This window comes from Falco punctatus (assembly GCF_963210335.1).
Source record: "Falco punctatus genome assembly, chromosome: Z".
NCBI lineage: Eukaryota > Metazoa > Chordata > Aves > Falconiformes > Falconidae > Falco > Falco punctatus.
In genome coordinates, this window is record NC_137586.1 from 82850310 (window position 1) to 82955287 (window position 104978).

The following is a 104978-nucleotide window of genomic DNA, read 5'->3' on the forward strand; positions in this document are numbered from 1 at the left end:
CTGGGGAAGTAAGCAACTTGAAAAATAACGGCAGCGGGACAAACTCGGCGCACGGGCCTTCCGAGTGGCTTTAGCCACGCTGCCCGGAGCGGAGGAGCTGCGGACCCCGCGCCTCGCCTCACGACCCGCCGAGGGGCTGCGGGGCCGCGCATCCCCGGGGCCGCGCCTCTGCCGCCGGCCGCTGCGGGCAGCCCCACCACGGGGGGACGAGGCGGACGGGCAGCGGCGGTGGCGGGTCCCCTCGCGGCCAGCAGCCCCCTCCGCGCCGCCTCAGGCCGGCGCTTCGCCCAGCCGTATCCCTCCGCGCCACGGCCCCGGGGCGCGGCCCGGGCGGGAAGGAGGCGGCCCGCCCCGAGGGCCCCGCTCCCCGCCGCCGCCGGAGGTGTGTTTTCGCGCCGTGCCCCATCAAAGCCCCCTCTGTTATTGAAATGTGAGGCCGCTTCCTCCCCGGCGGAGGCCGCTGGCGGGAGGCGCGGGGCGGCGGGGCGGGCCGGTCACCCGCCGCCGGGAAGAAACGTCTCTTTGTTCGGGCGGGAGGGGCCGGCGCGGCCCCGCCTCAGGCCGGGCCACCCCCGGCCACCCCCGGCCACCCCGCCCGGCTCTCTGAGACACCCCTCAGCGCGGACCCCTGCCCCGAGGGGTGCGGGCAGCCGCGGCCCGGCGCCGGGGCGTTCTGCCTGGGGCCGGGCGTGGGCCTGGGCCAGGCGCCGGAGGGGACCCGGTCCCCAGCGTCCCCCGTGCGACCTCGGCACCCCAAACGCCTCGCTGGTGGCCACCTGCACCTCGTTATCCTACAGCGCAGCGATGCGTGGTACCTCTCTATTTTCACTTGTAATAATGACTGCAAACCAACACCCTGATACTTCGAGGCAGAGCCCTGGTTGGGGTTGGGTGGGTGGGGTTTTTTGCCTTCCCAGTGGGGTCTGCTGTGAAGTGGCTGATGACACACAGCAGTGGCTGACCCCTTGCTTGGTGACTGGTGAAGCCAGTGTCTTCAGATGTGCTTTTGCACCAGGATGTGTCAGGCTCTGGCATTTCCTGATGGAGTGGGATTGATGAGCTGCAGCCTCTTTTGATGGTGCGGGCTGAGAGTTTTGACACCCGCAACGATAAAAGCTTAGCAGGGTCCAGGCTGAAAAATGACGTTGGAAAGTTGCAGTGGATGTGACACCGTGGCATTCTTCTGTTTAGCACTGAAGAAAGGGCAAAAAGGGATAAAATGAATCTGCAAAACCAAGTTGCCTGGGTTACCTGTGCTGTCTAATTACCAGGTTGAGGATTCATGCATACATTTTGTACAGCTGTTGGGAGATCAGGAATCAAGAGCCTTACTTTTTTTTTTGAAGGAGAGGAAGAGCAACTACACCTGCTTTCAAGTCTAGTAGTATTATTTGGGTCCCAGTGTGCCAACCTGTAGTACATTATCAAGGCTTAGCCTTTCCCTCCCCCTCCCCCCTTCTTTGCTTTCTTCTGTGATGGTTTGGTTTGGGGTTTTGGTTTTTGCTTGTTTTTTAAATAACAGGCACATTTAGAGATACAACAACGGCAGCACCTTTTGTCTGCAGTTGTAAGAGGTGACATTTAATGTGCATGCTTTTCATGGCATGGGATATAGGGGGATAAAAAAAAAAAAAGCCACATATTGCATGGGGTTTAGCAGACTCCTTTGGGGTTGTGTATCTCGATGTGAAATGCACCATAATCCAGAGACGTTTGATGCTGGAGGAGCACTTTCACCCGAGGTGGTGGTTAGAAATTGCATAAAGGCTTGGGGCCAACGGTTGCCAAACTGTAGGGTTTTGTGATGCCAGTGCCAGGAGCAACGCGTGTTCTGTATTTGGGGTGTAATAAGAGAACCTGGGCTCGTTTCCTGGATAAATAATTCAATTGGAAGTTGGGGTAAAACAAAAACACAACGGGATCCTGTTAGGTCCAGCTGTTTCCACCCCACTACACATCCCCCGCCTTTCATGCATCACTTTCTCCCTGTCTGAAACGAAGTTCCCACCCTCAGTTAATGGTAGGGTGGGGGGTAAATAAGCAGCGGGGGTGGGAGCGAGCAGAGGCAAGTGGTCAGAAGTATCATGTTTCTCAGGGTGTCACACACCCTAAATCCCTAAATTCAACGATCCCTTCACAAGGAACACTACCAAATTCTTGTTTTATTTTTTCCTTTTTTTTTTTTTTTTTTTTTTTTTTTTAGCCCCGTGGAGTTTTTAGCTCGGGACTTGCGTGCGTTGTGAGACGCTTTTTTAGGTGCGGATCTCGGAGGGCTGGACCTAAGGGGCGAGGACAGGGACCGACCTGGGGGGACAGGGCAGCGTGCTGTGACGGGGCGGGTGGGTGGGTGTGGGTGCATGTGAGAGAGAAACCGCGTGTGGGGGTTTATTTTTTCCTCCCATTCCTGGGGTCTGAATGGAAAGCACGTTGAGCTGTAATTAAGACATCTTGGAGGCGTACTTAACTCATGACGTGTTGCTTTTCTTTTCCTCTCGGTGAGAAAGTGGCTCTCTCTTCCCTGAATCGGGTCCTCTGCCACCCAGAGCCACAAAGAGACATTCGGGACATAGGCACACACACGCACACACTGACTTAAGGTGAGCACCAAAAGCTTCCTCCGCACTTCGCTGTCCTCTGTTTCAAACTGCTGGAGAGTTCTGAGAGCATCTCAACTCGGGAGCTCTGCACAAGGTAAAAATACTGATCAAACTTTTGGGAAGGGCTTTTACTTCTTTATTTTTTAAAAGTTGGATGGGAATCCAGTAAGCAATGTCTGTGGCACCAGCTCCAGGGCTACCCTGAAGGGATTTTGAAGCTATCTAATTTGGTGGGGCGGGGGGGGCAAGGGCGAAAGAGGGATTGAAACTGGCTAACTTCAATGTGTTTGACTTTTAAGTGCTCTGTGTTACCAAAGGAGAGATCATATTGCAACTGCAGATTCTGTCTGAAAGACAAAAGTTGTATACTTCTGCTCTGTGGCTTCCTCCTATGGGATTATACATTTCACAGGGATCTGTCTTTCTTGAGGGATTTGTCCATCCAGTCAGATGCTTTTAGCAGTTTTTAGGACATAGGAAAAGGAGGACAGTAGACCTCGCAACGATTTCAGGGGCTGGAAGTAGTTTTGCATAAAGTACTGACCATCCCTTTAGAAGTAAAAAAATTTGGCTAAGATGTGATAATTTACATACTGATGTCGTATTTGGCTATTTATTGTCAGGGAAAGCTTGAATAACATTTGGCATGAGTTTCTGCATCATCTCCACTCACCAAGAAAGTTAGGATGCCACAGCATTTCGAATGTGTATCTGCACATCAGCTGGTCCATGGCTATGATAACTATCATTTTACTGGCTGTTTGTTTCTTGGGGTCAAATGCGTATAAATATGTCATTCAGAATGTTTTCATGGCAGAACTGCTTGTGTGGTGGGTTAGATAGGAAGGGTTGGAAAGCCTTTGCATGTTTGAATTAGAGGTTTATTGCGATTTGTATATCATTAGAAAGGGGATTCATTACTGCTAGGACCTTTTGGGGCAGAAAATATTGCCATATATGTTGCTGTGTGATGTCATGTAATTGACATAGACTCTGGGAACCTGGCAATATGACCAAGAAAATCATGTAGTTTGTTAACAGCGATGCATTTGTGTTAATGGCTAGCAAGACTGTTTTAGTGCCTAAATGTGGAAAGAAGCAATCTGGAAGGATTCCTATTGTTTTGTTAGGAAAACATTGTTAGGAATATGTATGATGTGGTAGCTGAAACATAGATGCAGTAAGGCTGTGTAACTATGGATACACACATGCTCAATCAACATTTTATAGAGACAGAGTATTTTCAGCACATGGAGAAATGTATCATAAACAGAAAAATTATTATCGGCTCCTGTGGAGAGGGAACCAGGTGTCAGCAGTCTCATGCCAAGGCATGTCACATGGAATGCCAAATTCTCGTGCTGCAAAGAGACAGCTCATGCTTCCCTGGTTTTTCGTATCTAATGAAGGCAGATCTTCAACTCCTGTAAAGCATAGCTAAGTGGAGTTGCTCTGAATTCATTATATGAAACCCTAACCCACGTGTACTTACCTGTCTCACATTTAGTGACAAGGGGAAAGGGAGGAAGGAAGAATGCAGAAAGGAACAGAAAGAAAAAAACAGTAATTTGTGATACTTTTGAACACAACAGTTAAAGCAAAATGGGAAAAATAATTTTGTAGAGAGCAGAGAGCAGCTTTTTCAAGTTAAGTAATAAAAAAAAAAGTCAATGTCATAATCAAGACACTGCTGGTCTGCACTGAAAGTGTGCCAAAAGGCCTCTCTTTCTAATAAGATTCCTGAATGTATAAGCAGATTTCAATAAGAAAGAGAAAAAAAACCCTGGTTCACTATGAAGGAAAGTACTATCCACAGCAATGTCCTCTTCAGAGACATGACTGACAGTGTAATTCACAGCAAAGCATCCTTTCGTAATAAAAGTAGTGGGCTCAGTTTCATTTTCAGTTAGCATAGTTAATACAACTAGCAGCTACTAAAAAAAATCCCTGAAGTTGTACATAGGCTTGGGACTGGAAGGGGAGAGATTTTAGAGAAGGGTGGAGGGATTCTGCGGCAAACTGCAGTGCACCCTTGTTTTCACAGTTTGTAAAAGGATAAGAAGAACTGTAGTTCCCCAACCTCTCTGATCTTATACTGATATTGACTAAAGGAAATATTTTTGTCCACTATTGCTCACAGTCTGGAGCCAAAAGAACTGTTATCAATACTTCCTTAATCAAGTCATTTAACCTCCTTGCCCTGCAGTAAAAATCTGGAAATAATATTGACCAATCTTTAAAAAGCGTTTTGAGAACTTCAAGTGAAGAGTGACTTTGGAATTGCTCACATTTAAATATATTCAAAGTTTTCTAATTCATTGCAAGGATTAAAGTGTGAGAACTGAAATTAATGTTTTCTGCTTTTCATTTGCCTTTTCATTGAAGCGGTAGTTAAACTATCCTTGGAAGTTGAAATACTTTGCATTTCTGTTTCATTGTAAACCTGACAGTGTATTTCATTACTTAAAACACTCAGAAAATGAAAAGTTTTGGGAAAAAGATTATTTTCATATGGCAAGCTGCTACTGTTGCTTGTGAGGAAGTATTAGACATTCAGTCTCCACTGTTAGTAACTGTAGTACACAGTACTGCACATGAAAAGGCAGCTTGTAGCTTGTAGGTAACAAAATGTTCTTTGGGGTAAAAAAAAAAGGCTGAATATACTCAGGATTTCAATCAATGGTGTTTAAGGAGGATTAGAGGAAGCAGCTGGCTAAACAAATATTAGGTGTAGAGTGGATGCAGTGGTATAAATTAATAATGCAGTTCTTTATCTGCTGTATGAATGGGAGGTTTTGTGGAGCCAAGACGACCTAAACATGGTCACTGTGTGCCACCTAGTGGACATTGCAAGACGTCTTTCAAAAGGTTTTTCTTTTATTCAGAACATCTGCAGCTAATCCAGGTGCAGCTTAACTGTAAATGGTTAGTTTTATTCGGTTCTACCATTAAAAGCTATCAGCTAGATTCTGCACCCTCCCCCTCAGATTTTTAGGGGAAGTTCTTTCTGCGTTTTAAGTGCCTATTAGATCTGGTAAAAATCAGTTCAGCTTTTAATGTAATTTGCCACTCATATCTGTTTCCAAAGACTTGTTAAATCATTCCGTAACAAATAGCTAAAAATTAACACTTAGTCTAACATACTGAGCGGTTACTGTAAAAGTAAAGAGATTTCTGTACAAATATTGTGGGAGGAGAAGCTACTTTCAGCAGTAAGGATTTCAAAGCTCCTTCCAAAACTCCTTGATCACATAGGATGTGCTTTTGTTAAACCCCGTTTTGTTTTTTCCCTGAATATTTTGTCAATGATACGCACAGACAAAGAAAATGTCAAATTATTTCAGCTGGCTAATAAAAGATCATAAATCCTCTCTATCTTCTTTTTCTATGCATGTCATCTGTCTCCTGCTCTCTCAGACCTCACACACACTTACATCTAGACTGTCCTTTCTCTTTATTAGGGACAGGAAAATTGCTTTTTGGTCTACCGGATTGTTTATTCAGTAGGAGATCTTCATGTGCAAGCTCTAAAGGATCCCATGAAACAACAAGGTTTTAAGATGGCATACTGTAATCTGGATATATTTTGTGACTGGTTTTATGCTATGTGATCAGCATATATGCTGCCACTTCCTATGTTTTTTGAAAATCTCACCATCATCGCAACTTCCACTGCAGTCATCTCCTAGGCACCTAAATGAAGTGCTGAATCTGTGGTTCTGATCCCACAGTTTTCAAGTAAGTGCAACAATGGCTACTGGGCAAAGAGGTATTAAAATGCTTGCCAAAGTCAAGCTGCCTGTGCTTTGCTTCCTCCTGATTTTCATCACTGTCTGAACAGTAAATCAAACGGCAACATCACACTTAGCAGAACAAACAATTTCGGTGCCCTTCTCATTCACTTAGCTTTGAAAACACATTTTTTTTGTTTCTTTTTAGCACAACAGAATGGAAGTCTTGAAAATGATCAATGGCTCTGAAAACAAACATTTTAAACATTCATTAAGAAGTCACAGAGCGGTACTCTGTACTGGCTACTTTGAAAACTTTTCTCAGGAGTTGTTAACATGACGCATGAGTTAGTGGCTTAATGAGAAGGAAATCTGCTTTTCCATTAATCAGGCAAAGTTTGCAAATGGTGGTCTAGGAAGGTGAAATACCACACCAGCAAATGGGCCAATCAATTTGGTGCTATGCTTCATAGGTGGCTACTTTTCTTTTTAGCTCTGCCTGGCCTGGTACTGTGCATCACAAGAGCTGCTAATGGAGCCCGACCCAGACTGTATTAATGAGAGTCTTTGCAAGGCTTGCAAGCTTTTCACTGGTGTCCCTGGCACAGAGAGTCACTGCTGTTTCCTAGAGCAGGGCACATCAAATATTGCAGCAGAATCTACATCATTAATTGTCTGGCATAATAGATATAAAATTGTGAGACTAGAAGAACATCCCTGGTTATATGACTCTTGCTTCAAAAAATGTCATTTTGGCATTTATCTAATAGCAGAACACCATTATCTTGAGACAGCTTTCCATTAATAATATCTCCAAATTACTTTAAATGCTTGCAGCCTACAAGGAACATATGGGCAATGGAGACAGGTTAGATTAGAAATGTGACAGAAATCTTAGTAGTAGAAAACAAATCTTCCAAATTGCACCAGGGGAAAAAGAAGGAAAAGTTACTTAGAGGTGGTTCACATTTGGTTTGATCACTTTTGGACTCTTCTTTTGCAAGTGGAGGTATTAAATTTGGATCTGGTTGGGATTTTTGTGCATGTTAATTTACACTGCTTATGTCATGGTACCTGGTAACTCATCATCTAAAGTGTATCAATAACTTGTTAGTGCGTTGTACCATGAGGTATACTGACATCTGTTGTGACTAATGTTTCTTTACATTCAGAATTCCTTTCCTACAACAATGCCTATACACATAGAGAAGAAGCAGTCTGTGTGCATCTATGCGTATGTATGTGTATACATAAAAATATATAAGTATATATGCTCACATGCCCTATTAGAATGTGTAATGTAGTTTTTGGAACCTGGTGATTGAAAATCAATTGTGTAAAATGGCACACTGCTGCTGATTTGTAGATTTTAGTGTACAGACTATTACCCTCCATTGTTTTAAAACTGCTGATTCATTTTTCCACTAGTTAGTGGCTATCAGTGCTTGGCACTTGCGTTTTGGAAGATCATATACACAAAAGGCACGGTACAGTACCACTGCACTGTGAGATTCTGATCCAACAAAACAATACATAAGCAACTTTACTTACATTAGTAATTCAGTGAAATCAATAGAAACTCAAGAGAGGGCTCAATGAAGAAAACTATTCAGCTCTTTGCAGAATGGCACCCATAATACCACACATGGCTGATCCAAAAGCAGTACATAAAGGTCCTAACCTGCAAATCTCTTTAGCTTTATAGACATAGTACCTCAATGATGTCAATAAAGTGTTAAGTAAAACTGCACACTTACAAAGCATAGCGGAATCAAGACGTGCACCTATGGAATGTCTGTGTAGAAGTACATGGTTAATCACAGAATGGTCAAGGTTGGAAGGGACTTCTGGAGGTCATCTAGATTAATGTAGGAAAAAAACTTTTAATTGCTAAAATAACTTCCCAAACTCTCCAACTGGAACTGAGTAACTACTCATCTATTTATTAATATTTGAGAAAATACATGCTATGCCCCGAAATGTCTGTGTGGTGGTTTTTTTTTCCCCATGAATGTATTTTCAAGCGAAAGAAAAAAAAAAAAAACCAAGCCTGAGTGGGATGCAAAAATACTGCCTAGAAAAGGGAAAAGCACATTGCAAATTTTACTGTTTTGTAATAGCTGTGAAAACATTATACTGTTGGGCCCAACTAAGAGATTTGTAAGTCACATCAGAGAAAAATAGTGTTACTGTAGGGGCAGTAGGTCTTTTACTCTTAATTGCGGTGGAACATGTATTGCAACCACAGCAGTCCGTAACGGTGCTGCCCCCTTCTGATACACGCTGCTTGTTGCCTGAGATAATTTGCTCCCCATTTTCTAAAACCCGAGATTCTGTATATGCAGTCGTGAAACTGCGGTTTTAATTTCATGCATAACCTGAAAGATTAATGAGGACATTTTTATTTTCAGATAAACTGTGTTTCTCGATTTCAAATGTCTGAAGTAAAATGTGAAGTTTAGCTGAGGCTTTGTAACTTGTTTCTTTACTAGCTTTGATAATACAGATTTCAAATAGGTGTGCAAAGTTTGATTCAGCTTTTATTAGCAAGTCAAGCAGGCAAGCAGATCTTTTTTGTTTGGTTTGGGTTTTTGGTTCAGATGTTGCTGTATTTGTTCTTTGATTGGTTTGATTAGAACACGTTTTCACTGGTGTACCAAAATAAACTATGGTTGGACTCTGTTATCTTAAAGGTCTTTTCCAATCTAGATGATTCTAAAAACTGTATTAATGCAGTGACTGTGTGTTTGTCTGGTTGTGCATGTGGTGGTGTGTCTGGTCACATATATCATGTCATGCAGTTTTGATGTACTTTGGAACTTAATGGTCAACTTTGTGAGCCAAGAACCAATGAGAGATAGTAAAGATGTTGATGTCTCAGGCATTTTTCAGATTTTGCCCAGCTGGCACAGTGAATAGAGATGATGGTAATTCAGCTGTTATTACTGGTAAAGATAACTCCAGTCTACTAAATTTTTACTCTTTTAAATATTGATTAAAAGGCTTGGTAAACCAGATTATAGTCTGGCCACATTGTACTGCAGATGTGTTCTCTCAAATGTCGTTACAAATGAGAAAAGACACAGAAGTCAACAGATCAGCTTTAGCTTTTGCTAAAGAAGTAGGCTATCAACACATTTGATTGCCAGGCTAAGAGGCACCATGTTCAGAGCCATTTATCCCGTGGCTGGTGCCTGCTATGGCACCCTGATGATACTGTTCCGTGGGCTGGTTTGAAGTGACATGGTCCCTTATGCCCCCTGCTTAAGGGAGCACATAGTCGGAGACAGATAGAAGCACTTGGCTGCTGCAGGGGCTCTATGTCTTTCAGCACAGCTCCTTTGAGCCTGTAAACCATGTGCCAGACAAAAAACTGTCGCGCTTCAGATGTGTGACATGCTGGTCTCATTCTGACAACATAAAATACAAAAAAGCAGAAAAGAGCAGGTAGAAATAGAATGTCTTTACAGGAGCCAGAGGTGCTGTGCAATTAAATAAACAACGATGTGTCATGGATAGTCCAGCAGGACGAAATGCAATTTTTAACCAAAAATCTCTCAGAGTAGTTCAAAAGAATAATAAAACATTTGTCAGTGTGTCTGAATGGTTCTCTTTAATACCAACATCTGGTCTTTTAGCCAGTGAATGGGTTGTTGCTTCCAATTTCCAGGCATTTCATTGTGTTTTTCCCCATGAGCAGGCTAAGACAAGCATGCAACTATTACATTTTTTTCCAAAGCAACCTCCATATCTGATTGCATCTACATTTTAATGTATGCCTTACTCTGATCAAATCAGACAATAAGAAAAACTTTAAATCTAGTAGGGCATTCCCCCTAGGAGGGGGGGAATGACAGTGGCATGTATAACATCATCATAAACAAGCTAGAAAGATACTGCCTTGATAAAGCTAGTGTGACGTGTTTTCAAACTTGGTTAGGAAACCAATAGCTCACTGTGAAAATAGAAACACATAGCAAATGGGATTCTGCCAGGGCTAGCCAGCTTTGGAACTCTTCAGTATTTTTGTTGGTAACTCGGATAATGGAACAAGCTTAATTTTTTTAGAAAATTCAAAATAGGAAGAGATTAAATTATTTTGGAAGCTATGCTTTAAAGTTAAAATGTTCTTTTCTAATGGCAGAAAAAAATGGGGAAATTTTTTTTTCAACAGAATGTGGCAAACTGGGGCAGAAAAAAAAACAATCCACAAAGGTGGATAAGGTTAAAGTTCTCATTTGAGCTTGTTCTGGTGCCAGGTATTGCATGTTGAGAGCTGTATAGGCCAGCTAAAAAAGAAAGTCATAAAGAAAATGATAAAAATGACAAGGGCATGGACCTGTTGAGGTGAGTCCAGAGGAGGGTCACAAGGAGGATTAGAGGGCTGGAGCACCTCTCCTGTGAAGACAGGCTGAGAGAGTGGGGGTTGTTCAACCTGGAGAAGAGAAGGCTCCAGGGAGACCTCAGAGTGGCATTCCAGCACCTAAAGGGGATGACAGGAAAGCTGGAGAAGGACTTCTTATAAGGGTGTGTAGCGATAGGACAAAGGGGAATGGTGTGAAGATGAAAGAGGATAAATTTAGATTAGATATTAGGAACAAATTATGAATTGTGAGGGTGGTGAGGCATTGGAACAGGTTGCACAGAGAAACTGTGGATACTCCACCCCTAGAAGTGTTCCAGGCCAGGCTGGATGGGGCTTGGAGCAACCTGGTCTGGTGGCAGGTGTCCCTGACCATGGCAGGGGGGTGGGAATTAGATGTTCTTTAAGGTCCGTTCCAACCCAAACCATTCCATGATTCTAGGAAGCATGAGTTGGAAGAACCAGCTGAAAAAACTAGCCTAGCCTAGCCTAGCCTAAAGATGAATACACTGAAGGACAGGTGTAATCATAAGTCTTTAAATCATAAAAAGGAGCTACAAAGATAAAGAAAATCATCTGGTCCCTATGTCTGTAGCAGAGAAAAGGACAAGTACAGGGTGCATATTCCAGGAAGAGAGACAGGAGAAAGAGGTTTCTAAAAAATGAGAAGGCTCAGACATAGGTTGTCTGGAAAGCTTGTAAAGTCCCATTGGTTCAGTTTTCAATACCATGTTAGACAAAATGGATAGAAGTATAAAGGTGGTGACTCCTTTTGGCTTTCTATTGGACAACTTTTCTACAATTCTACTGAATTTGACAGTTTTGCTTGGGAGAAATACTATTGAAAATTATGACGCGTTGATATCTAAACAAGCAGAAGATTTAACAAAATCTGAAGAGGTTAATAAGTTTTCACAGTTGTGGCTCATGAATAGAAATCTTTGTTCTTGAATTTAGTAATGCAAATATGTTATCTTCGCAGATACATTTCAGTCCAGTCTGGCTTCAAATAGCATTTGGGTAAATGGGACTTGAGATTACTTACTTTTAATCATGTACTGCAAACCTGAGACAAAGAAAGCATCCTCACCTATGCATATCACCACTCCAAGTTATTCATTTTAGGTACCAAGTTGATAGAAACTTTAGATTCACTGTTTTTCAAGAAATATCAAACAGCAAAAAATATGCAGAGAATTATGAGGTGTCACTTGAATAGAACATTGGCAAGGAATAATGGCCATCTATCAGAAAATTAAAGCTACCACATTTATGGAAAACACTGTTAAGTGTCAAGGGAGAGCACGAACATTTATTTTCAGACCAGGAGACATAGATTCTGTCAAGTCATATGGTGAGGGTGACTTATTTTTGGTGCATTTGATGATTGATGCAGATTCTGTTATTCTATCTGAGGAACATTGGTTCAGAACTGCACCATTACTGAATTACTTCAGTTTGTTTGTTTGGACTTCAGCCTTCTCCTGACATTATTTTAGAGAAATGTGACTTTTTATTTCTAGCTGATTATGAGTTTCAGCAAATCTATATTTATTTCTGTGACTTCCAGCATGCAAAATAGTAATCTCAGAAAACAACCCTCCTTTTGCAGACAATGATATTCATTGATTCTTTTTTTTTTTATTTTTTATTTTATTACTCCAGAAACTGCCATGGAACTATGATTTACAGGTTTTATGTTTTTAAAAAATATATATATTAGTACCAACTGCCCAGTTTATATTGAATTTCTCACATAAAAGTTAAATAAAGTCTTACAGATGTAGTGTAATAATGGAGACCACATGTTGGAGGGCAAGAGCTCACCCTAACAAATACATCTAAAGAGAGGGAGATGGGGGTCTCCAATGTGGAAGCACACCATCTTTGAGTTCCTTTGACACCAAATAGCCAATTTAGCATATTTCTTGTATCAGTCTTGAATACACCCTAAACTATGACCTGAAGTTATTAGAAATCCAGGATCTTGGTTCAATAAATTTTGGCTTTCTGTGTTCTAAGTCCACAGAAATGCCATCTATGAGCAAGAGCTCTTTTGGCAATGGAGTCACAGTCCCATTGTGTCTACTTCAGGGAAATTTATAGATGGTCTTTGTAGTCTGGAAGAAAACCAGAAGCAAGAGCACGCCTCTTCTTTTGCAATTAAAAGTTTGCAAGTTCAGTTACTGTGCAGTGTGTAAATAAATAAGAACAAAAGGACAAATTGAACACTCTGCTGGTCAACAGCTGTAACTTTTTATTCCCGTGTTTTTAGGATGCATATTGTCATTTTAGGAAATCTTGCAGATCTGAAAAAAGAAATTAAAAGGCAATTCTGGTTCCCTGTAGGTACATAAGCTCTTCCCAGACTTCAGTAAGGACAAAGGAAATACGTGTGGGCTTACCTCAAGGAGAATTTGGTTCATATTTCTCTGTCATGGAAGCCTAAGCATGGCAGGTGGCCTAGAAAGCATAACAGTCTACTCTTGCATTTTCATAACATTTTGTGGGTTTGTTTTATTAGGTCATCAGTTTTAAAGTCATAATATTAGATGAAAGTCTTGACTCCCACTAAGAAAAATCTTTTTGGCCTTTGCGCTTACAATGGAAATCTTGAATATGTGAACTGCGGAAGTAAATTGGAGTCCTAACTACATGATTTGGTTTAGCAATTCTCTGTATCATTGGGTTCAGTGAGACTGAAAGAGGCATTATCATCTCAGCGGCACCCAGTGACAGAAACAAGAGGCAACGAACCCACACAGAAATAACAGAAATTCTGTTTAAACATAAGTGAAAACTGGGGGGTGGGGTGTGATTGAACACTGGAACAGGTTACCCCTGACATGGTGGAAGTGTCTCCATTCTTGGAGACAGTCCAAACCCAACAGGACCTAAGCAGCCTGCTCCGCCTGACCCTGCTGTGAGCAGAGCGGTTGGACTAGACAATCTCCAGAGGCCTTTTCCGACCTCAGCTATTCTCTGATTTTTTCTTTGCTACGGTCAAATTCATATTTGCTCATGTGTTATCTAAACTCAGAATACTGAAGAGAGAAAAAGTCATTGATTGTAGCTAAAAGGGCTATGCTATGGGTTCTCTCTTAGCTGCCTGGGTATACAAAAGCACAAGAATAAAGAAGGATGAGATGCTACAAAATGATGCCAAACCTCCAGTTTAGCAGCATTTCCCGATGCTGTTCAAGGAAAGGGGAAGAAGGGCAAAGGTAGTGGGGAAGAAAGGGTAAAAAATACCAAAATTGCAATACTGCTTTTCCTCAGACAGGAACAGAGAGACGTGAAGAAGAAGGTTATCCCTTCTGTGTGTGGTAATGACTGCTGTCAAGTGTTGAACAAGTCTCTTAAAACTGTGTTTAGCTGAATCTAGAGAAGGAAGCGAAGAAAGACCATGTGCAGAAAACACAGGGCTCATTTACACCGTTTCCCAGTTGACTCTTCAATTTCCTGTCATGCAGCCCTTAATTGCTCTTGGCTTTGACCTTTAATGTAATTCTCCGGCACTGAACTGATCAGCATCCCTAGACTGACTCAGGAAGCTATGGGTACTTCATGGTTGATTCAGTGTTAGAAGAGCCTTTGGAAGTGTTATTTTTCATCTCACAATGATTTCAGATATATTCCATATAGCGTATTGCTTGGACAGTGAGGAATGAGCCAACAGATTTGCCTATGATGCTGACCTTTGCTTTCCTCCTGAAATAAAATTACAGTAGAGGATAGCCAAAAGCCCATAGGCACAAACCACACCATTAGGGATAGATAAGTTAGTGCTGGCTGTATCCTTGTAATACAGTTTATCATTTCACTGCTGCAGGAATTCTAGTATGATTGTAAGTCAGGCACCATTATTGAAAAGCTGAAGACCAGCATCTTACTGCTTGTATCTCCCTGCCCCTGAGACTGAGACTTGGGCTTGCAGGGAATCGCTACTGCCATCTTAACTCCTTGTTGTTTGAATGCTTTACTAGCAGAGAGAGTGTAACACAGTATCACGAGAGATTCAGCCCTCTGAAAACAGGTATTAATTGTTATCTTTTAATTATGTATTACTTGCAATTGGGAAGAAAGTATTACTGAGTAGTTAAGGCATTTTACTCTGAGGATATTTTACTGTTGCTTGAGAAGCATAGTTTCAATTCCTTGCTCAGATTTAAATCCCTGCATGACCTTGCATAGGTTGGGAGCCCTTAGTCTTTTGGTCTTCCATCTATAAAAACGGGATGATAAAGCTTCCCCTCCGCACAGTTATGCTGTGAAGATACAGGTATTCTTGTGTCATGGTGTAACCATGTGCTTGGCCCAACCCAGCAGGTTGCTCACTGCCCCGTTAGGATGGGGGAGAGAACTGGAAGGGTAGAAGCAAGAAAGCTGGTGGGTTGAGATAAAGGCAGTTTAGTAAGGCAAACAAAAGCCGCTCACACAAGCAAAACTAAACAAGAAATTCGTGCACTGCTTCCCATTGGCAGGCAGGTGTGCAGCCATCTCCAGGACAGCAGTAACTTCTTGCTACAGTAGCATCCGCTGTTACAGTCACCCTCCAAAGTGGAAACAGCATCAGCCTTCTTTCTCTTTAATTCTGGCGTAGGCAAACAACCGGGTGAGACCATGTCTCTTCCAATAGTCTTAGCAACAACCCTGAGCCACCTTTGATAGCATACATATCAAAGAGGCTTGACTTTAATCAATGCATTAGAAATGTATGTCACATCACCCATGTCAAACTTTCCTCTGTTTTCCTTTTATTCAGCCCAGTCAGTGCAGCCCATTTTGTGCATATTTATTTCATAAGGAGCACTGGGCCAGGGCACCATTTTGCATGCTCTTAAGGTACGCTCCCAAGATACCTTGATATTAAAACCAGTTTCTATACACCATGCTCACATCTTAAGCTGAGTATTTATAGCATAAGAAAATATCAGGGATTTTAGAGAATTTAGGGTATTCAAGGTTTTAGCATGTGGGAGAGGACATTTATGACCTTGGAGTTTCAGGAAAGCCCATAGGAACTTGGGCAAACAGTAGTAACGATACTTTAAGAAGTGTGAGGTCTAATCCTGTCCCCTTTGTGTGTAGATCTGATACGTGCCATAGCAATGTGGCAGAAGTGGCTTGTGGAAGGACCAGAGGTTTAAACCCGTTATCTCCCAGCAGTATGTGCCCGTCCACCTGTTTGCAGTAGTTGACTTAGGCAAACTAGCTGAGTATTCCTGCTAAAGCTCTTACCCATGAAAGCATTGTGTTGTATTTAAGTAGTAATTGCTACACTTCTGACATTACACCTTTACTTCTCTGAACAAATAGGAGCTGTGGGCCACTCTGAGAGATACCTTTTGAGGCAGAATACTGCAGACTGAGCTAGGAAACATGTAGCTGCTGGCCACAAGCTCACATTTGGAACGTTTTCTTGAGAATCATGAAAATAATACTTTGTTCTTACAAATCTCTTTTCATCCCTGTGTCTTAAATTGCATTACAAAGATGGCCACTAGCATTAAGTCATTTGGTAGAAGTGGAGGTAAGTTGTTTATTATTATTATTATTAATAATAATAATAATAACAACTTGTTTTGGAACACATTTAGCGGTTTCAAAGCAAAGAGAAATCTTAAGGGTTTTGTTTGTTTGTACACACGCATTATGCAGAGAACCCTAAATATGCCAATGCGTGCAGATGGTGACAAACTCCAAAAGTTTCTATGGACATGTCTATGGAAGGACTGCTTCCTGTGCACTGCTCAGAGATACTGTACAGTCACAATGAGATTCAAGTAACAGACAAGCAAAGAACACTTTGCCAGAAAACATTTTCAGGTCAGGATATTGCCTCAGCTAGCTTGCAGTGCTGAAAATGTTTACTGGATTTATAGCGTATCACTACAGTAAGCAGTGGATGTCTCTTGTGAAATTAATAACCTTTGCTTCAGTGACCAAGAAGTATAGACAGTGTTGTTTAACCACTCCTCTTGCATGCTAAAAAACAAACAGTATTTGTCTTTGACAGTACCGATTACTCTGTTTTGCCAACCCCAAAAAGTTAGATGACTTTTCCTTTTTTTTCTGATGGCCAGCAAAATGGAAGCTATGCCTACACAGATATTTTTGTCTTTTTCTTTATCCTTGTAAAACATTAAAAACTAGCGGTCACAAGTAGCCTCATACACTTTAGCAAGGTTTACCTTAGGATTTTTTGTTTGGTTAGTTCATTTTTCATAGATTTTTTTCCCCCCACAGGTATTAGTGTTGTTCTGGGTGTTTTACAACATCTAGAGGATCTATTTCTAGATGTCCTAGGGAATGCTAAGTAGTAAGATTTTATTCTTTTATTTTCTTACCATGTAAACACAAGAAAGGAGGATTTTTCAGCTGGAGGTGAACACACAGTTGGACAGTGAAAAATGGTTATAACTTTTCATGAAGGGGAAAAAGGCTTCTGAGGAAAGCTAATTTTTTTAATATTTTTTTTCATAAAATTACAACTGACTGACAAAATGGAGGTACTTAACACCCACAAAAATTTGCAGGGACTACGCCAAGGTTGGATATTATTGAAAGGTGCTGGACCATGGTCCTGGATGTTCTTTCTTCCTGGCATTTATTGCTTGTTATACCATGGAACAGTAAGGAACTGCACCGTATTGCTCACTGAGCAGCAAGTGTGAGGCCTTTCACTGCAAACACATCTTTTCTTTCCTGTCTGAATAATATTATGGAAAAAGTTTCTTCCAGAATTTTATTAAAAGGTGAATAAACAGTAAATAAATGGTAGCAGTGGTGAAGAATTATAAAGAAAGAAATCAGCTAAAGTCCAAATATTGTTTCTGAATTCAGAGCACACAGTGAAAGTCTATGTTGTAGTCAAGGTGCTATTTATAGCTTGTACGTTTAGAGTTTACGCTAGAAATGAGTTTATAACGGAAAGTATGTCGGGTTATGAGTATGCCAGTATCTTTTTTCCAACAAAATCTAATTTGAGACATTTGAACAGAGGTGTTTGGAGTAGAGGACTAGTGCTGAAGCCTTTTTTTTTCTTTTCTTTTCTTATGACCAATTTGAAATCCTTCATAAAATATATGTGCCAGTCCTTTTATAGTAAAAATGAAGGGAATTTCTTGGCTTTTAAATAGCATCTGGCGTTTACAGCCTTTGACGTCCCAGCTGTAAAATAGAGGTCACCCACTATTTTTTAATCTATTTAAACTATTTAATCACACAGAGACTGTAGGGACTGGTGCACAGCCACAGCACATTCTCAGTTCTTTCTCTGATTTTGGTTTTCTTCTCTTGCTGTCATTGTGCTCCCAAGAAATGCGATGTGTTGCAACCACCCTCTGCTTTACACAGAACAGTCTGTCAATTGCCAGTTTGTAAGTATGAATGTTAGAGTTGACTCAGTCTCCACTCCTGTTTCCCACTTCTGTCAGCTGCTAACCTGCAATCCTTCCTGCAGTTGCACTTTTGCCTTTACCGCCAAAGTCTAGACTACAGTCTGCTTTGTTTAGTATAGCATTTATGCATTTAGAGCTGCATTACATCTGAGGAAGAGCTGTCTTCCCATGTAACCCATGTAAAGCACACCTAGAAGTGAAGTCCCAATCAGATGCTCAGCCAAAAAGTGTTCCTGTCCTCTCCCCCAGCTCCTTGCATACATGCTTGGAGAAGAAACTTGTTTGTTGCTGCAGTTGCTCTCCCCTTCCCATAGAAGAGAAAATATCACATTTCTTTAATTGCTTTTGCCTGCAGCACATCTGAGACACTGTGACTCCCTGAGAGTAGAATGCCTCTGGAATCTTAACGACAGGAGTTGTTCCATCTTGACACCAACAAAGATCAAAGCTAAATGCCGCAAGTTAGTCTAGAAGCGCAAGAGAAATGATCCTTACTCTACATTTATATAAAATAGATCCATGACTGTACCTTAAAAGATGTGTCATGTACATTTCAGATGAAAATAGCCGAAGACGTTGATTTTGTGTAGTGTCATCTTTTAGTTGGAGGGGCAAAATTGTTCTTCGTTAAATGCAGGCTTTATATGCGTGCTTTTATGCCTATGTCAGATTCAATTAGAGCAGTGACTTGATTTTTTTAGAAGTAGATTTCTACTTTCTACAGCATTTCCAGTGAGACTAGATTATTAAAAAGCTCATTTTATTATATTTATGCTTTTCAGATTATTTCATTTTGAGGTTCATGAAAGTACTTTTTAAATCATATCCATTCCTCAAACTGACCAGAAGACAAGGGTATTTTGTAAGATTATTATCATGTGTTAGCCATTTAAACCATGTATTTTGACCTGCTAATTTCAGTGACACTTGCTTTACTACTTCTTGCTGTACTACTAGCTATGGCCCCTAAAATGACAAACTCTTCTACCCTTGAATGTACAGTTCTTGTGAGAATGTTAAAATGGCTGTTGTACATGAATAACCCATTTTAGAAAAGATGAGCCCTTACACAAGTATGAAGGAGGGTTGGGTGTTGCATCTGGTACCTGCTCAGGTCCATACTGTGAGTTTCCAGTCCCAGAGAACAGCAAGTTAGTAGCTTGTGAATAAGTATTCACTTTCTGCCTGAAATTCATAATCCCTGTGTAAGTAATCATTCTTCCTTAACAGCAGATAATAATGTCTCTTCACGTTTCAAGAGTAAAAAAGAGAGATTCATTACTTTATTGCTGATTTTAGTTTTTGTAATTTCCCTCCTTGTCTCAAGTAGACATCTCTAGAAAGAGGATGACAACATTCCTGCATGCTGGTTTATCTCACCAGCTTTTACTGGTGCACTCATGTCAGCCAAATGCCTATCTTGCTTTATCAGAGTATGTTCAACAGCAAAAGTCTGAATGGTCATCCATACATTCGTACATATACATACACTGGTACGTGACAGATTCATATACACACATATACAGAAATGCATGTATATATGTGTAGCATTGTATGTGGACAGTGGAGGACCTAGGATGGGTTTCACCTTTTTTTCTTCTTGTGGCTCAGGCAGAGCGTCTGCCCTGCAGTTCACAGTAGTAGCAGCCACTGCAGCAGCAGATACCCCATCATGACCGAAATAGGGGCGCGTTGCTGGGCTGGTTCAAGCATGCAAACCACAGGCTTTCTGCCAGGCAGCCACGGGCACAGGAAAGTGGGACTCAAGGTCTGCAGTTGCTCCACAGGTCGCTTGTCCACTAAGTTACATACCATGCTTGTACCAGTTGCACAAGTGTAAGAAGCCTGTGCTTTCCATAGAGTTCATTTTGCTCACCAGCTGCTCTCAGTTATGCTCTTGGAGGCTTTTTTTTCCTCTTACAGCTATGCCTACATTAGGGCTGACCTGTCAGCATTGCTCTGCCTATCTAGGTAAATCAACAAACCTTCTCTAGTGTAGATTAAATTTAATTAGGGATTAGCCCAGCTCCCAGCCTCTTGTTTGGCAGCCCTCAGGCTGGGAGTTGGAGCTCTGCTAGGGTTAGTTTATGGAGGCCTTCACAGGGAGGGGTCTGGGTGTTTGGGGCTTTTTTTTGTCTAAAACCTGCTATTTGACTCTGAGAACCCTGCCCTGGCAAAACAGCCTGGAGAATGGCATTTAGATTGCAAACCCTGACATTTGAATGTAAGTGAATCTACACATTTGGCCTCTGAGAAGGAAATGGAACTGAGCTGACCCTACGAGATTGAAACCACTGGTAAGTCATTGATCCTAGAGCAGCGACCCATGCCTTGCATGCTCTGCAGTTTGTGTGGCTTGGGAAATTTCTACAAATCACTGAGATGAAAGCTGGCTTAAGTAGAAGCTGGTATCTGTTAGTTTATTTGATAATTTATGGTCCTAGTTGAAAATCATAACCCTAACCTCTGAAAGCCATAAGGAAATAGTAAGCCTCGCTGGTGCTGGGCACAGGTCTCATGGACTGACAAATACTTAAGGTAGGTGATGTTACGTGTGGTGTGGAGAAAAAATTTGATCATTCCGTAGTACAGACTGTGGAGCATCTGAAAGAGATTAGCAGAAATACCAACTTTCCAGAGCCATCCTTGGTAGATTCCTTGTGTTTTCTCCTCTTCCCTGTGGGGCCGTGGGGGCTAGAGGCAACAACGCCTGCCAGTAGCACACCAAAGGGAAAACCAGTCCTTTTTCCACTAGTAGTGCTTTTGGCCAGGGAGTGTCCATGCAGACAATTTTTGAGAGGTGTAGTGCATGTTTGGTTGTTTTTCAGTTCTTCACCCCAGGCTAGTAGTTTTAAGACCCCTATCTGCAGTGCGGGGAGCTTGCTGTGGATATTTTCCCACTGTCCTCACAAGCGGTTTGAAACTCTAGTCTCTGGGACAGGTACTTGGTGTGAAAGTATCAGCAAAGCTTTAGTACCTGAAAAAAAGAGCGTGAGAGGGGCTACACTGTGTTAGGGCAAATGTCAGGCTTGCCCAGCGCCCAGTGATCACTGCTTAGGGAAGGAATATATATTTAAAGAAAAAAAAAAAAAAGAAAAAAAAAAAAAGGAAGGAATAGTGCAGACCTTCTCTGGCTCATTTTTCCAATGTATTTGTAAGAGATCCCTATCTGTAGCATATGGCGGTTCCTAGGATTCCCACCATCCTTCACAGTGTGACAAGCCCTGCCTGATAAGCACAGGTTCACTTGAGGTGTGTGGATGTGGATAGGGTAACGCTGCTTGGAGGGTGTTCAAAGCCTTGGCAAGTGGTATTTAGGAACTGGGAATTCCATCTGTGCAGTTGAAACAGCCTGCCTAATCCCAAGGACATTAAAGCACAAACAAAAGCCTTGCATTTACTGTAGAAATGCTGATCCCTCTAATTAACTTGGTTGAGTGGCACTTGTGAAAAGTATGTGAATCCTATCTGTTCGCCGTTTGTTTAAACTGGAGAGCCTACTGAAGTATCTTTGAAATGCCATTCATTTTCAGCCTACCAGTGTCGCAGGTATTCCTATTATTGCCTAAGCAAGGATATGGCCTCCTCTGACGTGATCCAGATCAATACAATTTCCTTGTTAACCAAGTTTTCCAATTCAGAGATTGTCAAGAAAACCTGTTCTTGGGTTTATGGTTTGGTTGGGGTTTTTTGTGTGAAATCTGCACAGGTTTATTTTACCTGAAGGATTGACCAAAAGCCAGTAGAGATTGCTGGCATCCAAAATAAATGTCAGAACAGTTCAATTAATAATGACATTGATTTTTGTAAAATGTCTTCTGTTTCATGTCGTATCTCTGCAAATTAAAACCCATCCTTAGGCTTTTGTTCTCACAGTCTCTATTGTGTATAATAAACTCAACCCTGTGCAGTCTGTGCCTTTCCACTCATTCTTTTTCATAATATATGCTTATATGTTACTTAATTTTGTCAGAATGTGGGTGCTTTCTGGATGTAGATTCTTCAGTCACATCTTCCTACATCTGAATATATCTGAATCTGAAATACAATGTACTTTTGTTCATTGGAAGTACGCTGCATTAGTACGGTGCACTAAACTGCGTACTCTGCAAGCTGTTTTGCTTACACAATAAGAGAGTTTTATTTACCATTATATGTTGTGAGTGATGTTTTGTCGTGATTTAACCCTGGCCGGCAACCCAGCACCACGCAGCCGCTTGCCCACTCCCCCTCACCCAGAGGATGGGGAGGAGGATCAGAAAGGAATGTAAAACTCCAGGGTTGAGGTAAGAACAATTTAACAGGTAAAGCAAAAGCCGCGCACGCAAGCCAAGCCAAGCAGGGAATTCCTTCCCCACGCCCCACGGGCAGGCAGGCTCAGCCATCCCAGGGCAGCCGGGCTCCATCACGTAACGGGTACTCGGGGAGACAAACGCCATAATGCCAAATGTCCCCCCTTCCTTCTCCTTCCCCCAGTGTATATACTCGGCATGACGTCCCACGGTATGGAATCCCTCTCCGGCTGGCTTGGGTCACCTGTCCTGGCTGTGTCCCCTCCCCGTGTCCCGTGCCCCCCCAGCCCTCTGGCTGGCAGGGCCCAAGGAACCGAGAAGTCCTTGATTTAGTAGAAACATCACCCGGCAACAACTAAAACCATCAGTGCCTGGTCAACGATGTTCTCCCACCAGAGCCAAAGCACCGGCACTGTGCTAACTACTAAGAAGAAAATTAATTCCATCCCAGCTGAAACCAGGACATGTTTTTATCAAACAGTTGCAAATTATGCAGTTAAACTTAATTCTGTATTCTACATTTTCTGAAATTTACTCATGATTCTATTTCCTTATGATGATGTTAAACCAGGATAATGTGTTTGGAGGAGCACCTCTATTCTTTTTCACATTACACCTTTGTTTTACAGTTATGTGTTCAAATTCCCTTTATTTTCTCAACTTAATTATCCTGAGTCTTTCTTCTTAGTAGTTGAGAGTGGAAATGAAACTGCCATTTTCCTCTGGGTTTACGTTATCCTAAATCTCAAAAACATCACAACTAAAATGCATCATGGAAAGTTTGCATTGCCCTACCACGCCTCTGGAACATGAGCTGTCTTCTTGGCATTTTGCACATAACTGCTGCAGCAGACAGAGACAGACCTTCCATATGACTGAGCATTGCAAAAGTCAGGCCATTAAGCCAGCCACATGTGTCTCCATCTCATTTGCAGATATTTAATGATCTGTATCAGGGACAACAGTGCCGTTACATAAAGCAGAGTCTACTTAGGAAATTACAGGAGTCAGATACCAAGTCAGAATATTAAAAGCTGCTTTGAGATATCTCTCACAAGAAGTCCCGATGTTGAGGAAGGTGCTTTGCTGCCAGTGCTGAGTATTAATGAGAGCATGTTTGTTGCTGTATGTGGAGTAATAGGAAGCCCTGGCTGAGTATATTGGATCATACCATTAACAGCAGTAGCCAGGAGACTTTGAGTCTGTCATAAAAGGGAAGAAAATTTTTCTGCTTGAAATAAGAATTTATTAACTTGCTTAAATTGAGGCCTTTACCAAAAGTTAGGTATACTTTTGGGATGTCCTGTGTCATAACGTATCTTCTGTATGGATCTTCTATCCACATTCTCCTTAATCTCAGGCAGTTTTTAACAGATTTCTGATTTTAAACTAGCAGTGGTTCTTTTCTCCCTGCTAAAATGTCTTTAGGAAGACTGTGATGTTTTTCTACAGCTTAAAATCATTTAATTTTCAGTTTAAACTTATTTATGGCCCCACATGTTCTCCTCCTCAATTTTAGCTGAAATGTTCTTTTTCTTCTCTGGCATTTACTCTGTGATATATTTATAGAGAGCAATTACATCCTTGCTCAGCTGCGTTATGCCAAACTAACCAAGACAAGCTCTTTTGGTCTCCTTTTATAAAACAGGTTGTCCTGATTGCCCCAATAAACCCTTGCCTGCGTGTGTCCCATTCTAAATTACTGCCTCCTAATGCCATGGGAGCAGGGATGCAGACAGTATGTCTGAAAGTGTTACCGGCAGTGTGGAGTTGGAAAAGAGAAGGCCAAGGTGATGGTGACATAAAGTGGTCAGTCCAGCTCTGCAGTGCTCCCTGGCAACTCCACTGCCAGAACTTCCAGCTTCTGTTGCAGCACTCATGGAAACCACCTAGCTAACCACCCATTTAATGCAGCACCACGTGCTGATTCCACTCGGTACAGACAATGCCTTCAACATTTTTTCATCCACAGATCGCTATGTATCTACTATCTGCGCCAGCTCATTAATTAAAATACTCCAGGTAACAAATCTGGTCCTGAGATTGGTCCTTGAACTCAGCTGGTGATGACCTGTAGCAGAATTTTGGGGTGTAGCACAACTATAATATTGTGTACCTTTTTTCATATTCTTTGCCTCCTTATACTAGTTTCTTCCTTCTCTATCCTAAATAATAATTTCCCATGTTTTGACGCTCTCCTGGAAACCAAGTAGCATAATAGGATCAAGTTCTGGTCTTGTGATCTACCTGTAGCAAAGGTACATTTGCTGGCACATTCACTGTTCACTCATCACCAAGAACTGTTCCCGCTTCCCAGATGTATTTCTTCAGGACTGTCAGTTTACAACTTTAGTTTGCAGATTGTTACCTTTTCCTCTTGAATCTTATAAATTCTCTTCCTGTTTCTTTCTAGTGTTGTTGTTAACTTACTTAGTTCAAAGTGCAGATCTGCAGTCACCTTTAGCCAATACCTGCAACTGGTATATATACGGAGTCTTGACCTTTGAATAAAGACTAACTTTTGGCATCTTCCTCACATCTGACTGACTAAAGATGTCTGTGTAAATTTCTGTTATCACTGCTGTAACTAGCAAAGAATATTTTGTAATAAATGAGTCATGCACGTTCTGAACTTATAATAAAAAGCTGCTTTAAGACCATAGATTCAATTTGTGATATTCTCACTCTTGTAAACGACACAAAAAAAACCAACCAAAAACAAACAACAAACCAAAAAAAAAAAACCACCACCAAAAAACACACAAGTGTAATACTGAGGTGACACTAATTAGTGGTAAAGTCTTACAAACAACATCCACTATCTTAAATATGTTTATTGTTTTTTAAAAAGAATTTAACTAACAAGAAGTTAACTAGACCATCGTAGGCCTTGTATTTTTCCAGTGCTCTTCAGGCTTAAGGTATTGCAATGGAAAGAATTTAAGAAAAGCAGGAGGAAGCTTGGTACAAGTCAACATCTGCATGTTTTTCTGCATATATATGTATGGTCAACTATCACATGGTACTTCAGCTTGTGAAAGTGTATAATGTTTGTAAGTCATCCCCATATGAAGAAGTCCCTTTCTGTTCTAGATACTGACACGTCTCATTGCAGCAATGTGAGAGCTCCTTCTAACTGTAAATACATTCACTTCCACGACACCCTCTAAGCAACAGAAAATACTGTTAGGCTGTGACACAGATAGCAAGCTAAGATGATGAAAACTAATGCTCCTCGCCACTTCCACACATCCCAAGGTCTCACATGAAGGGTAGAGAGGGCAGAGTTGAGCTCATGTCCCCCGACATCTGAACTCACGCCCTAACCCCTAGACCTTCCTCCTCTTTAGAATAACTGATCTCAGTAGAAAGTATGTTTTGCCATTGATTACTGATTAATTCAATTAGAAAAATTGTTGAAAGAATTGTGCTTTTACAAGTGATCCCCATATGGCTTTGATCTGACTGCACCCACAGCTAATTCTTTGTGACCAAATATCCAAAGAAAACTTATCTACCATTGCAGTAAGAAGCAGATGTTTGATGAAAACAGCGCTGTTGTAAAATTAAAGTGTTTACCTTTTTAAAAGCAATGATTCAACGGGGACTTGCACTGACAATGTGTAACAGCAATTTGAAAATTATGCAGAGCATTATATCACTGTTATTATTTCTTTAGGAAACAGTGGCTTGTTAAAAGTCATTCTCAATGACATTGAGAGTGCAGACAGTGCAATTCTCAGACCACAAAAAAGAGGGAGGACAGGACTAAGCACTCAACGGTTGGCTGGACAAGGAGTCCCATTTTATGCTTTGCGCCAGGACCTATGCCAAAGATGGTGTACAGCTAGTAATTCCTTACAGCAGGCTGGCACCAGGCTCCTGCTCAGTAAGTCTGGCAATGCATCTGTTCTTTCACATAGTGGTATCCTTCAAGGATGTGAAAGCACTGTTAATTTTTTTAATTTTTATTGTTATGTTGCTGGTACAGTCAGCTTAGCTAGGGAAAAGGAATGAGAACTCAATTAAATTAAATGTGAGACAGTCAGAATAGAGATATCACATCCCTTGGATAAAACAGGTATGATCTGGCCTACTGCATATCTCAAGGTATTATTATTATTACATGGACTGTTTCCTAACTTTACCATTCCAGTAACTTTCACAATATTTCCTAAGCAAAAAATGTAAGACTTAAGTGTCAAGTTGTCATTAAATTGTTTGGCTTAAGTGTCTTCTCAGAAAGTTTGAAAGAGTTTAGAAAGCTGCTGCCTACAATGGCACAGAATTTCTGTGTATAGTATCAGCGTGTGTTTTTTTCTGGCTTCTCTTGAATTCATTCCTTTTTTACAATATTTCCAGAAAAAAAAAAAATTCCTTACTTTTTTTGTCCTTATAGAGGGGTTATGTTTGGGTCTCATTCTATTTTTAATGTGTAATAACATTTTTTCCACCAAGTTTACACTTGTACTTGGTGGAAACTGGACAAGAATTAAGTTACATAAACACATCTTCTAGGTGTGCTTCAAAACATCAGCAGTTTTTAGGTGGCTGAAAGCACAGGAGGATGCTGGGGGGAGACGTGGCATGGGGCGTTGGATGGATAAGCAACCATTCTCCACAGGAAACTATCAAATGAGACTAGTATTTAGAAAACTTGGTTCTTGCCATCCTGGGTCCTGTGCCTGGCAGAGCTTAGTGGCCAGCATCAATTAATAGTGATGCTTTGAGGGCCAGTAAACCAAACATTACCAATGGGAGCTAACAGTCCTAGAGTCTCCCTACTCAAATGTCCCAACATAATGCTAACTAATTAAATGTCAGCATGTCCAATCACTTGAATGGGCTCTGAGTGAAATTTTTTGCCTTTGCACTGTACACAAAAACCTCCAAAATTCTGTCGGACTGCTTAGAAATGGTCTATGGATTGGACTAAACATTCACTTTAAAGCATGAAATCTAACATTGCAAGTTTAGAGACAGAAAGGCACTTCAAATTCCCAAGACAGCAATTATAGTAGTAATAATTAATAATATAATCATATTATTTATTATTATAAACAGGTCAAAAGAGCAGTTGATAAGAACCTCTCCAATTCTATATGTGAGATTTTTTTAATGATCCAGAGAAGATAAGCATCTATCTTCCATTCACCTTTGGCAGGGGAACAGAGCACTAGAAACTTAAGTCATTTATGTCCGTGGGAAAATCCAAGCGTCCAAAGGACTGGCAGAGCTGGACGCACCAACAGGGTGAAGGTTAGACAAGAAAAAGCTCTAGCAGAACTTCCCAAAGTGAACATCCTTGCAGAAGTTACACATGCAACTGGGAAGTATAACTGCAACCAAGAAAGCACCTTGAAGAAGAGGTGTAGGTAACAGGAGGGGACCTGGGAAGCGGTGAAGGCCTGATGAAAAGCTAGCTTCATAAATATGACCAAGAAGCAACAAAACTGCGGGAGAAATATCAAGTGTTCTTACTGACCCCCAGAGACTCCAGGCTTACGTGCTCAAGGCTAAAAGAGGGGGTTTGATGAAGAAGATGTCAGAATACAAGCACAATCTTGCTGGAGAGCCAGCTCTTCAGCTGGATTGCAGAAATTCTTTGAGAACACTGCTCTGTGGAGGCTGCAGTACATACTTTCCCTAAAGGAAGAGACTGCAAACAAGTGAATCTGCTTTATAAAGCAAAAAAGTGGGGTTACCTTTCCATGGCATTGCACTGTTATCAAAGAATATTCTGTTGCCATACTTCAAGCAAAAACATCCAGATTCCTGAACTAAAGGCATATTTGTATAGTCTGTTTCACAGAACAAGAAAGAAAATTACTCAGAGCACTGAGTGACCAGTATTCCATCAATGATAGACATTAAGTGCAGCACATTTGCCTTATCCCTGTTTGCATTAAACCTGGAGTACCAAATTTTCTAACTTCTAGTCTTAAAGCCAGACCACATGACCTTGGCTGTACTCTATGAATAACGTACAAACTATTGTTGCTATTGTTACCCTGTGTGTCTGGAATAAATTTCATATCTAATACAAAGCAGATACTTCAAAGACTGTAAAGATATTTTCTTTCTCCCTGCAAGCAATTTATCAGCATTCTTCCCAGGGAATTAATAGACTCCAGGGGATTCCAGATGTCTTTGAATGGTCATGCTGCTTTTCAGCTGAACTGTTCTGCCTGTGGTTAGGGAACTACTATGACAAACTGTTCTCCAGACATTGACCGTCTGGCACTTTAAATGGCCCCAAGTCTCACACAGTCTCACAAATTTTCAAATTGCCTTAACTAATGAAGTAGCATGGGAGGAGGTCTTAGAAAGCTTGCTCTAAGTCATTCTAATAGAGCATGTAAACTTTATCATTCTTATGCCATCAATTGCTCTTTCTTTTTGCAAAATTTGCTTTGTGGGAACAATTTAGCTTGGGGACCAGTCTGCTGAATCTGTCTTGCCTTAATTCCATCACCCTGGGGGGGCTGTTTTACTGAGGAAAAAGTGTTGTCTTAGCAAAATAAGTGAGAAGCAGAATCAAGACTAGATGATGTAAGAGCTTACCAGGGCAAGAAGTGGATTTTCATTTGATTTTACTAACTGAGGTGTTAAGTCTCTAGCTGAAACTGAATATTTTACTTTTGCCTTTGGAGAATGGAAGATCTTTGAAGGAGGCTGTAAATACTTATGAGAAGCAACATGGCCTTCAAGAGTAAGGTTAACTTGGCTGTTGCCTAGTTTAAATGCTCAGTTTTGGGATCAGGACATCTAAACCAGTGCATCAGTACTACCAGGGTGAGCCAGAACACTCACCCTCCTCCTGCAGTTAGTAGACATGAGGTTTTGTTTCATAAAATACTGCAGGAAGATGCCTAGAGCTGGCCAAAAGAAATGCTAATTACAAGAAGGACCCTGAATCTTGGCTTGTAAGGGGCCCCTGAGTCAGACCTGCACTTCAGGCACCTCTGTCCATTGCTGTCCCTTTAATCCTGAGTGATGAGTCTTTGACTAGAAGAATTTTCACCTGTACCGTGTTTGCAAAACAGCCTCATGCCAGAGCACTTCGCTGAAGAGGCCATGCAAGGAGTGCCCTCCTCATCAGTGTGCAAGATTCAAGCCCGCAATTCCCACTTCTCCAAAGGTCACACTGTGGATAGATGAAGTTGCTCAAAGACAAAAGTGATCAGACAAAAGGCATCCTAGGTCAGCTAAACACACACCTGCCTTCCACGGTCTACACTGGTTAGGGATAAACTGACCATAGCAATAGCTTAGACTCCTACTAAACATTTTACATACAGACACGGTGTTAGGTGTCCACAATCTGGAGTTGAATTCCATCCTTTATGACCTGACTCAGTTGCCTAAATGAAGATGTCTATACATATATATAAGGTATTATCTTTAGGAGACTCGGGCCAGTCATTTGATAGCAGAAATCTGTCCAATCAGCTATACTGAAGTATTCTGCTCCAACCCCCAGTTTTAGGAAAGGCCATGGAAGAGAGCGTGTGAGTACTGCTTAGACTGGTCTTCATCCTATTCTATTATCTGCCAGCACTGCCTAAGGATGAGAGACTCTCGGTTACTGCAGCTGACATCCTCTCCCTAAAAATACATAAATTTGATTTCATTAATAGGTACTTCTATAATGCTTAGCACCTATTCAGAGATGGAACAGAGGTCCACAGACAGGGGGCCTGTAAAGGCTTAAATTATACAGTAGGTTCGTGCACAGGTGTGAATAGTCCACTGATACGGGGGCTGTTTCAACCCTAATTTTAACTGATTTAACTAAATCTGGTTTTACTGGATCTTTTAGATACCACTGATTACTGTCTTTACCTGCTGAGTCTCACTGTTTTAAATACAGAAGACTCCAGAGAAAGAAAGAACCTTTTATGAAGTCCCCTGTGTCTGCCCTAGCAATTTGGGTTTTTCAAAAAAAAAAAACAACAACTAGTTTGCGTTTTTCTCTGTCCCTGTGCACTGGTACCTCAGCTCCTTCTTCCACAGGTGTCTGCATTTGGCCTTCGCGCCTCCTAAACCTTCTTTGCACCATGAAGTTACATGGACCCACTTCTCTGAGGGTCCTGTGTATACCTGGGTGGCTGTGAGGGAATCACAGTCCTGCAAGATCCGAAGCAGCAAGGATGCTTCCACAAAAGCAGCCACATTTTTGCATGGGTTAAGTTGAATTTAGTTCAAGTACCTGTCTTACTAGGACGACAGTGTCAGCAGCTGGATCGTAGGAGGTGGTGGTGGAGCCATTGCGAGTTCAGGCTGCCATAGGTCTTCTCAGGGAAGTGAGCATTTGATACAGGACATCATCATGCCTTAATATAAGACAAAAATTGCCTCCTGTGAACAGAGGCATTCCCCAGACTTTTAAGTATTGTCAATGAGAGAGAAAACATTGAACTAGGTGGTCCCTTGCGCTCACGCAGCGGATGCTCTCTGTAGCTAGAAAGTAGTTGCAGCAGTGAGTAATAAATATGTTATTTTGTTAAAAACAGAGATTGGTATGTAATGCTATTTTTCAGTACTCTGTTCTTCAGAAAAAGGCTTGTTACTTACCCAGTGACATAACTTGTAGGCATTCTGTGAATTTTCAGAATATTATACTAAAATACAAACACTGATGCTTTAGAGCCTTTTAGATTTGCCAGTAGTAGATGAATTATGACTGTGCAAGTGTGAAAAAAATTATGATTAATATCAGAATTTCATATTGTATCTAAGAATGAACAATTCTTGAGAATTTAAAAAATTCATGTACAGGCACCTTGACCACATCCCCGAGCCCTGAGGTCTCCCTTTAAAAGCTATTTTTCAGCCTCTTTGTGTCCCTGTCCAGGGAGATAGCAGATTCATAAACTGCAGTAATTGAAACCAGCGCAGATTTCTTGAGTATGACTAATCATTACCATTTCTCACAAAAGATTCACTTACTCCCAGCCAAGATTTTATTAATTTTAATATGAAAACATTCACACCTATCATGTCTCCCCTGAGGTCTTCCCAGGCTGCTGCAGAAATGGAGTCTGACTTCTATTGCTTTGGCTAGAGTTGAGGATGTGAATTCCTCTGGCTAATTGCTTTTTGGATGACCTACAAAACACCAGGGGTCAGATTCTTGGCCTGGTAACGTTGCTTCGCACTGCTCTGGCTCAATGCCACAGCTCCCATCATGGGGAATCCCAGGAGGAGGGTGGTGCAAGGTCAGGGTATTCCTGTCTTCAGATACCCACGTTCTCCCCGCTGCTGCTGTACGTGGCAATAAAAGGGAGCAGCCTTAAAACTGCTCAGACTTAAGTGGAGGGTTGAAGTGGCCCCCAGTGGGATGCTTCTGCGCAGCTAGAACTTTACTCTCAGTTGACTGACATAAAGTATGGAGCATCTGGTGACTTAAGCAAAGATAATGTGATGGATACATTTTTTAAAACACGGACCAGGCATTTGGTCCCCTGGGACAGAGCTTTTAAGTTCTTAACAATTTTATGCAGTCTGGCAAACATACCTGAGCAGTGCAGATTAACATTGCCAGAGTCAAGAATAGCACAGGCGTGCACACACGTGCTATTTGTGCGTGTGCTCCTGCACACGCAATGAATGCTTTAGGCTGCCCTTTCTGTCCATGGCAATTAGGGAAAACCAGAAACCGAGCCGCTTTAAACTTTGCCTATTAACAAAGGTAAAGTACCACCATCTTAGGCATATCCCACCAAAAAATATCTTGATCTGTAACCATAGGGTTAATTTTGTACCATGTCTGTGGCATGTGACATATGAAATTGTTCTGCATCCAGAAATTAAGGAAAGGGAAGAGCAGGTCTCCATGTCATAGCTGACCTGCCTCTCATCCTGCTTGTGCAATGCTGTCACATAAAATCTATAGGGAACACGATAATTGCTTGAAGGTACAGGCAAGTGTCTTTAAAAGGTATATCCTTCCCCTTCAGTGCTCCAGGCTAACCCTGAAATTAATTGTTCTGACAGTCATCACCTGATGATGCTACATGGAGGACTTTTCCTCATCATATTAGGGAGACCTTGACAAGGAATGGGGGCATGTGTGGTGTTCTCCATCCGTGTAACCAGAAGGTAAATCTTCCTTATTGCACAGTAGAGCCCCAGTCCCTGTGCACACTGAATCTGCTGGAGGTGGGGATGCCGTCCCCAAAAGAGGGAGCAGTACCTGTCATCTGGTTATACGGCTGTTTCTTTTCACTAGTGCCACGGAAAAGAGCAGGTTTGTGGCAAGAGTTAGAGGCAAAGTGTTAATGAGCAGCTAAGGTGCTCCCAGAGCAGGTCTGCGGAGCCCCTGTGGGTTTTACTTGCACTCACTGGGTCCGGGTGTTTTTGCATCCGGTGTAGGCTCCAAGCTGCAGGTTGCGGTGGGAATACCCCTACAGGCTTCACCTTCAAAATCAAAGCTGCTTAGTTAACTAGCCTGTTTCTAAACCAGTAACGCTCCCCTCCACCGATAAAAAACCCACCCTGTCAGTTGTTAGTCAACAGCCAAAACAACCCAACCCCAAACCCGCAGCTTTTTTTCACGCTGAGGGGCCGCAGGGGGGGTGCCTGGTCTGGGATTTGTGAGGGGAAGGGCAGCGCGGTCTCAGACTAGCGTGCCCTGCTGCCTCCAGCAGCCAGCCCGCGGTCCCATGCAGGAGGGACACCTGGCTGCACGTGTGTGACCCCTGTGGTCTGGCCAAGCTGGGGCAGATGTTCTCCAGAGGGAGCCACATCTGCCCTGGCTGTCCTGACGGAGCTCATCAGCCTGACCAGCTTTCCAGGAAAGAGGGAGTGGCCGTAGAGTCTTGAGTTACTGAGCGTGGACCACCTGGAATATCATGTGCAGAGAGCACTTGTCCTACCTCTGGGCACTCCACAGTAAGGAGTAGGGGATGCTGAATTGGCTTTGAACTCCCACCCACACTGGCTTTGAAGAAATGGAAGGGCAGGCAAGTAACGTGCATGTTCTGCTATGAAAAAAACCGGCAATAGCGCTTCTGCAGTGTGGTCTGTAGGGGCTGGTTCAGATTTACAGTATTTGGGTCTAGACTTGAAACATAGGTGCTTGTTTCTAGCTGGAGACAGGGACTGTGCAAAGCTCGGACCCTGACCCAGGTTCTGGCTGAAGAGTAGCCTGCAACTTCGAGGTGTTTCTAGCTCTGATAGAGAAAAAGGGGAAAAAACCAATTTTCTTTCCACATTAGAAATGCTGCCACTATTTGATGACTGGAGAAAAAATCCTAGTCTCTGGAAAGGCAAAGTGGGGAAATAGCTATCTTTTATTTCAAGAAATCAGGGACATAAAAATTAAAGCTGTAAAATACACAGCAGCCTGAACCCTCTACATAAAACCTCTTGTATTTTATGCCTCCTTTCTATTTCAGGTCTTCATTTGCCTAATTACTACTCAGAGGCTGGCAGAGATTTCCCCTGCAGTGCTCAGCTCTGCTGACTGCAGAGACCCTACCTGGCACACTGACTTAGTGCGTCAGCATTCTAGGTAGAAATGAATGAAAAATCAATCAGGGCAACTGCAGTGGTAGCATATACAACTCTAACCTACTTTGTGCATGGTTTCGAACATTTGATTGTGTATTTAGGCATCTTTTAAAATGGTAAGTGGATCTGAAATAAAATAGGTCTCTCTAGTCAGCCTAAGAAATGTTTTGTCATCTTTACTGCTTAGGTAAAAGCAAACTTACCACCCTGACTGCTAAGTTAACTTGCAGTCTTGGTTGAAATGCCAAAACCTAAGAGAAGATTGTTTTAGTCTTGAAAATCTGTCACCAGCAGATTGCATCATGCAGTGGCTATAGATGCAGTGATAGCTTTGATTGTTTTAACTGTATTTACAGATGAGATCTAGAGTAGGTCTGGAAAAGCAAAAGTACACGGGAACCTTTTTTGAAACACAGGTATTGCTGGCATATGGTCTTGCAAGGAGTTTGGTTTATGGATATTTGTGTGTATGCTTTTATTTTTTTCGTGTTGTATGTCTGCATAGGCAGAGTTAAATATGGATTGCCAGTTTCCTTTCATTAAAGTCCATGATAAAAAGGACCACTCTTCATGTCTATAAAATTAGTAGCTCTTGTAACTTTTTCAGCTGAGTGGGTTAAATATGTTACAGATCCATCATAAGATCATTGCTGTAACAAGTTGTGCAGTGCAACAATTTAAAAGGTTTCCAAAAATTCACAAGCCTCTTTGTATGCGATGCCTTTACAGTGAAGAAGATTCTTTTGATTATAAAGATGAAGAGTCTACTTTTTCTGGTGCTGATTTCTGTCTGCTGGGCTGAACCTCACCCTGACAACTCAAGCCTGGAGCATGAAAGAATTATTCATATTCAAGGTAAGGAAATACGTGAGAAAATACCAGTATCTTCATATTGCTGAGGGAAACAGAATAAGGTGCTTAATGGTCCTTATTTTTTTATTCTGCTGTACTGTTTTTTAAATGCTGTTATTACTGGTGACAAAACTTTTTCTTTTCGGGTTCTGTTGCACTGTTATTACTCCTAAGGAAAGTAAAAAAATGAAAGTTGCACTGTGTAATAGCACCTAGTCAAAGCCTTGCAAAGATTGGTGAGTAAAGTGCAGCATGATTTAAGATTAAGGACAAAAGCATGCATCCTAAAGTAACAAGCAGCTGCAAAGGGGTGAAATACCTTTAGTTTATTATGGAATATATTTTGATTGTAAGAAGACTGTCATGCATAGTTCTTCACATTACAGAAACTTACTGCTGTTTATTATTTAAAAAGCCTCGGCACATCTGAGATCATAACTGGGTGATTTAAAATGGGGAAGGGGGATGGGGGACGGGGGGTGGGGTGGGGGGGTGGGGAGGGGGAGGAAAGTAGCTTACCCCAAAAGCAACGTGTCTTTCCTCATACCTTTAATTCACACTGAGTATAATACCGGCCTTCTGCACAATCCCGTTTGGTTCATGTCTGAATCCTAGAGCTTATAGCTGTAGCAGGATTTGAGTCTGCAGTACAATGCAGCTGTTTTTTCAGTCCCAGCTTCAGTCGTTGAGGGTCATCCTGTATAAGAAAAAAACAGGGGATTTATGCAGTAAGGACAGGCAGAACTAACAGAGATTCTTCTGCTTTCATTTATATGTTTCTTGAGGCTGGCTAAAATTAATATTGCAAAATTAAGAAACGCAGCACCATTGTTCTTTCTCTTTAAAGTTTGATTCCTTTCTCTTAACAGCTGGCAGATTGTGTTACTTGAACGTTTGTGTAAATACGAATTACCAAGTTAGGGCAGGTTGCTAAGAAAGCCTGAGCATTTAGAAGTTCATAGGAAAGTCGCAGAAGTTAAAGGTACCCTGCACCTATTAAAACAGCCACTTGGATTGTCAAGGTCAAATAAGGAATAGCAGAGAGCTGGTTTCACTCTAAGAAAACTCACAGGATGAAGGTCAAATGAATGTGTTATAGCAAAATGGAGACATAGCGCTTTTGGGAGGTGATGAATGTTTGTTCCCCAGGGTAAATTTCAAATTTGACATCAATATCTAATAAACACACAGTTTGCCTTTCCTTGTGTAATTCGGTTTCTGATCTCTGAACTTTATTTATCTTTTTGGAACATTAAATTAGTGGAAGTAATTAAACCAAATCAAAATTATTTTTCCTTAATATGTGTGTGTTAAACTTCCTTAGTCAGCAGTTTAATTCACAAGTCGTATGTGTCACTTATTACTAGCCCTTCAGCATGTGTACAGTGCAGTCTGCAAGAGCTAAATAGTCCAAAGCTGATAGAATTTTCAAGGTGGAGCATTCTCCCTACCCGTGAAAGCCTGTCTGAACATCGAGACTTTATTCCTTCAAGGAAAGATGGATAAAGCTTAAAATTGAGCTGTACCATGACCTTTGTACATCAGCTGATTCAGGCTCTGAAATACACAGACCACAAATCAAAAGGAATAAAACTACTTGGAACTTGGTATTTTTACTATTAATTTTTTTTTAATTCCTCTGTGCATTGTGGAATCCCATCACAGCTGGGATTCTGCTCTGCCCAGTGCTGCATAAACACACACGATGATCTACACCTGGAAAGGAGCTGGAAATCAGGGAAGCTTGTGGAACACATGTTATAGCTTCATACAAAAGGTATTTTATATTACATTGAAGGATGTATCATCCCCCTTCACAGCTGAAATCCAGGAGATGTGTAGCTAAACTCATCCTGGACTGCATATTTTGGAATTCCTTGGAATAACAAAAGGTGAGGATAGATGTTGTGTAGTCAAGTCCACAGAACTGAAAGGGATCTCCTGAGGCAATGAACGAAACTGTCTTCTGCTTCCCCTTCTTTACATCATGTAATCTCCTGTGGGTTTAGTTTCATTGTTTAAAAAGTTGGGCTTCAAATCTCATTACTGCAAGATAGATTTGGACCCTATTTTTCTGAGGCGAAGGACACTTTCCTAATTCTCCGTGTTTATTCACAGCCATGGTGTAGCCTTGTGCTTCTTCTACTATTCCTTAGCTTCAAAAAACATTTTTTCTTCTTTGATGTTCACCTTAAAACATTAATAAGAAAACACCATATCCTCACAGCTATCATTTGAGTAAACTTTTTCAAAATCTTCTCTAAGTGTACAACCTCTAGTTACCTGATAATATTAGTAGTTCATCTCTACACTGGTTCTAGTTTGAATTCATACTTCTTGAGTGCATCCAGCCAGGATTTTATTCCTGTTAAGATCTTAGGCTGTTATTAGTATTTTTGTTTTCCAGCTAAAAACACTTTGTTTTTCAGACCTTGGATCAAATTTGTACTTTTCCCAATCATGCTGCAGTGCTGATCGATAGTCTGTTGTGATAGACAGTATTTAATAGTCATCCTCCTTCATTATCACTTGCAATTGACAAACAGAAAGTTTGTATGAATAGTTATTCATGCTAGGCCTTAAAAATCTAGGTTACCGATTCAGTATTAAATGCTATCACACTCTTTCCACCCTTCCTTCTTCAGACATTCTAAATATCCGTTCTCCTCCCTTCAGTGACACTTAATATGCCACCTGAAAATTTCATTAGTTCAATAGTCATGTTTACTTTGTAAAGTAAAATTAGTGGAAATATTAGAGAGTCTCAGAAATTATGCTGGAGACAGTTCATTTGCCTTTTTCTGGGCTGGTCATTTCTGTTTCAGCCCAAGCAATTGCAGTCTCCTCCATGTCTTGTTCTTAGACACTTAGCAAAGTTTCTACCAAAACACCTATTTTCTCCATCCTGCCTACTTTCAGATATTTCCCATATCACTCACTTCCCTGAGCTCCAAGCAATCAGTACATCATGTTTCCCTGGCCTTATACATTTATTTTTATTACATACTTGATCTCAAATTAGTCTGGCACCCTTTGGTAGGTGTCTGCTACATTTCACCCCTCTTTCTAGTGAATTACTCTGATTTCATTCTTCAACAACTTTTCTTCAAAAGCCATTCGAAGGTCTTGATCCTGTTTGCTGTTGAGGTCAGACTAATCAGCCTGTTAATGGTTAAATTACATTATATAAATTACATATATTTATTATTCTGCCGTTGTCCAGAAACACAAGATACCATTCTGAAAGTGACAGGTGAGCTAATATCTCTGCGGTCAGGTCTGCCATACCAAGTGTCAGCAGTAACATCAGTACTTCAGGCTGTGAGGTTTTCTACCCTTTTCTTTGAACAGGCTGTGTTTTCTGAGTTCAGCTTTCATCTTTATGTTTTCATTTCATATCAATGCCTTCCTGTACTTTAAACCACATCATGCTTTCAGAGCATCAAACCCAACGTTGTTAAAAAGAGAGGATTTGTTAATACAGAACTGGGGTCATTTCTCTGTTGCCTTCCGCCTTTATCTCTGGAGTGGCTCCGCACTACAAAATTAACTGTTCAGAAGATTTTTTTGCACTGCTACGGTAAGATCTTTTGCAGTACTACCTGACATGCTTTTGATCCATGCTCCGTTTTGCATTCACCGTCACTTCTTATTACTTCACAGCCTGCTAAATCACTAATGCATACAGTGCCACCCCATCGCCTTTGTCTTTCATTTGGCCTTCCGAAGGAGCAGCCACCTATTATTAGTGTTGCGTTATCTCTGACAGCAGTTTCAGCTTGCTTCTGACTCCCCGAACAGCTCCGCTTCAGGAACTGGAAGGTCTAGTTACCCCACTTTGCTGCCCCTCCGTGAGCACGGAAACTCCTGCCACCTCTCTCAGGCTCAGCATCTGCTAACCAGGGTGAACACGCTTCATAAACCGCATCGTTCCGCCTGTCGGTGTCCAGTCTAGTCCCGGTTCTCCCCTCGGCAGTTAGCAAAGTGAAACTCAACCTCAATCACATTTCTCACCTGGCAGACAGTCTTACCTCCCTGCCCTCACCAGTATTCTTTTTGCTTCTTTCCTCTGGCTTGCTTCTTTTGTTTATATCCTTTCTTCTTTGGTTTCATTCCAATATCTATGAACAAAATTTATAAAATAGCCGAAGCTGCATTTTATCTCTTCTGTGACTGTATTTTCTGGGGAAGGGAAGCCCGTGGTGGGTTTCGCGGTTTTGGTCAGGCTGCTCTGTTATCCCAGACTGCTTGACCAGTTTACTTTCCTCTCTGGTAGTTTGCCTGCGTACAAAAGTAATTCCAGTTTAACTTTTGTGGACAAGAGCAGATGAGAGAACTATACCTGAATAAGATGTGTCATCCCCCTCACTGCCCTCCCCCCAACACCCACCCCCAGTAATCTGTGTGTGCCTTAGGGGACACCAGCTTCAGTCCTTAGAAAAAAAACTGAATCCTAAAAGAAATCATCTGGTGAATGTTGAAATGGGACAGAAGTATACCCTAGCCAAGTAAGATTCCACAACAAGAAAACAATACTACTCTAAGCATCTACATGTCATCAAAGACCCTTTTTTTTCCTCTGAAGTCAAGATTGGCAGAGGACTCTGTGACCCAGGAGAGTGCATGATGACTCTTTTCAGTGCTCAGTTTTGTATACCTCTCTAATCTATTTATAGTGCTAGTTACTGACCAATTATTCAAAGAGGCAGAGTACTCTTTGGAGATAAGGGCATTCTTCTGTGTGTAGCTGTTCTGCAAAATAAAGGAAGTTGACTTTACGGTAATTGCTAAGTTAATTACTTAACCGTGGCAGGAGCCTTTAACGTATGCCTCCAGTTTGTTCAGGTTTTAGAAACACAAGAAGGGCCAGGGAAGGCATACAAAATTTGATTGGTGAGGGAAAAACCTTTAACTTTTCCTTAAATACAAGTAAATTTATATTGTGCAGCATTTCATTACCTTTCAGATACAAGAATACACCCATTCACCTGTCAAGATCTTAGCACAGATTTGTTTATACAAACAAATAAATACGTCAACATGGAATGAGAAGAAAACTTTCTAATACTGCCTTATTAAAAAAATTAAAATTAAATCATTTAATAACAAATAATAACAAAAGCAGAAGAAATCTTTGTCCAACTTGTTCTTTCATGATAATGAGTTTTATTTACAGTCCGCTTCCTTTCCTTCAGAACAAGCCAGAACCAACAGAGAGAAAGAAACTGGACTAGTCAAAAACATAAGAGATTCAATGCACTACTGCTTTGACCTCTCACATTAATTCTTATCGTGCTTTACCACTTTCCTTTTGACTTTGTTCCTTTGGTCCACCTTTCGCATGTTTTTTTCAATTTTCAGTGATGTTACTTATTACTTCTTTCCATTTTCTACCATTTATCTTTTCCACTTAAAATTTCTTACTAGTTTTGATGCCATTCAGGACACTTTAGATTATGGCATGATCCATTTTGTAGTTTCTTCTTATAATTGAGCTGCCCCTATCGCATCAACACAACTTGCTTTCCTCTTCAGTGTATGGCAGGTTGCAACAGCATGTAATGGAAATGTCAGCAAAGAGCAACCTCATCTCTTGCTGGTGTGGTGGTTTCCTGGTATTCAGGGCTGCATATTCTGGAACAGACCTTAAATGATAGGTATGAGTATATTTGGATACTAAAAAATTATTACAGAAGCAAAAGTATTCACATTAAACATAAATCTAAATTACTGATTTGCCTTTACTTGCTACATCACTCTAATTTAAACATAAATCTAAATTACTGATTTGCCTTTACTTGCTACATCACTCTAATTCCATATATGTAGCATTTGAAGGTAATCAAAGAACTGGAAAAGCTCCTCACTGGTTCTGTGTGACACTTTGGTTTTGTTGAACAGCCTCAGTGGCCACCCGTGAGGATTTCCTTCTGCGCGGAAGGGGTGCAGAGACACTGCCATGACTTCTGCCCTGTTCTGGTCTATTAGGCCTGATGTTCATGCAGTTTCTTTATCTACACTGAAGTAAACACATGCTTAAGGTTTGTTTAAGGCAATAGGTGGCAATACTTTAAAGAGCTGAAGTTTGTTGTTTCCCTGCTGGTTTTATGTGCTGTTACGTCTCCTATAAACCTAAGCTGGAGTTAATAAGGCCTGTTTAACAATTCCCCCCAACGTGTTACTGTGGTTGAACACACGGGGTCAGCTGAAAAATGTTTCACTTCAGTCTTGTCATCTCTGTGTTGGAGAGACAGATGTCTTCTCTTCCATTTCTAAAATAGGTATTTTTAGCGGTACAAGTATTTGGAACCATGTACCTGAACTTTCTAGATTTACGTAGCATCTCTCTTACCCATTTGTACGTCAAAACTTAAAACTAACATATAGAAAGTAATTTATTCCTGTCAGTTTAGGGTAGGAACATGGGAGTATGATACTTACGTTTGCTTTCTCATGACATTAACAAAAATTACATTAATGCTTGGGCCAAATAAGAATGGTTTTTCCCAGTTTTACAGCTGATACACAACAATTTTTGGATTTTTTTTTTCCCCTAGAAGAAAAAGTAAAAAGTGTTAGTTAAAAACACATTTAGAAAAAATGTAGTAAGAAAAGTAAAGTGGAAAAAAATGTTTGCTTAGTTCTTCTTCGTGTTTTTCCCTTCAGATTCTTTGAGTAATACACACATATATGTGTATGCCAGTAATGCACTTCTATACATATTATAGCAATTGGGAGTTACTGTTATCACAGAAATAATTTCTGAGCTTTAAATAAGCATGGTAGCATAATAAACCATGCCACTGCTATGGAAAGAGTGAGGATATTTTGGCATGAGAGTTTATGTTTAAGTCCCAGGTAACACTACAGGAAGGCAAGAGACAACTCCGTGTTTATTTAAAGTAGGATGGCACAGGGTGTTATTAACCTAATATGGTTAATAACGTATGGCCTGCTAATGGCTTGCTAACAGTGGCTTGCTAACAATGCCTGGTGGCTTGCTGGCAGTGTGGAACATTTAGGCAATACATGAGTTTATCTAAAAAACCACATCTCTAATGTGATCCCTAAGTTACAATTTTTTTCCCCTCTAAAAATGCACATTTTTTCCCCACTGTTGCTCTGTATGTTAGTCCATTAAAATGTGGGAATAATCAAGTTTCTTAACCAGGTCAGCATAAGCTTTTGGACATTTCTGATGGATCAAGTGGATAAAGCTGTTTGCCAAAGGTCGTGGCGTGACGCATCCTCTCTGCCCCGCACCATGTTCCTGGCCTTCCAGACCTGGCTTGCTGTTACCCTCGAGTGCAGAAGCCAATCAAGAGAGGGGAAAAAACACCACCAAAAAAAAAAAAAAAAAAAAAAAAACACACAAAAAAGCAAACATAAAAAGACAAACAAATCTGAATACGTGTCCAGCAGTAAAATTTGGAACTAAACCAATAAGCCAGCAGGTGAGACTGAATTGAGAGCTGCAGGAGCATAAGAGAAGCCCGCTTACTGTCCTGAAAGCAGGATTCGCTCTGAAGGAAAGGTTAGATGTGTACAAAGCAATGACCAGCACAGCAGTGCTAATTGCATAGCGTTCAGACACGGGAGGAGGAGAGGCAGAGAATGAAACAGAGGCAGATAGCGTGCTGCTGCCTGTGACTTACTACTAGCAAGATACTCTTTTGCCTACACCATATTCCCGCTTGGTTTGGCACCACAGAGATACAGCAAAACTGACCAAAATAGCAAGTTTCCAAGTGAGTTTTCATTTGTGGCAGTCAGTCTTTCCCTCAAGCTTGGAAAAGCAGCTCCCAGAGCTGTATGTTGTTCCATGCAGCTGGACAGCTTCTGCAACTCGGACAAATTCATTTTTAGCTAGCTTAGCTGGTTTTGCATGATGTTTGCCTTTGTCATCCATCTAATTGCACCAAGAGGATTAACAAAAGGCCACAGCCTGTCAGAATCAATAGTAGGGAAGCAGGAGTGGAAGAAATACGCCAGATTAGTCACCAGTGGTGCCTGATTCTGTGCCAACAGCTAAGCCGCTGCTAGCTGCCATCTTAGAAGGCAAAATATGCCTGGAAGAGTGAAAACCCCACCTAGCAAAGCTTTCTCATCCCACTTCAGACCTTGGAGCTGAGACCAGAGCCAGTAACCAGGCTGTTGCCATCTCTGTTCCCAGCAGAAGGAGCAACTGGAGGTTGCCCAGCACGTTCCTCACTGCCGGTCCACCATCTGAGGCCCTCGAGCGGCCATGCACGTGGTCTGTCTTGTCTCCAGCAAGGATCAAGCCGTCCCGTTGCAGACAACTGTTTAGTGAGGGATTATCTGGGGTTTGCAGAGTTTATAGTTGTTTGGCCGTTCACCTTACAAATTCTCTGGTGGTACTTCTGAAGAAAGTAGTTCTGGGGAAAAAGAAGTATTGTCTTCTTCAAGTAACATGCCTGGCCTCTGTGGTAACACTCACATGTCCCATCTTTTCCTCCTCATACTCATCTTTTAGATATTCTTGCCATCTAGATACAAAGGTAATTTTATTCAGAAGCAGCAGCCTTGTCAGAAAGGGAGCCACTCTGACAAGCCTTTAAGTCTTCCGTGACCAGATCACTGTTTCACAACAGATCATTGCTCATTGTGTTAAGGTAGCCCTTTGCATTAAGGTCATTTAAGATGACTTTCACAGCAGTAATCTAGAATGCTCCATCCAGAGTCCTAAACATATAGTGAGTGAAGGAATTCTGGTTTGCTCTGTCCTTGGGCATTATTTTGTTTGTTGTTTTTTTTCTTTAAACTCCTCCTCTGTCAGCTCCAGAAAGACCATGACCATTCATTTTGCCATGGTCCCAAAAATGTGCCAGAAATTCGGCCCTGGTTCTCACTGGCTGCTGGATAATAAAGACCTCTTTGCCTTTTGCCAAACCCCAGTCATTTTTAATCCTGAGTCCCTGCTGCCTGCATGTTTTCTTCATCTCTTCCAGCCCAAAAAGCAGGTGTGCAGCATCTCCCAGTCTGACATAGGCTTTTCCTCAGAAGCCAGAGATCCTTCCTTCTCTCCTAAGTCTGGGAGCAGCAGCAATGTAATTTTCTGCCCTGCTGTCTTGCCAGAGAGAAGGGCGCAGCATCTCTTTTTCTGTAAAAAAGAACTGGCTTTTAGAAAACTTGACAGTGGAGGTGTATTTCAGGTGTTGCATCTCCCCTTGAGCCTCCGAGGACGTAAGAGATGCTCCAGGCTGAGAAAAGCCATGCTTTCCTTTCCCGGGTTGCCGTCCCCTCTGTTCTTTACACCTACCGAGGCACAGCCTGGGGTAGTGGCTGCTGCGAAGGGCCAGAGGAGGTGGGAAGCAGCCAGGAGAGAGGCACAGCACCGCATCAGGGTGATAATGCTGGAGTCAGAGGTGACAGTGCTCTCGGCAAGTCTCCAGGACTTGCTGGCACGGGCCCATTGTTGTTAGAAAGAGCGAGCCTTAGCAGCCTGAGTCAGACTCTCCCTCCTGCCCCAATCCTGCCAATATTTATTAACTTGACTATTTCAATATTAAAGACCCAACATAGCTGAGCTCTGATTCAGGTTTCTTGGTAATAACCACCCCAAAGTATAACATTTCTCCTCCCAAAGTGGACAGAAGTTTGTGGAACGTCTTTGTACCTGAAGGAAACAGGGAAATTCAGAGACAAACCATCCTGGCCGCCTTCACTGTCTTCCTTCTCCTCATCCTGTGGAAACAGTGTTAGCAACACTTTCCATGGTGCCTTGCCTCAGCTCACCTCTCTCCTTGGATGCTCTCCTCTGGAAGTAGGAAGATGGGCTACCAGAGCCCTACTGGTTTTTTGTTTGTTTTTTTTTTTTTAATTAATTAATAAAAATTAACTGCTGTTCCACAGTAATCATTTGTCACTATGTAGGAAGGTCTGTTATCCTGGTAAAACAACTTGTGATGCTCAAGCTTGTTCATTCTTAAGGAGGCTGGTGCCCTGGCTGGCCTGCCCGGTGCAGGTAACAGCAGCGCTATTGACACAGCAGCTCCTGACAAAGAAGTACACGCCTGGGATACCTGTTTTTCTTAAGCAGATGCACGTTTGCACTCGGCGAGCTTGTCTTCACAGTTGTCATCCCCGAACGTGTTAGCATAATCCTAAAATCGTGCACCCCCTGGGGTTTCTTCTGCTGCTTAGTGTAGCCAGCACGGGCAGATAGTGAATTCAAGCTGGAACTGCAGTTCAGGTGAGTGTATCATTTAGCCAGCAGACTCAGAAGCCTCGGAGTGTCTGGTGGCATTTATGAGCTACAGATACTGACGTGTCCCTGCACCTCCATGGCTGCAGACACACCGCAGGGTTTTTCAGTGCTGTGGTCAGACAGCTGGCTGGGTGGGATGCTACTCACTGGTGGGCTCCTCACTGAAACTTCCATGTGCCAGCTCACCTCCCTCCCTCTTTCAGTTATCCACACCTCTCTCTGGCTGATGATATTTTTGTACATGTTTCTGTGGTTTTGTCCTATCAATCCAGATTCATCCCTGCGCGTGCCAGCAGAAAATTCCTGCTAGCCTTCGTAGGGGCAGCCTCCACCTTCGGGAACTGAGCCTCGGCTTTTGCTGGTGCTGGAGAGCCAGACCAAGCCTTAGGGTCAGAAATGACATTTCTAGGCGGTTGCATTGACTTGCTGAACAAATATAGGAAATTGCAGTCTTTCTTCACGATCTGTTAGGTAGAGCAAGGTCGGTAACTTTCCCGGCGAGCAGAGCACTGGTGATTCATTGCTAGTCCCGGTCGGTGCCTCGGTGATAGAGGCAGAATATCTGCAGAAGTGCTGACCTCCATAAATCAGTTTTGCAAACTGCACATGAGAGCAGAGGCAAGAGGTAATGAAAGGAGGAAATATTCTTGCTTTTGGATACATCTGCCACCATGAAATCTGTGTTTTGCAGGGTTTTCCCAAGGCAGCACAGCCTGTCAAGCTGCAGAGACTCTGGGCTGGAAGCGAGCACCTGCGGGGGCTGGCTGTCCTAAAGATAATGATTTCACAGAGCAGCATCAGCTGTAGTGACCTCCTAGGGAGAACTGAGAGCCGGGAGCATGGGCTGGGGGTGAGGAGGAGAGGGGCCAGCCAGTTAAATGAGGGTTTGTGTGAGAAGGGAGATCAAAATGGCTAAGATAAAATAGTGATAAGTTTGAAGGAGATGAGGAAAACAGATGAGGAAAAGTCAGATTGAGATGATGGGGAAAGTGGGCAGGAGAGGACTGGATTTTACATTTGAACATTAAGTTGTCTTCCTTCCTTTAGTGGAAGTATGTCAGAAGAGGAGTTCAGACTCAATAATTAGAATAAAATAGAAATAAAAAATGAGACAGTGTAGAATCATGCTGACACTTTTCATGTCAATATAAACAGTGCTGTTTGATACAGTAATGGTTTTCCTGTTTTGTGAGTACGATACACACTGCATCCCGGATCGTGAGGTGCTTTGTGTGCTGCTGCTTGAATAAGTGAGTCCATAAGTGAAAACTGAATTACAAAAAAAAAAAATAATAAAAAATTCAGCATTGATAGACAGCTCTTGAGCAACATGCAGGGAAATACAGGATGTCTGTGTGAAACCTTTTATGGGCGATGGCATCCATCCACCAGCTGTACAACTCTGTAAATAGGTTTGTACAACTCTGTGACTATGGAGTATATAGGATGACCTGTGCTATGTGGCGGGGCCATGCTGCAAACCGCTTTGCCTCTCTGCCTGTCTGGGAGTGTACACACGCAGACATACTTGCAGCTAAGTAAATATTTATATATAACTGGTTTATGCACCCTGCTACTGCATGGGTACAAAATGATTGCAGGGAAACAATCCTGCAGACCTAACATATAATATTGCAGATGGTTGTAATGGCATTGATCATATCCATTCTTTAAAAGGTGGGTTGCCCGACTAATTCTTGTTTCTGTTTTTCTCCTTGAATCCTAGCAGAAAATGGACCCCGTCTACTTGTGGTAGCAGAGCAAGCTAAAATCTTCTCACACCGGGGTGGCAATGTCACACTGCCATGTAAATTTTACCATGAACACACATCAACAGCTGGCTCAGGAACCCACAAAATCCGGGTCAAGTGGACCAAACTCACCTCAGATTACCTCAAAGAAGTGGACGTCTTTGTTGCAATGGGACACCACAGAAAGAGCTACGGAAACTACCAAGGCAGAGTGTTTCTGAGGGAAAGCAGTGAAAACGATGCCTCTCTTATAATCACAAATATAATACTGGAGGATTATGGAAGATATAAGTGTGAGGTTATTGAAGGATTAGAGGATGACACAGCAGTGGTAGCTCTGAATTTGGAAGGTAGGTAACGCCTGACTTGTACATAAATTCAGATTTGCGTGGTGTTAAGGAATACCTGGGGTTTTTGTCCTAATACTGCTGGTATTGTATTGTCAGTGATACCAGCAAACTGAGAAGTTGGATTCATTGTGCTCTGGGGATCTTGGCCTGGCAGCCCATGACAGTGATCATAAATTAGAAGAACATTAGGACTTCTGTAACTTATGCTACCATATGGCATATTCAGCTCCCAGTGAGACCCGGTGCGAGGGGACCCAAAAAAGAATGACCAGACATAGTATGAAGAACTCTGTATGTTTTTAATTTGCTCCCATCACTTTACAGAAGTCATTGTGAATGTTTTTACAGGAGACTTAGGCAAAATTATATTAAATATTCCCGTAACAGCCATTTTACAGAACTTCAGGCCATTTTAGATTAACAAGCAAATACAAATCTTCTTACAAAGGCAAAAAATATTAAAGTAGTTTTCCAGAGACAATGCTGTTGTTTTTTTCCAGCCTTATAATTACATAAAAAAGATCTCTATATTGCCTGCCAGGACGACTCCAACATATAGTCTGTGGTCATTTCCTTCAGCAATATTCTTGAAAACGGTAGAGTACAAATCATTAGGAAAATTAGTGAAACAGGTTTCAAGAGGGCCAAATATTCAGCATTCCTTTACTCTTAGGAAATTCAGATAAATTTTATGAGGTTCAATGCATGTAAACCAGCATTTTTCCTCTTCCCTCAAAATACTGCACTGAACTAGGCAGTAACCTGAACATTGCACGAAGATGTCTCCCTCACCCTCACACTTACCAGGAAGCATGAGCCAGAGAGAACTTCGTAACAGCCACGTTATCTGTGAAAAGTAGTGAGGGAGAAAAAGAAAAGAAGAAAAGCAAACCCTTGGCTCTCACACCTCTAAGTGGGTGAAATAGGTGGCTCTTTCACTGAGGGTTATTGTGCATCATGATGGTTATATAGTTACCCTGCAAAGTAAGGCTGGCTGAGTGGTTCTTGGAACCAAATAAATGTCATGGGCTTAGCTTACTCCCTTACATCCATTTTTCCATTCCTGGTTGGAGGCTGCTGAAGCCTTCCATTTCTGTGTGCAGAAAGGACCTGCACAGTTTCTGTGCCGGCAGGATAGTCAACTTAGGTTGTTTCACCTCATGTAATCCATCTTTAATAGGAATGCACACTGTTCTTTTCAAACTTATGAGATAAAGCAATCAAGGATGCTCAATGTATTCATTAATATTATTTTGGCAGTTTGCTTACATCCTAAGTACATACCTCTCACCAGGCTTCGAGATATTCCAGATAAGTAACTATATATCTTGTTCCCCATCAGATCCTGGGGTTTCCCTGTGTTTTACGGCATTATGGGGTTTTTTTGGCAGTGTAAAAGGGTCAGAGCCAGTGTAAAGCCTTTGAAGTGTTCATCACACCACACGTCTGGATCAGATACTTGTCTGGTGCCACTCAGCATTTTGCCCCTGAAGCAAAAGTTCATTATCTTTCTGCTGTTGAAAGTGTTGAAAGTGAGGAGGTTCCAGTACAAATGCTTTGTGCTGTGCCAGGAGAGCCTGGGGAAGGGGAGATGCTGACGGCTGTAGTGGCAGGTTGGGAGGTTTTGCCTGAAGCTCAGTGCTTTTGCTTGCGCGCAGACCCGCATTTGAAAGGCAATATTTGGTTGACACTAGAGCAAGAAAGCAATGAGAAATCTTTACTGCATTCAGTAACACGGCTGAAAAAAGGAGATTTTCTATGTATTGTTACCGCGACTGTTTCGTGGTATAGCACCAGCCCACTGGATACAAGGTCTGGGTCCCACCTCCTGGTAGACACTGTCCCCTCTAGCTTACTGCTGTTACCCTACAGTGTCTCTCTCTCAAATATGCCAACTCCAGCCCGTCCTGTATGACAGCACCATTCCTTCCTGTTCCCCACCCCCACCCCCTCCAAAACAAGGAAATTCATAAGGATGGGAGGAATCTTATGTCTTCAACCAAGTATGTTCCAATCTGTGCTCAAAGGGAAGTTTTAATATTTTAACTAGTGTCTGGCTAACGTAAGGAACAATGTCGTTTTAATGTTTTTTGTCAGACATGGGACGTGTAAGGCTGTTCCCTCCTGACGTTATAGAGTGATGTTTCCTAAACTGACAGGAAAACTTCATTTGTGAAAGCCCAAGGTAAAAGGTAACCTTTAGGTGAGATAAGACCAGTGAGTGTCTCAGTGTCAGTCCTGCGTATGGCAGCTAAATCCAGTCACTCTGGGTCTAGGTTACAGTAAAGTTTCCTTCTAAAATTATGATTAAAATACACTTCTGTTTACAATGGGCATATATAGGTGATGGAACATACTCTGTCTGCATCTCCTGTGTATATTTTTCACCTCATTTGCAGCTCTGTGTAGTGCTGGCTTTAACTGCCGTTTCATGTCTCTGAGCCATGCAGAACAGATCAAGGAAAAAAAAAATCAATCTTTGGAGAAAAAGAAAAATCTATCAGCCCATCGCAACATTCTACATTTGTTATAAATAATAAGGTTAATCTCACAGTGGGAAGGATTTGCATCAATATCTTGATGTCCTGAGATGATGGCCCTAAGGATGTTAATTGGCAGCAAAACAAAACCATTTATAACCAGGAATGCCCACTAGCAGTGCGAAACAGCTGATCGCTCCAGTGTGAGCCTCCTGTACAAACGGTATAGCTTTGGCTAGGCAAAAAGCATGTGAATATATCAATATGAAAATAGTTGGCCTCTACCTCAGTGGACCTTTTTCTTCTCCAAATGAGATAGTGCTTTATTCTTATAGACTTAAAGGCCTCCTAGGATTGTCATTAAATAGACTGTTTGTAACGATTGGTACTTTTAGCTTTGAAAAAGCAGTGGAATTAGGTTCGGTCTCTGTTTGTTATATACCTTAACATGTTTTTGGTGTGTTTTCTGTGCTATTATTTAATGCAGAACCATGCCATTTCCCCCTACACTAGTGAGACAGTGCTGTCTAGCAGCTAAAGGTCGGGACTGGGATTCACTCACCATTTCACAGCCGCCAGCTTTAAGAACTATTCAGTCATGTCAGAGTATCATCCTTAGCCTGAAGTACCAGGACTGGTCTAAGGGCAGGAGGGTTGGTCTGGGCACGGTGGCCACAAGAAATGTCAAGCACTGCAGAGAGCAGGACGCTTTGTACGTTGGCCTTGTCACCAGAGCCATTTTCTCACTAACCTGGCCTTACTCTCCTCCTGCACATAAAGTATAGATCATTAGCTTTACACTCTTCTGAGAGTCAAAACCTTAACAAATTAAGCGGTCTCCTATGGCAGGTAGCTATTGTTGCCCAAGTCATAAGTAAAGAAAGGTTTCTCAGCTTACATTAGATTTTCTTTATGTTGGTGATTTACTGCGCTAGACTAAATTTTCTTTATGTTAGTGCTTTACTATTTCCCCTTCTTAGCAATACTAGGCACTGTGATGGATCTGGCCACATCAGGTTTGTGTGCTTCAGCTTCCCGGGCGTGCAAAGGCACCAGCACTGGCCCTCGATTCTACTGCTGAGGCACAGATTTTGTGTGCTGTTTGTTTGTGAGATTCATGGGCCAGGTGACAAAGAAAGCAGAACAACACGACAGTGCCAAAGGCAGATTTTTGCTCTATTAGAATTTTTTTTAATAGTCTCTGTCTCCAGGGAGAGGTGATAACTGAACACATTAGTTTTGCGATACAGGCTATAAAATAATTACTTTGTACCTTCAATAGTACCAGAAATAGGCAGATCTAGATAAAGCCATTAAAAATCTTGGTGGGAAGCTGCTTCTAGATTGAAGGCAACTCTTTGGGTGGCTCCACAGGAACCAAAAAACCCATCAGGTTTTATGGTCTTGCTTAGAGGTATGTTAGCTTTTATGTTCAAGACAGAGTTAGAAAAAGAACAGGCATCTCTTTCCAAATCAGACTTTCTAGTTCAAAATACATCAAACAAATCCATAAGCTTCATATAAAAAGTTCTTCCGAATTGTCATAGCAATCATTTTCTAATCTAGTCATTCACTATTAAGCTGGTTATAAGCAATGGGGATTTCATAGCTTAAGCCAATATGAAACCAGCTCCATGCTCTCAACAGCAGGAGAGATCAGATCTAGCATAATACTGTGTGTCATACTGGTTTATTCTGTGTGTTGCTGTTACAGTCATACACGAAGAGCTATTTTAAATATCCTTTGTGTGGCAATCTGTTGTACTCTCTACTATAACACTGATTTTATAGGACACACTATTTGTGGATCCTTAGAAGATGACAAAAAGCCTTGTAAAAGACAACAGGCGTTTGTTAAGAGTCAGTCAGTCATGACAGACCGATGTAATTCTTTCTGTGAGACGGTAAGAGGTCTTTGCAGACACAGCTGTGTTTACGAGTGCTGTGAGTAATGGCACCTGAAAGATGCAGGTGAAGTAAAAAGTTCAAAATACAGCAGCAAAAAACTATCTGGAAATAATGACCCAAAAGGAAAATGCTAAAAGAATTAGGACTAGTTAGCCTAAGGAGAGCCAGGAAAGACAACAGCCTCCACATTTTGCTAAAGACTATGGAAAAATAAGGGAATAATCTGTTCCCAGGCCAGATAAGCCTGGTTCGTATGCCTGTATTAGTCAGAAATAAGCAGCCCCACTGACAGGTCGGTTACGGGATGCTGTGGGCTGAACAAACACCACCTCAAGCTTCAGGTTCATTTTTAAGGAGACTGATACCTGCCGGCAGCCAGTGTCCCACCCTGTGGCTGAACGATCAGGTATCTGACAGTCCTGACAGGCAGACAAATGGGGGTAGAATCCCAAAGAAAAAGAGGGATTTGGCGCTTTTTATACAATTTTAGAAATGCAGCATGGAAATTTTTGCCATCAGGTGTATGACCTGCCAGCATAAAACTGTACCCTACAGTGCAGTATATAGCAAACACTACTGTTACCCCACGTTTACACTGGCTACAGGAAATCTTACTTTTCTCTTTGGGGTAGAACTCAAAGAAGTCCATTTCTTTACCCTGGCTGTAAAAAGATCTTTTTCTTCCATATGGGTCAACAGAAAATTGTGTTATTTTGATGTGTAAATACTCTGAAAACTGCTAATTGTGCATGGCGGTGGCTTAATAGATACCCATAAATTGTTACAGGAGCTGAGCTTTCTAAGGTTATTTCCTCAGTTTGTTGTCTTGGGTAACCATTGCAGCCCCTTGCGCTGGCAACATGCCTGTAGCGACTGAGTAATCGCAAAGAACTTGCACTGAATTTTAGGGATTACCTGCTCGTAAGACTCTGAAATGCAAGTAGTTTATGGAGGACAGGCAGATATCATCTCTTTTGCACTCCGTAAAATGCACAGTAACCTAAGCAGAGCTGTGCATTTGTGGAACTGAATGTAAGGCATTCGTGGAAATACGGGTGTGCATATGGGGACGGCATGTTATACATCCGGTTCTTGTGTTCCGGTTTGGTAGAAATCCTAATTTCCATTACAACAGTCATTTTCTGGACTGTGATTGCATTGCCACAGGTGCATTCAGCAAGCCTCATCTGGCCCTCCTCTTTCACCGAGAGATTTACTCTCCACTGAATTGATGTGTCTCAGGTTCTTCTGCTCTTGCTTGCAGGAAAGGAGGCCCTTCCCTGGGGGTAGGACCTGTTCCAGAGAACCGCATGGCTGGGAGAGGAGCCACACTGTGAAGTCGGTGTTGTAAATTAATATTCCCCATCCAGGCTCCACAAGTGGCTCAGCTGCTTCCTTAGGGTAGGGAGCCGAATCACTAAGGTCAAGTTAAGGCTCCTCAGCTCAGTCTTCCCACAGACTGACCAGAATTTAACCATCTGAGCCTGGAAATTTTTATTTTCCTCCATTCTTTAGGCTGTATTTGTTCACGTTTGGAAGCGGGTGTTTTGTCTAGTGGTAAAACACAGGGTTGGAGTCAGGAGTTTAGGTTCAGTCTTTAGTTTGGGAACAGTAACAATCCTCAGGACAGCTTTTGTCCTTTCGGGAACAGATGGGATGGATTATCTTTTGATAGGTTATAAGATTCAAGGCTGAAGAAGATGTTTGGCAATTAACTATAAAGTTCGGTACTCCTAAATTGTAACAAAAGGAAGATGAATAGTAAGATCTAACTATAAATTTCAGCTAGGTTTGATAAGGAAGTGAAGAAGAAAAATAATACTAAAGATGCAAGACAGTGCAAAGCTCACATACCCAGTCAATTTAGCTCTATAAAATCAACAATGGCCACCCCCATCTGCAGGGTGAAATTAATGTTAATCAGTTGCAGGCTTGTACTGCAGATGAACTCAAACAAAATTCAGCTTCTATGTAGTCTACCCAAATATAGCCCAAAGCTAATGTTACAGTTTTGTGCATATTTATGTTATTAAAACATTATGTCCTGAACTGTCAATTTCAAATAGCTTCGTAACAAATTTACATACATATTTAACGCCTTTTAAAAAGCGATTTTGGAAACCTTAAGGAATCCATTTCAGTAATTTCCAATTAATTGTTGCTCAGTTTTTGTAATTATGTAAGTTTAGAACTTGATTAAAAAATAAACATCTCTGATTAATTTAGGGATTTTTTAACATGTATATGCAAATCAGACACAGGTACTGGCCAAGGAATTGGTTGTCTGGGGAAGTGTAGTTCTGGAAAAATAATAAGTATTGGATTTCTAATAAAGTAATAAAGCTTGGACTCCTCTGACATTTGCTACATTTTTATTATAGCCAGTGATAGTTCTAACCATTAGCACTGAAGGGGAACAAATACTTTTTTAAAAAAGAGGCGAGGAGGAGGAGGGGAAAACATAGATCCAGAAAAATATAGGACGTCTACAGCTTTTATTTATGAATTACAGTTAAAAGTACATGTTCTGTTACATTACATTCATGCTTTATAGTTGAGAACGGCTAATAACTGAAAAGCCCTTTGACAAAGGATTTACAAGAGGAAAGAACCTCAGCAGACACTAGTTAATTGCTGAAGGAGAGCAAAATATTGTTTATTATTACCCTGCCAAGTTTAGATTTGCATGCTTTATTTTCCTGGACCAAGTCACTGAGGTTTAGTAATAACAAAGATTCTGTTTAACGAAAATAACACTTCTTGGATGATAGATGGGCGAGGGAGAGAGGGAAGGAAGGCAGGCATTAAGATACCAGTGGAACAGGCACCGAAGTGGGTTTGCATGTTCAGAAAGAACTGCTTCTTGCATGTCCGTAATGTAATTTCTCTATCCTGTGCTACATTGCCCTGGAGAGAAGGGACTTGTTAGAGGCAGAAGAATTCATCAGCAGGGAGAAAGTAAAAAGAAGGATGGATGTTTACACTGGTGTAAAGTTTTTGGCTCATCTCATGCGTTATGTTGTCTTCAGTCCCTCTGCATCCTACGGCACTTAGTTCTACAGAGATGTTTGAGAATAAACATTTTGAGCTGGATCTTCCCTGATGCCGTTTTATTTCAGCTTATTATGAAACTGGGCTAAAGCCAACTGTAAAATTTAGATCTGGGTTAAGTTTCTGAACCTTGCCAAAGATTTGATCCAAACTTTTGTTTCAAGTCTCTCTCTTCACTTTTATCAGAGCCACATGGGGGTGGGGGGGGGTGGGGGGTGGTGTGTGTGTCTTCAGCATTTTTTGAAAGATATTTCGTGCTTTAAGAAGTAATCTTTAACTGCAGATCTTTTTCATAAAGGTGGAAAATGCACTGTGGAAAGATCTGTCAGGTAAGGGCAATGACTTCAATGAAATGTTGCTGCTGAAACAGTTCCGGAGGTGTCCCCGCATTGCCCATCTCCACTTGGATGCCCTCTGCTGTGAGGTCTCTCTGCCATACTTGCCTGCGGTGGCTCTCCACCGATGAGCAGCAGACAAGGCTTTGGGCCAGCTGCCTCTCTGGGGTTGAAGGGAGCATCTGGCAGGTCCATGCTCCTTGTGCAGCGGCTCTGGCAGGCGCCCTTCGGTTTGGCGGCGGTGCTTCTGGCAGCCGTAGGGGTAGCGAGGGAAGGTGGTGTTCCACGTGGCTTCCCTGCTAGGGTTGTCTTAGGTTGCGGCATGCTGTGTGCTACATGGCTCGCCATCTGCAGTTCAGGAAACCTGACTTCTGCTCAAGGAACCGTGCTCCCTGATGCCCTCTGTGAGGAGCTCACCCGCCTTGGGTGGTGACAAACTGCCAAAAACCAGCTGGAAAACAGCCGAGAAGTCTCCCTAAAACCACACAGGACTTCACTGATTTTATTTCCCCATAGATTCCCTACTTCAAGACCTCAGGACACTGAAATTATGACTCCTGCCAATCCAGCCTTGAAATGTTACTGTTGAGCCAGGCACGAAATAACTTCCCATTCCTAGGATAATGTGAAATAAAATAAAAGCAAACAAACAAAACCCAACTTCTTGAACCTCTTGGGAAATCTTGGCAATGCAAAGACCATATCATTCTTTTATGTCAATCAAACCACTTTTAATGTCTGTGTGTAAAAAGAAATAGTTCACGTACCTCTGTACTACAATTTCTTCTTTCTAAACGACTGCCAGAAAATACCATCCCACAAAAAAATAGAACCAGGCTGGGCTTTAATTTTCTTTTTTTTAAAATGAGAAAATGATCTTAACAGCTGATAAACTGGAAAAATACGTAGCTGCAAAACTTCAGCCATCTCTGCCCGTCTTTAGGCACTCTGGGAGTGCACGTGGGAGAGGTGACAGTGGGGACAGAGAGGCTGCAGATGGGAGCAGCGTGCAGACCTGGCACGGTTCCTGCTGGGAAAGGGATGAGGTTACGGGGAGAGGAGCTGGCGAGGAAGGCGGCAGCCCTATCCCCTTCTCAAACCTAATGGCTGATGTGTGCTGACTGTGCTTTTCCCCAGAAGTAAAACCGCTTATCAGTCTGACACACATCACGGAGTTAACCTTTCTTTCTCCTTCTGGTGACTGTGCATGCTGCTTCCCTTTCTTCTGCTCTTGCAGTGCCTAGTAACTCACCCTCTCTCTACCACTTCAGGTGTTGTGTTCCCTTACGCTCCACGGCTGGGTCGTTACAACTTAAACTTCCACGAGGCTCAGCGAGCGTGTCTGGACCAAGACTCTGTTATCGCCTCCTTTGACCAGCTCTACGATGCCTGGAGGTCAGGGCTGGACTGGTGCAACGCCGGCTGGCTCAGCGATGGCTCCGTGCAGTACCCCATCACTAAGCCCAGGGAGCCCTGCGGAGGGAAGAACACAGTGCCTGGGGTCAGGAATTACGGGTTCTGGGATAAAGATAAAAGCCGATACGATGTCTTCTGTTTTACTTCAAACTTCAATGGTAAGAGTCTTCCTCTTCACCCCTACCTTGTAAACGACTCGTTCTGTGCTTAGGAAACTCCAACGGCAGCAAGTAATGTTTGATTTCTCAAAGCTTATGTTAGGCTCGGAAAATGTTGTTGAATTTACGAGGACACATGCACAGAGTGAAGTTGTCTTTGCCACATGTTCACATAGATTGTTTTTACAATTCAGAACTTGTATTGGCAGGAGTTTCTAATATCTCCACTTTCACCCCGTTAAAATTTATATGTACTCTTTTAATGTTGATACAAGCCCAGTTTATTTCAGTTACAGTGATGAAGAAACCTGTAATTCATTAATTGAGCTTTCCTGTTTAATTCAATTATAATTATGATGCTTTAGAACTTAAACATATAATCCAAACAAAATTCTGATCTCTACTTCAGCTCTGCTGTTGTGTCAAGCAGCTCCTACTTATGTACCAGGTCTAATATGACTAATACTTCCTTATCAGCAAAGCTATTTCTAGCTTTTATGCCTAACAATTTAGATTCCTAATCTTAGTACACTGCCAAAAGCCTGTTCACTTCTTCTCTGAGCCTGGTCTGCACTAAACCTTATTTTAGCAATTGCAGGCTTTTTTTGCTATTACTAGATGTTACTTTAGGTATGAAATGACTTGATCTCAGCTTGCTATTATTTCAGGTTTAATCTAGTGGCTGAAAAGGATTTAGAAAGCATTGCTGTGAATGAGAGGAATGCTGCAAGTAAACACGTGCAAAAGGAAACTACAATCCTCTACAGCATCATACTTGCAGATAATTCCTATGCAACTTTGCACATTTGGCTTGCAGCCCACCCAGACCACGGAGCATGGCCTTTTTTGTTTCTGCACAGATTGCTTATCCACAATGAGGCATTTTTGTCCTACAGCACACCAAAAAATAAAGATAAGCCTTGCTCTCAGGATATATGCCCTAGTGTTAATAGTGCTCCACCCTCTCAAAAAAAAACCCCGATCTTCAAATCAACAATATTAAATTAGGGTGGATGCAGTCCAAAACAAAGTTTAGGTGATTTTTGTTGTGCTGCATCATTCCCTGAAATGCTGGCTCGTTTTTTTCTTGCTTCATTATCCAACACAAAATCCTGTATGAGCTCATCTCTTATGTGCAGATTTAACACTGTACTATAGAAATAGTACTGAGGGGAAGATAAAAGGAAAAAGAATTAAAATGTAATAGCTGCACTATCTACGATGCTTGCGGAGGAAACATTTCTCACTACTGGTCACTAACCACCACCCTCTTCCACACTAGCCACTGGACAGTATCTCTTAAGGAAAGAGAAAAATTATTCTGGGGAGAAAAAAAAAAAAAAAAAAGTACTGACAGGTAAATGTGGTCTGTGCATTGATACAGCAAGAGAGAGGGAGAAAGAGGGTTTAAGTAAGGTGAGGATAATTTATACAGGTAGCAGAGAAATCAAAGACAAGACACTGAAATTAATTTCATCCTTGGTGAGTCTGTTAACCTGACCTCCTGTTAAAGTGACTGTTAAAGACAGAGTACCGTGCAGCAGTAGGATGACCTATAGAGCTGAGTAGCACCTTTTCCAGCGCGCTGCAGCTCAGTGCCGTGTAAGTCTCTCAAGGTGTCAGCAGAAAATCTGGACTTCTGCTTCTCTCGGCATCCATTTCCTTCATCAGCAGCTCACCAGGTGATGTTATGCTCACACGTCCCTGCTGTCTGTGTCCTCCGCTACTCGTGTCCCCAGCTTACCGAAATACCCAGTCACTCTCTCAAAACGCCAGCTTCCTGTTTTCAGCTCAACACTTCAGGCAGTTCACGTATGCTTAACAGCTTATATTAGCTTTCTCACTGTAAATGGAAGAGCTTATAATAACCCTTTTTGCCGCCAGGTTGCAGTTGCCAAAGGTGGTGGCTATAGGCAAAGAGCTATTTCTGCAACACCCGATATTGATTCTTTCAGCTCAGGAACAGCCAAGGAAAATGAGAAGTGGTTAGGACACCATGCATTTCCAGCGGTGGCAGTGACTGCTGGAGTCTCCTGACAGTATGAAACAGAGAAGCCTTCAGCTTTATGTGAGGGAGCTGGAAAAAATGCCAGGAGCCCCAGGATCAGGGGAGCATAAAGTGAACTAAAAAAAAAAAAAGAAGAACCCAAAGATTGTGGGGTCTACTATGAATAAAGAGGGTGCGTGGGGTTTAGATTTCTGCTAACTGGGTTAATTAAGGGAAATAAATCCCCAAAATACATTATGATCTCAGGCATCATAGCAAAAAAAAAAAAAAAAAAAAACAACAAAACAAAAAACACACACACACACACACACACACAAAAAAAAAAGGTTTTACACTGGGTTTTAAATAACTCAGCAGTCAGACCAAAAGGTCTGTCTAACACACATGCAAAGCTTGTTTTTTACCCGAAGAAGAAAGACAGCAAAATTACATTCAGGCATTAAGGTGAAAAAAAGAAAATGTTGTCATGAATTAAGTGATTTCAAATCCAGATTCAGGGGTTTCACTCTGGAACTGTGGGATCCCATCTGTGATGAGCAGCATACACCAAAAAATACTGACTGGTAAAAGGGGGTTTATATCGTTAGCGAAGAATTCTACATGCACTCCTGTTACGTGCACAGGGAAACTGCTCTAGCAGATTGTCTGCAATACAATATAAAATAATCTGAGTACTTTCTGAAATTACCCTCTACAGCGTCTTTTCTTAGACTAGTGTAAGTGCAATACTTGAACATTTTGTTCTGTCTGTGTAACTGCTTTATACTCCAGTCTTTCCATTGGCTCACAGAGGAACTGTTCAGGTTTTGTGTCTGTGCAACAAAGCCAAAAATCTGAAAATCTTTCATATACTTAGTATACAGTATACCACTTACCAGTTTATAAGAATATATACTAACGCGTTTCATAAAACAATGCAAAGAATAACATTAACATAATGCTGTCCATGAAATCCATCAAAATATTGTGAAAGAACATAATTTTTCTGCCTGCATAGAGATAACCATTGCATGGCAACATGTTTCCCTACCTGCTTTTATGTTCCTCGTGTTGATAAAGGCTATTGAAAATGAATATACACAAGTGGGAAGTATCCAACTTAAATTAGGAAATTCCGTGCTGGAATTTCCTGACGTCTGAGGGCTCAGCTCTGCTCCTTCACAGCTGATTTATCCTTCACTTTTCCTTCTGAGTAGGAGCCACTTTAGTCCATGTTCTCTGTAGGAAAGCTGAAGGTTCCTGCCCCATGTGGTGGGACAACCTGCCACAATGTAGTTTTGCGAGGGCTGCAGACCACCCCAGTTTCTCTCCCTGCCCTGTCCCAAGGAATAGGGATGCCCATCTTCCATACATTCCCTCTAGAAGGTTCACTTGGGTTTCTACACACCAGTTCAGGGGGAATAAATGCAGAATCCTTTTGTTGCAGTTTCCCCCACAGAGCCCAAAAGGCACAGGATAAAGAATATATAATGCTAGAGCTGAGTGGTTATTCTTTGCTTAATTTCAAAGGCTTCCTGAAGGAGAACAGTGGGTTTCTCAAAGGAAAAACCATGGGAATCTTTTGCACTGAAAACAACATGTTGAGTGAGCTAAACATAAACATATCTAACATCTCCTCTATAATTAGGCATTTTCAAAGAAGGAAAGGTGTAAGTAGAGCTTGTATCACACTTTTGCCTCATTAACATGCATTTTGTTATATACTTTGCGCACAGAACAACAGTGCATAATTTGTTTGTTACCAGCTCTAGCAGGATCAAGTGAAAGTATCACATTAACGAAGTTAAGAACACAAAGAATAAATTTTAGTGATCGTGTTAGAAATGCAGCTGTAAACCACCCATCTGTTACAGCAATGCATGTGATAAGCTAACCACCTCTGCCATTTAAATAAGAGAAAGGTATAAAAAGTTGTCTCTGAATGATGCCTGCTGACTGCTCCTCTGACCATTGCAGAATATTTTATTACTGGGAACGTGTAGCCATTGTTCCAAAAAGAGAAACAAGCCCACCCAAAATCAAACTACGTGCCCTCTTCTTTGAAGTGGTTGCCTCTGAGTCACTGGAGTCACTGCTGGTATTGGGGGGTGGGGGCACTGGAAGAGGGTTTTTAAAAAATATTCCCCCCTATATTTAATGTAGCCGTTCAAAATCAGTTACCTGAGATGATCAGTGGAGATCAAAACACTTATCAGGAGCTGGTGATTAAAGGAAGGGAAAGCATCTAACTTCGCACAAATTTTTAACATGTTCTTAAACTCTGAGGAGCAGCGGCCTCGCTCAGCCGTTGGGCATCACTGTGAGATATGCTGGGTCCAGCCTGCGGAGCAGACGACGGGGTCTGTGTGTTGTGCCAGCTGTGGCCGTATGAAACCGCAAGTCGGAGCATATTACACAGTAAAACAACTGATTTCTGTGGCTGTGAGCTTTTCAGCGTACGCATCGATTGCTGCCTGCGGAGGCAGCCCTGCACTCGGCGTGCCTCCCGTGCGTGCTGCCACCCACCAGGCAGGTCTTCTGCTCCTCTGCCCCTGCACGGCGTTGAAGCCATGAGGCTGAGCAAGGGGCTGCCCCAGTGAAACCAGTAAGCTGTTGGGAGTAGTCTTAGGGCTGAGCACAAGCCCTTGGGGGCTTGATGGCTGGCCGCACGTGGAGGTGTCCTCTCCGGGAGCTCCACCAAGAACACCCTTCCCAAGGCATTGCCTTAACACCTTCTGCAGAAAATAACGCAGGGGGTGGCACTGCCTTTCTGTGCCACTGAGGATGATGGCACACTGTCTAGCACACCCGGCCACAATATAAAAACTTACTAATACATCTCCCAGTTGAGAACTGAGCTTGGACAGATCTCCAAGGGTGGTGCATGCCTCAAACTCCCACAGTCACAAAGGTGTAGGCTATTTAGGTCAAGTGCTCAAATTTTCCTCTTTAAGCTGTTCTGTTACAGCAAAAGTGAGTTATAAATAATATAAATAATTAATTTGATATACAATTTTATATAAATTATTGTGTATGGTTTCATATTTTATATACAATATAATAATATGAATGTAAATTTAGAAAAAATAAAAATATATATAGTATAAATAAAGATATTGGTATAAATAAATAAATAAATGGGCTAAAATAGCCATTATAGATGGGGTTTGATTAGGTTTGCGTAAACCCCCTGCACCATTATTTAGATGTGAGAACTCAAATCAAGCAAGCTTATCCTCTGTAGGAGTGACCCAACTACCAGATATTAATGACAGCGAGACAGTTAATGCCTCCCTCTCCTTCCACATCGATTAATAAGTACTAAGATTGAACAGTTAGGAACCCTTTTAACCTATTAGCAGGAGAAACCCATCAAATATGTACCGAGTGTATTAACAACGTTTTATTTAATCAGACATTCTGGATACACACTGCACCCCTGTGGGGTTTACTGTTGAAGTTCTCCTATCTAAGGAAGGGGCAGAGTATAGGAGTTTTTATTACTGGCGTCATGTGTCAAAAGCCTGACCTTACTGCAAATCCCTAGGAAATTACATTCCATTGACATATGGTTTGAAGAGCAACTAATAAGCTAGGTGAAGTTTACATACTATCAGTTCAAATCCCTCTTACCCTAAGTCTGAAATCCTGTTTGCTTTGGGGAAACCTCTTAATAACATAGTAGGAACAGGTTCCCTCTTAATAAACATTCCCTTTAGCAACACCTTGTAAATGCTCTCAACCTGGTGAAATGGAGTTCAGCAAGCATTTTACAAAGGGGTGGATTATCTACTCTCAACAGTTTTCTGTGGAAATACTGCAGATACTGTCTCTGACAGCAATGAAATCTTTTTCTAGTTTCTTCTCCACCACAGCTGCAATGTAAACTCCTTTTTTTTTTTTTTTTTAAAATGTTCTTTCATAGTATACAATTTCCAAGCTTTACACAAAGGTAATTCGATTACCTTTATATCATCATCTGACCTGGCTTTTCTACACTGAGAAAAAAGCTGCGTGTTTTTTGCAGGGATCTGGAGCTAACATAATTCTTCATCTCGCTCACTGCTTTATCTTCGCCAAGAAAGTAATCTGAAACTGAGCAGAATTCTGTTTGTGTGCTTACCTGTTTTTTTATGAGGAAGAAAAAGGATAGTATTCAGGGGCAAATTCTTAATTTTGCTTTACATTCTTAATAATTCTTAAGAAGTAAAGAGTGTGCTCTGGAATTAGAAGATCCCCACATGACTAAATTCCTTTGGTTTTCATCTTGAAAAGCAGTGATAGTTTTTGGAAATCATTATTCCTTTAAAAAAAAAAAAAAAGATCTTGCAATTAATTTCTACCCCACCCCTGGTTATTTGTCAAATCAGTGATGATAAATAACCCTAAGTATAATGAACGAAAGGCTTACAATGAATTGCCTTGATAAATGAAATTGTTGGTATTATTGCTGATTATGGATTAGTAGGGGAGACTTCCTTTTTGAGCTTTACTCGCTGCATATGTTTTCATTACGCTGAGAGGGAGGCACATTTTTCTTAGCAGCGCTATCAGTTCAATGCCATCTCACGGTGAAGATATACCCTTTGATGCCTAAAGAGAAACAGGACTGCAGAACTGCCGCACGTGGTTTTGACACTGCTAATGAAGACTTACGACAGACATGGTTTTGATCTACCACAGGCTCAAACTTTGCTTCTAAGGAGCTGTGCAATATCTCAGCTTTCTTACAAAAAAAAAAAAAAAAAAAAAAAAAAAAAAAAAAGTGCTTGTACTTAATCAGAAGCAAGGTCACCGCCTTGTCAGAGAATAAGACTGTGTGCGTTAGCTCCAGCCACCCTCACCCAAATACTATCAGAGGCCAGGTCTTGCTATGCCATGTTTCTGAGGGGAAAACCCCTGTGGGTTTTAGGCTAATGCTGGGAGCGTGATGTACGGGAGCGTGATGTACAAGTGCACTGCTTTGGATGTTTAACTGGTTTCCCTTCTCCGGCAGTAATCTACAGCTGTATCGGGTCCGCTTTGCCTGAAATCTACACGGTTCCTTAGAGGTTTCACTGGATTATCATTGTCACCATGTTGCTAAACACATCTGGTACCATAAAGTTGAATTCAGAGCAGGGGCCCTCCTCCGAATCCCGGGGTGTCTTCCATAATCCCTCTCCCCTGATCTTTTTCCTCCTGTTTTCCTGCACCTGAGGATGAAAATGAATACACTGAATACAAGTGAGGGTAGGGATGCCATACCATGCTAAGTTAGCAGAAATAAATACAGCACTACTCTTTTTTTGTTCAAATAGTCTCTTTTAGCTACCTGGCTGCATTTTTTTTTTTTTTTTTTTTTTTTTTTTCTCTCCCCTCCTGATGTTTACCAACTCATCATACTAAATAATTAAGATCTTTTTAACAGCACAACATCCAGCTTGCACAGTCCAGAACCAACCACTCTTTGATACGGTTCTGCAGTGGAACCTCTCCATTTCTCCTCAAAAGCCACCGTTACATTATCACACCGTCTGAATCATGTTGCTGATGGCCCTTTTCCCCTTCTTTCTCTTACTAGGTCGTTTTTACTACCTAATTCACCCGACCAAGCTGACCTACGACGAAGCCGTCCAGGCGTGCTTGAAGGATGGAGCTCAGATTGCTAAAGTTGGCCAGATATTTGCTGCCTGGAAGCTCCTGGGGTACGACCGCTGCGATGCTGGCTGGCTGGCTGACGGCAGCGTCCGCTACCCCATCTCCAGGCCAAGGAAACGCTGCAGTCCTAACGAAGCAGCTGTTCGCTTTGTAGGCTTCCCTGATAAAAAGCACAAGCTGTATGGTGTCTACTGTTTCAGAGCATACAACTGAAAATACCTAGAGCACAAAAGTTTTAAATCCATTAAGAACATGTGAAAAATTTTTTTTTTATATGAACTCATGCAAGTTACCAAAACTGTGATAAACCTTTTTTACTTACTGTAAAGAGTCATTTTCAAAAACTCAACCCATTAATTTGTTTGGGGTTTGGGTTTTTTTTTGGTTTGTTTTTTTTTTTTTTTTGGCTTTCATATTTTTGTAAAAGTATCATTCCATAGATATTTTAAATTAATATAATTTAATGGAAGCTCTAGGTAAGAAAGTTTTAGAGCCAAATTCTTTAAGCTACATCACTCCAATGAAATATACTTTTCATGAATGGGCCATGCAATAGAGCTTGACAATTGCTAGGGCACAATTATGGAATGTAAGGCTACTCAAAGCAGAAGCTTTTAAAAGCACAGATTTTACATATTTGTACCAGTTTGAGAAACACTGCAAATTGATTATATCAGGAATTTTGAAATAAGTTTTTTAGTTTGTTTGTTTGTTTTGTTAAAGGGGATCAGTGAGGTTTTACAAGAAAAGCCTCACAACAACGTATGTTGGGAAATAAATGCTTTCACTGGTTTCACAGGGGAACAACACAACATTTAACAAAAGCAGCTAAAACAGTTCACAAAAATAGGACTAGTTTTACAATTTAAAATCCTGCCTTTCTGAAAAACAAGCTCACGGTCCCATGCACAGGAACAAGCACAGTTAGTTCTCCTGAACATTTCAATTGTGTTTTTGTCATGTATAAATCATTGTTGAGGGAGTGAATTATTAACTAATGAGGAAACTGTGTTTTCTTCTTAACTCCAATTAAAGATGCCTAAGAAGTGTTGTATTATCTTTGAGTAGCTTTACTGAGTTATTTTTAAACTCTTAAAGGCCATTTGCTAAGCAGCATATAGCATCTACTCAGGGCAGTTGTATAAATGAACTGCTGGACAGAGAAATTGTAAAATTTAGCAGCTTGATTTTACATTAGCCTTTGAAAAGTTATTGTCTTAACAAAGGAACATTACAATATTTACTATTTCTTACCTATTTACACATCACAAGAAATAAAAATTAGAAAAAAAACCCATGAAAATTATGAAGTCTTAGAACAAGATTATCAAATAAAATCTGAAACCAGCTATTAAGGCTTAGAAGAGAAAAAAAGACTTTATTTCCTTACATCTCATTTGTATCTGAAAAGTACATCTGTTTTTTAGACTATCAGTGGAAAAATAGTATTCCTAGCCCTGAATCATTTAGCTAATCCTCCTTAGAGTTAACAGGGAAAAGCTATTGAAATACTTCTTTTCACTAAATCTGCAGTGGTCTCGGTGGGAGATGTTTACCTTTATCTGCCAGTGTCAGAGATAAACACACACTGTGCATGGTGCCTAGGATTTTCAGAGCTGCTTAAAGCACTAGGTCCTCCCTAAATACCAGTTTGAGGGAATTTGGATTTCTGATGCAAACTTATTTTGGATGCAGCAATTCTTGGTGCTCATCTTCAGATACCTTAATGCAACCAGTTTTTCAGAGAGTGGGTGCTCAAGACTTTCTGAAAATTTACTACACTTTATGGTGTCTCAAGCTGGATATCAAAAAGAAAAAGAGGCCACTGATTAAAAAGATCTTGGTCTTGAGTAATCTCTTAGGCAACGTTGATGTTCTCTATCCAGTATTGGTTCTACCACTTAAAAATGGAGAACTCTTTTTTCCTACTCTATGCTTGCTGACTATGAAGATTTCAGAGGACCAATATTTGTATTACGCAGTTTTATAGCTTCCCATTATTTCCATATCTAAATGAGATAGAGTGGTATTTATCCAAGTAGGACACAACTGGTGTGCTTTCATGAACGGTTTGGTGTAGTTCTTTTCTCATGGACATGAGTAAATAAATCTCTTTCCTGGAGTGGTTGTGGTCCTGTTTTAAAACTCTGTGAACAAATCAAGAACAATGTGCGGTAGGATAGTGGGAAGATACCATAGCGTAAGAGGTATTTTATTGGAGCCCGTTCCCATCAAACTCAGAGGAAAATTTCCATCCTTCTGAGTATATTTGTATCCACTGTGGATATTTGCTCATGCTATACAGATGAAGCAGTCTCGGTGCCAAAACCAACCTTTTTCTAACCCACTAGGAATTGGATTTTCTTGAAGCTCTATCACTTAGCTATAAATAGAGACTTATTACAGGTCAAGCCCCTAAACCCATGTAATCTTTTCCGAACAGCCATTTTTTAAATCAGTGTCCATTTCACACATTTTCTCAGGCCATTCAGAACCTTTTCTGAACCCTTTGGAGAAAAAATGGAAAGAGAAATGGAACATATCCATACAGGATAAGGAATGGGGTATGCAAGACTGGACCATGACCAAGAGGAATACATCTTGTTTCCCAATCCAACCTTCAGAAACATGGGGAAAAAAAAAAAAAAGTGGACTATATCATAGTCTTTTCTGAAGCTTGGACAGGGAGGTTGTGAGATGGGAAAAGCTACAGCCAATATCCCAGTTGTTACCCCAGCTAGATCCAGAGTTGCTGTAAAGAGGCAAGCCTTTTATGCAGCTGGCTCTATCCTCCCCAAAGATCTGCTAGATCTGGAGGAGGCTGCATGGTTTTCCTATTGCACAGAGGTGAAGAGACCCTCGTGATTTTTGTTTTTTTGGTTTTTTTTTTTTACCTCTCCAGGGAAACCCTTCACAGGGTTTCACCCAGACACATCTTTTTTGCAGGACTGGGGATTATATTTTGCCTGCATAAAAAATGTACACATCCAACCCACTCGTGGGGCTGGCCAAAGTGCCCTCACTGCTAGACCAAAGGCACTGCAGGAAAGGCGAATTCAGCCTTTCACCAACTTTGCAACGCTCTGGAGATGGCTGGTCAGGTCCTAAATCACAGCAATCTCAGGCTTGTGCTAGCTTATGCCTTCTGTGTCCGTATCTCCAGGCTGCCGCTGTGACAGCCTGGGCGTAGCATCCTCCCGACCCACCCTGCTTTGTGCATCACCCATACCCCGGGCCGGTGGCTGAGCAGGCTCTGCGCCACCCAGGTGATCCCTCAGCTCCGGGGAAAGCCCCTGAGCTCCCAGCTTGGCAGCACAAAGAGGCCACAGGGCAACAAGGAATCAGGTCTCCAGAGAGACGCTGAGCTGGCACACGATCACAGATGGCCAAATCTATCGTCCAGTTATGCCTGTAAGTTCGCGTTGAAGATACTGCTTGCTAGGAATCATATGTTCGTGTAATGGAGTCACAGTATGTGAATTTGCATTCATCATGTTACTTATGAAGAGCCCAGTAGTCTATTTTGGGATCAGGCTAGATTTAGGTATGTGTGTTGATATACAACACCATGCATTATTGTAACAGATACAGTTAATTGGAGAGTTTGATGGAAATACGTTTGTATGAAAAAAAATCAGTTCTCATGTAAGCAGGTATAAAACCCTTAAAATGTGTATGATTACTTGAGAAGTGGGCACAAATAGACAAAGAGACATGAATTATATTTATTTTTACAGCTACTGACTCCATTTCCTTTTGTAATGTCAAGTGTCAGGATATTCTCGTATTTTCGAGTAAGCTAGCTAGGTGCTTGGACAAAAACTTTAAAAAGCAGCTTAAGAACTGGATAAAATTCTGTGCTATTTTCTGTTTATGAGAGAATATCCTATCAATAGAATCAATTAATGTTCTCTGTCATTATCTTGTATTTCACAATGTATCTGAATTTTAATGCCCATGAATTGACAACAATTAAATTGTGTTGTTCTTTTCAATATGATGATTTCTTCTTATTGACTGGCTATTCTTCTACTCTTGTCCCAGAAAACAAAAAAAGGAAAGGATGCTTTGCCATAGTAAACAAAGTGATTACAAGACTAAATGATGCAGGGGGAGGGGGGAAGACTACTCTGTGAAGATGATTTACAATAAAAATAAACTATATTACAAAACCTTTGTTTTATGCTTCTTTGAAGCATTTTGAAAGTAGAAATGCAAGTACCTATTTCTTCTTTGTGTTCTCCGCCATCTTCTAAAATAAAATATAGCATAAATAAGGAAGACTTTTTTTTTTTTTTTTTAATGGTTGGTGTTGAACTGTATATGCATCACTAGAAATTGGATGTAGAACAGTGTTTCTTGTATGGGAAAATTTATGGAATTATTTATATAATCCCATGGCCTTAGAAATTAAAAACCAACAATAGTTACTCTTTGTAACGTGCAACAAGAAAGATTCCCAGTATCAAGCAAAGAATTAGTTATTCAAAGCACTGGGCCAGCTTTTCAGTTTCTATAATCACAGTCCTTTGGCATTCTTTTATTGGTCTGTGCCAGAGAGTTAACCCTGGAAGTTACCTACGCTGCACCACTTTGCTGAGAAATACTAATGTTCCAGAAGCTTTCAGTATATCATCATCAAATAGATGAAAAGGGACTTTGGAAAACTTACCACTCAGAATAAGGGAAATCTGTATTACCGTTATGTATACATCTCTATACATGATTGAGATAAACATGCTTTATTTTCTCACAACTTAGTTAAAACAATTTTAAAATTAGTGACATTTTCACTTTACAGCACTACGCATAAAATTAAACCCGCCCTTGGTAGAACCAGTCCCTCAATATTGGGATTTTCCTTAATAGTAGCAGCTTCCATTGAATGATGGCTCGCTATTCAAAATAAAGACACTGTCTTCATGTTTGGAAGTGACTGGATTTAAGACTTGGTGGAACTACCACAAAACCATAAATGTCTACATTTTCACCTAAAGACTTAGTAAATGAAGTAGTAGGCTACCAGCAGCTTTCCATTCAACAGCAACAACAGCTAGTTGTTCTTGAAGGTTTTAAGAAGCTGAATCTTACACGTTTGTTAGCCACTTTCTCCCTTTTTCAGAAGAAGTTACAAAAGCTGAACAAATATGTTGCAGAGTAGTAAAATTCCAATGCCAGGTAATTCACTATATAAAAAGAGTCAAGATTTCTCTGGGTCTCAAATTGGGAAAAAAAACCAACCCCAAACCACAAAACCAAAGAAAAGCCACCCTAACAAATACTCTTAATTTTAAGAGAAAGACAAGGTGAACTGATGAAAAATAATTACTATTCATTAGTGAAAAATAATTACTCCTCTTCCCATGCCATGAATAGGGGTGACCTGAAAGATTCTTTAAGAAAAAGGAAAGACAACAGAAAACAATGCTTCAATTCCTGATCTTTCACATTGAGTTTGCTTTTGTTATGTTTTGCCCAGTAATTAATAAGCTACAAGTTTAAATATGTAATTTAAAAAAAACCAACACCACACACACAGATTAATAGTAAACCAAGAGTTTGGAGGGGATTTCTTCTTTTTCTTCCTCAAGCCTCAAAGTGGAAGTAGGAAATTCTCATCAGAAGTCCTTTGAGTCTAATACTTTTCCCCTTTTTGTCTAAGAATGTCTCAATCAGTAAAGCCACAACAGGGTAAAATGTAAAGTCCATCTATATCTTCAATATTGTGCCAGAGGCAAGCAATTGTTTGACTAATAACAACAGCCCTAACATGGGACTCGCCTAATGAATTATGTACTAGCATATTTTCCAGTGTGTCCAGTGGGTATTTAATGGATTCATTTGTTTTTTAAAGGTCAGCAAAAAAACCCAAAATGGTATGCCTTAATACTAGCTGAGTAAGAACAGTTTGGATTTTATCCTTTACTAAAAAGACATATTGTAACACATTTCAGCTCCTTACATCCCACACTGCTCTTCACTGTACTGAAATTCTTGTCTTTTGCTTTCTACTTAATTTCATCCTGGTTTCTGCAAGAGCTAGAAGAAAAATAAGTTTCTGGTCTTCTTTTATGCAGAAAAAGATCGTATTTCAAAATTTTGAAGTTCCAGCTCAAAGACAATAGACAAGAAGTTGAAGTCCTTATTTCAGCAGAACTGGCTTTTGAATCAGTGGCTTCTTCTTAGAATGGCAAACTTCAAAATGCTGGCATAAAATTAATTTATATTCCCCGTTACCAGACATAAGCCACCAGTGGCTATTCTTTTTCTTGACTTTTCAAGAGTAGTTTTTTGGAAGTTTTAGTTCTTTGCTAGAGCTCCTGATTTTTTGGAGTTTATTATTTTCACCAGCAATTAAAATAAAATTAGCAAGAAAACCACTCCCCCACAAAAAAAAAAAAAAAAAAAAAAAAAAGGAAAAGGGTGACAGAAAGCAGCCAACAAATTAAGAACACAAACTAAGAACAGTAGATGATAGTAATATCTTAATAATATAACAGTAATATCTTTATAAAATTAATGACAGTAATACTTTAACAACTTCTTGCCCTCTGTCTTGCTTTAGAGGGTCATTTTGATGTGCACAATTTGGGTTCCCATTGGAGGAAACTACATTGGAACTCAGGCTGAAGTGGACATCAAATGCCCCCCAGCCACAGGGGGGATATAAAGGCCTGGACCAATCCTCAGTCCTTCAGACATCTTCAAGCCACATCTATAGTGTCCAAATCAAAACCCAGCCTGATGAAAAAAGGCCCATAACCGATGTTGTGCAGATGTAGGAAGCCGAGCAGTAACCGCTCCAGCCTACCGCACCTCTCCTGTTGCATTGCATTACTGGCCAATGCAGACACAGCACAGATGGACAACTTGGAGTGCTGTCCGCAAGCGTGTGGCCGCAGGGACAGCAGCCCAACAGCATGTCATAACAGCGTTAGGTCTCAGCCACCAGCAGTACTGGATGCAGCGCACTCGTACCGGTAATACAGGTCGCCTCCAGCTCCTGGTGCAGTAAGTAAGGCTGCCACTGTATCCAATGAGGTGAGGTTTATGGAGGGGTTTGGCTTTACGTCTATCTTTATATCTACAAGTATATCGCATACAAAAATCAGTATTTTCTCTTCTAAATTCCATAAAAAACTTGGTACGCGTTGTTGTGCTTGAGAGGCATGCCCAGCTGAAGACACATGCTGGATCCTCCCTTCTGTTCTGGGTCTTTCATGCCCAGTAAAAAGCATGGAGTGGAAGGGGTGGCTGGCACCGGTCAGTGCTGAAGCATCCGACAAAAACTGGTCAACGAGTTACTGTAGCGCAGGTGGTCTGGGGGGCAATCACAAGGTTGTGCTCCAAAGCCCACTCTGCCTTTTGCAAGCTCTTGTAGGAAGGTACCGGGCTGAAATAACGGTGGCGGCGTTGGGGTCAGTCTTGGAGGCTGAGTGTACCGCAGCGTACACAGACATCAATGAAGGATGCAGCCCGCTTTGCCTAACCTCCCCCAAGATGGACATCAAGCCAAACGCCTCCCAGACACATTCTGAGAGCTCGGCAGTCTCACAAATGTGCTTTAAAATTGGTCTGTCAAGGTGACAACACAAAAATAAAGTTTGAAACTAGCTTTTGGGCTCATCAGAGTGTGTCCCAACCTGACAGTGCTAAACTGCAATCATACTGTTTTCATCACATCGTTATATCCTAATCAGCTCCAAAAGATCCAGGTAATTTGGTTTCTGTCCATTCATTACAGAAAACCAACAATATATTTCTTTGTTCAGTTACCAGCGCAGCACAGCGTTATTAGCATGCACTGAGTGTTGTTTATGTGGAAAACCAGTTAAAACAAGATTTTATGCTGTTACTGACTGCAATCAAGTATAGCTGAGCTTTACTGCATCAGCTTGTCTCGAGGGAATTTCCTGGGATATTTAGTTCTGAAAAATACAGTACTCACCGCAAAACTAGCATTCAGGATGTTTTTAACCCTTCTTTTCATTCCTCTCCATCTTCATTCACTCAGTGTTCACCTTTATCACACCAAGAGGTGACATCCTAATGCATAAGAATGGCCTCAGCTGGAGAGCTGTGAAAAGGTTTTCAATTTCCACAACTTTTCCAAACTATCCCAAAAATAATTATTATAAAAGGAATGCATCAAGAAAGCCTGTCTTTCTGATTTTTAGAACATAACCTTCAAGGCTGAATACTTCCAGAAAAATTGCATGTACATTTAAAGATTTCTAAAGATAGCATATAAGTCTTGATCTTCTCATGCAGAAGGAAAATAATTTGTACCTAAACCCTAAAAAAAGAAACACCCTACGAAAGAACACTGCCTTATAATAGCTCTCAATCACAGCTAACATTACTTAAGTAGGTGTTCCTTTTTCCAGTGCTTTTTTCAACACCGAGGTTTTCCCACTGATACACAATACAAATGAACTTTATCATTTCCAGCCAATTCTATAATACATTCTTTAAAAAGGCTTTTCTTGGAGAAGTGTAACCTGCAGTAGCAATGCAGTAATCAGTCATGCACCTGGGTTAAAGTACACAGAATTCAATCAGGCTTTTTAGGGGGATTTTTTTGTTTCCCACAGACCAGCAGATTTTTAAGTAACACATATAATAGCATTGATTTCAGAAACATGGAGGATCAATATATTTAATAATGCAAGTTTGTATTTTGATTATCTTCACTTCCAAAATACTGTTAGGATTCTCAAAAAAAATTTAAAAAAATCCTGTATAATGTTAAACTAACAGCTGAGAAATTAAGGATGGAGGATTACATGGTGATCAGGGCACTTCCACATGAGCCCTGCTGCCCCAGGGGCTGGGAACAGATACACCAAAAACCCCTCCCACAGGGAAACTCCGTCCCCCAGACCCACGTTACAGTAACACAGAGCAAGACACACATCAGCTATCAAATGCTGAAGAGAAGAGCTCTTAGACAGCTTCATCACCAAAAAAATAAAATATCCAATATAAACTTATGTGTTTGCTTTGGCTATAGAGAGATGAATCGCTGTTTTTGCTTAAAGCACAACTAAGGCAAAAGGAGCGGCAGCGAGTGGTGAGGATGCAGTATTTTTCCACCCTAAACTTTTTCGAAGCCTGAAGATCACCAGAGACTAAATTACGAGAAACCTTGTCCGAGAGCGCCATCAAGCCACCCAGCCCAGACAACCTAATGGTACATCCAGACTGGTGCAGCAGTAGATGGGCAACACCTTGCATGGGTTTTACCACAAACTGCTCCACTGCAGCTGCTTGAATGTAATCTTTTATGAACACAGGCCTGTCCCTCAGCGTCCTTTGATATCAAGGCATAGCCATCACTCAAGGCTTTGCAGCAACTCCTGATGGGTTAACACATTACATCAATGCACTACATAAATTGAGGTGGAGCAGCTCTCTAACACAGACCGCTGTGGCAGGAGTCACATCGCCTGGGCTCACCTGTTACTGCTTGAACACGAAAATAAGTATTATTGGTCATTAACACAGCCAGCAATCCACGGAAGAGTCAGTGCCTGCACTGCAAAATGTACTGCAACACGCAAACCGAGCACACACGCCTCTGTCACCCCGTCCCACCGGTTTGTGCCATGTCAGTATGACACTGCAGCCCACGCCATCACCCTGCCCGGCGCGAGCACAGCGGGGCTAAGCCCAGAGTCCGACTGGACGCTGCCATGCTGAGCTCCGGCGCTCAGCTTGGAGGCACGCTGGCCCCAGCGGAGCTCCCTGGCGCTAGGTCAGGCTGCCCCTCAGCCCGCTCCCAATGCCCAGGAGGTCAACCGCTCCGCCACGTGCTTCTGAAGGGGCAGCTCCTCGAACAGGCAGGCTGGGGGTTGCTGAGGGGCAGAACTGAGACTTAATTTGAACTGCAGGAAACCAAGCAAACCACATCTGCAAGCGGCGCAAAAATAAGTCAATACATACGTAAATTAAATAACTCAATCTGTCCTGCGGTGAAAGATACCTGCTTTAATATTCCTCTATCGCCTGATTTGATGCTAAGATGCAACTTAATTTTTCTGTTTTTTTCCTAAAGATGCCCTACCAGGAAAAAGGGAGCAAAGTCAGAAGGGCTGTCACTCAGCACCAAGGGGACGAGGATGGAGGCAGGTGGACCCATTCCAGTTTGCGTGCACATGCAGACAGTGCCAGGGCTCTCCCCCCAGCAGCTGTATCTGGGCAAAAGCCCTTGTTTAAAAGATTTGGTGTTAGAAAATACTGACAGTTACAAGGCTGAGTTTGAGCTACATTGAAAGGTTTTTTTCTAGAGGCAATCCCTATGTGGGTTTCCCAGCTGGAAGCAAACTTCAGAGTAAGTCTTAGCGATGCTTAATAAAGCCTTAACCACACTTTTCTGAAAAACCTTCCTGAGCTATGGAAGGGTGAAAACAAGGCCTTGGGAAGAGCATCAATACCAAAAGATAGCTTTGAGCGAATGTCCAGACAATCACATCAAAAGATGTTGAAAATCTGCCCAGACAGAGACACTGGCACCTTCTAATTTCCACCCCCGCCTCCACCCCCAGCCCCCTCACACTGAACGCTGTCTGCCAAGCAAGACAAATGCCTGGCTTCCCTGTCCAGCTTTACCATATTCTAAGACCACGCACCGCAGCAGTGAAGCTGTGGCATAGTTTAGGTGTGTGCTGCTTCTAAAGTGAGCCATAAAGCCCACCATCGCCGCACATCCATCCTAGGTCAGAAAGACAAGAAAAATGAAACAATATGCGATCTGTATGAAACATGATAGACCATCCCCGTTAGAAAGTGCATGGAAGGAAAGCAAGATAGAGAAGCAAAACCACAAAGGAGATTGCAGGGTCATACAGTGAGACTTGTCAAGCTTCACCCGCTGTACAGGGCTTTCCTCCATCCTGACGTATGCTGCCACGCGTGCCGCAGCCCCCACCCGCACACGGGCTGCAAGGGCCTCTGCTCAGCGCTATGTTTCAGAAGAAATTGTGGGCACTTGTACCCCACAAAATAGCGATTTACGTGCATCTGGTAACAGTCTCCCTTGTGACTGCACCGGGGACAAATTTTATGCATGTCAGTGGGAAGACAAGGCCATGACTGATTAGCAACTAATATATACTCTTGCGCAGCTTTTTGAACTTCATTTCCATTACAAATTAGGCAATCATTTCCAGCCCAGCTTTGAAGCAGAAGTCCATCTAAGCCACATCCTAAAATAGAAACGCTTTTATAAAAGCCTTTGCCTAAACTGTATCTAGCAGACTAAAAATTATATCCAGGAAATGTGATGAAGATTTACGAATGAGAGCTCTGAGACCTGAACAGCACTGCTGAATATTTCCATCATGGCAGGGATTAAAAGTCCACACTAATAAATCCACCACATTTCCCAAATGCAAAGTAATGGTTTATTAATCAGAATTATTTAGTAGAAATTAGTTGCAATGATTTTTCATAAAGCTGTAACGTTGGTTTTGCTGTTTCAGGATCCCCTGCTCATTTGGTATATGTCTGTTTATAAGCATTAAAAATGCAAAGCAGCATGTGTATTTCATTGTTTCTTTCTCTGAAACTGACCTGACTTACTGAGTGAAAAAAAACCCAAACCTGGCATTTCAGCAACACAAGGACAAGGACTCTGAGGTATCTCTGCCCAACCAAATTGTATTCCTGCACAAATTACTCACTTTTAGCCTTGATGCATGGGAGTAAGTGGCCATCCAGCTTGCAGAAAGTCAGCAGCAGAACCTGAGAGATTTTTTTTGTCTTTTTATGGCTAGACACAGCTGTCATGGGAATGGGGCAGCAGCTAATGGCACAGGGAGGTAGCCACAGCTCCTCCATCCCCTTCTCTGCAAATACTTGGTTTTGTGGCCAACAGGGATGAACAGCCAGTGCCAGTCACCTCCTCCAGGTAAGGATGTGAGCAGGCAACAGGCACTGTGCAGAGCCACGGCTTGCATTCAGGCGGGGGCTGGCACCTCCAGCAAAGCCATACGGGATGAGGAAGACTGCCGTGCCACGTCCAGGTGTGCAGGGACCACCTGCACAGCCCAGTTGTGCAGCAGTGGCCCCAGAGTTGCATTTTCCCCTCAATCACTCCCACTAGAGGCTCCTGCAAGTCCTGGATGGATCATTGATTTCTAAGCCAGAAGATGAAGGATTCAAGGCTAAAGCCCTCTACAAGTGATATTAATAAGCTATATTGAACCAAATGTAACCTTCTTACAACTCTTCCAGTGTAACATCACATTTCAGTCTTTTTCCAGGAACCATGATGAGGAATGCTGTTTCATTTCTTGGGATAACTGCAGTGCTGTTTCACAGGCGGCCCAGGAAGCCTCCAAATAAAATAAGAGGTGTTGCCTCCTTATGGGACAACATTATGAACATCCAAGTATTTAAGGACCTTACAGAGAGCACAGATAGGGAGAGACGCTTTAAGACTTGCTAACAGCAGCTAATTGGCTAATTACACAAAGCAATTTAGGCTTAACTGGTAGCAGATATGTGAATTGTGGTTTCCTAATAGGAAGAGTAAACAAGATAACTGTGAGGTAGTACTTGCCTACAGATTAGCACAAGCAGAGGATTTTGAGAGAGACTGGTATGCTCCAGTCCTCCCCACTTATGCAAAAGCAGCACAATTAAGAGAAACTACCAGACTGCTAGAGACCAACAAATCTCATAAAGCTGTGGGGTTTGTTTTACCTTTTCCTGCAGTTTTGCTTTTTATATATATATATATATATATATATATATATATATAAAACATTATATATATATATTATATATATAAAATATATAATATATATATTTTATATATATATATAAAACATTATAATTTGTGGAGTTTTAATTCTGGGCATTATATTACATACACAAAATGATATTTAAATATAATTTGAAGATGCCCTAGACATACGAAGTTTTTTGGCCACACTCTTCTGTGATTTGTGTGCACCTCACATGACCACCACTGAATTAGCAACTTCAGGTGTAATGGTGATGACAGGACGAGAAGAGATGCCTTTACTCCTTTACTCATCACTGTCTCAGCTGTTTAACCAGGAGTGGAGGCCCCCTGGTAAGTCAGTGTGAAGACATCTCTAGTTTCCCCACATGTACTGCACCCATTATGAGAATACAGAGAAATACAACAGTTTCCTTGAAAAACAAAGACAAAATTTACTGTTTTAAAAGGATGTGTCTGTTTACTTTCAGGTTGAAGTGCATTAGCTTTGTGTTCTCAGTTTCAAGCCGGGACAAAATAGCCAAGCAATCAGCTGCCATCCTTTACAAATGAAACTGGAAGGGCAGACCTAGCCACCGCCACCTGCTTGCAAAAAGCAATCTCTTCTTGGCATTCTGTACCTGTGGCAGGGCGCGTTGGGGGCCACGGCACGAAGGATGAAGAGGAGTCTCAGGGGTTACCTGCAGCGGGAGGGCTGTATCCAGTGCACACAGACTAACCTGCGGCAGTGATGCTGCTCAGGTACCTGACCTGTGCCATCATGTCGCAGCCCAAAGAGGGGGAATGTCACCAGTGCTGGTCCATAAGTGTGAATTGTAAGGTAAATTCAGGGTAGGGAGGCCAGCCAAGACAGTTTTCCAGTCTCAGCTCTGTCTTTACAAGGCGTTGAGGCCTCTAACTGCAGCACCTGGGAACTGGTCACTCAATAATTACAAGGCTTAACCTACCCCACCAAGGGAAAAGCCAGGGACCTAAATGCAGTACTTAGCTCAGTATCATTCCCCAAGTACCGAATTTAGACCTGTTCCTGATTTCTCCCTTTGCTGGGTTAGGAGGTGAGAGCACTACTAGAGCTGGTTCAGCTGTAACAAACCAAGCAAATCCAAACCTCTAATGCTCTTACAAAAGACCTCTTTATTTCTGAAGAAAAGTGTTTGTTCTATGATCCTTTATACATCCCCTTTGTGTCTGTGATGCTATGCTTCCCCCCCACCCCCCACCCCCACCCCCGCCCACTCTAGATAGGGTATCCTTTCACTATTCTGTTTTTCAGTGTGGAAGTAGAAAAGGACAGCAGGCTTATTTAATGTGCTCTCCCAAGGCAGTAAAGCATTTCCTCCTCTCCTTTTCCAGTGGTTCATGAGTAACAGAGACAGTTTGTGAAGATGTAGTCTAAAACTTCAGGGTTTTCTGTAGGGCCATTTGTTTGACTCAAAAACCACGACGTATGCCAAGCCCACGACATCATGTTCAGAGCCAGCAATTTAATGGAAATTGTTTTAAGTTTTTATTTCCTACCACAGGCTTTCTGAAGCACTCTCAGAATTTTCCTTTCAGGTTAAGCTAAAGCTGTTCTGTATAAATATTTATGTAAGGGTGTGAAGGGGGAATCACCTTCCGCGCTCCACCCAACAAAAATGTTGGAAAAATTGATGCATTTTTGGTAGTCCATTTTAAACATGTGGACAGTGGACAAGGGCAGTCTTTGACAGTATTTTACTTAGTTGCTGGCTGGCATCCACTGCAGTCTTTGCCAAAATCAAAAAATACAGAAAATATTATATTTTTTAGAAGCTAGAGAAGAAAATATTTTCCCTGACCCCTTTAATTTTTTATTTTTTTTCCTGAGTTTAAACATACGCTGTCTGTAAAAGTACAACTTCTGCTCAGGAAGTCAGATCTAGACATGAGTAAAATGCTGCCCCAATCAATTGCAAGAAAAATGGCTTTTACTGATGTTTCCACACCAGAAAAATAAAATAGCTGGTTCTGTAATGTGCTACAGCAGGCAGGGATTCCTTATTACCTGTTTCTCTTTGATTTCTCAGAAAAGGACAGGGAGGGAGAGCTCATCGTTAGGGGCTACAGAGCTGAGCAGGTACCTCTTCTGGGAGGGGAGGAGAAACCAGAGGCCAGTTCTGCACACCTTTTATTTGAGGTCTGGGGAGTTCAGGATCCTGACATTCCTTTCTCCATACTTAACACCTAGCCTGTTTTTCCTTTTATTTTCTTTATGTTTATACCATCTCACTGGATTGACTTCATCTTGGGCTTACTCTGACACACAACCAGAAGTCCCCACTAGCCAAACACACGTCCTTCAAAGCAAGGTTGCTACGGAGCACAGCACTATTACAGTCTCCAAAGTGGGCTCAAAATTATTTTGTTGCTCCTCTACTATTTATGGAAGAGGAATTTTGGAAGAAAAGCCTGATAATTGCGACTACTAGATGACACCACAGAGGTAAATGGCTCCTGCCACCACCCAGCATAACTCTGAAGCCCTTTGTTTGCTGTTACCCTTTTAATCCTCATTGTTGCTTTGCATGGGATGGCTTTGGAAATCATCGATACTTGGAATCTCTCACTGAAATGTATATTTGCTGAGGCACATTGTCTTGTCAGACTCCAACCATCTGTTGGACAGAGCCATGATACAATCCTGTGACCTTCCTGAAGGACAGCAGGGTCCCCGTCGCTGCTCTGATCTCTCTGTGCTACCAGACCCACCGAACGCTCTGCACTTAGTCAGAGGGAGAGGGAGAGGCATACGCACTGAGGCTAATGAATCAGAGAATGAATGAAAACTGAGTCAGGATGTGCCCTTCAATTCCCACACTTCATTTATTGCCTTAATTAATTTTTGAACTCACACAGCTATAACTCTGTGTCAGTTCATGCTCGTAACAAGTTTAGATCAGTATTTCAGAGCCTCACTTTGAACATATTCTAAACTCCTGTTACATTAAGTTTATGTTGAATTAATGACCAGCTTCTAATGTAAAAAGTAATTATAATGAAAACTTGGCAGTATGAAACAATAGTTTCAAGGCAGAATTTCAAAAAAGAGACTGTTACTTTTCCCTTAATCCTCAAAAGAATAAATATTATGCCAAACAAATTCTAAAGTATTGTTTTAATCAAATTGAGACCGATCAGTTTGACAGAATTTGTCATTTGTGGAAATTCTCCATCAGTTTAAATTAATTTCCTAGCCTTTAAATCAAGACCAGATGACTTCTTAGCAAATAGCACTTAGCAAATAACTGGGATAGAACTGGAAGTCACTAGATGAATTTTATGGTTTCAAAGAGTCCAAATTCTGCCCGAAACATAATGGAAATTGTCCCTTCTGAATTGAAAAAAAACCCCATATCCCTAATGGCATTTGTGAAGGCAGTAGGCACTTCTCAGCTGACGTCTTTCTGACCAGCACTGGGGCTTTCGAACCAAGCCATGTATCCACAAGAACCAAGGGAAAAATACAGTGCAAATCTGTCAGGATTGGGCCAGAAGAAATGGTCTCAATGACAAGTAAGGTCTACAGTGGAGTTACGTACAGGGAAAACTGGCCTGATCAGAACAGACGATGCAACTGTCATAAAAGTGCCAAAATAAAAACCTAATTCACCCATGCTAAATCCATGTTGCCATACCTAGTACAGGCAATTTAGGAATCGGCGTTTCTTTGCAAGTCGTTTTTCTACCTGCAGCACATGTCCTGCTGTGCAGAGAGAACTGAGCTGGCACAGTCTGAAAGGGAAAAAGAGATAAGGCTGGGATGGGGATGAAGGTTGATCTGTCAGCATGCTTTATTTAAAAGAAAAAAAATAATCCTGTTTTCAGGAGTATAATCAAACTTTTCAAACTCAAAATTTTTCACTCCCCTTCTTTACACTTTGGGAATTTGTCATAAGGGGGAGAAGAAGGACTTGGAGGTGTTGGTTGACAAGAAGCTCAACGTTACCTGGCAGTGTGAGCCCACAGCCCAGAAGGTCAACCATGTAACTGTACTCCGGGCTCTGTGTCACCTGCAGCCTGGCCAGCAGGCGAGGGAGGGGGCTCTGCCCCTCTGCTCCGCTGTGGTGAGACCCCCCGGCAGCGCTGCGTCCAGCCCCGGCGCCCTCGGCACAGGACAGACACGGACCTGCTGGAGCGGGTCCAGAGCCGGGCCACGAAGATGGTCAGGGGGCTGGAGCACCTCTCCCGTCAGGACAGGCTGAGAGGGCTGGGCTTGTCCAGCCTGGGGAAGAGAAGGCTCCGGGGAGACCTTCTTGTGGGCTCCTGACCCATAAAGGGGGCTTACGAGAAAGGTGGGGAGAGATGTTTTACGGGGGCCTGTAGTGACAGGACGAGGGGCGACGGTTTGGGACTGGAGGAGGGTGGGTTTAGATTCGATATTGGGAAGGAATTCTGTACGGCGAGGGTGGTGAGATGGCCCAGGCTGCCCGGAGCAGCTGTGGGTGCCCCGTCCCTGGGGGGGCTCAAGGCCAGGCTGGACGGGGCTGGGGGCAGCCTGGGATGGGGAGGGGGGGATGTCCCTGCCCATGGCAGGGTGGCTGGAACTAGGTGTTCTTTAAGGTCCCTTCCAACCCAAACCATTCCATGATTCATTCTATGATTTTATGACATCTTCCTGCATAGAAGGTACATCTTTGTGAAGAAGTATCCTTGTAAAACAGCACAACCTTGCGCCTAAGAGAGCTGGTCCTGAAAAAAGGCAGGGCTCATCAGCTGTGATGAAGCATCCTATTAATAAAGCAAATCCCACTGCCTCCATGAACTGAGCCATGCTCTCACAAAGTGCTGTGTCTTTGGCTTTAAGGATCCACCACCCAGTGCTCACTCAGACACGTTGCACATCTTTCTGTATGGGACAGCAAGGCTTTGGCATCACTTTTGACATGCATCTGCCTGGCTAGCTGCTCCTAATTCCAGGCATAGTGCAGAAAACAAAAACAAAACCTAAGCTAAACAACCCAGGATTAACTTCTCAGCAGCCTGCATAATGGCAACATCCTTAAAGGCAAATTCAACACAGGAAACAGAAGTTTTCTTGCCCATATGCATACAGCCCACAAATCTTAGTTCCTTTAAAAGTGGATGCAGGTGTTTCCAGATTTCTGGTCTTGGTCAGTATTTGGTTCTCTGCCATATTTTGGGGAAGCAGCTCCCGCCTCCTACCCCCGCTCCTGAGTGCTTGGACCCTCAGGGTCAGTTGCCTTAAAAATTCCAGGTCCGGTGCCTGTGCTGCTGGCTGAATCCTCCCCTTTCTGGTTCCCCAAGGCGTCGCAGGCAGTACATGCTTGCATTTTATCCTAGATGTATTTCCAGTGTAGACTTGTGAAGGCTCCAAGTACATGCAGCTGACTTAGGTTAAGAAAACAGCATCCAAACCTGTGTTAGTCTGGGTTTACCTTGTACAGACCAGTGTGAGTCCTCTAAATATTATTGTTCTGACAGAGTGTAAGCACACTTGAACACAAACCATAGCAAAACATGTCATTGTGCTGGACAATCATACATGTCAGCTGTAAGCACTAAAGGCCAAGGTCTCAGCTGAACCTCAAATGATTCATTGCATCGTGTATGTGACTCAGTTTTCATTGGCACCTATGTTTGGCTGAATAACTTTTTGGCTCGGTAGATTATTTAATGAAAAAGGAGAGTGGCAAGTTGTCTCAGAGACTGATCATAACAAAGAAAATGAGGGGGGAAGCAGAGGAATGCAGCATTTTTCACATCCTTTGGTTAAAAGCCACAGAGCTCTCAATGCTGAAATGCCAGCTCCTGACATATGCCACTTCAAAAATGCAGCAGCACTCAGGAATTGAACACCCTTCAAAGAAAGATAGCAAAGACCACCCGTTTATGAAAGAAAACTTGCAGCCTTGAAAATTCGGTATATTCCTATTACTCACACTGTCAAAATAAGTACCTGCAGGTATCTTGTGTGGTATCAAGCACAGTGCACAACAGAAAAGGGTAAAGAAGTCATTGTTCACCTCTTCAGCAGCACAGCATCACAGGTTTAGGAAATAAAGCAACCATTGTCCTGGGAAGGGTGGAATCTCTTTCTTAAATATTATTGCTTCACGATGCATTAGCAGCACTGCTGACAATGTGAAGACACTATATAAACTTGCTTAAGAAAACTAAATTCAAGACAAAGTAGAATGTAGTATGTGTTTTACACAAAGCTAATTTCAGTCACACTTTCAGGTTTCACCCACTCTTTTTTTCATACTCACAAGCACCAATCTGAATGTGTTCAACTACTCTGGCCAGTGTTACTGAAGCGCAACACGGAGGAGAATGGGTATCAGCTATCAAGTTCCCATCACGTCTCCTAAGTTTGTCCTGACAGTCAGCCACAAGCCATTCTACCAACAAGACCTTTAAACTCTTTAGAAGCCATAAATCATTAGAGTCAGTCTCCAGCACAGTTGCTGCCTTACTTACAAATACCCTCAAGATTTAATGGCATGTGGCCAAAGACTTTCTAAAAGCCACCCCATCCCAAGATCCTTTTGTGTTTTATGGCCATGGATTTGAAGACACTCTAGGTCTTGTCCTAGGCAGCCAGCTCACTTTACCCAAGAGAAAGACACAGCGATTCAGACAGGCTTTTTACAAAGTTCCCCAGCACCACATAGCTTTGACCAAAAGGATATTTTCTTTGTCCCACCTAATCCTGGGACCTGAAATGCTGCCTTCAAAACTCAGAAAAAGGACCTCATTGGGACGCTGAGGGATGCCTCAAACACAGCACATACTCTGGAACTGCCCCTGCATCCACTTCCCTCCTGCCAAAAACACCAAGCGTCGTTGCTTAGCTCCATCACAGCAGCCAAAGATTTCCATGTTAGGTCACAGAAGCATACTTAATCAGCACCAAGATAATAGAAGAAACAATAAGGACCAGTCTACAAAAAACCCACCAAAAACCCCCAAAGCAAAGCACACACAATTAATAATTCCTGCTGCCAAGTTTCAGACACTATCAGTTTCTCTCAGGTTTTGAATGCTCTCAAGGAACCTGTCAGGAAGATGTCAAGCAATAAGAACGCTTCACTTTGGATTGATTTTCCGTGACTGACTGCCACTTGACCAGTAAATCTTCTTCCCTCTTGCAGTAAGGTCTCTCCTAAAGCGCAGAAAAGAGGTTAGCAGGCAGATAGGTTGCTTCATTTTGTACAGGCTGGATTCAAGCATTTTACTCAGCACAAAACCCCTGTGTTGTCTTACACAACTCATTTCTTCTGTGTGTCTCTTGTGTAAAAAGGAAATTATTTTCCCCTGCCTCATCCAGACTGTTATCAGGCACAGAGACACTACAGTCGCAGCAGTCACACGGCACTCACAACAGATTAAGCATAAACACAATTCTGTGACCGAAGAGCGACACAGTAAGTTATCCCAAATGATGCCTACTGGAGGAGGTAACTGGTAACGTAATAACCTGCAGGCTCTGCCCTCTGCTAACATGTATAGGGAGAGGATGGAAGGGAGATAGGCACAAAATATCCATCAGAAAACTTGGAAATCGATTTTTTTCCCTTGAGTGTGAAGGAGAAACTTCAGGAGGGTCCTCTGGGTCTCAGATTTCAGAGGGAGGATCAGGGGCCATTTGGAAACCAGCAGGAACTCATAAATCAGACAGGAGGGGACTTTGGGCCCACAGAGGAGAGAAAAGAGAGATCAGTAACCCCTTCATCTTAAATGTTGACTTAGCCTCGTCAACTGGACATCTCAAGATAAACTGCCAGACATCTTTTGAAGAGACAGCCCTGCTGCTTACTATCTCCCTCCAAGAAATCAGCAAGTTTTGTCTGTGTCTCAGCTGGCATTCACAGCTGTGGTCACAGAATTCATGGAAGTGTCTTATCCAAATTCTTGTCTCGCAGTTTAGCACTTTGTACAATGCTTGCAGGTCTCCTGTGCTGCTGAGCCTCTGTCGCACACCGCTGCAGCTACACCTCCACTGCCATACAGCATCGCAATGCTCTAACGCGGATTACCTTTTATCAGCTGGTCTGCTCACTCGTCCCTTTGACCCGCCAGTGAGTTTCAAATCGTACTTCCCTTTTTGTAACCTGGGGCTTGAAATAACCATGGTCCATAGCACTTCTACTACGGTCATGCCACAACACTGAAATCTCCCCTGCTCACTGGGGTCCGGGGAAAGCACGTGATAAAACACCCGGAGGAGCACACCCCCCCCTCTGCTACCACTGAGTGGTTCCTTTCGGCAAGGGGAAGCTCACTGCTTTAGATGGGGCTGCTCAAAGAGTAAGGCACTAGTAACTTTACATGATGGTGGCAGGGTCTAGCTCTAGGCCACCGAGGCTGAAAGACCATGAGACTACCATCTCCAAGCATCAGTGCACCAGTGAGTAGCTGCCCTGTAAAGAAATCAGTGGAGACCAAGAATAAATACACCCTTATTGAGATGTCCTGGAGGAGGTCAAATTTATGTCAAGGAGGTCACACTTTTTTCCTTCCAGGACAGCTGGAGTTTTCCAGGGCAATCCCCAAGAGGTCTTGGAAATGAAAGGATGGAAAGCCCGTGCAGATCTCTCCTAATCGATTGTGAAAGCTGCTACTTTCAACATGGAGACGAATGCCATTATCTGTGGAGGCTGGGGACTCTGGCTGAGGAAAGAAGCACAACAGAGCTCAGCCAGGATCTTCCTCCACCATGCTCTGCCTCCACGTTTCATAAGAAAACTTTAATACTCCTCAATACTTGGGTTTTCTTTTACTTGCACTCATACAATAATTAGTACTTTTTATTTAATGCCCAGTTTTGAATAAATACAAAGTAAATGCACTTCTTTACTATTTGAACCCTACTGAAGTTTGCCTGTTTCACCCACTAACTACTCCATGACTGAAAAAGAAACCAGGTTTGTATTAATCAAATGACAAAAACAAAAAAAAAAAAAAAAACCAACAAAAAAAAAAAGGAATCTTACAAAATTTGCTTCCAGACATTTCACAGTAAACAAATTTTAGATAAACAAATTTCACTCTGGAGGAGATTTTAGCTAGCACAAGTAATGTTTGTCTCTGGAAGACTGGTGCACATCCAGATGCTGGGTTTGATCCTTAGTACTGTTCTAACCCTCCGCGCTACCAGTCAGTGAAAAGTAGATGGGAAGTAGATGGAAAGCTGACTTAGCATTAAAGACATTCCTCTTGCAGAAGATGTGCAGATAAAGATACATTTCCAACTCTTTGACACTATTTGACAAGTTTTGGGTGAAGATACTGAGGATGCTGCACTCTGGAGCACAGGCTCATGACTTTATTTTTTTGCAAGTTAAAACAACAGAAAGCCAGTTCTCACAGCAGCCCTGGTATTAAGGGAAGACTTATTCATCAGTCCTTTCTCTGACCCCACTTTCCAGGCTGGAAACCATACACAGCAAGGCCTGACTGTCTTGTGTCGCTTAGCACTGGACTATACCGGCTCCCAAAAAGGTTCCCCTGTACTGCACACTTGGGAAAATTCCACAGACCTTAAAGGGTGTTTAGGGGAAGAGATGGAGAACTGGCCTAAAATAAGCATTGAAAATAATTGCTCAGTGTTCTTTTTTGTATATTTGATGTTATTTGCTACAGCTGCTGTAGCCCTCTTAAATTGTATCTAATATGGTATAACCAGATGTACATTTAGCTCTGTTGCTCCTCCTCATGTGTGAGATACCATGGCGCTCAGTGCGGAGCATGCTTGGGTCTTCAGGCAGGTTTCTAGGGGATCTCCACTGTTTAGTTTCCTGCTGAAAAACAGCAAAGTGTAAACTAAAACATCACCTTCCACAAAAATACTTCGAGTTATATATAAGCACTGCTTTTGTTTTGCAGAGTGACTCTGGAGACATGATGTTTTCAGAAGAAATAAGAACCCATGTGAAAGCTGCAAAGGTCTGTATCATTGACAGAAGAAACTGTGCAGATACCATTGTGCATAATTTTTGGTCTAAGCTGTCTGCGTGTCACTTTATTTGGGTAAAATATTGCACTGTTTCTAAAATCAGGGTTTGTTTCCAGCTTGGCCAGTTTAGCACCATACTAATAAAAATGTGAGTATCAAGTTTTTAAGAAAAGACCAGGGCAAGGCTGGAGGTGTGCAAAAAGAAGACGTGAAGAGAATGGGAAAGTAGAAGTGTGCCTTCCAAACAACAAAATGCCTTAGAAAATTTACAAATAATCCAAATTCAAGAAAATTTGAGGTGTAACTCTGGAGAAAAGGGAAAAGAAAATAATTATTTTGTTTCTAATATTAGGCAATTTTAAATTACCAGACAATAGTACATTGCATCCAAGCACAAATGGGGTTTCAGTCATGTGACCAGACAGTTAAGCAAACCAGTAAGAACTTTTTAGATTTTTAAAAAATTCTAGATGTAAAGGTGGGGAGAAAGAAAAGGTCAGATGTCTTTTATTTCTTCAGCATAAATGGCGGGGGGGGGGGGGGGGGGGGGGGGGGGAAGCACAACCAAGCCATTGCTCACACTGACAGTTACATTTGCTGCATGGTAGAGCTACAACCTGATCCTCAAGTGATCCCAAATGAATGTAGTCGACTGGGCACAAACATAAACACGCGAAACAAGTCAGAGTACTGGCCAGCTGTCAACAACTTATGAAAAGACTGTTTCTCTCCTAACCCAGCAATCATCTGTCACACCATGACTGTGCTTGGTTCGAGGCCGGATTCTTGTTATGAGCACAAGAGAAAATAACCCCCATCTGGTTGGCATTTGCCTTTGGTACACGAGCCTAGGACACCGCGTCGCCATTTCGTTGCCAAAGGCTTTGCAGAAAGTTTCATACAACGAATGAAGATGCTCAGCCCTGGCCTCCAGAGGAGGAGCACTGCTGGCACTCAGTACTGCTTCTGGTGACCATCCTTCGGGGCTGAGGGCTAGAACCAGCATCTGCAGAGTGCAGAGTGTCATTAGCAGCTACATAGACCATTAACTCCAAGGTCATGTTAAAATAACCTTTGAACACAGGTTACATAGGGGTTGTTCCGTTGCTTTATGACTACATGAATCAACTTCATTTAAAATGTCACTGAATTAACTAAGAAAAAGGATAATTTGCAGGTTACTCAAAACACCCCAAATCTTGACTGATCATGGAAGAAGGCAATCACTGAAATATAGCTTTACAATATTAGAGCTTCCAAAAAAGATCACTTAGTTATAAACCAAATAGAAACATGCTTCTATTTCCATCGATCCATCCCGGACGCTAGCACTGCCCTCGCGCACTGACAGCCTTATTTTGCTCCATATGGACCCCAGTTCCCACACACTGGCCGTGAATTATTTGCTTGATTAAAAGGCTGACATTACGCAATGGATAAACACTTGGCAGGGCACTCAGGCAAAAGACATTACTGCCTGGCCCTCTCACGTGATTTTCTAACTTATCAATAACCTTTGTAATGTTTGGTCACATAATCCTGCACCTTGGGTTCTACTGCCAGCAGCACAGTGCAACAGGTTGTTGTTTCATGCTTTTGTTCTTGCACTTGCCACTTGCTGAGACACCGTAAATCTATTTGAAATCATGTGCCCATACCAAACGTTTGTAAAATTGCCTTCTCTCTGATCTAGCAGCATTTCTGTAGGAGCAAATATTCCTCCCGGTCCTACTTAATCTGCATCTGACCTTTGCAGGTGTACCACAGCAAATTTAAATTCTGGATATACTTCAGTCTGAACTTGTTTCTTCTTGCAGCAAGTATCCATTGTTGTTAGTTAGGTACCGTAGGCACAACACTGACTCTCTGACATCTCTGTGAAGAATATATGCTCTCTGAAGAAGAAAGAAACGTTATCCTCACAAGTCTCTTGAGGATATCAACTGTAGGACATGACTTGTAATAAATATTTTTGTTTAATGAGATACACACACAGACAAATCCATACATTTATATGTATGCATGTATACATACAATTGTGTCTGTATATTACTATAGACAAGGAAATACCAGACTGAGTCCAGCAGCAGCCTACACAGATGACTAAAGGATTGGGGCATCTGGCATAGAAACAGAGGTTGTAAGAGTTGAGACTCCTCAGCCTGGAGAACAGGAAGCGCAGGGGGACCTTAACAGTGACTATAAATACCTGATGGGAGGGAATAAAGAAAACAAAACCAGGCTCCCCTCAGTAATGCCCAGTAACAGAGCAAAAAGCAACGGGCACAAACCCATCTGAATACAAGAAAATGCTTCTTTATTGTGGGGGTGGTCAAACACTGGAATGGTGTGTCCAGAGAGGTTATAGAATCTCCATATGTGGACATACTCAAAACCCCTGGGCAGCTTGCTCTGGTTGACCTGTCTTCGAGCAGGGGGTCTTGAAGTGGATGATCTCCAGAGGTGTCTTTCAACCTCACCTGTTCTGTGATCCCAAGTAAATGAAGGTATGACATGACGGTGTCACACTTTCAGTAAGACACTGCACCGACGTCACATAAAGTTTAGAAATGCAGGTTCTAGTCAGTGGAAATACTTCGGCTTTAAAACATTTTGATGTTGACCACTTTTCTCAGCAGGATGAAGAGATTTCAGTTGCCCCATCAGTGCCTCACCCACCATGGATATAATCCATCAAATGCTCCAGACAAGGGCTCTGAGAGCATTTTGCACCTTGGCATTACTGTCCTGGTTAGCCTCCAGGAAAGGGACAGAAGAGTGGATCCTGCTTGCTTTTTAGCATGTCAACCTCAGCTAACAGCTCGGAATACCCTAGGATTATGGTAAATAATGCAAGTTTTCAGGTCCATTCCAACTGAGAAGCAGCTCCCTCCCATTCTGAGATCTTATTAATGATGTTATGTTATAACCGAATGTAGTAAGAAGTCCTGTGAGATCAGACAGGTTAGCTATGTTTCTGAAATGCTGGATCCCACTCTCTGCACATAGTCTGTTGTCTCATCTCTACATCAAACCAGAACTTGAAACAATATCCACAACCAGAGGTTTGCTTTTCTTTCTTTCATTCCATATGTCTGTTTAGTCGTTAAACCATACTATTCACAAGGCATCACAACATTCTTCCACCAGGCAGATTGTAAACAGTCCCAATAGTTTAAGGTTTTAACTATTCCAGTCACCATTTTCTACATCATTGATGGCCATGTGACATTATCCGACCCAAAAGGCTGCCTTTCCAGAAACACCACCGCTGTTTAGCTGGGATGGAAGTTGTATTGCGTCTGGCTGAGAGTTAATGTCTCCCATCGCAGCCCTCACAGCGCTGTGCTCTGTGTTGGTGGCTAGAAAGGTGGTGAGAACACACCAGCGTTTTGGCCGCCGTTGAGCAGCGCCAGCACAACATCTAGGCTGGCTCTCCAACATTCCCCACCTCACCAGTAGGCCGGGGTGGGCAAGGTCTTGGGAGGGGATAGAGCCAGGAGAGCTGACCCAAACTGACCAAAGGGATAGCCCATACCATACGACATCTCCCCAGATATAAGAGCTAAGAGAAAGGAGGAGGAAGGGGGGCATTTGTTATTTATGATGTTTGTCTTCTGGAGCAACCACTAAGCATACTGAAGCCCTGCTTCCCGGGAACATCGCCTGCTGATGGGACATACAGAATAACATCTTTTGTTTTCCTTTGCTTTTGCATGCAACTTTTGCTCTTGCTTCATTAAACTGCCTTTATCTTGACCCACAAGTATTTTTTTCATCTTTATTCCTCTCCCCGCTGTCCAGCTGAGGAGGGGAGCCATAGAGCTGTTGGTAGGCACACCTGGCATCCAGCCAAGGTCAACCCACCACAGAGGTTCAGAAATAGTCTGACACCAAAACTGAAAACCTTTAAAAAATTCATTGGTGAGACTCAGTGCCAGATGTAACATCAAAGCCCAGCTCCTGGGTGCTGACTTCAGTGCGCTGAAACCAGTTTTCAAAGAAGGGATGGCTGATGTCCTGCAGGGCCTTCTGATTGACATCTACCACAGTCAGGCTTCAGAGATGAGTGTGAAGCCAGCCCTGGTGGAAACTGACTTGCTGCCATGGGACATTCAAGCTTCACCAGGTACCATCTATTTCCTGCTCAACACTTCACTTCCAGAAGTGCATCCAGCCTTACCTTGACAATAAGAACCCGCAGAAAATTCACAAGTTCCCATTTGCCTCCGTGGTAATTGTACAGAACGATGAAAAATGTGCTTACTTTACTCTTCATTTTTCTCCAGCATTGGTTGTTGGCCATGCCTTCTCACAGCGCTTGTCAGTGTTCCCCCGTGGCCAGTTCCCCAGCACCAAGCAAACGTCGCTATGTTTGTGCACACACTTTTTCACTAACCTATTAACACTAGACCTGTGCTCAGCAGCAGGCACGGAGCAAGCACTCGCTTTCCTACTTCTGCCCTGTGCAGCTCTGTTCACAAATCTGTGTAGCAGTAAAATCACGGCCTGCCTGTGCCTCTCCCCCGAACTTCACAGACTTCAGACGTTATATTCAGAAGCAGCCTGTCTGTACAACAGCATCGCACACGGTGTGTGTGCCTGTGCTAGCACAGCGCATTGCAGAGACCCCTAACAGACACCAGTCTAGAATACCAGGGCTTTTTCCCCTTGCTGGGGTGACTCCATTGTTTCCACAAATACCACAAACTCGTACTTTTCCTGTGGTGATTCACAGACGTGGCATGGGGAGGGTGGCAGGGAAAGATGTACATGGGCTGCTGCAGAAGCTTGAAGAAGAAAATGAGGAGGCTTTGGCTCGCTGGAGGAAGCCCCTTGAAAGATTTTAGAAGCCTGCAAGGGTAGACAGCTTGCTGAGCCTACATGATAGGGTATTTTTCTCTACGTTTTCCAGTCAGCACACTTTTACCAGCAAATCCCTGTTGTTTGGATCGCATTCTTCCATATCAGAGATAAAGTCCTTGATCAAAAACTTAAAAATTGAACAGGCCACAGCAGCTATCAAAACAGTATCTACTTCTGTTGATGGTTAGAGTTACAAAGTATATGGCTGTGAAGTTTTGGGGTCCAGGTCCAAGGCATCAATTAACCTTTCAAAACGATTACTCAATAATAAAAGCAACCAAACTGTAAATGGACTTCAGGACAAAGGACACACCACCACTGGGCAACTGTAGCGTCTTTAAAAATAAAGAGACTCACAGTTGTCCCCCCTGCCCCAAAGGGTCTCCAAAGATCAAAGAATAAAAGGATTGCAAATAGGATTTGCAGAATTTTACATAATTTGGGGAGATTTTAAAGCTCATACTTTAACTAATAAAGCTACTGATCTGTACAGCCAGGAAAAAGACAAGTTACCAAGAGTGATGTACAAACCCAAACTTTTCACTGATCTATTCAGTACCTAATGTGGCGTGAGAACTGAGGATATTGAAGGAAAGAGAAGAGGAACAATTAAAACAGAGTAAGACAGCTCTCCGTGTATAGAAAATGCATGTGTGATTTACCTGGAGCTGCTTTGGGATCGTTTGATTTTCCCACACCGCCAGCACCTGAGGCAGGAGCTCGCATTTCTACAGGAGCTCCCGCCAATGGTCCCAAGTACCTGAAAACATCAGTTTTAAGTCATCTTCACCTGCAAACGGCGGCCCGCGCCCCCCCGCCCCCCTCCCCCCGGGCATGCCCTACTGCAAGCGGGCCCCCGGGCGCGCCCGGCTCCCGGCTCTGGGGCTGCAGCGGGCCGCGCTTTCCCCGGGGCAGCGCAAGGGCTGTGCTCGCTGTGCCAGCCGGCCTCTGCTCGTCATGAGTTAGCCCGCGGCAGCAGCTGGAAAATGTAAAAATTAAATAAAACGGGAGAAAGCGCCTGCCGGGCCGGCGGCTGGCGCGGAGCCCCCCACCCCCAACCCGGGCAGGGCGCAGGACGGCGGGCGATCGCCCTACGCCGTGCGACACCTAGCGGCGGCTGGCCGGCATGGCAGCGCGGCGGGAGCCCCCGCCTCAGCGCCTCAGCCCCGGCAGCCCTGCAAGAGCCCCCCGCCTCAGCCCCGGCCCCGGCAGGAGCCCCCCGCCTCAGCCCCGGCAGCCCGGCAGGAGCCCCCCCGCCTCAGCCCCGGCCCCGGCAGGAGCCCCCCGCCTCAGCCCCGGCAGCCCGGCAGGAGCCCCCCGCCTCAGCCCCGGCCCCGGCAGGAGCCCCCCGCCTCAGCCCCGGCAGCCCGGCAGGAGCCCCCCCGCCTCAGCCCCGGCCCCGGCAGGAGCCCCCCGCCTCAGCCCCGGCCCCGGCAGGAGCCCCCCGCCTCAGCCCCGGCAGCCCGGCTCCCCCATCCGTGCCTCCCGCCCCGCCTGCGGGCGCACCCCGGGCACCCTGGCTTCGGCCGGCCCTCGCCCAGCCGGTTGCCGTTTCCCCAGAGGGGGCCGCCCCTCGGGGCAGGCGCCCCCCCGGTGGGGCGAGCGCAGCCGGCCGGGGGCCGGGGGCTGCTCCCGCGCCGTCGGAAGGCGGGGGCGACCCGAGGCGTCCCGCACCCCTAGCACCCCCCAGAGCTCACCGGGTCGGCCTCGGCTGCGGCAAATTCAACCCCCAGCCCGACCCTCCCTCTCCTCCAGGACGGGCAGAGGGGCCGGCGGGGGGTCGGGGTGCCTGGGCTCGGGGGGCGATGGCACTGCCCGCCCCCTCACATCGCTCCTGCGCCCTCTCGGTGCTGGGGACAGAGGAGGAAGGAACCCGGAGCCTACAAAGGTCACCCCGGCCACCCCAAGTCTTCCTCTAACCTTTGCCTTTCTTCGTATCCCCGGAGTGCCTTGGCCAAAACTGCAAATTTATTCTGAAGCCAGAAATACTGTGTCAAATGGAAACTGCAAACCACATGTGTAAAGGCAAATTCCCTTTTCCCGTCAGATTTTGCTTTTTTCCCTGGCGATAACTGACAGGGGTGGGATTACACCCATGGCATTATACACCGCAGGGTGGGGGCAAAACAGTGCGTCATCACGGCACAATCATTGATAACGGGTATGGAATTGCCTCCAGCGAGACCACTAGTGCCGGGCCCAACATAAATTAACCAGGTTTATTTCATCTGACAGGTGAACAAAATAGGGTTTCACAGGCATTCTCTGGGTAGTACACATGATCAGTTCATAACCAAAAAACAGTCAAGGAAATAAACCTCACTGTGTGGGTTTTAGTGTTCTAATTTCCATGCAAATTGTGAGGAATGCTGGAGTTGTATTTTAGATCCTTAACTGGATACGAATGTAACGGCCCCCGCTACGCAGAGCTATTGACATGTGTAATTTCGGTCCTTGTCAGTGGACAGGCTGAATAAATAAAGCACAGAGGCGAGATTTTCAACAGCTCCTAAATGAATTGTAAGAAAAAAAATGTGCAGAAAGCAAACAGCACTCGTGTCCCTCAATCCTTCTGATACTATTGTAAAGCCACCCACAGCTTTTCGCCTTCCTTGGTGTCCCACCCCTATCAATTATTGCCAGAGAAAAAAGCAAAATCTGCGAGAGCCTGTCTTATTGACCAGCTGATGGGAAAAGGGAATTTGCCTTTACACATGTGGTTTGCAGTTTCCATTTGACACAGTATTTCTGGCTTCAGAATAAATTTGCTGTTTTAGCCAAGGTACTCTGGGGATACGAAGAAAGGCAAAGGTTAGGGGAAGATTCAGGATTTTTCATTCTCTGAACTGATGTAGTTTAGAAAAAGACATTTTTATGGAATTGGGGGAAAATGAAACCCTTTCAATTCTCTGTTCCAAGGGGAAAGCTAAGAAAGAGCTCCCGGGAGTGCAGTGCTTTCTTTTTTTCCCCCCAGTGCAGACAATTTTTAGGTCAAACTGGAGATGTCTGACTTGAATCTGCATATCGCTAAATTTTTGCGGCCCATTGATACTGAAATGCTGTGATGTGCTCCACCATGGCTACAGTTCGCTGAAGAAAGGTGCTGTAAAATTCAAGGATATTTCTGCTCCATGCAAGAATACCCCTGGAGAAAGCAGGTGGTACATTTTCCTTGTAAAAAAGCAGAGACCACCAATTCATAGGCCACATGAGGTCACTTTTTCTTATGAACTGGAAACATCAACAGATGGAGTACTTGAGACTGATGTGGCCTGGCCCTGCCAGAAACCAAATCATGTTCTGAGAAAGACGCCTCACATTGCAAAGGGCAGTAACTAATCACAAAACTAATAAAAATAACACGGCCCATACTCAGCTAGTACCAGGAAATAAAGCTGCCAATGAGGTAGCAGGGAATCAAACACCCAGGAAACTAATTTAGAAAGGCTTGGCTTGCAAAGCGCTCGGTTTTAACTCAAAATGCCCCATCACATCCTATTGTTGAGGCCATCAGTTTAGAGTCCTGAGGGCAGGACAGAAACTTTGGTGACAGCAGCTTATAAGCTCCTTCAGCCAAAAGCAAGTAAGTCCGAAGGAGTTATGGAATACATACATATCAGGAAAGAAGAAATCTGAGACGACAGCTTCAAATGCTTCTCCCCACTGTGGTGAAGAGAGAAGGTTACATCCCAACCAGCATCAGCTGCAGCCCTGAACCCCGTCCAGGCTGAGGTTATATACCATAGTGACCTCTCCAGGTCAGTCCTCAGAAACTAATCAGGAGGGTACCAACAGCACTTTGGAGCTGATGTAAATAATGTGTTCTCACCTGATCAGTGGCAAAGAAAATAAAAATTAAAAAAGAAAGAAAGAGTGAGCAAAACGCTGTGCAGATGTTTTGCTGCATTGCCCCGTCATGGTGTCTGAAAGGCGAGTTTAGAAAACTACGAAGTGTTGGGAGCCAAAAAATTAATTATGATTGAGGTCATTGACTTTCTTCTGTCCTAGACTTGCTATTTGTATATTTTAGCAAAAAGGACAGCTCTTTTTAGTTTAGCTGGTATTTACCTTTTGTTGATTACATATAATTAAAAAAAGATACAACAACCACAAAGTCAGCGGGCAGTAAACCTTACATAGGATCTGTTAAATTACAAAGACTATCACACATGGTACCTAGAAAAGGTACACCTCTGGCTCACGTTAGGTAGCTTTGGCAAGGAAATGAACAGAGCTTGCTACAACCTTCTTGAAGATTTATGTATTTATTTTTTATTTACCTTAGCTTTATTGCTACTTGAACAGTGAAATGAATGAGAGGAATGTGCTTTGCCCTCAACAGACGCGAGGAAAGCATAATCTGAGTGCAGCCACTGTACTGGAAGAATAGTAAAGCCTTCTTCCTAGATTTCTCTATGAACACACTCAGGTATTTATTTTAACGGATAATTTTGTCATGAGTCCATCAGCCAGGCCCCCTCCTACAAAGCATACCAGTGGTTTATCCTCTGGACTTGAGCACGCTCTCCTTGCAGCACCCCTAGACCCTTTGCTATCTGGCCAGGTTTTTCATCCGTTGCCCCAGAAGCTGCAAGCCCTGCCCCTGACGTGTTTCTCTCTCATATAGCCACCTGCATTTCCTGCAGAAAATAACCAGGATTTTCAGAAATGCATAGCTCACCTGAGCTTTGCTGAGCTAAAACACCCAGAAGCTTCACGGGCAACGGGTCAATGCTCCTATAAATCCCTCTCAGCTGACACCTTACAGAAGCTTGTGTCTCCTCCTTTTCCCCTAACTCATTTGCAGAAATCCTTAACCACAGCTGATTTTTTACACCTGAAGAGGAAAGGCTTTGTGTGTGCTCTCTGTATACTTGTCTAAACGGTCCTTAAATGCACATTGTGCTACTTCAGTAAAATGCACAGGCAAGAAAGAAAAATCACCTGATGTTTCAGGACTGCTGTTTTACGAGGACAGACTGATAGCTGAGAGCTTTATTTGCTGCCTAGCGTCTGTTGTTGCTTGTCTTCTCAGTGGAGGCAAACAGTGCACACTCCTGCTTCAAGGTGAAATCTGAAGGTTGATCCTAATACGGTAACAAATGCCAGATTTCTCTTGAAGTAGCCAACACACCACCGGGCAAAAAAACCCAAGCTGCTTTTTCACTGAAAACACGTATTTTTATACTCCCATTAGTCTTTTCTGCTTTTCAAAAGAGTACACGCTTCCACCGTGAAGACTCAGATGGTGGAGGGAAATAATATTTTTTTCCCTTTCAGTTTCAAGCAGCTTTAACAGGGGCCATAATGAAAAATATATTAATAGGCACTGGAATTTCCCAAGTCAGTTCACCATAACATTATCAATAATACATACACAGTAGTTATCAGTGCAAACCTTTATGCTTCAAAGGGAACTTTTGAATGTGTCTGTGCCTCACTATATACCACAGGCCCTGCAATATTCAGGGTTTTTCTTGAAGTCCCCAATCATGCAGCTATGCAGACTTCATTAAAAAGTCAAAATGTTCAGCCAAGTAGTTTCCAAGCAAAACCTAAAAAAAATTTAAATCAATAGCATTCCAGTATTTCCAAAGTTAGAAATTAATTTTCTTAAGAAATCTTACAATGCCTGAAGGCTTAAGGACTTTTTTGTGTGTTTGGTATTAGCAAGATTTTCCTTTGCTAAAAATACTAAGCTTGAAGGAGAAAAATGTAAAGCTATCTTACCTCACAGCTTCGTACTGGTAGAAACATTTTCATCATTATTGTCATTTGTGTTAAAACTGGTGAAAAGAGCCTGGCATAAAAGGTGAAGGGACTGAACAACAACACCTTGCAACTCAATTAGAAGCTAAGAGGTAGATGCATGCACTGTAACAATAAAAAAAATCTCAATATGAATGCAAGAAACATAAATTTGTCTTGTTCAGCCTGACAGAGAATATTAATGACCAAAACTCAAAACAGCTATGCGCTTGTAGGTATTAACAAAAGAAGGAGGAAAAAAAAAAAGTAAGAAAGAAAATGAGATTTCATTGACTTGCAAGGGGAGCTTTTACCTTTTTCTTAAGACAGATAAAAGTTTCTTGCAGACACAATGTGTGGGCAGTGTGTAACCTGTTGGCACAGTGGGGTGTGTGGTGGCACAGCCCAATCTTCTAATGCTCTGGAGGAGTGTGGAGGAGGTCAGGTCATGCAAGGTCAAGAGACCTTCAGTAGTCAAGTCACTTGCAGCTGATGAAAGTAAAAGCATCAATACAGCAAGTAAAGGGTTTTCAAAAACGTGACAAGGTTAAAGCACAAAGATGGGAAAATCATCGTAATACCACTATGCAACGAACACAGCCGTGCATGGTGTAATGCCAAAGCCCAGGAGAAGGATATTGTCATAATGGGTAGAAAATTAAAGTCTGCATTGGCATTTTGGCTATGAAGGTGGCTTGGGAGACCCAAGCACTGGACATTCAGAAAGGATTTGCAGATGTAGAGATGCAGGATCTCCCATCCTTTCCCAAATCCTTCCATAAGGTGGGTCCAGGACCTGAGAAGGTTCTTTGTCTTATAGATTAACGGGCTGATTAGCAGCATGGGAGAAGAACTGGGGAAAGACTGACCAGCAGCAACCAAGTGAAGAAGGTGATTTGAGATGCACTCAGGATGCTGGAAAAATGAGGACGTGCCCCAGGAGCCTCCATGGCCACTTCTGCAAAACTGAAGTAAGCCAAGTGCCGAAATGAACAGAGACACCTGTAGGGAAGAACGGGGAGTTCACCACAGTCAGTTTATAACACAACAAACTACAGCCAAGTGCAAATAGCAGGTGGTGGCCTGTAGAGCCAGAGGATGCATCATGCCCCCATGCAAACGCGGACATCAGCATCCCACAGGCACCCTGGATGGACTTTGGGAAGGCAGACATTTATTGACAGTAACACCAGATTTTACCTTCTTCTGTAATATTTGAGGCAATACCCAGCTTGGCCAAACTTCCACTTCTCTTTTCAGGGGTGTGCTTGTAGCTTCCATAAAATACAAGGCCTGAAAATAAAAATTTGACTGTGCTCATGTTAAACAGGGTTTCCTCATTACACATTTTCTGTCTGAATACTTGATACTGCAGATAGAATACTTGATACTGCAGATAGTCATGTTTTAAAGCTCTCCCTTTTAACCCACCCATTTTGAACTTGCTTCTGAACACAAAATGAAGCAAAACATGAACATTTCATCATTTCTTTTTTTATTTGTCTTTGGCTTTATGTTGGCCAACCTTGCCTCTGGGCATAAAGTTATTCATATTGTACAATAAGATATTTACTACATTAATAAATATTGGATCAAAGCCTCAAATACCAGGTGTCCTGAACCATTTAGTATTGAAAATCAGTTTGCACAAGCCCAAATCTACTTGAAGAATGAGTATGAGGAGGTGCTAAGATCTTGTAAGGCCAAGCTCTTCATGCTTATACGTTTTCTTTATGATCCTTGGACACAGGTTTTCCATGCAGCATCTTGAAGCAGGATGCTGCTATAAAGAATATGTCAGCATTGCTGGTACACTGTAGATATGATTAGCAATTAGTACACTCATTTGTTACGGCATAGTATGTTTTCCTTCTTGACTCTGGTGCATGTCAGAAGAGATTATATAAATCCGATGATGATATAAAACTGATATTGTAGCTACCCAAAGAAATCCTTTGAATAGTTGAACTGCAATATTGATTCTCACTGACCAGAAATGTATGCTGTAGATTGCAAGGCATCTTAAGATTTGACCCTTCCTTGATTAGTTCCCAGTAAAAAGAAAAAGTCTCTGAGCCACTAGGGAATCCATCATCAAGAACAATTTTTAAGGCGATGAATTCTCCCCAGTGGTATCAAGTTATTTCCTCTGTTCAGGCCATTTTTCTCCTTCTGAGATTTTTTTTTTTTTTTTTTTTTTTTTGGGGGGGGGGGGCAGTTGGGGGCAGGGGGTAATCTGATTCCTTTTCCCTTTACTTTTTTCCTGACTTTTCAAGCCTCTTTTCTGCCACTTCTGAACTTGAAGTAAGGATTTTTACTTCTAAATAAATAATACAGTCAAGCAAATAAAGTTCTTTCACCTCTAACTCCCTGACTGATTGTAACTGAGTTAAACAACTACATGTCTGCGGCAGGGAGGGTACGAAAGAGAGATACAGTCCCTTAAAATGCAAAGACTGTCATTTTGCTATTGTCATCCTGCTGGCTATTTCAGCCAAAGATGTTTTGCCCTGGGGCATAACTATATGGGTTTAATTTTTGTGCATGTGTGAAGCTGAAGAAGTCATAAACTTTAATAAAATCCATGTAGTCCAATACTTGTTGGAGCTTATCTCATTCTCGGATGTGGAGAGGCTGATCTTGGAAGGAGACATACTAGCGTCCACCAAAACTTATCCCCAGGCAATTATTTTTTCCCTAATATTTCTCTATTTCCTTGCTCTTCTTCCGTGCCCTGTCATGCAGCAGTTTGCATTAGACCTCGGTTACGTCGTGCTCCAAGGCTCATGAGCATAGGAATAGCTCCCAAAGGTGACCCTAGATGTTTTGCTAACTAAAAGTACCCACCCAGGCAGTTGTGTGGGTAGGTCAGACTCAAACTGTACTTGCCATAAAACAGCTAGGAGCTGTTATGAGACTGGATATTTCAGATCCAAACTCAAGTGTGTATTGGTCCCTTGATTTGGGAAGATCCCTTTTTCTCCTCAGCTGTACAATTAAATCCCAGTTCATTCATAGCCATTCTGACCCAAGTTTAAAATGGGTTTATTCACCTCTATGAAACCAGGTTACAATAAAACACAGCAAAGGGTTCCTCCTCCCTCCTGCTTTCCATGATGCTTCCAGCAATGATTTTGCATCATTCCTTCAGCTCATCTCTGTGCCTTTCTGTTGTCATTGCACTTCAAATCACGGATGATTTAGAGCATCTGAGAACAAATACTAGACAACCCTGGTACTTCTAAACAGTACCGTCACACTTCTTGCTGGGAATCCTTGCTGGGTTCCTCTGCACTCAGCTTGCACAGAAACACACAAATGGCTGGGAAAGGCATGAAATACTGGAAAATATCTGCTCATTTTTTTTGTTAACCGTTGCCTACATGCTGTGTCACAACTTGCATCTGAAGAGTCTGTGACTGGAGTAAGGCAACGTAAACGATGAAAGGAGAACTTGACTTCTCCAGCCTTGAGAACGTGACATCCCATTCACTCCTGATTGAATCTGTTCCTAAAGCATGTGAGATAAGTATTTCACACAAAAGCTCCACTCTAATTAAGTGAGAGTAAGGCTGCTAAATATTTACACTTTCTCCTTACTCCAGGAGAGATGTTTTTTGTTATGATACTCAATGCATAATTAAAAAAAAAAAATGCCTGTCAGCTTTCATTAATTTATGAAAGCTGGAGAGCATTAATTAATGAAGCACACTTCTCAGGTGAGATGGAAGGATGGCTGTTGATGTATGTTTAAAACTGGTTGTGGGGTTTTTTTCAAACGCTTGACCATGGGGGGTCAGGGTGGGATATTACCATTGTCTTATCTGAAGACACACAGGTCTCAAAAACCTCTGTTGTAAAAAAGAAGGAGCTAGGAGCAGTTATGTGCTATTTTGGTTATGTAAATAGCAATACAGCAAAGATGAGAAAGGAAAAAAAAAGTTTTGTACTACATAGAATTTACTTGTTTCTCTTTTGTGATGTTTGCTTACCGTCAGTGGAGCACAAGCTTAAAATTTACAGCCAAAAAGCGTTATTTATGTGATGTGAGATCAGCTAGAGGTATTTACAGTCTGGCTATCACATAGAAAATATATATATTGGCCAAGATCCAAAAAGGTGTCTCTGCCATGAGGTGGTCACGGAAGACATCAAGAGGCAGTTCTGGATTTCCAGGTACAGACAACACCAGACCCTTGTAAGAAGATAAACAAAGGACAATAAAACAATGTGTTAACTTTGGCAGATTACTATCATAGAGGTTGAAAGAATTATTTTGAATGCGCAACATTATTTCTTTGCACAGGAAGAATAAGATCAGTGAACTCCACAGGAATAAAGGGAAGCTTAGCAGCAGCAGAGGATGGTTTGGAGGACATACATCCTCAAGGGAAAGTGGCTATGTGAAGCCATGAACGCAGCAGTGTAGTTGTCTTTGCTACATATAGGGACAACGTGATGTGCACCTGCTTTTGAAAAGCCACAACAATTTAGCCGAAAAGAAGACTTGTACCCCACAGAATGAACCAAAACTGTCCTAGTAGTCTGCCGATTTGTTGGACAATTGTATACTAGCATTTGCCACAAATTGAACAGTGGCTGCATTTGCATTGCCTTGGCCATCTTGGAATGGGTTTAGCCTAGCAGCAATGTCCCAGCTCCTTCAAGTATAGCCAAAACCTAAAGCCACATCACATCGGGGAAGGTTCGAGGTCTGATGCCTGCCAGCACAAGGTGACAGCTCTTGTGGGCTCCCCAGAGTTTCTCCATGGGACGGGGCTCGTCCAGGCAGGGGGTTTGCTCCTGCCCTGGCTCAGTAACACCAGCCACAGTTATCCTGCTTTCTCTCTCTTACGGCACTCCGTGCTGGCACTGCCCTCCCGCCGCGCCTGGGGCTTGGGGCATATCTCAGCAGCTGCAAACACAGCAGCCCAAACACAGCATCCCCAGCGCCATCCTCAGCAGCCTGTAGCAATCCCATGGCCTTTTCAGGATCAAAGCTCTGCTTGGAGTCAGCTGGGGCAGGGCTCGAGAAACAGGGCTGGATTTCTGTAATTCTATTAATCTCTCCTTTGGCAACTGTTCTTTTTTCCCTTAAGGTTAGCTCTGATGTGGTTAATGCTTCCTTGGACTCACTGTATCGAGTCATTCAAAATAGGCATATCTGATTTATTTTACCCCTGAAAAATGAAGGTTTACTATATACAACTGTAAAACTATGTCCTAAAAGGTAAATGTAAACTCACTTCCCTGTGTAATTACATGTTAGCTAGTATCCAGCATGCCACAAAGTTCAAAAGACCTTTGTAGGCTGAACCCCAAGCTTTTCCTTAACTTTCACATTTGGAATCTCTTCTGCAGGAAGAACCACCCACTTAGGAGTGACAGTAAGTGATGCTGTATATCCTAAGCACTTCTCTTATCTTTAGAAGACATGTCACTTCAGCAGTATATTAATGTCACTTCAGGCAACTTGAAAAATCTTTGTGTCCACATTGCCTGTCATTTTAAACTCAAATGTTTGGCTTTACAAGTACAAACAGCTGTTCCTAAGAATTTTCAAGGATTGGAGAGTGACTGAAAGTGTAGCCTACTTGTGCAAACACAGGCTGAAAGGTCTGTCTTAAAGTCCTGAAGAATTGCAGTAGCTTTTTAAAAAAACACCTGTAACCTGTAAACTGCTACCAAATGAAAAGCATACACATTTAAGCCAGTTTATCTAAAACTATAATAGCATATGTTTTATACTACATGTAGCTATTATATCGATGTGTACTTACTTGTGATATAACAGTTTTGTTGGTATAAATTCCTTGGTATAAATTCAAACTCCTCCCTAATACAAATTCAACATGGATTGGTTTTCCATTTCCAAATCAATACCCATGTGCTTTTCCTCCCATCACTCTTCCTGCATTTTTGCCTCTGGCATCACAACTCCCTTTCATCATAACATTATTTTCTGATGTTTTTTTGTCTTTCTTACTCTGCCTTTTAAAATGTCAGTCTGGAAAGCACACCCACAGGGAGGGAACCAGGCTGCTGGGATGTGAAGGACACAGGGATCAAAACATCACTTTTTCCAATCATGTCTTTTCCCTTAAAGCGTGTCAGTGATGGCACAGTGCAAGTAGACAGACCTTTGCTCCGACACACTGCAGATCCTCTTATGGAGATACCCAACAGAGATGGTTTCTGCAAGACTCGGTGGGGTGCAATTAATTTGGTACCATGATCAGTGACTCTGTGCTGGGTTTATGATTCTCTTTATAGCCTGAAAGCATGAGAAAATCAGCATGACCTGTTCAGCCTCCTGAGAGGAAAACGTCTTTATTTTCCCCCAAAGCAAAAGGGGAATAGCTGACATTTCAGCCCTGTACCATCAGCTGTTTTCAAGCTGCAAGTATGAGCCTGGCCACAGCATGGTTTGAAATGCACCAGAGTCCATGTGTTTTGTTAGCAGAGCACATATTCCCATCGAAATGACCTTTTGGGAGGCACAGGACATTGCCTCCAGCCTGGCACTTGCACCTCTGAGCTGCCTCATGCTGCAGGTCATGCAGGTACGGCATCACCTCAGCAGCCACGTGAAGCTGAGGGCTGCCTTCTCTCTCACCAAGAGATCGACGTGGAAAGTGTGCTGGGAGGGGTCGCCGGCCCTGTTATCCTGCCATATACTGTCCTTGGTCAAGATCTGAGCATATCTAGAATTGCCATGGTTTAAAATGAGCAAGATGCAGTGGAAGAACAGGCATGGCTTTCACAACCAAAGGGACCCTTCGTTCAGCGAGCAAATAGCACCATCAGCAGCATCTGCTGCTTTTTTCCAGTTTTGTAAGATTATTAAAAAAAATGTATTAACAAAGATGTGGTATGTGAGTGAGCCCAAGAAGTGAACCCTGAAGAGAGCGGCCTGGGATCCTATTGCCTCTGGAATCAAAATTTCCATTGCCTGCTTGGAAAAGTCACTTTTGGTTTTTTCACGCCTGTGAAGGAACAGGCCCCTTAGTAAGCACAGATTCGTCACCTGGATCTGCTGCAGATCTTTGTACATAACCTCAGCACTATTTTTTTCCCTACCATGCAGGAACATGATGTGTAATTATTACACTAAACATGTAGTGTAAGAAACACGGGACTAAAATTCCTGCCATTCTCCTGCTACTGAAGACAACCACACCATTTATCCCCTTTCCTAAACTGATTACACCCTGTATTAAAGTAATAAGGACTTTTACTGTCACAGAACTTCTCACCACTACACAATGCAATGTCCAGAGCTTAAAACCAGAAGCCGTGTAATTGTTCCTTAAGACTGCTGCATCTGTGCAGGACCACCGCCAGCGTTTGCCTTCCTTTTAGCATCCCCATTCTTCCAGCCATCACAGAAGCAGGCTGCTGGACCATTTCCAGCTTGAATTAATTTCTCCTGGCTATTGGCAGCTGGAAATCTGGAGGCATTTTAATATCATGAATCCACTCCCACCCTTGCAATAAATCCCTCATAATACACCTCAAGGTCCCATTTCTCTTTTTTTATCTGCATTTACACAGTAACAGTCTCTATAGCAGTAACATCCAATGGCTTCCCCACTTGAAAATATTTATTTTCTG

At 42.4% G+C, this 104978-nt stretch overlaps 1 protein-coding gene across 6 annotated transcripts; it reads left to right on the plus strand.

Moving 5' to 3' along the window:
• The first annotated feature begins 273 nt into the window (after positions 1 to 273).
• Positions 274 to 66181, plus strand: HAPLN1 (hyaluronan and proteoglycan link protein 1). Of its 6 annotated transcripts, none has more exons than XM_080372569.1 (6): positions 274 to 2256; positions 2505 to 2691; positions 34633 to 34758; positions 46710 to 47084; positions 56130 to 56432; positions 63983 to 66181. In XM_080372569.1, the coding sequence occupies exons 3-6, from the start codon at positions 34659 to 34661 to the stop codon at positions 64270 to 64272; spliced, it is 1068 nt and encodes a 355-aa protein (XP_080228695.1). In that variant the 5' UTR covers positions 274 to 2256; positions 2505 to 2691; positions 34633 to 34658; the 3' UTR covers positions 64273 to 66181. The 6 variants fall into 6 exon arrangements, with proteins under 6 accessions (XP_080228695.1, XP_080228696.1, XP_080228697.1 ...); XM_080372570.1 differs by having other exon boundaries at positions 274 to 2020; positions 2501 to 2691; XM_080372571.1 differs by lacking the exon at positions 274 to 2256 and having other exon boundaries at positions 2317 to 2597.
• The last annotated feature ends 38797 nt before the right edge of the window (positions 66182 to 104978 follow it).

What these genes read in the sequence shown, in the direction of transcription:
- HAPLN1 (XM_080372569.1), top strand. Translation starts at nt 34,659, where the DNA reads ATGAAGAGTCTACTTTTTCTGGTGCTGATTTCTGTCTGCTGGGCTGAA. An exon ending in AAGAATTATTCATATTCAAG is followed by an intron (nt 34,759 to 46,709) that starts GTAAGGAAATAC and finishes CTTGAATCCTAG; the next exon opens with CAGAAAATGGACCCCGTCTA. An exon ending in GGTAGCTCTGAATTTGGAAG is followed by an intron (nt 47,085 to 56,129) that starts GTAGGTAACGCC and finishes CTACCACTTCAG; the next exon opens with GTGTTGTGTTCCCTTACGCT.